The sequence below is a fragment of the Strix aluco genome, chromosome 2 (assembly GCF_031877795.1).
Source record: "Strix aluco isolate bStrAlu1 chromosome 2, bStrAlu1.hap1, whole genome shotgun sequence".
Taxonomy (NCBI): domain Eukaryota; kingdom Metazoa; phylum Chordata; class Aves; order Strigiformes; family Strigidae; genus Strix; species Strix aluco.
Window position 1 is genome coordinate 107,621,739 of NC_133932.1, and position 144,179 is coordinate 107,765,917.

The 144,179-nt window shown below is 42.0% G+C and overlaps 4 protein-coding genes across 18 annotated transcripts; 2 read left to right on the forward strand and 2 right to left on the reverse strand.

The window, feature by feature from the left end:
- Positions 1–1,546: 1,546 nt before the first annotated feature.
- On the forward strand, positions 1,547–29,049 carry PHF11 (PHD finger protein 11). 4 transcript variants are annotated; one of them, XM_074815740.1, is made up of 12 exons: positions 1,547–1,635; positions 4,435–4,584; positions 5,980–6,095; positions 8,523–8,658; positions 10,284–10,391; positions 11,147–11,280; positions 15,189–15,235; positions 18,384–18,442; positions 19,912–19,978; positions 21,618–21,740; positions 23,088–23,159; positions 27,102–29,049. In XM_074815740.1, the coding sequence occupies exons 4-12, from the start codon at positions 8,551–8,553 to the stop codon at positions 27,239–27,241; spliced, it is 858 nt and encodes a 285-aa protein (XP_074671841.1). In that variant the 5' UTR covers positions 1,547–1,635; positions 4,435–4,584; positions 5,980–6,095; positions 8,523–8,550; the 3' UTR covers positions 27,242–29,049. The 4 variants fall into 4 exon arrangements, with proteins under 4 accessions (XP_074671841.1, XP_074671839.1, XP_074671842.1 ...); XM_074815738.1 differs by having other exon boundaries at positions 4,435–4,578; positions 5,977–6,095; XM_074815739.1 differs by lacking the exon at positions 1,547–1,635 and adding an exon at positions 2,960–3,107 and having other exon boundaries at positions 4,435–4,578; positions 5,977–6,095.
- Positions 29,050–29,283: 234 nt separating this feature from the next.
- Positions 29,284–54,719, reverse strand: RCBTB1 (RCC1 and BTB domain containing protein 1). 10 transcript variants are annotated; one of them, XM_074815729.1, is made up of 12 exons: positions 54,521–54,719; positions 48,203–48,373; positions 47,184–47,334; positions 46,547–46,713; positions 43,766–43,924; positions 42,577–42,684; positions 41,496–41,638; positions 38,261–38,451; positions 34,514–34,640; positions 33,869–34,020; positions 33,051–33,181; positions 29,284–30,244 (listed from the first exon to the last, which is right to left on the reverse strand). In XM_074815729.1, the coding sequence occupies exons 2-12, from the start codon at positions 48,344–48,346 to the stop codon at positions 30,104–30,106; spliced, it is 1,614 nt and encodes a 537-aa protein (XP_074671830.1). In that variant the 5' UTR covers positions 48,347–48,373; positions 54,521–54,719; the 3' UTR covers positions 29,284–30,103. The 10 variants fall into 10 exon arrangements, 9 of the variants coding, with proteins under 9 accessions (XP_074671830.1, XP_074671834.1, XP_074671832.1 ...); XM_074815733.1 differs by having other exon boundaries at positions 48,203–48,353; positions 54,521–54,697; XM_074815731.1 differs by lacking the exon at positions 54,521–54,719 and adding an exon at positions 54,314–54,494.
- Positions 54,720–65,455: 10,736 nt separating this feature from the next.
- On the forward strand, positions 65,456–66,710 carry ARL11 (ARF like GTPase 11). Its single transcript, XM_074816958.1, has one exon. The coding sequence runs from the start codon at positions 65,456–65,458 to the stop codon at positions 66,059–66,061; it is 606 nt and encodes a 201-aa protein (XP_074673059.1). The 3' UTR covers positions 66,062–66,710.
- Positions 66,711–80,331: 13,621 nt separating this feature from the next.
- Positions 80,332–132,226, reverse strand: KPNA3 (karyopherin subunit alpha 3). 3 transcript variants are annotated; one of them, XM_074815744.1, is made up of 18 exons: positions 132,071–132,189; positions 128,542–128,603; positions 112,474–112,518; positions 100,639–100,728; positions 100,399–100,428; positions 100,264–100,316; positions 100,082–100,177; positions 97,658–97,743; positions 94,603–94,689; positions 94,039–94,208; positions 92,904–92,948; positions 90,175–90,306; positions 88,883–89,011; positions 87,071–87,175; positions 86,864–86,935; positions 86,603–86,765; positions 85,546–85,640; positions 80,332–83,069 (listed from the first exon to the last, which is right to left on the reverse strand). In XM_074815744.1, exons 3-18 carry the CDS (start codon positions 112,513–112,515, stop codon positions 82,971–82,973), a joined length of 1,494 nt encoding a protein of 497 aa, XP_074671845.1. In that variant the 5' UTR covers positions 112,516–112,518; positions 128,542–128,603; positions 132,071–132,189; the 3' UTR covers positions 80,332–82,970. The 3 variants fall into 3 exon arrangements, with proteins under 3 accessions (XP_074671845.1, XP_074671843.1, XP_074671844.1); XM_074815742.1 differs by lacking the exon at positions 128,542–128,603 and having other exon boundaries at positions 132,071–132,226; XM_074815743.1 differs by lacking the exons at positions 128,542–128,603; positions 132,071–132,189 and adding an exon at positions 116,349–116,451.
- Positions 132,227–144,179: the final 11,953 nt, after the last annotated feature.

Sequence of the window (144,179 nt, forward strand, 5' to 3'; positions counted from 1 at the left end):
TTTTTTTTTCAAAAAAATTACTGAGCACTAATTTCCAGCTCCACCTATGTCAGCAGAACTATATGGCTCTGTAGAGCAGGGGTTTGGAAGAAGAGATCACAAGGGATTTCCAGCTGGGTTTCCTCCACAGATAATTATTTTTTCCGTGTTGAAGAACAGACTTGTGTTAGGAAAATTTTCTATAGTAAGATTTATGCACCTGTGAGGGTGCTTGAATCCAGTTGACTTGTACCATCTAGATAACAGATTTGGGAATTGGTGTTGCGTAGCAGCATCTGGCTAATAGATGCAATCTAATTCAAGCCTGGGCATGAGGACTGACCTTAGCTCTGAATTGCTGCATCTGGGCAGGCACAAAGGCATTTGGGAAACCAGCTGGATTAACACCAGTCAGCCCTGAAAAGCCAAAGCTCTTCTAGCTGGTAAAGGGAACGGATCTTAAAAAGCTCCATCTTGTGTTTGGTGTGACTTCCCAGTAGGCCAGAACATGCCTGTTAGGTTGTGCCTGGTGAGCTGTATCGGGGTGGAAATCTAGGGTTTGTTTAATTATCCCACGCAACGCAGAGGAACCTCATGTGAGCCTAAACCTTGGTGTCACTGGCACAATTTTGCCTTAAGCCTTGAATTGCTGATGTTACATTGCACCTGTGAGAAGCAGGAAATCTCCCAGTGATGTGTGTTGTGTTGAGGCCTGCAGGGCAACAAGCTTGTCCCAGTATTGCTTATGCCTTGCTCTTAGCTGGTGCACACTCATCATCTGTTTGCATGGGCAGCTGGAGGGGATCAGCCTGTGTATGAACCATCAGGAGCAAGGACACATCAGCAAAGCAAAGCCCTGCAGCGAGGAGCTGGCACAGTAGGAAGTCTTATATCCCTGGTTGCCCGAGGACAAGCCTGTCTTTGACCTCTTGACCAAGGAAAGCGCTGACCAGCAGCACTGGGATGGTCTTGTCCTTCGTTTGCTGGGTGAGCACCACCAGTGTGCCGCAGCCACCTCTGATGTGGAGGGACTGACTGAAGGAAGGGCCTGGTGGCTGCGGGAGGCACACCGCCTTGTCCCTGTCTTTCCTGCCCATCTCTTGAATCAGCTGCTCAGTCAGATGTCACCCTGCCAAGCCCCACGCTAGGCACTGATCGAGACCTTCCCATCGCCTCAGGCACCCACCTGCTGACCCCACCTACCGGCCTGCCTTCCCTGGTTAAGGGACGTGCAAAAATGAATGGGGGGCGATGGGAGGATGCAGGATGTCCCCTTCTTCATGGGGAAATCCCTTGGGAAATGGCCGACTGACGGCGGCCGCCGGGCGCGGGTATCGAACCGGCGGACCCCGGCCCCGGCACGCCCAAAGACGCGGGGGGATGGGCCGGGCGCCGCTCCCTTACCACGTGACCGGGGGAGGCGGTGCGCCTCCGCCCCCCGCCCCGCCCCACCGGAGCCGCAGCCAATGGGCGCCGCGCGCCGCCGGCAGGCGCAGGGGCGGGCGCTCCTTGAGCGTGCTCCGTGCCGCCGCCGGACACGCCCACTTCCGCGCGGGAGAGTTGGGAAGCGGGGCGGGGGGGCGGGCGAGCGCGGAAGCGGCTGTGGGCGCGGGCTGGGCTGTGAGGACGGGGGTGGGTGGTTCCCGCCGCCCCGCGGTAAGTCACTGCGGAAACGGGGGAGGGGGAGCTGGGGCCACCCCGCGTTCGGCGCCCCGCAAGTGCTTGTCGTACCCTACTCCCACCCCCCCCCCCTCCGGAGTCTCAGTGAATGGGCCCGGCTGGAGCTCGGGGGAGAGCGGGGCGGGGCGGAGCGGGGGGGGGGGAGGGCAGGGCTTCTCTCCGGTAGCGGTGGCCGTTGTCCTGGAGGCCCCCCGCTACCAGACCGGGTTGGCCTCAGCCCTGAGCCTCCCGGGGCTGCTCTGGCGGCTCTGCCGCCCCGGGAGGCTCAGGGCCGAGGCAGGCCCAACTAGGTGATAGTTCGCCCCACTAGGCCTCGAAGAACCAGGGTATGAGGGAGGACATCACTTCAGCAGGCCCCGGCCTAGCCCTGCCTCAGCGCCCAGGTGTCCATATCGGTGGAGAGTCATCCACACCCTTCTCCCTGAAGTTCTGCCGTGTGGCACTTAGTGGTTGTGTCAAGGTGGGAGCTGTTAGTCTCTTAAAAATGATGCTGCTGTGTTTAAAATGCTGGTGGTGGCATGTCAATAGAGGGTAAGGTGTTATTCCATGAAGCATGTCAGGGAGCAATTGAGGACTTCTAACACCAGAATTCCATCTCCCACCTGGAGTGCTGTATCTGTCTCTGGGGCCCCCAGTACAAGACAGACATGGACCTGTCAGAGTGGGGCCAGAGGAGGGACATGCGAATGGTCAGAGGGCTGGGACACCTCTGCTATGGAGAAAGGCTGAGTTGGGGTTGTTCAGCCTGGAGAAGAGGAAATTCCTGGGAGACCTTTTGTGGCCTTCCAATATATAAAGTGGGGTTATTAAGAAACACTGGGACTTTTTCTCAGGCCCTGTTGTGACAGGACAAGGGGCAATGGTTTTAAACTGAAAGAAGGTAGGTTTAGATTGGACATAAGGAAGACAGTTTTTATGATGAGGATGATGAGACCCTGGCACAGGTTTCCCAGAGAAGCTGTGGCTGCCCCCTCCCTGGCAGTGTTCAAGGCCAGGCTGGACAGGGCTTTGGGCAACCTGATCTGGTGAAAGGTGTCCCTGCCCTGGCAGAGGTGGGTTGGACTAGATGATCTTCAAAGGTCCCTTCCAACCCAAACCATTCTATGATTCTGTGATCTTTTGAATAGGTGAGAGTTTAGATCTAATGAGGAACCCTCCAGTCACCCCCATCACTTGGATGGGATATGTTAACATATGCCTTTCTTAAAGAAAATATTTTTTTATAATCTTAAAAATATTTCCCCTGTAGCAAGTGAAAGCTGATGAGAAAGATAGATTTCTTTGATTTTTGTTCTGAAATCCTTGCAAAGGCTGGGTGTGTTTATGCTGCTAATGACTTGGGGGAGAATGGGAGGCGGTTTGCGTAGGTCATGCCCAGCTGATATGTGACCAGCAGTGCTTCTTTCCTCACAAAGTGCAAGTGGAGGACAGTGAGTGTGGGGTAACAGGTGTGTAATTTCCTTCTTTCTCCCTACTTCAGTAGATCAAATCCTTCACAATTCTGGGGTGAAAAGGAAAGCAGAGCAGGAGCTGGGGCAGTGGATTTCAGTAACGTGCTGGAAGTCAGGGACTTGGGTTCTTTTCCTTACTTCCCTACAGATATGCCGAGTGACATTCGGTGCCTTAGTTTTCTCCTGTGTAAAATGTGTGTATTTACATACAAGGATGCTTTCAGAATTGGTTCTGGAGAAGAAATACTTAGACAAACTGGTAATGTTTCAGCAAGGTTTATTTGGAAGTGGCACAATCCGTGTGCAGTTGTCAACTCGTCCCTTTTTACTTTCTGTTTTGTTTCCTGTTTTCTTTCGTTTTGTCACTTGCAAAAAAACCCCAAACCTGCTTGTATCAAATGGCACAGGTACCAAAGAAGCAGCCAAAGGCACGTGACTGTTTCTTTCCCTTAGCTGTTTCTCCTCTGTCTTCTGTTTTGCAGCTTCATTTGCTCTGTCATTAGTGGAGAGCAGTGGAAGGGTCTCCAGCTCTTATATATGAATTAGTCTCCTTAGGTTCCCACAGTCCATTTCTATGGTAGTGAAAGCTGGCTGTGAAGAGCTGTAGAATTTTGTGACAGTGACTGATTTGACTATAAAATAGCAGGTGAAAGTCCAGCATTGATAAATGGAAAATTATGCATTGGTCAGAGCAATAATCTGATGCCCTCCATACTATCTGATACCATTTAGGAGAAAGATCTGGAGGACTATAATACGTAGTGCTATGAAAGTGTCGGCTCCATGCTCAGAAGCGGTCTGAAATGTGATTGAAATATGAAGAATTATTAAGAAAATAAGAGAAAAATACAGAGTGCCATTGTGACTTTGTATTGTAAATGGTAGCCAGTCCACCCTTTTGAAGGAACATAGCAGGAGTAGAGAAGAGATTGAGAAGTGACAGAGAATGGAGTCCGTCCAGTCTTAAGACCTGCTAAAGCAAGGGGTTGTTTACGTGAAACGTAATTAAACGATGGAGCTGGAACCATGCTCTTAGCCTCTCCCTTCTCACTTGAGAGCACCCAGCTGGATCCATTGCCCCATTTAGCTCAGTATCCTCTCTCTGGAGGTAATCTGTAGCAGCAAGCTAGGGAAGAGCACAGGCCTGAAGCAGTGCTCCTGTGGGGGACAGAATACTGAGCTAAATGGGACAGCGGTTGCAGTCTGGCTGCTTCTGCAGTGAGGAATGGCTAAGAGCTGTCCTTCCACCGCTTCAGGGTTCCTGGAAAGGCACTGGTGTAACCCCAAGGCTGACCTTGACTGCATGTCCTCTGTTCTCCTACAGCACCAGGATTTCTCCTCAGCCTGTAAGAACACCAGGGACTGTAGACTTCACCTTCAGCCTCTCCCTCACGAAGTTCCCAGGGCCCCCGAAGCTGGATCCTCTGACTGGGCCTGAGCAGGGCCTATGTATCTGCACCGATTCCAGGTATTAGTTTGCTGCAGAGAACTTTTCCGGAGTTCTAGGCCATTCAGACTCTAGCTTATTCTGCTTTTTATTTTTTTTCCATCTTTGTTTTCTATTCTATTTCTAATATTTCTATACATTTATATTTGTTTCTATCATATTTATTTAATCCTTACGTTCTGAGACTCACGTGATGGTTGCTGTATAGATGGATGTTCGAAATCAGTCCCTACCTGTGTGGTTTGAGCCCAGAGGGCAACTGAGTACCACGCAGCTGTTCACTCACCCCTTCCCCCACCAGCGCTGGGAAGGAGAAAATAAAGCAAAAGGCTAAGGAACGGAGATAAGAACAGAGAGGGGTGGCTCACCTGTTATGGTTACGGGCAAAAGACAGACTTGTTAGGGGAAGAAAAAAAAGGAACATCACTTTAATTCAAACACTAACAAAACCAACACTTAACAGAGTGGGACAGGGAGAAGCGTTACCACATCTTAAAAACACCTTCCCCCACCCCTCCCTTCTTCCCAGGCTCAGCTTTGCTCCCAATTTCTCTACCAACTCCCCTCCAATGGCACAGAGGGTTGGGGTGCAGGTGGTCCGTTACACGTCGTTTCTGCTGCTTCTTCCTCCTTAGGGGGAGGACTCTTTGCACTCCTCCCCTGCTCCAGAGTGGTGTCCCTCTCACAAGAGACAGTCCTCCACGAACTTTCTCTGACATGAGTCCTTCCCACGGGCTGCAGCTCTTCACAAACTGCTCCAGCGTGGGTGCCTCCTGGGCGTTGCAGTCCTCGCAGTGCCAAACTACAACAGTGGGGACTTCCCACAGAGTGCCAGCCTTCTTTGGGCACAGCCACCTGCTCTGGTGTGGGGTCCTCCACGGGCTGTAGGTGGGCATCTGCTCCACTGGTGACCTCTGTGGTGGCAGGGGGGTGGCCCTGCTCTCTCACCACGGGCTGCAGGGGAGGCTCTGCTCTGGTGCACCTCCCCCTTCTTCCTCCTCCTTTGTTACACTGACCTCAATGTTCACAGAGGTGTCTACCTCACAACTACTCCCACCCCTCCTCTTAGGTTCTCCTTCTTAAATGTGTTATCACAGAGGCACGGCCACCATCACTAATGGCTTGGCCTTAGTGCAGAGTTGGGTCTGACTTAGAGCTGGGGGAGCTTCTAGCACCTTCTCACAGGGGTCACCGCTGTAGCCCTTTGCCCTGCTACCAAAATTCCTGCCACACACACAGAAAACCCAAACAGGTTGGCTGTTGAAAGCTACAGAAAGGTTGTGAGATGTGCTGGACTCTGAGGTTTCCCACCTGTTTTGTACTTAAACCTTACTGCCTTTCTTTCACTAGAATAAGTTAACTTCAAATCTTCTTGTTTCTTGAAAGTAAAAACAGACTTTTCTTACCCTTATCCTGCAGGAGTTTGTGCTGTCAGAGGTGACGTCTCCAGCAAAGGGCAGTTTGGAGTATCACACCTAGTAGGAGTGGGATATTGTTGAAGATTTCTGCAGTGGACTTGCACAGCAACCACAGACAAAGTAAAACTTCTGCTAATAGTGTGTGGCATGATGCTGTAAACTACCGGTGGATGTTGTGGGTAAAGGCTTATCCAGAAGCATTTAGTCTGTTTTGTGAAATAAGTAGCTGGCCTTAAAATTTTACAGCTGCTGGGGAAAAAGAGAGACTGTGTGAAGAAGAACAATTAATACTTGAGTGAATATGTCCACAAAAGGAGAGCAGATGTCCCTGGGGAAAATCCCAGGGTATAGAGAAAATTATGTCACTCATGTTAGTGTTCCACCTCATTGAGAGGGAGTGGTTCAGATCTCTTGTTTCTGACTCTGTCTTCTGCCCTGTTGTCATGGTTTGAGCCCAGAGGACAACTGAGCACCACGAAGCTGCTTGCTCACCCCTTCCCCCTCAGGAATGGCAAGAAAAAAAATACAACAAAAGGCTCAGGGATTGAGATAGAGACAAGGAGGGAATTGCTCACCCATTATGGTCACAGGGCAAAGACAGACTCTACAGGAAGAAAAAGAACATAGATTTAATTCAAACACTAACAACAACAACAATTAACAGAGTAGGACAGTGAGAAGTATTAACCACATCTTAAAAACACCTTCCCCCCACCCCTCCCTTCTTCCCTGGCTCAGCTTTGCTCCCAGTTTCTCTACCTCCTCCCCTCCATGGTGCAGGGAGCAGGGAATGGGGCGGTGCGGTCAGTCCTGATTCTTCTTCCTCCTCGGGGTGGGGGACACTCGCATTCTTCCCCTGCTCCAGCATGGGGTCCCTCTCACGGGAGACAGTCCTCCATGAACTTTCTCTGACCTGAGTCCTTCCCACAGGCCGTAGCCCTTCCCAAGTTGCTCTGGTGTAGGTCCTTCCTGCGTGTTGCAGTCCTCCCAGTGCCAAACTACAACAGCGGGGGCTTCTTCCCTCAGAGTCCCGGCCTTCTTCAGGCACAACCACCTGCTCCAGTGCTGGGGTCCTTCATGGGCTGCAGGTGGGCATCTGCTCCACCAGTGACCTCCATGAGCTGCAGGAGCACAGCCTGCCCTCTCACCATGGGCTGCAGGGGAGGCTTTGCTCTGGTGCACCTCCCCCTCCTCCTTCTCCTCCTCCTTTCTTCCACTGACCTCAATGTTTGCAGAGGTGTCTCCCTCACAACTACTCCCACCCCTCCTCTCAGGTTCCCCTTCTTAAATATGTTATCACAGAGGCGCAGTCAGTGTCACTAATTGGCTCAGCCTTGGCACAGAGGCGAGTCTGACTTGGAGCTGGGGGAGCTTCTAGCACCTTCTCCCTCCCCTACTACCGAAAACCTCACTACTCAAATCCAGCACATTCCACCCCTCACCTCTGTGAATCACATATTTAAGAATTGTCATTAAAGTCCATATTCGTTACACAAGACAGTATTCACAAGCTTACTCACATTAACACAAAAAAACCCCAAAACAAAAAACTTCCCCACACTAAGCTAAAAATAACATCATCACAATACTGAAACACAACCCACCCCTCGTCTCTCCACCACCATCGCAACAACAGAAATTCCCATGATCGTTCCACTAACAAGGTTCAGTCTGTGTTTTGCCCGTTACCTCTCCCAATTATTATCCTTACCTGCTTGCATTCCTCTGCCCCATGTTGAGCACCAAAAAGGACTGTCAGGACTGTGTGGTTTGAGCCCAGAGGGCAATTGAGCACCATGGAGCCACTCACCTTTTCCTCCCTCAGGCATGACAAGGAGAAAATACAAAAAAAAGACTCTGGAACCTTGATGGGGGGGGTGTGGGGGTGTGGAATGACTCACCCATTATGGTCAAGGGCAAAGCATAGGCTTGTTAGGGGAAGCAAAAGAACCCCTGCCACCTATACAAACACAACACACCTCTCCATGTTTCTTTGCTATATCCTTTTTACAGGAAGGAATTAGTGGTTTTGCCTTGTTTTCTGTGAACTGGAAGGCACTGGTGAAATTTGGCGACAGCTATTTTTCTCTCCTTGGTTGACTTGCAGACCCACATGTGGCAGAACTAGCTTAAGGAAAGCACTGATATGAATGACTGCCCTCCTCCGAATAAAAAGGGTTTCACATCTAGGGCATGACTTGTTGGCCTGCTCTTGGGCCTGTTGTTGGAGCAGATACTGCCGAACAAGCTTGAAAACTATTGTATTGCCCATTATGACTTGTTAGTGACTTTCCAAGAGGAAATAAACCCATTTTCCTTCTGCTCTAACTGCTGGAGCTTCTGGGATTTGGTTTCCATCCCACTGTTCTCCCAAGAGCTGTCTTTGCCTATTCCACTAGTAGTTGTTGCTGGAGAAGCAAAGCACCAAAGTTTAGGGGATGCAGGTGAAGGAGCAGTTAGAGGACAAGCACTGGCAAGCTCTGCTTTTCTCTGTTCGTCCTGCTTGGCATATGATAGTTGCATGAATTGCTTTGTGTTTTGTCCCAGTTTTCCTGCTCTAGGTGTTTTCCGAATAATGGCGAAGATGGTGAGAAGAACATGTGCCTTTTGTTCAGAAGGGGAGGCTGGTTCTGTAATGTATATTGCCAAAGAGCGAAATATTGCAGCTCATCAGGATTGTCTGGTGAGTGGCTTTTAGTTGGTTGGTACCTAAGAGGAATGGAGAAGAAGGGCTAAAGGGGAAGTCTCCACTGTGTGTCTATTTTTGACTCTACAATGGTGTCTGAATTAAAAGGTTGGTTATCCAAACCATCAAGTTTATATTAGTTTGAAAAGCTATGAAAAGCAACAGGGCTCGGCCAGAATTTTGGAGAGGGGGAGGACATGGCTGCACCGCTGGACATGTTGGTTTGCGACATTTTCGTGCGTGTGTGTTCCTGGTCAACGGTTCTAGAGACACATACAGTCTAGCAGTAGGGATAGGTCTTCCTGAGACACTAAATTGGATGAGGTTTCTCAGACCACAGAAAGTTGTGTATTTACTTAAACTTTTGCAGGAAAATATTCACATCACTTGATATATCAAGGTGAAAAACTTCCAGTCTGTGCCTTATATAAAACAAGGAATAAAAGTATCAGAAGTTTATTAAATGAAAATATCTGTGAAGCTCTAAAATGTGCTGTGATCCTAGAATATATTTACTCTTCTTGCTGTCAAAATGTCTCCACTTTATTCTGGGATCTTAGTGGAGCTGGTTCTTGGTGTGCAGAATCAATTACAGATGCCATATTCTCCCTTAAGTGAGGGTCGCTTAGTGCAGATGTGTCTGCTGCTGGAACAGCTTTTTGGCTTTCACTGTTCCAACCATCTTATTCTTGCAAGTTTTATGTTTACATCTTAGTTTTTCTACCCCTTTTTTTTTTTTTTTTTTTAGTAGCAGAATGTTTCAGAAACATCTGATACCTCTTTTACAGTGTTACTTGAATGTTTTGTTAGGACTCTAATGTTGCTTCAGTGTTGAAACTTTTTCTTTTTTTTTTTTTTTTCAGTTAACTTTACTAATTTCTCTGCCTTTCTGCCTTAGGCTTCTCTGCGCTTTTTGGCTTTTTTGTGGTTAGCTATCACCTTCTGAACAGACAGACTGTGCCTGCCAGTTGACATAAGGGTAGCTCACTTTTGTTTGGAATTAGTTATATATAACAATTAGAAAAAAGTTGCTAAGAACTTCTCTTTCCTCACTTGTTGACATGGCTCAGCACTTCTGTGGGAGTTAAGAGTGGCCCAAGTGTGCATGTATACCTTTTTTGTGGGTTTCTCCCAGGCTTTGTACAATGTTCTTATGTTTCTCATGCAGTCAACTGTTGTCAGCATTGGACTGTGTGGAAATTTTATTAGCATAGAAGTGTTGCATCCAGCTGTAAGGCTGAACAACTGGGCAGATAACAAGATGTTCAAGGTGTGGAGGCCTGTCAGCCGAAGTGCTTCTCCTCCTTGCTCTGGACAGCCTGAACTTCCAGACTTTCTTCATTCACACTTCTTACTAAGTTCACTTTTTCACCTTGTTATCTTTTCTTGGTTCACCTTCAGGTCATGTGAAATCTCCTATATAGACAGAGGAACTTTTGACTGGATAAAGGTTTAAGCACAGCTCCTTGTTCAATGTAGGTGAAACCTGTTAAAAACACAGAGAAAAATCAGCCTTCTTAGGTAGGGCAAGTGCAAGAAGAAAAGATGTACCCTTCCTCTCTTTTCTGCCCTGGTGACTGAGTCCCTCTATTAATTCGTAATATTGTTTCTTTTGTCTTTAGTTATTTTCCTCAGGATTTGTGGAATCCGAAGAATATAACCCAGATAATCTGGATATAAGGTTTGATGTGGCATCAGTGTTGAAAGAACTCAAGAGAGGAAAGCGACTGGTAAGGAGTTTCTTTCTGAATCTGCCCTTAGTCCTATCTCACAGTACTGAAGGTTGTCTGGCCTGTTTTATGCTTGGAAAAAAATGCAGAAAAGTACTTGGTCCTAATCTACTAAGGTTAAGGAAATTGCAGATGTAGAGTTAGAAACATTGATTTAACATTATATTTGGTGAAATTTAGTTAATTTTGTATTAAAATGGGTTGTTCTTCCTGGCCTTTAAGTCCTTAGTCTGAGTTTCCTGAGACTTTGGTAAAGGGCTAAGGCAGTGCCTGAAACAAAATTATGCAATCTGTAAGCATAAAGGGAAACACCTTCTGGTTTTAGCAGAAGGAAGGTTATTTATATGAGTTTTTCTTATTGGCTTTGTCTCCAGCTGCCCTCCTCCCTTACATGCTGGGTGGAACTCTTTTGATTACAAAGTTAGCCTAGAAAACATAAATACAAGCACTAATACCGATAGGTATTGAAATAACTTGGGCAAGATTTAGGGGAGGGGGCAAATTTGCCCAGTGTCCTCACGTGGCTCTTGACATCATTTTACAAGTTCGTCAGTATGAAATAGAGATAAGATAGCAAAAAGGTGTCTGAAATAATGACCAGGGTAGGAGTTTTCAGGAGTGAACTAGCCTGATGAGTTAGAGGCAACTTGCAACAAAAGATTTGATTTTCCCACAGAGGATAGTATTTGCCATGTATGGCAGGGTTTTCAGTAGCTGTCTGTAATGCTTACCTGCTAAACCTCATCCTGTTCTAGGTGTGCAACTTCTGTCGCAAGAAAGGAGCCACTGTGGGATGTGAGGAAAGAGCCTGTCGCAGAAGTTATCACTACTTCTGTGCACTCTGCGATGATGCTGCAATAGAAACAGATGAAGTAAATGGAGTCTACCGGTATTTAACCAAGTATTTTCTAACTAATTATTGTTTTGGTGGTGGTGTCAGGAAGAGAGACTTAAAAATTGTGGTTTTTAAAGTTTTTTAAAAAGGAAATATGTTCTCTCAAAGTGATGCTCGATCCTCTGTTCACAAGCAATGGGGGAAATGTTTTCCTTTCACAGCAAAACAGAACAGCAATGGGAAGAAATCTATTCAGTGTTCGAGCCTGCAACACACCTGAAAGATCACTAGGCCAAAACCAAGGAAGTCAGACTATCTAGTTAGTCTTCAAAGACCAAGATTTTTGTTAATGTCACTCAGATTCTCAGTTTCTGTTGGTTCAGAAGCTTCAGTAAATGTGGTCTGAACACAGAGCAGGCTATAGCACTTCTGGATCTGTTCACATTAGGCAAATTCTGGTAATTTTCCCTCCATATGCTAGCAGAGAACTTTGTATTCCCAAAGTTATATTTTGAGTATATTGCTAGCATTAACACAATTAAACAGACTTAAACTTTTTGTCCTAATCGTGCTAGTCCTGGTGTCTGCTGCCCGTGGGCTGCCTGCATTGCCGTTAGTAGATGGAAAGAGTTGTTTGGAGGATGCAGATGAAGGGGTTGAGAAATTGGGACTTTAGTGACCTTTTGAAGTGCTGAAGTTACAGTAAAGTCTGAGGTGCATAAAACCCCCGATCAATGTCCATTTCTGTTCAAGGCCAGAGAGATCACAGGCCATGTTAGTCTTAGATTAATCTGGTAGACCATCTAATCACTACTTGTTTCAGGAAGAGGTGCAATCTTAGGTAGCAGTGGATGATGGGTCCTTTTGTGTCAGAACACTTGCACTCCTGGCTGCTTCATTAGGGCTCAGTCCAAAATAAATACGTCTTTCTGCAAGGCTGTAAGCCCAGCTGTATGGCGAAGGTGATATATTTAGCTTATGCTTATAAAGTCTTTGGAAATCCGCAAAGTTCTTGAAAGAGTGTAGCTGGGAAGATGAAAACCTTCTATGATCACAGAAGTAAGTGGCTCTCATCATATAGCTTTAGAAAGGTGTTTTGCTGATTAAGGATACCAATTAAACTCAGACACCAGAGTGAAAAGAGTAGGCCTATTTTACTGGGGATAACTAAATAATGTAACAGAGTAATACAGAAAACATACAGTGAGAAAAGACAAAATAGTGCACTTAAATAGGAAAATACAGGGTAATGCATCAAATCATTACTACATGAGAGAGAGAATAGTGATTAAGAAAGATCCATCACCACTTGCATACGTTACCATCATCCAGACCCGCAGGCGCTGGGCAGCCCCGGTTACAGCGAGGATTTGGAGAGCCTGTCCCGGCAAGTGGGAAATCCTACACGGTGCGTCCACCCGTAGGTGAGGCTTCCAAAGTCGCTGTGAGCGGGTCCAGCCTTATATACTAAAAATCAGCAAGCCAGAATAGCTGGCACCTTTGTTTTAAGTGGAAACATCTGGTTTCACTGTCACATTAGATTCCCCCAGAGCCTGGCCAGGGCTCAAGGAAGAAGCTAAGGGATTTTCCCTGCTTATCTAATTTATTTATGAGCAAGGTCACACATCTGGTCACAAGGCCAGACAACTGGCTCCATGACCCTGTTATCTTATCCACACACAAAGAAGGATAAAGATACATTCGAGATAGCTACATCTTCCATACATATTTCACTAATGACTACATACTGAGTTAGCGGTTTTGGCTCAGGGCCTGTTGTTCAGGCTTCAATACTTCCACTTTTTACATCAGAATAGGTGGTTTGTTATAACTTAGTATAATACCTATTAGCACAATGGTTATCAGTTATAAAATATACAGGATTCATCTATAGGTCAACTCTGGCTTGGGCCTGTTGTCCAAGCCTCAGCACTTCAAAAGGATACATCAAGCTGAAGAAGACTGAACCTCTCAAGATGTTGAAAAATGAGCTGATAACAGCCTAGATACAAACTGGTAAAGAACTGGTTGAATACATGGTTTAATTTGGTGGTTTTCTGAACTGGTGACCTTGGAAGTGGGACCCTTAAAATGCTTTGTATTAAGTCATGGTGTGAGACTAGTAGCTTGTCCTATATAGAAATACAGGAAACTAGGCTATAGCAACCTGTATTGAAGAGATGGAGGAGGAATGTATTAGAGAAAGATTGTGAGGCAGGTTTCAGGGATTTGAACGCAAATACTTTTGCACAGTATTAGTGGCATAAATAAAGCACAAAATTTGTAGCTAGCTTGAAATTATTGGAGAGAAGACGAACAAGACTTGAAAAACAGTGGACATTGATTGACAGCCCCCTGCACTTTTTTTCATGGTGGAAGATAACGTTCTGAAAAGCATATCAAAAGAGAGAATCCCTTACTTCAAGAGAGAGAGACGGTGTTTGTAAATTCTGAGTTGCCATCATTGTGATGATGAGCACTGAATATCAGAACAAAAAAGAGAGGGCATACAGTGCTATGGAAGTGGCTAGTAACAGTAGAGGTGGGGAAATAAGCGTAATTTGTCCTGCCACCTTGCAAAAATGGTAGTAGGGAAGTGATTCCAAATAAAGTGGCCTGAGTAGTAAAAGTTATTGTCTTGTACTTAGGAAGGTTGGTTTTAACTGGGAAAGAATAGAATTAAAGGGAGGGAAGAAAAAAAACAGCGTTCAGAGAGTAATAGTAGAAATTCAGGGATGTAAATAAAGTGTCTCCAGTACTTAGCTTTCTGATTGAATTGTTAGGCATGCATAAATCTGGTTTTTTGTACATCAGAATGCATTTCATGCAAAAAAGCTGGCTCGTCAAGGAAACAGACTGCGTTTCTAAGGTCAGTGCTTCTATTTTGTTAAAATAAAGGAATGACAATAATTAGAAAATGTCCTAGAAAATGCAGTTCCTTTTAAAAATTGCTTCTAAACACTTGAGCATTAGTCTTGGCAAGTAGATTTGTAATGAAGAGATCAGCTAATCACACTCTTGACAAGGCAACTTTGCTTAAAAAGTGATTTGGGATCCTTCTGTAAGAAAGGCATATTATAGAAGCTGATTCACGTTCTTTACACATTATTGTATCCAGAAGATAAGGAATGCTTCCAGCTGTATTTGTTGTATTTTGCCTCTTCCAAGGGATTCACATTGCTCTCCTAGAACCAGAGAAAATATTCCCATCTCACATATTACTAAAGTCTTTAAGGAATGAATGGATTGAGCAGCTTTAAGCTACTGGATCTCAGAGAGGGTGCCCTACTTCCTCAGGATTTGGGGAACACCTCATCAGCACTGGGCAGCGGAAAGGGAGTGGCACAGAGATCTCCAAGCAAGTAACTGGTACTGTGTGTGGTGGTGCCGTGCCGTGTGGCTGTGCCAGCATGTCAGGCAGGGCTTATAAATTCTTATAAATTATAAATGACTGGTAAGCAGATATGTCTAAAGAGGTTCTGGACCTGGCCTGAGTGGTACAGGGCAAGGGGGCAGAACTTCTGTAGCTACAATCAAGCAATATGGGTACTGTGGTATTTCATCGTGATGGCATTAATCTCGTTTTAATAAGGTGTTTCAATAAGAGTACTTCTGCCACAGTGATCGCTGCACCAGATGAAATGTGTCTGACTCAGAATTTGAACAGTGAGCAAGTCCAATCAGAGTGGGGTAATGGAACTGGTAATTCAAAGCTTCAGTGTTCAGAATCCACTGAGGCTCCAAAAGTACAAATACAAATTTGTGCATGTACGTGACTTTACAATAGGTGCTTTCCTAGGTGGATAATGCTGAACAAAAATCCTGACAATTCTTTTAAGCGAGTTTCAGTTTACATTCAATGAAAAGAGGGGAAAATATCTGTTAAAATCGGTCAGCATAACTCTGTTTACATATTTATTAATACTTTTTCTCTTTTTCTTAAAATTGAACTTAAATTTTAGAGTGTTCTGCCCAAAACATGACCCAGGCAATAGGACCAATCACTATGGTGAGTTTCTTTAATGGCTTCATTGATTTCATTTGTTTTAAAAGTTTGCATCCTACAGTCAGTAATTCATTTGAACAAAATAAATGTTACTCCACCTTTATATTGAGCGGTGGATTTCTAATCTTGCAGGAGTGGTTTGGTTGAGGTCCATGTGTATGCATAAAAATTGAGAAGATTTTTTGAAGTAGGAAGTGTTTATATTTGATCTTCCCTGAATCTCTTTCAAAAGTGACTTAAAATGCTGTGGACCTGATCCTTCATGGACTTATTCTGACTCTGTGTGGGCAGGTAGGCCCAAGCAGCCTGTAAAATCCATGTGAGATATGAGAGCCACACTAACAAGTGATGCACAAGCTTGCACTTGATTAGCAAAGAGACGGCTGTTACAGGAGTGGTCACCTTGGGATTTTTATCTGTGTTAAAACCTTCACATTTGCATTTTCTGTATTCACTGCAGTAGTTTTTTAACTAGGGCCTTTCATTCTGAAGGATCCCAAAGAGCTTTTTAAGTGTAACAAAAGGGTTATACAACTCCTGCTTAAGGATTGCTTCCTTTGCTACAGAAATGTGGCTTAAATTGGCAGTCCTGGTCCTTGCTGATTCAGAGGTGGTCAGGAATCTCACTGAATAACCAACCAAAGCTGTGACTTTGTTAACCTAATGTATACAGTCCTGCCCAAAACGGAGTGAGTCCTAGACTGGCCTTCACTTTGAAGTTAAGCTCAATCAAACTGTGAGCACTAATGCTGAGAGTGGTGTGCTCCCCCTGAAGTCTAGCAAACTTTAGCTAATCTTCTTGAGAAAGTCTGGCTCCACCCTGATGTCACTCAAGGGGTGGGTTAGGTGATTATCATTTAAACTTTTAGTCATAGGGTCTGGGGCTTCTTGGCCAGACATACAGTCTGTTTAACACCTGATAATTGCTGTGGTTCACTAACCAAATGCAGCTTCTTATTTCACTAAGTAGTTTTGCTTTTTACTTACCTGTAGATCTGAGGCCTGACATTCCCTCCCTTTTTAAAATTAGTTTGATTTCTGCGGTCTAATGGTTGTCAGTCTGTTGGGTCTGTCTGGGACGCCAGGTTGTCTCCTGCCCAAGTACTAGACAGGGCCAGGATTGCTTTTGTTTTCAGTATGATATGAGATTAAGGCATTAGGTCCAGCCCTGTAGACCACCTCCTTCATAAGGAAGACTTAAATCTTATGAGGTTGAAGGTCTTAATGTCTTCAAGTGCTGCATATACAGTGTATGACCTGTTCCCTGAAAAAAGAGTTTTCTCCTAGAGGAGATCTTCCAGAGGCACTTAATTTGGAGACCCTTTGTTTATGAGGGGTAAATGGATTCTGCTGGCAGTGTCTGCCCTGCCTCCTGAATGAGCTTCTGTCTGAGAGAGTAGCTGCACCCCAGGAGGTGGGGAGCAGGTGCGAGAGTTGAGTAAATGACACTTGGTTCTCCGAGCCTGATGTCTCCTGCCTCTGAGCAGCTCTCGGACGCATGCGTGGCACCCACAATAGCCAGGGGTATCTGCTGATGAGCTGGCTGAAGCAGCATGTTCTCTGGCCCACTCCTGGCCCGTCTGGGCAGGCAGAAGACACCTGTGCTGAGTGTGCTTGCAGGTCCACACAGGGTGGGGGGTGAGACAGGCTGGGATGGAAGCACTGTGGCTCCATGGTAGAGTTTTGAATTTCAGGTTCCCAACTCAGCTGAAGCAACTCAGCAGTTCCTCTGGGGCAGGCTGAGCCAGTGCTAGGCTGTGTGGGAACAGGAGCTGGTACAAAAGGGCTGCCTCTCCAGGCTTGTTTTCCCTGGTAGCTTGGAGAAAATGGGATCAAGGAACATCCTCTTGTTCTTGGTCCAGACAGCATTCCTGTGCTGAAATGTCAGGGCTCTGCTGTCCTTGGAAGGGGGGGATAGTGTGCCTTAGGGGCCAAGACATCTCACTGCAGCTCTGTGCAGCAGGCATTGGAGGGCAGTTTGGACTTGGAAACAGGCTCCAACCTCCGCTTAACTGGAAATATTGAATGTGCAGAGAGTAAAGGCAGAAGAACAGAAAACACTGGGTAGCAGGAAGGGTTGGGCTGTTCTTCAGACTGTGTTTCTCTTGTTTTATAAGACATCTCTAAAGAAAACATCAGAAAGAGCTGAGAAAAATCCTACCACAGGTCAAAGATGTTGTGCTAGACAGCAAAGAACACTTTGTGCCTACACCAGTGTCTCCTAGACTGCTCCAAATTAAGCCACCCAGTTTTATTTTGGATTAAATGAGAGGCTATGATTTCCTTTCAGGACGTGAAAAATGCAAATATACAGTGCCAGTACCCAAAATCTAGACTTGTTTCAACAGTAACTCCTCATTCCTCTTAATAGGATGGTTTCTAACACGAAAAACCTTACTAAGTGATGCCCAAAGGAGGTAGAGTTAAATGAGAAGGAGACATATAACCCCGCTGCATTTAAACCCCGCTGCATTTAAAAGCCTCAGGTTTTGGTTCTCTAGTTTTCTCTGCTCCTGCCATGTGTTCCTTGCCGGAGTTATCCTTCTCTGCTTCTGATGCTGCAGCTGTTTTCAGCAGCTGCCAGTTCTGATGTTGGAGAGAGGCTGGTCCATGCTGAAAGAAAGGACAGAGTGAAACAGATAATTTTGCAGAGATCTCATGCCATGTCACTAAAAACACTTAGTAGTGTAAATAATATTAAACTTACAAGTGAAATTACTTTTGGAGGCTTTCTAGGAGGTTCATTGTATCAGTGAAAAACCTAATGCCCTTTGTATGTCTTTGGGACACCTAAAATAATTCTTTATGTAGTCTTAGTTTTGAGGGTGTATTGACATAAACAAGAATTGACTAAAAAAAAAACCAGTCATCTTAAATTTGCCTGAAGTTTTTGCCACATAGAGGTAGTGCTGCTGCCAGAGAGAATAAGTTCACTCTGCCACAGTCAAAAATCTTATGTTCAAAACTGGGGTTTGAATAATGTGAATTCCACTGAAATGTCAGGTATTTGGGGAAGCTGAAACATACTCTTGCCTTGCCACCCAAAGTGCCTCACTTTTGTAGCATATTGGGAAAAGAGAGAATTTGAATGATGTGAAATCATCAGTCTGGGATTGACACATTTGTAACTTTATTGTTTCTCGATTCCTAGATGCAGCTAGTAAGAGGAGAAGATATGAATTGAAATCTTCCACCATCACGGAACAAATGGTAATTCTGAATTTGAGTAGTTCTAAAACAGGAACCCACATCTGCTACAAGCAAAGGATTTTGTTAGTGAAGTATTTTGACCATGTATTCAGACAGAGACTTCCTCACAGAAGCAGTAACTTTTTCTTTACAGCTGCCTTGTTTTGATCTTGTCATGCTGTCAACACAAAACTGTTTGCGTGCTGCCCTCGGGTATCGTGGCACAAATGCGATAGGAACCTCCAAACCAAGCTGACTCAGTGCCTGTGATGTTGACACCATCAGAAGTACTTCCTTTTCTTTGGAAGTACTACATCCCTCAGGTTTGCTTAGGGCTTGACACAGTTTCCGTGAAAAACTGCTTTTGATGAGTCTCTTGGCCTTTTAAATGGGCACTTAGCTTGTTTCTGAGCCTGTGCTCGTGGTAAATGTGGCAGATTTTCATTGCAGATCAGGCAGTTCTCAGCTCTGCTGATGGAGATGGCCTTCCCAAGCGTTCAGGAGCTATCAAGCATCCCTCTGGTTGCAGGGGAAGTGGTTATAAACTGTTAACAACAGTGAGCCCGTTGTTAAAAGACCTATAAATACAGCTTATTTTAAGTTTTGAGGTGATTCTCTTGGCTCCATGGAAGTATGCATGGGAACTCTCATTGACTCTTGGAGGGATCGGGATTTCTCCTTTCTAAAGGAATCAATAACCAGCTTTCCTTGGTCTTGAGGTCTTGAGATTAAAGGGGGGGGTCACGTGAGGGAATGTGGATGATCTTTGCAGATATTATGTAGTACTCTTGTAAGGGTAGGTTATTTGTCTCCCAAGAATTTCTCAGCTGTAGATCTGCTTCCTGGTATTACAACTGAGATTCGTTTGACCTGTTACCAATGATAGTGTGTCGTTCCTGCTGCTCTCCAGTGCTAGCCACCTCGGAAATCAATACAAACACTGCAAAATGAGAAGCTGAGGGGCTCCGGGTTTTACCACTGCGGGATAAATTGTTTACCATTGTGTAAGCAGTGCATTCTTACAGTGGTGGAATTTTGTGACCGAGCTTAAGAATTGTTTGTAGAACTGTGGTATGATGTGGAACAGCAGAGAACAACTTGGTCCTGTCCAAAGGAAAAGAAAAATATGCCCCCTCTCCTCTCAAATCCTTTTTAGTATTACATCAGGTTTAGGGAACTAAACATCATTTGCACTGGGAGTTAGCAGTAGGCATTTAACATCTGTGCTATTTGTGAATGCAATAATTAAGGAGGGTGGTGTCTCTGGTGTTGGGCTTTTCTTAAAGAGTTTTTGCTTTGAAGCAATTTCTGCTTCCCTTTTTAAAAATGGAATGTTTGGAGAGGAATAACATTAGCTGTGCAGAGAAGCTGACTGTACTCACGTAAATATGAGCTGCTTTTTTATCTTTCTGATAATACAGAGGTAAGATAATGAAAACAAAGCAGTAAATATCAGTATGATGTAAAAGTATGTTTTGATTTTCTTACAGAGCACAGAAGAGATGGCAGAAGAAAACAGTTTACAAATGCTAAAAAGAAAAAACAACAGGCATAAAGGTGCGACTCGCTTTATAGAACAACTAGGAGATACTGTGATCTGTTATGTTGAAGTTCAGAGCATGGAGATGGTTGATAGCAGCAATGCTGCAAATGTATCTTTTTTATTCTCCTGAGACGAGTGACTCTCAAAGCTCTGGCAAGGTAGCGGAAGCCTGATTTGCAGAATGACTGTGCAGGTTTTAATAATTGTGCAGCAAACAAATCTCTGTGCTTTGGCCGGCGTTCGCTGTGTGATGTGAGCTGGTGAATTCACCCGGGAATGTCCCTGCTCCGGTTGGCTGCTGTGTTCAGCTGTGTGTCTCCAGTAAACAGGGGTGCCTCTGCCTGACCCCCTCACCCCCATGTCGATACAGTTACATTTGAAAGGGAATCACCTCGGTCTCCTGGTGCCGAGCCTCTCCTGAAGGAGAGGGGTGCCGTTCTGCCGGGCAGTGCTCTGGAATGGGTTAGCAGAGGAGGTGCTGTGAGGAGCAGGGGCTGAGCAGCAACCCAGCAGTGAGGGGAGTTCAGCGCACCTCGAAGAGGAGCTCTGCCTCACGGGGCAGGCGTGGGGCTCGCTAAACGCTGCTCCAGTTGCTGCTGCCACCGCGTGCTTATCTTACCTTTTGAACCCTAGGTGGACATAGGGTGCTTAACACAATGTAGTATTTTACTGCTTAAATATGGTACTGCAACAGCGAAATCAATGACTGAACCCTTCCTTCAGTTCTGCAGTTTTCAAGTTACCCTAGAGGTCCTGCTGCAATTGCTTGTCAGGATTATGCTGTCCCTTGGAAGCTTGGGAGGTGTTAGTGGTGATTATTCACCTTCCCATGGCTATGCTTAGTACATGGGCATGGTGTTGTAACAGTAGGTGGCTGCCTAATGTTTTTTCTGAATTTTTACTACCACTATAAAGAACAGGGAACCTATAAAGAATCCTGGAATATTTGTAGGGCATCTAGTGTAAGTGAAATGGCATTTTTTTTCTCACAAATGTCTCCAGTAAAAAAGTAACATTGTTTTTAATGGAGACTGGCAGACTTCTGTGAGCTGTCCGATAGCTCTTTCCTTTTGAGCAGCCCATTAGATTGATCTTACTGAAACCTGTCACTGACCTGCTGCTCTGAGATGAAGAAAAAAGAAGTAGTTATTTCTCTAGCAATCCAAATCTGAGAAAGCAGACATATAAAATGGGCTGTAATAAACAAGTTTAATGCCTGGATCACTTGGAGTAAAAGTGGCCTTAATTCTCTTACCAAATCAGTACTGATTCACTTCTTGCACTATTTTCTGTCCTTTAGCCCGTTTAGTCCACAGTGTGGCCCTGAGGACTGGGAAAAAAAAAAAAGCTAGACAAGTCACTTGCTTTGCTATACTAGGGGGTGTCAGGAGGCTTTAGGAATGGCGCATTTAGAGTTGTGGAGATACTTGCTTTTGATGAATGAAGTCAAATCTAGAGCTTAGGTAAGTTTGCCTGACCATGTTTTTGTTCCTACTGAAAAGGGCTGAGTGGGTAGCTGGAGGAGCCAGAGATTTGCATAAGTATTTGTTACTGAAAGGGGGGACTTTGGCTAAAGTTTTAGTTTCTGAAGCAAGCGAGTAAAGCCCGCTTTAGAGATTACTGCTGTATAAGTGTGGTTTTGTGTTTTAACAGTCCGAATAGACTTTCTTAGGAAATGCAAGCAAGCCGGGCTTCTGGATGACATATTTGAAGAAATGCTGGACACACTTCACCTGGCACAGGAAAAACTGATGGATGACAACACTTCAGAAACAGGTATGAAGACCCATGGGGGACTCTGCTCTCAGAAATGCTGATCTGAATGCCAGGCACTTGGCCCTAGGTCACCTTCCTGAGGGTTCTTCTGTAGTGCCAAATAACTGGGTCCTGTCTTATTTCTGCAGCTGCACAGCAGGTGGAGAGAGTATTTTTTTTGGTATACCCATGTGAGCAGAGGGGAAGAGCTGCCAACTCAGCATGCTCTAGTAAGGCCTTCTAACCTGAATTTTTGAAGCTACCTTTTAGCCGTTGGCAGAAGCATAGGTGGGTTCAGCCTGACGTCTTCTCCTGGGCACTGAAGAGGAGAGAGGTCCTGAATAGAATTGGAAGGTTTATTTGGCTCATAAGTCTGTGTTGTTCTTACAGCTTCACAGAGGGACCAGCTATCTGTTAATATCAGTACTCTCTTTTGAGGGAAAAATCCCTTAGTATGTACATTTTAAGTCTTTGGGTGATTAGTTAGAACTTCATTGTCAACTGTTAGTGTGTGTTTGAGGGTTTCATCGATTTCAGTATCAGCTTGTATGAAGCACTTTGTTCTTGGAGGATTCCACTCTAATGTTGCTTTGTCCACAACACAGTGAAAAAAGAAAATACCAGACCTTCCTCTCCTATTGTCCTCCCAGCTTTTCAAAGTTATGAAAATACCTTTGGATAAAGAACGCTAATTTATGCAAAGTAACTGAAGCACATGCATGGGAAGTGAAATGTCCCACCTGGCTAAATCTTCCTCACGAGCAGCTTGCATGTAACATGACAGCAGCTGCTAGAAGCAGTAATGAAGTCCAGGACACAGCAGGGATTCAAAGGTTTTTGCCGTTAAGGAAACCTCTTAATGGTCATGTGAACTCTGTAGGTGTTTTGTATTTTGTTTCGTTGGAAGCCTCAGTTATGAAATTGAGGCATAATTCTGGGCTGGTTTTTACCATCTGACAGTGATAGCACTGTCCCACGTGTCACGTGATCTGTCAAGAGGAATTGGTATGGTTGGCCCTGCCATTACACATACAGTCCTGACACAATGGAATGAAATATCACTTAAGTATATTGCTCTTTTTTAAATGGGCTGTTCACGTGGTGCAGACCCAAGAAGGGAATTACAGGTAGGCCCCGTTTCCTATTTTCTGTATGAAACTAAAAAAAAAAAGTAGAACTGACAAATTGATCCTTCTTTCTCAGTATGGATTATATGAGAAGAAAGACATCTTAAAACCTCAAGCAATTGGTATGGTATAAAATAAATAATTGTTGTTTTGTGCTACTTCTAATGTAGGGCTCTGCGTTAATGCGAGGGTTCTGTAAACCTTTACTCAGTAATATTAAATCAATTATCTCTTTCCTCAGAGTATGAAGAGACAGTGATGTCACTCTTTGACTGTGGACTGTTTGAAAATATACTGACCAATATACATTCAGGTATGTGAAATAAGCTGTCAGAGCAGTAGCAGTTGGTATGGCTTTTGGCACTGAAGTTATTCTTCTGAGCATTTTGAGAAAATGACCATTTAAAATGAAAATGCCAAAGAACTTTTTTCTCAACATTATATAAACAGTTGAGTAAAAGCCATTGCTGCCTGAATCTTTAGAAATCAGTATGTCAAATGTGGCTGGCTGACCTGAAGAGGGAGGCAAGTCACAGTTCCACAGCTTTAAAAGACCAAAGGGTCTCCACCCCAGAGGAACTTCCTCTCCCGCAGGGTGCACTGGTGTCCTGTTTCTGCAGGTTATTTCCCTTCCTTCTCCACAGCCTCCCTTCAGCAGCTCGCCCGCGTTGCAGCTCTGCTCCTGTCTGATGAATGCTGGGCAGACTGACTGTTGCGTTTCAGTTAAGAGCATTAAACGCTAGGAGCAGAACTTACCTGGACCTGATGGCAGTTGTAACGTGCTTTGAAAAACAAGCTGGGGATGCTCAGAGTGAAATGAAAACAAGGGCAGGAGCAGTTGCTTGGGGTCACCACTGTGGAAGGAAACTCTGGGGTTTGGACTCAAGTCCCAGCTATATTGTAAGCAACAAGGTTAAAACTTTTTCAGATCGGAAAGTCCCTTGCTCCCATTTCCCTCTCTAACAGCTAGCAGCCTTGTTCCACCTTCTCCTTTAATTTATCCCTGTGAAAAGGGAAATGGATTTTAATTAGCTAACGCTGAGGTTCAGTGTGTGAAGGTGGTGTTTGCTCATGTTTGCTGTTTCCCCTTCGCTTGACTGAAAAAGCCAGGCTCCTCTCTTCAGTCTCCTGTTCCCGCGTTTAAATCCCTCTTTTGCAAAAGGGAGTGACTGGTGTTGCAGTTATCTGACACAAGGTTCCCCCAGTGCCTCATCTGAGGGCATTAAAACATCTCTGTTCAAAACTCCTCATGTGACACCACCTTGGATCACACTTGTTTCTTTCACAGCTGCATCAATTACTTCATCCTCTTCTCAGCTTACAGGAGAAATGCTTGATATTGGCACCTACATACACACAACCGTGTGATTCTCAGGTGTAAAAGTTGTCTCCTCTCCAGTTCCTCACTATTTGAGCAGCTCAGTTCTTCCTGTACCACACAATCTTCTTTTCTGATACCATCAGCCTACTTTTAATTTCAAGGTCAGTAATGAAAACACACATCCAAGAGGAGCTCTTAAAATGAACCAGTGAGAAAGGAATGAAAACTGTGTTAGCTATAAGTGAAACTGTAGGGAGGGAAGGATATCTCCAGCTTTTTTTTTTTGTTGTTGTCCTAATCTGCCTTCCAAGCTCTAGCTAGCAAGTCTCTGTGATGACTTAAAAAGTCTAAGGCTAAATAAAGTAGAACTAAAATAAATACCGTGTCTTCTTTGATCTTTCTCCTGGAACTGATGATTTCAGGTCATCTGACATGCTTTACCTTCAATCGATTTTTTTCTTTTTTTTTTCACTTCTGGGATCGTCATGCAAAACCTGTTTTAAAGCCTTATGCGTCAGCACAGCAAGGTTACTCTGAACTCTAATTGTTGATACCAGTTTTTTAAATCCCTTTTATGTACAGGAATAAACAATTATTTCGCAGCATGCTTTACTGCACACTTGACTGCATTTAAAACTTTTCATATGGGACCTGCTATTGCCTCAACAGCAGTTTCAAATTTCTAGGGTGGAGGTTCTCGTTCTCTCCTCCAAGGAAGAGTGACATCCTTTAGTTTTGCTTTCTGTTCTGTTGTCATGTGTCCTGCTCAGAGCAATACCTCAGTCAGCTTTAATCTCCCCTTTGTGCTGGCCAGCAGTCTGTCCAGTAGCTTTTGAGGTCCTTGGCAGCGTTTGTTTTCAGGGGATCTGCCACAGTGAATTCTGCAGTTCAGTTGTGCAGAGGAAGAAGGTGATACTTTGTTTTCACACTGCTGTGCTGCCTGCACTGAGCACCTGGTTGTGCTTTGCCTCCCTGTCGAGACGGTGGCCCCCAGCCAGTGGCCGAGCTTAGTTGCCAGCTGGGGTCAAAGCCCGACCCTTAGGGAAGAGCAAGCGCAGCCCTTCCAGGTCCACATTCCCCCGGCCATTGCCGACTTTACAGAAATACATATTGTTTTCCTTTAGGTGATCTCCTGTATGAGGTGGAAGGTTCCCAATCTGTTACGTGCCTTCCTGGGAAGTGCTCCCACAGGCCAGTCATTCCCATCGCTGACATCTTTCTCTGGGCTATTTCTGTTTCTGCCACATCCTTTTGGAAGGAGGGAAACGGAGCCGTATGTCCTCCAGCTGTAGGTCACCCATATGCTGAATACAGTAACACAGTCGTCATGTTTGCTCTTTGTTTTATTTCTGATAATTTATTAATTCGTATCCAAATATTCCCTAAGAGATTTTTCCTCCAGCTCCCACTTGTCCAGTTTTTTCTTCAGATTTGTGCCTGCTCATTCTTTTAACCACACAGACTTGATACCCGGCGGAGGCGCCATGAAGGCTGCTGGTGGCCAGCAATGAAGATGGCAGTTTCCATTGCAGTCTTGTTGACTAAACAGTGGGCACGGCCTGGGATGGGGCAGAGATGGGATCTGCTGTCAAGTGTTAAGTGTCACCTGACAGCAGAGGAAAGCAGAGGGAAGAGGGGTCACCTGCTTTTTTTTGGTCAGAGACGTCAGGTGAGGTGTCAGGTCCCTCTAATGAACCCTGCCCAGAATTTTCAACAGGCAGTGGGCACCACCATTGTTGGGGCTGCCCGTTTGCAACATCCGCACTCAAGCTCAGTGGGCAATGTATGTAAAAATGCATTACAAAAGTGTGTGCATGTACATAATCTTCTGCGTACACACACAAACAGCAGCAGTGATGGGCTTTCTGCACAAAGAGGAAGAAGCAGGGGGGAGGCAGAAGGCCAAAGGAACTTTTTTTTAAAAAAATCACAGTTAGCTATGGTTCAGGCTCTGTAGTTCAGAATGAAAAGGTCAATGTCTGGAGGTGCTTTCCCCACTCTACCCATTACAAGTGTGGAGACCTCCTTCAATGTCTTCCCCCACACACACACCCAAAAGAGAAAAACACATTCAGGTTTGTACAAAACAGCCTTTGCTTCTTACTAAAATCTTAACTCTGACATTCCCACACACCGTTTGTTGTTCACTGACTAACTTTGCTGCTCAGAGGTTACCGACACCTCTTTGTGTTTTGTTACTGAACAAAGCAAGTGCTTCATTTAAAACTCGCAATTACCAATCTAAGGTTGTGGTAATGCTTCTGAACTCTAGCGAGGCCTGTTAGGGAGCCCTCACTGACTTCGTCTTTGCCTTCAGGGGAATGGAAGTGGTAGAGAAGCAGCAACTCGGGCAGGCAGGGCTTTGCAAAGAAGGTAAAGAACTTGGTTAATCCCATCAGCATACTGGAAACAACTATTTTGCCAGAAGCAGGAACATTAAATGCTCCTGAGTCATGTATTTGAGAATCTAGCTGTTGTATGCATTTGTCCAAACCATCTCTTTTTAGGTTTAATGTTGTTGTTGTTGGCTAAAATCCAGTGAGCTCGTAAATTTGCTTTAAGTGTGTAATTGTCTTTAAAGATTTAAAATGCATCTTTATTGGAGGAGTCCCCATACAAATGGATTCTGAAAAAGGAACTGTTAAAGCTCATATGCCAAGTAACATTGGGTTAAGTCACTAAGCTAATAATTTTTACATTTGCTGTGATGGTTTAAATTAAATCTATAATGTAGCTAGTTTTGAGATTACAGTATATGGATGACAAAGTATGTAACTACTTTTTTCTTTTGACACTTTAATACTTCAACTGGTCTCTTTCATACAACACACAGTCCATCTCTATGATGAGACCAAGTGTATATATAACATGTATTTTAAATTAATAATAGTTACATATGACTAAAAGCTTTTATCCCTTTCTTTTTCCTAATAGGAACGGAGGAAAAAATCCAGGAACTTCTGGAAAGTAGAAAAAGACTGGATAACAAGATTGAGCTACTGCGGGACTTAAAAGAAGTCGTCCTTCCTCCCCAAGAGAACACCGCTAGTACCTCCAGTACGGTGTCTGAATAACCCCTCAGTCTGTCTGTAACGGTGTCAATATTTAGGGTTTTCTAATGATAGAAACCATAGAGCACTTCTGGTCAGTGTCTAAGTAATTCCCTGCCCGCCCCCCCACCCCACCCCACCCCCGCCCCCCCCCCCCCCCCCCCCCCCCCCCGGACAGGGACACAGCAAGAACTGGGCGTTTTACTCATTTTTTTATACCTCACTGTTGCAATAATTTTAAGTTGTCCGTTTCTTTCAATTTTACAATGGATCAGTGAGTGTTAAACACCAAATTTAGCTTTTTTTAAAGCTCAACAAAACCCTCTAAGGAAGAGTTTTTTTCTCAAAGACAAGGCAACATCAGGTGCCACAGAACACTCGTTAAAGTCACTTTAGCTGCAGGAGCCCTCTCCTGCCTGTGTGCGGTAGCTGCTTCCCTGTCTGCATCAAGACAGCGATGTTTTATAAGGATCACAGTGCTGCTTTGGCTTTCCAAAGAAGATAAATTAGCAGAACTTGCACTCAAAGAAGCCTTCTGAATTATGAACAGGAGTTTGGTTTTTTTAATTAAATGATCCTTGATTGACTGCTTAATATAAAACTCATTCTGCTGTAATGGCAGGGGTGAAACAGTGTTTGCAGGCAGACCAGAAATTGTTGGGCATCATAAACAACATGTACAATGTAAAATGGAGCAAACAATGGACTGTATCTTCCTTTCTCCATTAAGGAAGGATTTGACTTCCATGTGGTTTGTCTTAAAAAAATGGTTTGAATACAGAAAAACATTGTTTAGCTACAAAAGGGTAAGTTAATGAAATAAAATGTTTTTAAGAAAGCTGTGTAGTCATGCTCACTAGCCCTGCTGTTGCATGGGCCATGGTGGAGGAGGGGGTGTGCTGTCACTCCGTGCCCTGACGGGCTGCAGCACCATCCCCTTTGCTGTTGCAGCAGCTGTGCTTGCTCCAGGACTAGTAACAAGTTGTAGCTTGCACTGGTTCTGTGCGAGGGTGGAGATCAGTCAGCACACAATAACAACATCCAAAACATAAGCTCTCGGGGTAGAACGATTAGCTGTGCCCCACAGAACAAGATACTAGTGGTTTTATGTGCTTATACAGCTCAGGCCCGCTGGCTGGCCAGAACTCGAAACACCACCAGTTTACTGCCTGAGCCAAGGACTCGAGCGCCACTGCTCAGCAAACTGCCACCCAAAACAAAAGTGCATTAACGTGGAGCACGGCTTTATCTGTTCTTAGGGAACAAAGAGAGATGCAAATCCACTGTAGGAAAGACACAAAAGCTCATGCGAGTTCCTTTTCCCTATAGCAGCACTCTGAATCACTGACAAGCTTCAGAGCAGCTTAGAGGTGAAGTCCTGTACTCTTTGGTTCTACCTGCACCCTGCCAGGCCTTTACAACTTGCAGTCCAAAACAAGTTGTTCATTAGAAACATTTATGACACATTTGAAAGCCTTTTGTCAGGCTATCCTAGCCCAAACTCCCAACATCATGCTACAGCAGCTCCCTGGCCTCCTCCAACAATACAAAATTCTGAGCTTTGCAAAACTTCACAGTCATAACCCCAAAATCTGACCCGTAGTTAAGCTAAACTTCAAACCTGAAGTTCCAGGTCCTCTGCTTTACCGCCTGATTGGTGCAATGTAACGCCTTAAAAGCACCCAATAAAAACAGTAGGTGTGTATGTCTGTACATACCTGCTGTAAGGTTACAGGCACATGCAGATTTATTAGTGAAAAAAAACAGATCCATAAATTGTAATCACTGGGGCCTACATTAGTCTCTGCAAATAAATTTGCTGTTTTCTGAAATTGAGGTCATGGGTATTTGTCAAGCACTGTGAAATCGGTAAGATCCAGTAATACACACTCTGTGGGGCTGGTTTGGTTTTTGGCTTTGGTTTGGGGGGGGTGGGGTGTTTGGGTTTTTGGGGGCTTTTTGTTGGTTTGGTTTTTTTTTTTTAAATACAGCAACTTAGATGCTGTACATAACACAAAAAGCTTGCTATTTTCTTCAAAGTCCAAAGAAGTTTGCCAGCAAACAGGTACAAAAAAAAGTTAATTTTATTACATGTAGTTTAAATTTATACAACACTTAAATGCAAAACCCCCACTTTCAGACCAGTGTACCCCTTCCCCTCCAAAGGAACCAACATAATCTGAAGTCAACAAAGAGGGAATTTTTTCCATTAACCATTATAAATATTGCTTGAACAGATTACACAAAGTATACATTATAACTTATATTAAGGTATACCCAAATACAGAGATTTACTTCCAATTAGATTTGCTAGCTACCCCTTTCTTCAAAGCTACTTGTGTAGGCTGCTTTGAGGATATATTATTTTTGCACACTTCTCTAAGCACTGAATACACTTGGTTAATTACACACAGCAAATGGCAAATTCATTCACAATCATGCAAATGCAGTAAGAGAGATCCATGCCATTTGCTTCTCTCTAATCCCAGGGAGTTAATGATTTGAGTGACATCATTCAGTGGCTCAGGTCAGATTACTCTCCAAAACGTCAATTGAAAATATTAACAGGTGGTGCTAGATCTGACATTTCCTAGGCTAAAAAGGTAAGTGCTTATCACCGGCTGGTATCCTTTGCACACTGCAGCGTTGCCTCTCTCCATCCGAAATCTTGAGCTGGTTCCACCATCCAGGTTTGCCAGATGTAAGTGAATATTTTGCTTGACATTTTTACAACAGTTCACTCGGCACAGAAAACATTTGTTTTCACTGTGGCCTTTCATGTCTTCTGGTACGAGACCAGGTAACGCTCGCTTTTGCCCATACAGTTATGACATCCTGTTATAACTGCAAAAAACCCTACAAACACCCGTAACTTACAGCCTCATTTCAGTTCTTAAAGGCTCCACATTTACTGGCTTTAGCAATGAACTCCTTTAGCAGGGGACCATCCATTTGCCAAAACGCTGTAGTTTGTGTCACTTCCGTCAAATGATTGACACAAAACTTAAAGCAGAATTCCTCTAAGTCCTAAACAGAAAAAAAAAAAAAAAAAAAAAAAGAAAAAAATCATCTTATCTTTGCTTCCATCACAGAAAATTACATTCAGGCATAAGTGCCTGTATATGCTTTATTTTTGCAGAGAATTAGACAAACACATTAACTCAGTGGCTCTCAATGTTTTTCCCCCACACAGTCACTATGTAAATGCAACAGAAAATTTTAATTCTACCCATGTAGCATGGTTACGAGGGGGAGAGTAATCATAATTTGGTTCTCACTATATAGCTGCAGCCACAAAAATCTGAGCAATATATATATTTTAAAAGTTTTCCCACTTGAAGAGTTTCATCTACATTCACTGACAACTATTAAATCCAATACAAATAGGAGATCTTGGGGTAATGATACGTAACCAAGACTGTAGATTAAGAAAATTCAGCTCTTTAGTTCCATAATACAAACTCAAATCTATTTCCTGCTTAGTTAAGGGCTTAACTAAAGCCTTGAAGTTGCATGTCACCAGGCTCAATGCAAGCATATACTAACGGGATAGTTTTAAAGTCAGGTTTAGGCAGAAAGCCTTTCTGTGCATTAGACTCGTGTTACAAATCTACTCTTTGTGGTGCAGCTCTAAGCTGCTGTAAGGAGGATGCTGCAGCCCTGACCAAATAACAACTCCCCACCCTGTTCTAATTTCTTTATTATCTTACAAGCTTGTAGAACTTGTACGTTATAGGTGAGAACACACCCTCCCTTAGCTGCTCAGCAGACTGGGCACTGCAGTAAGGCGTAACAAATTTGCTCTTTAAACCTCATGAGGTATGAAAGGCTGATTAATATTCATGTTTTCACTTAAGGTCAATACTCAAAGCTAGAGCAACTGTGTGCCAGTGAGAGTTCTTGACACAATAACATAAAAATATATCCTGGCCTAAAACCAGGCATTCTGAAGCTGCAGATCTTGACTTGTGTGGCATCTGTGCAATGAAAAAAGACAAGCTTATTAGAACTGAACACTGATGGTTTTCTTTTTTTTTCTTTAAGTAACAGAATGAACTAGCATTTTAAACAAAATTACATCATACACATTACGATATTTTGCACTGCTTTATTAAAAAAGAAATGATATTCCAAGTCAATGCAACAGAAGCATACAATAAACAGAAATACTGTAGTATTAGTAATTTGGGGAAATTCAAAGTTCTGTATAAAAAAAGGCTGAATTTCATTTGCAGATGCACGCACTCCCAGAAAACTACTTAACATAGATTTCAGTGAATAAAGGCACAAGGTACATCCAATGATTATTTTAAAAGCTACAAGGAGCCAGACCTGACCTAATTCTAACCACCTCAGTCAGTCACCAGAAGAAAGTATAGGAGAGTTTCATGTCATGGAGGTGTTTTAAATTAGTGAAGCAGCTTCTTTTAAGTGCTGTCTTCCAGACGCACAATCCCTTGGAACGAACGACATCACTCAAGCAATTTCAAGTCCCCACCCTCCATTACTGCACTTAAAAACCCACTTTTTACTAAAAACCAACCCCTCAGCATCTCCCATTCTCTCCTTGATGCAGCATTTAAGCCTACGGTTCTAACATCATTTCTAACTTCATTTAGCTAGTGAGATACAGCCAAGGCCTAGTAACTGGACTTCTACCCTCTACAAGCAGAATCCATCACACACTCAAGACTCATCCTGCAAACAATCTTGTAAGGCTAAAATATGTAAATTTCATATTTTCCATGAACTCCTGTCAAAAAAATTGTTATTCACAGTAGAGCTGAAGGCACAATTCAGACACTAACACAGCCCTGGGGGTAAGGTGTATTAAACAAGCAATACACTACAAGGCTCTGAAATAAGTTAGGGCATCTGCATGCCGATTGCTGGACAGTAAGTACAAGAAAAAGCAGTGAGTTGATTTACTGAGTACCAAAACTGCTTTATAAGCATAAGCAAGAAATTAAAAACTAACCAATCACAAAGTTGCGAACATGATGCACAGATACTATGCTGAACACAAATAGCCGAAGCAAGCCCAGGAATACTTCCTGATTAGTTCATGAAGCAGCGTGTTAGTGATCTAGTAGTGAAGTCAGACATTATGCAGTAGGGAAGTTTCACTAGCCTTCCCCCCTTTTCACACAATGTTTCTCCATCTTCAACATTTATCAGGGCCATAAAGCAGTTCATATGCTGTCATTTCATTAGCATACTGTGAAGACTTACAATGTATTTGACTGTAGCTAATCAAAACAAAAAGCCAACAAAATAACACCCTGCCAGTGAAAAAAACCCCAGATGCATTCAATCCCCAAACCTACCACCATATAACATCATACCACCTTACAAATAAGTAACTTAAGGCTTACAGAACTGCTTTTTGTAGTGTTACGGGGTTTGTTTTGTATTTAAACCCTTCCCTTGCTTAAGAGTTAGTGTTTTCATCCTCAGAAAATTTTTGTTACAGCTTTCCCCGCCCCACCCAGAAACAGTAATTCATGAAGCTTGGCACAGTGTCATAACCTTTTACCATGAAATTAAGCAATGCAAACATTTACAGATTCTGAGTCTCAGCCTGGGACTTAAGTCAGCTTTAGACAATATGTATATGAGTTCACCTTCTCAGTACTGGTTTATGGGAAAAAAAAAAATCTCTTATGGCAAATACAATTTTTATAAGTCCAACATTCTCAAATTCTGAAAATGGCAAATATTATTATCTGATAATAAGTGAGAGAGAGCTTATATGAAAATATAACTGGCTTTTCTCCATCATTTAAGTCAGAAAGTAGCCACCTATTTAAGAGATTGAAGTTTAGAAGTTTACCTCTGCATCGTATCTGACAGCAGCAGAGAGCAATGAAAATGCATTTTCCACAGTAATTCCTCTCTTGATAATGTGTTGACACAGTTTTTTCAGTCTATTTTCACAGTACGAAGTAGCCAAATCCAAAAGCCCTGCAATTAAAATGCCATCATATTAGTCAGTTGTAAGACCTCTGCTCTTTCAACAACAGTTCATGCTCCTGAGGTACAGACTGCATATGTGTTCTATATGCAATGTTCTATATGTCTATAACATGCTTTTTGCAAGTAGGTCACTATTCAGAAAAATTTATTTTGCCATTACACAGGAAGAAAGGCCTTTTATTGCCTCATGCCACAATCCTGTTAATCTCTATAAATACACAAGCAGTTCCACTGATTTGCATACCTAACTGCTTGCAAGAGTGGAACTGTCACAAAATAGGCACCACAACATGAGCAAAAAGCTACCATTATAAAAATCTGTGCTTGAATTACAGCTTGCTCTTTGCTCTGCTGTCTGAGTTTCGCCTCTACTGAGATTCTTTGATATTATCCTAAACAATAATTCACTCAATTTAGTAAGATATATAAGTATTTTAACCCAGAGAAATAGTATCTCTCCCAACCTTGAAAAAATTGCTCATAGTTTATTTCTAAATATGCACCACTTTTGCTGTAGTAAGTTTGCTACAATAGTATTTTAAAGACAGATTAATTAATCACCAGTAAAATGCATTATAGGCTAGACCAGAAACCTCTATTAATACGTTATTCTGCATTCCCTGTCTCAGTTTTTCTGGATGCTGCTTTCGGATGTAATTGGACCGTAAGCAATACCTATTGCATCTTCAGGCGGAAGGTCAACACTGTCTGTATACAAGTACTCAAGAAAGGCACGATACACAGGATAAGAAAATTGGTCTATTTCTATCACTTCCTTCATATCCTCATTCCAGTATGACTGGAACATGGTTCTGAAGTGTTCACACCTAAGAGACAAAGACATGATCTGGAACACTGTAACATGAACACATGAACGTTACATTACAGTTCCTCTGAAATATGTATTTGGGGCACTCTGCAATATTCACAAATATTTTACCATATCCCATCACAGCCAGTGTTCCACATTTTGGTTCCTAATACTGTGGGCACTGTTACACTTATGTATCAAGATAAAACTTGTATTTGATCTATGCTACAGAAGCGTCTGCATATACATTTCAATCAGACCAACTTAACAGAATTTATTATCCTGGGAACGACAAATAAGCTTAGTGAAAACTGAATACAGACCATTTTAAGACACAGTTTGATTCAACTTCTTTTACAATCACTTCATTTAAAGTGAAAATGGATACATAGATGCTATATATTACAGGTTTAGGCGTCCCTCCCTACCCCTTACTTTTTTTCCTCCCATTAGATGCAATACTAAGAGGTTATTCTGTATAAACAACAGCTGTGAAACGTGACCACTACCTGATTTTCAGAACAGCTTTGTGGACATGGATGTACTTCCCATCCACACGGAACTTTAAGTCTGAGGTTTCTGGGCTGTCAAACTCTTTCTTCAGAGACTCTGCTACTGTTAAAAAGTCTTCATGCTCTACAGAAACAATTTTAAAACAAACAAAAAACACACTAAACATCTTAAACAGAACACACACATCACTAAAGCTAGCAGCTCAACTAAGAGCATGTCAAGGAAAATAGGTCAGTATCAGGGCTCCATTGGCTTAAGTAATGAAGTGGGAAGATTGAATTAATCCAACACCATTTCCTGTTGGCAAGGACTGCTCCACAACAGCTACAGGCAGCAGTGGTCAGCAGTTCCTGTTCCAGCTCATTGCACAGAGGTAGCACAGCACCAACGGAAGTACCTGGAGAACTTTCTTACTCATTCTTGGCCTGGGCACCACCCATGAATTTGTGCCTCCTGGCAGCTCAGTGCTAGTGCCGGGTCAGCTCAGCCCTGCAACCGAGTCTCTGTGGCTAACCTGCAGACTGCTGGTAATGGGAGTCTGCAGCATCACTGGCAACTCACTTGAGACACGGTGTACAGTACTTCAGCCGCACTGACACGGTGTGATCTGAGCCTAAAGAGTAAGAAAACATGTCAACAGTTGGCCACTTTTTTGTGCTGACAGATTGGATGTAGCCTGCAGGTTATCTGTTAAGGTCTTTGCCAGGGCTCACTAACGTGAGCTATCACTGACACCATTATACTCAATTATTAGTCAGTTCTGACAACACAAAAATCCAACAGCAGTTCTGTTGAAGACAGACAGTAGATCCTGCGTTCTTGGTACAACGAAGGACACAGGACTTCAGCAATTTTGGAAGTAGATTAAAGAGATATCACAGCTCTTTGACAGTTCTTTATATTAAGGCCTATGGCACTGGTCCCACAGAGGTTCCATTCTGTGTCTCTAGAAATCATACATGAGTTGTAGCATAAGTTGGCTAAGGCTTGGGGCAAAGTAAGAACCCTGAAGTTTTAGAAAACCTAATTTAACCCACTATACTTCTGTTGATGCATCTTAAAAGTGTGTTTCAAAATACGTGGCTTCTAAGAAGCAAAGTATAGAAAAGAAAAATAAGTGGATTTCCAATATAAAGGGATGTGGACTGTCTCCTGTGTCCCAGAGGACTGAGTATTGTTCATTCATATACAATCCACAAATTACTCTTCACCATTAGGGATAGCTAAATTAGGTGGTATTTAAAAAGAAATACTGCTATAACAAACTGCTGTAACAGACAAGTCATGTTTGTGGCACAAAAGACCATACGCTCCTCCACAGAACCTGCATCTCATCAGGGCTAACCATGCTCCAATCCCCCTCCATTTGCTCATGTGATTTTTTTTCTAGGTCATCAGCTTAGCTTAAGCTTTGCAGTAGATCAACTATCACGCCAAATATCTTAAGTTCATTCCTCAAAAAAGGCTGCAGATTTGCACTTCACCACAGCCAACCCTGAGTGACCGATTCATTTTTTTGGCAGAGCCATAACTAGAAGTAGAACAATAATCTTTATGCAGAGTTAGCTCTCACTAAGGAAAAAAAACGAAAAACATAAAGAGAAAAAAAAGGGGGGGTTTGACCTATATGAATAAAAAAAGATGGGGAAGGAAAAAATGTATATGGAAAGTGGAAATTAAAAAAGCCCCCCGAATTAATGCTAGTGATTTAAATATTCAGTAAGTAGGATTATCAGAATAAGAGGGGAAGAACACCCAAAGGCTAAGAGGAGTTAAAATGCAGGTACAAAATTCAAATACCTTGTTATACTCAGTTTGGGAATACTTCATAAAAATCAAGAACCTGAAAGACCTGAAACTGAAACTAGGGAGAAGTAATTTCAACAGCTGTGCTGGTTTTTGCTGGGATAGAGTTAATTTTCTTCATAGTAGCTGGTATGGGGCTGTGTTTTAGATTTGTGCTGGAAACAGTGTTGATAATACAGAGATGTTTTTGTTATTGCTGAGCAGTGCTTACAAAGCATCAAGGCCTTTTCTGCTTCTCACACCACCCCACCAGTGAGCAGGGTGGGGTGCACAAGAAGTCGGGAGGAGATACAGCTGGGACAGCTGACCCCAACTGACCAAAGGGATATCCCAGACCATAGGACATCATGCTCAGAATATAAAGCTGGGGAAGAAGGAGGAAGTGGGGGATGTCCGGAGAGATGGCATTTGTTTTCCCAAGTAACCGTTACATGTGATGGAGCCCTGCTTTCCTGGAGATGGCTGAACACCTGCCTGCTTTGCTTGCGTGCACAGCTTTTGCTTTACTTACTAAACCATCTTTAAGTCAACACATGAGTTTTCTCACTTTTGCTCTTCTGATTCTCTCCCCCATCCCACTGGGGGGCAGTGAGTGAGCAGCTGTGTGGGGCTTAGCTGCCAGCTGGGGTTAAACCATGACAACAGCCTTCACTATTAGCAAAAGGCAACAGACCTGGACAACCATCAGACCTCTACAGAGGGCAAAACTAACACATATGGCAAGGATTAGAGAATGGAGAAAGTGAGAAGTGAGACAAAATAAGACTTGGATTTACCAGAAGCAGATCACTCCAAGCTAATCTTCTCTCTTTAGTAAAACTATTCAGTTTTCCTCTATAGACGAGATGCTGTTTTCTGGACCTCTATAAATGTGATAACATGCTAAATGAGAAGTTAAGATGGAGAAGCTGGGTTAGGACAAGTCACATGCAAAGATAAAGTCTGAGTCTGGAGAAAGGTTACTTAGTATGTGGTCCCTCCACAAAACCAATTTTGTACAGGGACTAACAAAATTAGGATCTGTTGTCAATATGAGAACAGACTAGATCTCCTAAATGATCTTGAGAACTGAAGCGGCAGAACATGTGTGGTTTTTAACATGAAAACACCTTCATGTTTTCAAGGAAGCGCAAGCTAAGTGCAAGCTAAGCACTTTATAGCATATTCAGGGTTAAATAAGAATCAGCAGCATGTGAATCAAAGATAATCAAGAAGAAAGGCTTGGGCTTATTTGTTGGTCACAGCAACTGCATCCCAATGTGTAATCCAAGGCAGTACAAGAGAGTTCCAACAGGGAACAATTATATTAGGGTCTTGCTTTACAGGAACTATTATTTACAAGTCTGCCTGTCCTTGTGGAAAGTCAAACTAAATCACATTGAGAGAAATTATCTCACAAAATGAAAACTTGGAATTCTGTTACTTTACTTTCCTAACACGAAATACAGGAGAGATTTGTTCCTTCACATTCATATTAGAAGGGTAAATACTAAGGAGGGAAAGCTAGAGAAGACACTTATAATTCAAAGTTGTTAGATACCCAAGTAACAAGCGTCAGGAGCAGTCTTCCAAGTAGGGATAGTTTTAAGAGAAAAAAAGTTGTGTTTAATGATCCAGGAGTTCTTCCCAGTCCTGAGCTGGAGCTCAAACAATACAAATGTAGGAAATACACAATAGTCACAGTGCAACAGTAAAACAGGGTTCTCTCCAGATGTATACTGGCAAACAAACAATCTTGTTAACCCTATTCTGGATCCTTAGCTGCTGAAGTAGACTGTTTTCTTCAGAAGAAAAAAAACCTAGCTAAAAGAAATAGTTTTAATTGCCGGTTCTCCTTAAAGCAGGAACCACCCTGCTATGGAAGTGGTATCCTGTACTAATCACTACAAGTGTACACAGAGATTACAGCACTGACTGCCAATGCAACTTGTGCTCACCTACTGATAGAAGACGCCACATAACGGCAGGGGTAGCAAAGCAAGCAAACACATCATCAGTGCAGGCAAAGTGAGTGAGGTGGGGAAAGATCACGGACTGCCCACGGCATTGGCCCCACATGTACACCTGGCCGCTCTGCGTCTTGGCAGCCGACGTGTGAGCAGAGTGGCAGGCTGCGATCTCCACAACCCTGTGAACAGAAGAAACCTTGTAAGGTACTTTCAGGTACGGAATCAAGTGACTTTCTAAATGCCAAAATAACAGCCAACCAAACTATGCATCTACGCTCCTGTACTTCTTTCTTTGTCCTGCATGAATGTGATACTGTTTGAATAGATATTTTAAAAATGCAATGACATTTTCAGATTGTTTGTAGATTTTACCATAATCAGATACTGCTTTAATTAGGTCATTCTCATCAGCTGACATTTCTCCTTCCATAACCATGGGAAAGGTATGAAGAAAAACAAAGTTTTGTTTTTCCCCTTTAAACCCAATGCACATCAGACACTTCTTCTTAAGAAGAAACGCTTATGGAGCTTATGAAACTTCCAGTCAGGTAACAGGCAGGGAAGTTATACTACTAAGATTTTTGCAGAGCATTTTTTGGAACTTCTTTCAAAAGATGTAAAAATTCCCTCATTTTGAGATTAAAGTTTCTATGTATTTTTCAATAAACCCTTTATTAAGAAACCCTTCTACCCCCTTTTTAATCTGTTTTTTATATGTACACAGAGATCTGACCTACTGCCTGTATTTCTGACTTCTTATTTTGCTGTTAGTTTCCTTTCCTCAACACTGAAATTCAGCACAGAACATGGACAGTCCTTCATTTGAGGAGAGGTGAATACATGCACTCAACTCCACATTCTTGAAGAGCTACAGTTGTTTAAATAAAGTCTATATAGTATTTTCACCCAGTTCACATAGTTCCTTAAAATATTAGAGCTGCTGATGCACACTTAATCTATTCTGCTCTCCTGTTGCTCAGGCAATCCCTCTCTTGCTGTCTGAAAAAAGAACTAAGAATCACATTTCCATTAAAAGGACTGCAAGGACATTTCCAGTGTCTCTGTTCACACAATAAGCAAAAACCAGGGGAAGTTCCAGCGTTAGTTCAAATTAAAAGCTACGCTTTCCTGGTTTTTTTCCATGCTAAAAATGCACGAGAGGATTTCATGCTTTTGTGCCAGAAACAGATCAACTGGGACAAATAAACGTCTTTCCAAGCAGTCTAAGAATATACATATCAAAATGTTTGTTCCTTTACGGAACAATATCCATGAAGAGTTAGCTTTTCAGGCAAAAAGCTTTTTTAGCACAAAGCCTACATTATAAGTGCAAAAATTATTTCAAGATAAAACACAGAAAGAAGCTACAATCACTTTCAGTATATGTATCAGTAATTTCTGGCAGGTAAAAGACTAATGGGTTGTTTTACACCACTATGTACTTATGAACCTCTCTGCAACACTGAGGTCTTTCAGCATTTCTGCAAGAGACATCATAAAATAATTATTTTAGAGACAACTTACTTGCCACCATAGCTATCCACCTAAACTAATTCCTTCCCCAAACTTTCTTTCCTTAGCAGAAGAGATTCTTATTTTTAAAGTAACTGCACTATACTTAAGAAGTACAGTAGAACATGTACTATAACATATGTATAGTACATGTACAGTATACTTTCAGTATACATACAGGATAACATTAAGCATACACTTAACATGAAAATTCAGGAAGCTGACCTTCATAGCTGTTCCTCCAAGATAACACAAAATAAAGTCTAAAACTTCCTTACAAGCTATATGTGCAATATCCTTCAAGACAGCACCAAATGCCACCTCCTAAGGAACTGTCACCAGCATTACATATAAATGACAAAAGAGTTATATAAATGACAAGACCAGGAGAAGCAGCAGTAATGTGCTTCATGGGAAATGACAGCTCACCCACTTATAGCACTGTTTCCAAGGGAGCCAAGTCAAGAAAGATGAGTAAGTTCAAGTGACTTATCTCTCCCTTAGATTCCAAGCAGAAGTTCTATGATATTTTCTCCCTCCTTTAGTCATTGAACAAATGCCAGTTTTATTATAATCCCATGCTTGAGTTCACATAGAGTTCTAAATGCAACAGTTCCCCTCCCTTAGTTCACTCAATAAATAAATTGCTAAGAAAACAAAGTTTATCTATTTGCAAACATACACATGTATCTTCCAGTGCTTTTCTAAAGAATATTTCATTTTGCTTTGCTGGTATCAATTCCTTCACAGAAAAACCACCCTCACCTCTGTGGTTTCTATTGTGATGGTTCCTTTCTTCTTTCCTCCCACCCATTTTTTAAGCTCTTAAATAATCTCAATACTGTGCAGCTTTTAGTTTAATGTTAAGTGTGAGAAACAGGAAAAAATAGGAATAACTTCCCAGGAAGACAGTTTAGAAATGGAGGAGAAAACCATTCACAAGTGGTTCCTAGTTAAGAGGAGATTACAAATTAAGAAATTTGCAGGTTAAGGGATTTATAGACTAAGAGGTTTCCCAACTGAGGTACATTAATCTGTAGGTATACACATGGGCCCAGAGAATGGGACTGAGATCCAAGTTTGTATGTGAACAGCAGAAGAGCCACCCCAAATATGAGGATGACAAGGGTGCTGGAAGGGAATGCACAAGAATTAGGGTTATTCTTTTATGAATCTAGGAAACTAAGAAACTACAAACTGCTAACTGGTACCGTTCATAAAAATGGTATTATCTGCCCTTAGCTCTAGCAACCTTGCAAATCAAGTTCTGTTTACGTGGTTGGCTATTGTCAGCCCTTCAGAAAATTGTTTTTTCCTTACATGTACTTCTTACAAAGGTGGTGCTTCCTTATCCCCTCTGTTTTGTTTTTTTTTAAATGTAGGCCTCAATACAGCTTAAAAGTTTGGCTTATTGATTTCACAGCTCCAAATTTTTAACCAAAGGAACCGTATTTAGAATAGCCTAATACTTAGTCATTCATTAGCTTTCAGTATCAGTTAAATACAAAATACGTTTACTTTCAATAATCATTACAGATAGCTAAAAGCACTCAGTCTATAGCAAACAGTAAGTTACCATCCTTTCCTATGCTTTTAACATTAGCAACAGAAAACCAATCCACCAAGCCCTACACATGCATGCTTCCAGTGCTAGAGGCTGCATCACACATGCTCAGACTTATCAATCCAGAAACAGCTTCAGCAAGATTACCTTTCTTTTTCCATCATGATCTGCACCGGGCTTAACTGGTTACTTTTATTGCCAGTTCCCAGCTGCCCGTAAGTGTTAGCTCCCCAGGCATAGAGCAAACCCTCATCTGTTAGTGCTAGTGTGTGCGCATAGCCACAGGCAATCTGTAAGTAAATGTATAAGCATTACTACTAAACAAAACAGAGATGAGAAACAAAATTATTGCACACATTACCTTAGTCTAGCTGACGTTAAATATCCCGGGCATTCTTCACTTAGCACTACAATGCGTTATTTCTCAGTACTTAAAGCTAAGACAAAATACATTAACTGTAGGTACTGGAAAGGTCCCAACTTCATATAATGTTCACTGGTTACTCCTAAGTAATTTACTGCACTCTTGCAAAGTCTCCCTAACCTTTACTTGCTTTCAGCTGCAGACTCTTCACACAAACAGTGAACATCATCATGTCTTGTAACTTTGAAATACTTTCAGAATTTGATATTTTGAAAATTATACAAATTATGAGAGCTGTAGTTCAACAGCCAACAACTGTTCAACCCAAGTTATCACAAGAAACTCCACAGAAACTTACTGAAAACCCAGGAAATCCCAAATTTAGTTTTAGTCTTTAGCTGGAAGAAAAAAAACCCAAAACCACAAAACAACCCAAAACCAAACAAAACCCAACCACCAAACAACCAAACCCACATCCTTGACTCTCATTTTTCCTCTCCCCTCACTTCTGAAGTTCTAATTAGAATATCAATGTAGAATCTAATTTGAACATCTTGTTCCCCTTCATTTCTTGTCTTTGCCTAGTGCATCTCATTCATTCACCTTTGTAACAAAGATGCAATTTGTATCCATAGCATAATTTACTTAAAGGTACACTAGCTAACTTTAAATAATTCAGAACATTCAGAAAAGCAAGTATTTTACAGCTTACTTGCACTTTTTATAAGCTTAATATAACTTATAGGAGCTAAAGAAAATCAGTATTTGAACCGAGAAATCTAGAAGCAGGTATAAGATTCCAAAGATACAGTTTTAGCAGATGCTAGCAACAGGAATGCATTTTCATTTCCATGTTAGACATACCTGGAGTATACACACACCATGTAACGCTGCTACTCTGCATGGCGTTAGTTGGTTGCCGTTGTTGCCAAGACCTAGCTGACCATTACCATTGTAACCCCAGCCATAAACCTGATTGCAAAAGGGAAATGAAATTAAGCCACTCCTCTGCAGAAGTACAGAACATTTAACAGTTAGTATCAAGCACAAGTCAAAAAAGCTCATCTTATTAAAAAAACATATGCTATTTCACAAGCAATATAGACAAGGCTGAAAGATATTAAGTATACTGCAATGACTATATTCAACTTTTCAATCCTGCATTTACCTTTTAAAGAAGCTTTCTAAAATATATTTGTCTTTGAAGTACTAGGAAATCTGCAATAAACTTATAATACACCAAAATCTCTCCTAAGCATCAACATTTCAGTTGACTTCTACACCTTCCTTTCTCCTTACTACTTTTTCTTTTTTTAAGGAAAACAAGAAATTAGTTATTCTGATCACATGATTAGCTATGATTATGATTAAACTGAAGTGCCCAGTTTCGCTCTAATTTTTCCTTTGGTTTTGTTATGCTGGACACATCAAGACAAAGTATGTACAATGAAAGCTCATCTCAACCTCAGGGACTTTTACGGTCCCTCCAGTCCCAAAGAAATGCTACACTCCCAGTTTGGTGACATATAGTAAAATTGAGGTTACAGTTCATACCTAGAAGCAAAATACCACCATAAACTTCTGTGAAACAGAACAGTTGCACAATACTAGGGCAATGTTCAAAAGCTAGGTTTGGTTTTGTTGCTGGCAATTAAGCAATGTGTTTAAGGATCAGTCAGTGTATTCTTGCGGAATGATTAACTATTTAATTGTGCACGCTTTCAAAAAAATCTAATTAAGACATATGTTAATCTATTGAAATGTGAAGACAGACATGCTTAATACAACTGTTCAAATTCTTGCAGTTGCAGACTCAGTAGGAATTACATTCCAATGGTCTTTGCCATGAGAAAGAATGTTTAGTGTAAAGACAGCACCTCCAGTTAATTTCAGAGTTTTCCTTAAATTGGTCTCACAGAAGTTATTAATGTAACTCTAATATAACTCTATCAATACAACTCTACCTTGAGCATTCTATGTCAGCAGTTCTCCATGTTCAGACATTAACCTCATAAGTTCAGGTAACAGAACATGAGAACACAGCAATGCTTACCTCACCATTGTTTACCACAGCCATGGAGGAGGTCTGACCACAAGCAATGCCAACCACCATTTTACCCTGTAAACAGTTCGAAACTCTACGAGGGGTTGGCTGGTTTGCTGTAGATCCAGATCCAACTTGACCACAGTTATTATAGCCCCAAGCATACAGCTGTCCATGAAAACAAACAAAAAATGGCAGTTTAAGCCTTAATAATAGTAACAAATGATAATCTTACTGTAGTCACCATCAGATTGGGTAAAGAACCCCATTTAACAAGCTAAAATGCTTAAAATTAATTTTCAACAGCTAAAGATTATAAACAGCAGTAGGACTGATCTAGCAAATATGAACATAGCACTTTTTTCAGCTTCTTGCTACAGAATCAGAGCATCTTACTACAAAAGGAACATATTGCCATATTAAATATGTCAGACTATAAGACAAAGAGCATAGTGAGTAGACTGTCTAATACTTTCTTGATGATGGAAAGAGAAATGTAAGCCAGAATGTCATTTGTTTCCCAAACAAGCTGAACTCCCCAATTTACAGCCATTTAGTTTTCTTCACAGAACTCTAAAGCAGGTTATTGCTGGGTACTCATCACACCTCTTTTATATCTTTCAAGAGCTGTGAAAGGAGATGGCTTTGTCAGCCCATGTTTCACAGTAACAAAACTCTATTACACAATGGCACTAACAAAAAAGCATTACATCTCTGACAGTTCAAAGTTTGCCAGTAGCAAACTAATAATAAAACCAAAAATATCTGTTCCTATCATCTAAAAGTGCAGAAGACAGGGAAGCAGTTTGCTATTAAAAAATATTTATAGTTTTGTATTTTCAGTTCCTTCAATTTTTATTACTTGCATTCACACCCAGAGTTTGGCATAAAACTACTTCTGATAGTTCATTCTCTGGTGCTTCACCCAGTTAAAATGTTTGTCCTCTTGGAAATACCCAGCCACTGACATGCTAGCCAGTAAAAGCACACTGACAGATACCTTAATGTGAAGTCTGCACATCCTTCCTACACCAAACCAAAAGTCAGTCATTACAAACAAACACCTCCCCTGGCACCGAAACAAACAACGCACCCCACCAAAGACAATAACAAAAAAACCTCCCAACACAACTCACCATGTCTAATAGGAACAAAAGAAACCACTAGTCCTTTGCTTTTTGCTACTTCTATTTGCTGGATCTTTGATTCCTACTGAATATTTGAAAATGCTCCAAAAATATCTTAATTTCAATAAGACATAAAAAAAAATAAATATTGAAGTAGAGAATTTCAGAAAGTAGATCAAAAAACCAAAAAGCCAATCAGTTACCTCTCTCAGAGAAGCATGAATGACTGCAGTCCTTTAAGTCTATCATTAAGATACTTCGCACTCCATTAAAATTGCACTGAACCAACAGTACAAATCACTTATGACAAGTATTTCCATGAATACTTCAATGCCTCTCTGAAACTCCAGATATATCAAGTCACAAGGTTTTTGCAGCCAAATCTTTCTGTGAATAAAACTCTAGTTAACACATTTTGCTGCTCTCAGTATGATCAGTTCTGGTACGGATAAAACCTCTAGCACAGACAGACAAAGATACGGCAAGGTACGCTAGGGATGGATTTATAGTACATTAACTAGCCACAACGGCAAGCAAGCTGCAAATATCAACTCCATGGTAAATACAAAGAACCTTCCCTGCTTCCATTGAGATTTCAAGCATGCTACATTTATTACAAGAGACAGCATGGCCATCACAGGCAGCTACCACACAGCAGCTGGCACCACTAGTTTAACTAATACAAGAACACCCTGTCCTTCCTGCATGCACACCAAATTTTATAGTTTAGCCAAGTCAAACATGACTGCATGAAGATCTTTCCTAAGTGTAGGCTCTCCTCTCAGATACAACACAGACTGCTTAAATTAACCCAGTGTCCCTTTCCTACCCTCAAAATGCTGTTTTGCTACTTGCTATTACTGTTGCACTGACTCCATACCGGACCATAACACAGACATGCTCAGATTACCAGGATGGAAAGAATTGCAGTTTCCCTTTTCATTGTTAGGAAGGTTTTAAAATTAGAACTCTTCTTTTGTTAAAGAAGAGCTGAAACCAGGCCTTCCTCCATGCAGTAACATGCAACACACATTGGTCAAATCTGACTAACTGGAAACTAATTGTACATGTTTCCCATGACAGATAATCTTAAACCATGTAAGCAAATAGTATAAAGCAGACTTGGATATGAACCAAGTGCTCTTTCATTAGCTACACACAAAGGTACTCAGGGGTGTGCAGAGCAACATTCTTTCACAGTATCAGTGTTGAAATCATGAAGACTACAAGAAAAAGATTAAACAACATTAAGCAGTGAATACAAAGAACTCAACATACCCCTTAAATAACAGTATTGCAAAAAAATAACAACGTTATATTTTGCACCTCACAAACCATTCTTTCACCTGCAAGTGGCCCAGCTTCCTGGCCTCATCCCTGTGAGACATACAATAAATGAAAGTCACAGAAGTTTACTGAGCTTTTATTCCTTTGTTTTTGTGGTTGGATTGGGGTTTTTTTGTTGGGGTTTGTGGGTGGGTTGGGGGTTTTTTTTGAGTTGTTTTCAACTCTGCTCTGAAGAAAAGAATACCCTACTTTGAGGCAGCAGGGGAAAAGGTTATGTTGTAACTACACTGTAGGGAAAGAAAGAACTTCAGACTACAAGAGCATGTGCACTATTCGCTTCAAGAAGATTAAGAGATTTGAACAGGTTTCAACTTACATCCCCATCAAACGACAGTGCCATGGAATGATGAGAGCCACAAGCTACTTCCACCACTTTCTTTATTAACAGATTTGTGCAAACTTGAACAGGAGTAATGCCCTGATTGGTTGTGCCATTCCCAAGTTGGCTGTAACCATTATGTCCCCAAGCATACACTTCACCATCTGCAAAAATATTTAAGTTTGTGATAAAAAACACCAAAAATTCCAAGGAAGTTAAGATAGGCAGAAGTCTAGGAAATTAGCAAATGCCAACATGAAAGTAATAGAACATTAACAAATAGTGAAACTATTACAAGAATCATCCATATACTAAAAAATATACTCTGTATAGAACTATTTTATACACATATATCACAGTATAACCTCTAGATTTATTGTGGAAATATATGAAAGTGCACAGATAAGACTGAGTATGTCATAAATGATAGAGTAAAACTCTACATAATGGAAATGGAAATTCACTTTACCTATTACAGAATACATTTAGTCCCACTTAAGACCAGTGAGAGTCCTTTAGTGTACATTACCCAATTAACAAGTTAATACAATTACACCTTAATCCATTCTCGTTAAAGGTAAGTGGAACTTAAAATCTGTGACTTATGTTTCTATACTAAATGTTAATTTTCTACCTTCAGTGCAAAGTACAACATGGGGTCCACTTCCATAACTGAGACTGGAAATCTTCTTTCCACATAAGGCTTCTAATTTCTTTGGTACTATTGTGCTCTGATTATCTCCAGTTCCCAAACAATTACTGCAATTCAGTCCAAAAACAAATACCTGAAAAACAGAGGAATACTCATTTTAAGCGATTTATACTCCCATATGCACAGATGTGGTAATATCCAGGTCTTCATAAATCCAGGACTGAGTTTTGTCATGGACTCTCAAGAGCCGCAGACTTCCCTCATAGGCCTTAAGAAGCTCAACAGTCATCACTGGGACACTTTGGAAGTTAAACTGAGGAGCCTGAATTCTTCAGACCCGTGCAGGCCTGGAAGCTAGGCTTCTCATTTGCAGGAACTATACTATAAAAAGTATTAAACTGTGAAAGTGGAAGACACCACCTTCTTTTAAAAGCAGCTTTTAAAGGGCAGCCACAGCTGTACTGTGGGAGGCTCATCCTACAGGCAGCTTTGATAGGACTTAGGGGAAAAAAAGTCCTATTCTACCCAGTGTTACAAGAAACCCACCCATTAATACATGCCAGAACATCTGGCTTGTTTTCTTTTAGCAGCACAATGCTAACTCGCATCGAGTTTCTGAATCATTAAAATCCACAAATAAACTTCCACTGTATTGTTACTTAGCAAGCCATAACCTCATTTTATATCTTCATACCTGGAGTGCTTGCACTTAATTTCAATCTACCAAAACTTCTTTAAATTCAGACTGTCTTCAAAAGTGTATGTCATTTTGCAAATTTTCTAAAAAAACCCAACACTTTGCCATTTGCAAGTTTTCTAAATACTCCATCTATATTGTCCCCATACAAGACTAGAAAAAAAAATTACAAGTTACATCCACCATGTTTTGAAACATACAAATTTCACACAATGCTTTTGAGATGCTATTAAATTACAAGTATTTGGTGGGCTCTGAAAACAACTAATTGTAGGGTATATGTTCCACTTCATTACAGCCTTACCTCATCATTGTGCGTTATGTATATAGCTTCATTGGCTGACGTACCAAATACACATGCTTTCCGAATAGATGCTATTTCTTGAGGTGACAGCAAAGTAAATATTGGCCACTTGCCTACATCCACCATGATGCTGCTGTGTGTCATGACGTTTCTACAAGTAAAATGACGTTGCTGTAACAAAAACAAAAACTTACACTATTAAAAAGCGTATTTTGCACTTGCAGCAACAGGCAATAAAATAATTTCCTTTAAATGAGAGAAAAGATGTATCATGGCTCTGGAAGTCTAACATTCTATTCTATATGAAATATGTAATTCTATTTCCATGTATTAAGGTTAACAGATACAAGCCACTGGTAGGACATTGGAAGAACAGACCTTTTCTTAACAGCGTATCTAAGTAAACTGTATTCAATACAACTGAACATCTGCTGTTCTACAAGAAAACTTGTAGATCTAGCAAATATCCATTGGTGGCAGAGTGGATTTCTGAGGGAATTTTCAGGGGAATTTCAGTTTGAATTTTCATTTATAAATGAAACTATAAATTTTTCACTCATGAAACTGTTTTGTAGTCTTACAACTTACATATGCCATGTAAGCAAGCTGCTGATGTATATGTGAAACCTACAAATAAGAATAAAGCTAGGGCTATTGAGCACACGATCCAAATCTGCCATCTCTTGCATAATCAAAAGCTGTTATTATGGTCAAAAACTATTTGGAGAACACAAAAGCATGAGATAAACTCACGAGTGTGTATAATTAAGTAGTGAAACACATCAGAGAAAAGTGATTCAGTAAAATTGTCATAATCTGTTACTTAGAAACAAGTTGGACCACATTAAAAGCTGGAAACATGACTGGGTACAGGCATGATCTGTCAATGAACACAGATGTATACAATCCATCCTACAATGCTCCTTCTTCCCAGTTGCCTCAGGACAATTGCACCAGCTCAAGAACAAAGCTGGCAGTCAACATAAACATACAGAGATTATCTAGGCCTTCAATCCTGCACATAAAAGTTGTAACATCACTCATACCCTGAAGGGATTCTGCCACTGACAATCTATGATTCATGCTCAGGGTTATCAGCAAGCTTTGTGAAATCTGAAAAGCATGAGGTAGAGAATTCCACAGAATGTCAGTGACATGATACAAATCACACCAAACCATTTGGGAGAGAAAAAAAACACCTAAAAATCCACTAAGGAATTATTCAACGGGTAAGAAATGTAGTTACTATCCAGATGCCATCCTCTCATCAACATTTAGTTCTTCCCTTTTCATTTGTTTGCTCCAGTCCTATCCCATCCCCCTATTCTTTGCTCTGTGGCTTTCACGTCAGACTTCTCGATGCTGCCTGGGTATCATACACAGACAACAGTGAGAACACAAGAGAGCCTCTTTCCTTTGTTTCTGATGCTTGGTTCTCAAAACTGTGCTGACAACCAAGACATGGCTTCATAAAGCTATTCAAGACCAGCAGTCAATCCTAAAATACAGGTTGTTCAGTGCAGATGTTTTTTGGAAGGAGGGGATTATTATTTTTTTAAAGTTTGAGAAACACTGAGGTTACAGTGTACAAAAAAACCCAACACAAACAAAACCCAAATTTGTCTCCTCATCAAATTTCTTAACCTTAGTCCAACAAACCCAGCTTGCTCTACAGACACCTCTCTCACTAAGAGCCTGGCTTCACTCTATCTTTCATATTGAAAGCAGGTCTTGAAAACACCTGAAGTCTCCAGATGGCACATTCATAATAAATTTGTAGAACAGCTTTTGAAAGTCTACTTGATGTCGGGACCACAGCACATTCTGCACAGCTAAACAGATTTGAATGCATTTAAGCCTTCTTAGTTTCTAGTCTAGTTACAAACTCAGGCTAGTTAGCTGCTAAGATTTGTTACCTCACTTTGGCAAATCTTTTAACATATGACACTACCAATCAATTAAAAGAAGAGAGCCATGACTTGTTCTTTTGCACAGACCAAGTAGCTGCCCCTTCTGACTTTACCTATTTAATTTGCCTCATATAATCTACAACCGGCAATGCACAAACACGTCATAAACTGGACATTAAGAAAAACACTTTCTTCACTGAAGTTCTTTTCAACACATCCTGTCAATTTAAGACATGAAGGGAAAATGTTATTTGGATGGAGAATGTCCTAGTAAATTAACAAGTTCTACAGCACCCTGAGAACCTATTCTACTCTAAAGGTAACCAGTTTAAAATGTGCTACTTTATCCCTCCCTTTCTGATCTTTGCACTAGGTCTTTAATCCTCTTGGCTTGTTTTCTACTACTGTACGACTCAGTTAACCACTCCTCTGTGACAAAACCTTTCCAAGAACTTCCAAAACCTATGCGAGTTACACTGCATTTCCCATACATCAGAGCTCAATGGGATATCTTTTCACACAAACTAATACCAGTAGATAAAAGCTTTCAAGCACACAAGACTTCCCACATTGAAGACGTGAGCAATGAACTCCATCCACAAATGAAGAACCTTACAGTTTTTGACAGGTGTAACAATGCTTTATCTAAAACAATGCTCCATATTTCCAATTTCAACAGTTACTACAATCCTACAAAGTTATTTCAAGGGTTTTCCCTGAAAGGTTTTTAATGACAACTCATCTGCCACTGGCAGGTTAGTTTCTTTAATAAGTCTCAATCCTAAAGCCTCTCCGAATTTAGCAACCAATGAAGGTTCACAAAAACCCTTAAAACAAAACCAACCAAACAACAGAAAACATCTCTTGCCTTTTATAGAATATCTACTATTTCTCCTCAAACACACAACCTTTTCCCCTCCTCTGCAAATATTAACTATTGTCCTTAGATGCTGTCATTTGCTGGAGTACCTATCATCATTCAGTTGCAACATTTTTACAGTAGCAACAGGACCTATTTTGTTTATGCTTATGTCTAAATGAGTGAAATAACATACAAACCTGAAAGTTCTGGGGATTATACATGGACTACTGCTTCTTAGCTTTAACTGTGCATAGAAAGCTGTTTTAACTACCTATTCTCCATTCTCCACAGAAAATAAATGTGCAACCTAGGCATAAGCACCACCTTTTTCCTCTCTAAAGATGGATTCCTTAGCAACACTAGCCAATTTCCTAGTTTTCTGATAAAAGTTCTAGTTGCCACAGGAGGGGGAAAAATAGGTCTACATTAGGAAAAAAGTATTTGGGGAATAGATATTTTTATATAGTACTGTAAATGGAGATGTCAGTAAACTAACTCAGTGTTATCAAAACAGAAACCCAATTAATTTTAGCATCCTCTAAGACATACTGCACACTTTCCAGAAGGGTAGACACTCTGCAATATTGTGATTGACCTTTCACACCAAACACACTCAAACTTCACCCTTGCAGAACTTTTGTCTGAATACGGGGGGAAAAGGCACGTGCAGAGCTTCTTCGGGGCAAAACCTTGCTATGAAAGGCTGATCTAGACTTCAGTCATGTCACTGCAAGCAGTGACACAAAGAAACACAATGCCCTTCTCTTACCCTTCCTGTACTGCATCAATAAGAGAGCTAGGGTTACTGTTTACTTATCCTGATAATCAGATACAGGCCTGCACACTGCTATATTATGTACTATGCAACCACTGCACCTCAACTGAAAGTTTAAAGTGCAACATAGTAGCAAATGTACCAGATGGAGTCCAAAGTAATGAAGTACTTTTAATCAGTTTGCAAATAGCTGTCTCAATACATTAGCTCTCAAGCTATTGTTTAGATTCTGCATGCAAGATAGGAGCACCAGTTCTAGGGAGTTTCTCACATATCATCATCTACATTTTAAGTTAATTGCAATTAAAAGTCTTATGAGCATAAAAGTCGTAAGCTTAAACTTGGTGCCCTGGTAGATAGTTGCTTTTAGAAACACTGTGGGTTGCGGCTTTAAACTGTCTTTTCATTTCTGCTGCATGATTCAGTGATAAACAGCTACACACCATATAGCTTTATTCCTACTGCAGAACTAACCAGCAGAGGGAGTTTATGGCAACAATACCTCTTCTAACTGCTCTGACATCTTTGAAATTATCCAACAATCTCAGCATACAAACAGGAACGGAAGCAAAGATGATTGTTTGAATTTCGGCTAGAGGCTAAAAATAAGCAAGAAAGGATGACTTGTAGAGACAGAAACTGAACTAGCCACATATTGTGATAAAAAGAAACTGAACTCAGAGCAGTCACCAACATTAGGGAAAGAAATCCAGAGCTGCTCACAACTGAAAAAAGCCACATGCTTTCAGAGACATAAGCCCTTCAAAAATTCTGTGCTAAACTGCTGTCTGTGCATTCAATTTCTCACTAGTTTGCTTTCTAAAGTGTGCAGGCTGATTCTCAGTGACATATGTAAGCAAACATGAATCCCTGCCTTGTTAAAAAAAGGATAGTGTTTACAAAATGTTTTGTTAAATGATTTTAGATAAAGTTTCATAGAGTTTATAGTTCAGCTAAACAAATCCGTGCCGGAGAGAACAATAGCCTAACACAACATCCTACCCGGAAAACAGTACCAATTGTCATCACAACAAAAAAACTATAGTTAACTCCTCAAAGATTATCCCCTTATTTGTAAAGGCTATTTGAACACAATTGCGTGTTTGTTTCACTCTTTCCTCAGGCTCCAATGTCGAAGTTTATTCTAGCTGGGCAGACTTATTCCTGCACAGAAAGAAACTGCAGGCTCAGGCCTTCATTTCTCCTAATTGTCTGTGAGAATTATAAACAGCAGTGAGAACACAAAAGCTGGGATATCTGGCTTTAGAACAACAAGTGAACTGGCACACTTGACCCTTTTTTAATTTTAAGTACACCTTAACCAAGAAAGAGTCAAATCCTATACATAACACTAATCTTCAGTGTGGTTTCTCCAGTTTATGTTTGTTCTTTTAATCTCATATTTCAGTATTGAGAAAGAACATGGAAACAATACATACTATTGACAATCAGATGCATGAACCAAGTGATGTTATTGCAGCTTTCTCCCTGCCAACAAAAAGATATTGCACTCCCTGAAATCACGTGCCTTAACTTTCTTTCCTTAGACCTTACATAAGGCAAGATTGCTATGACAAAACCTGTGTATCCAAACCTCTGCAAGATTTATTTTTGGATGCCTTTTATGAGCAATACAGAGAAAGAAAAACCTGCTGATCTAAGAACTGACAACCAGACCTATTTGCTTTGAGTAACCAGCTGAAAGACATACAAGCAAAAACCACCACACACATGAATACTGTTGAACATAAGACCGTTTTAGCCATAGGAAAAAACCCTCAGTAGGATGACAGTCATCCTCACCACAACAAAACTGTAACTACAATCACAATATGCCTTCTTTTTATTTTTTAAGCTGAGCCATTACTGCAACTTATTGGAGCCATTCACTCAGGACAAGACATCTAAAGCAATATCTACACTGCAATCTGACACGTACAGAGATAAGCATTCAAAGGAAAACATTCATATTAAGGGTGTAAAGAATTACTGCATCTTCCAAACACTGTTTTTCCTAAAAAACTTTGTGCTCCAAACACATTTCCATCTATGACGCTTAGTATCTTCTCATAACCCCACCCCTAGTTTAAACGATTAAAGTCCATTTTATCTTTTGTCAGTAGACAACATGTGTTCTGAAAGAGGTCACTTCAACTGTCTAAATTAGAACTCTGAAAGTTTCTTTAAAAAAGAAATTATTCCTTTAACATTTAAAGAACTCTATTAAAAACTGAAGAAACACTAACTATTCATATAAAGCCCAGTGAGGAAAAAAAAAATCGTTGACAGCCCCGGTATTTTGGTAAGCGAGATCTCAGCCTTCAGGAAGCAGACAACAAAGGGAAGGATGATCTGAAACACTATGAATCAGAAAAAAAATCTGTAGAAAACATACTGTGAGCTACGCCAAGCAGGAAGAGAGCGCTGTGTGGGAGAAATTCCCAGGCGGACCAAGAGAAAGCTTCGCCGAGTCACTCGGATGAGGACCCCCAACCAAGCCCTGTTCATGGGAGAGGGACACTTTCCCCCCTCGGATGGGTATCACCAGCCGTACCGACGCCCACCGGGGTCTCCGCGGGGTCTCCTCCGTCCAGCCGCTCCGCACCGCCGACAGCTCCCGCCCACGCCAAACCGCAGCCCTCACAGCCCCTAACGGAAACGCAAGGGGCGCGAGGAGCCCGCAGCCCCCACGCAGGGGAGGCCCGGCCTGGCGACGGCGGGGCGCCCACCCGGCCCCGGCCGCGCCCGCTACCGCGCCGAGCGCTCCTCACCCGGCACCCGCCACATCCCCCGGCAGGCTCCCCGCGGCCCCTCCGCCCGCCGGGCTGGGCGCTCCCGCTGCCTCCAAGGTGCCCCCGCGCAGGGGCCAGCAGCCCTCGCCAGAGCCGTTAGTGCCGTTAAGGCCGTTAGGGCCGCCCGGCGCTGTGCCCCGCCGGCGCGCGCCGCACGTCAAGGGGCCGAAGGGGCGCGCAGCGCGCGCCAGCACCGCGCACGTGACAGCGGCGAGCCGGGAGAAGGGGGGGCGGCGGCAAGATGCGAGTCACGTGACGCCCTGCCTCGGGAGGGCCCCCTCCCGCTTGACCGTTCGCGCGCGCCGTCACGTGGCCGGAGGTAGGAGGCCCTCCCCCCCTTTCCTCACCTCCTATTGGGCGCTGCTCTGAGCGTCGGCCACGTGATACCACCCCCCCCCTCCGCCCTCTCCTGAGGCGCGGAGCCGCCGCTGGGGCGGCCTCGGGCCCTGCCGTGAGGGGGGGGCAGGTGGCGCTTGGGCCTGAGCCGGGAGCTCACAGACCCCTCCTGGCCCTGCGCTGCGGCTCCTGTTCCGGCACAGCCTCCTGCCCCGGCTGGCGGCCCCGCAGGCATCGCCTTGAGGGCGCTCAGGCGGGCCCGGAGGTTTGTCCCGTCGCGGGCTCGTGTGAGGCCTCTGGGCGGGGCTCCGTGGCCGACCGGGCCCAGCGAGCAGCTCCGTCGGCTGCTTTCGCTCAGTGGGGCCGCGGCAGGACCAGATCGGCGGGCACGGCTGCCGCTCCCCGCGGAGGCGATGCCGGATGGCACCTTTCTGCCCCCTCATCCTCACTGGCGTGAAGTCGAGGTGGGGTTGCAACCAGCCCTGGCCACAATCGAGCAAAATCTCACAGGGGTGTGATGGGATCCGTGCTGGTTATACTTCAGGCTAGTTCCTGTAACGCCGGCAAACAGCTGGATCCTAGACATAGAGTTAACGGTCTTCTGACACAAGTCACATAAAGACTTCTCTGCATTCAAAGGCTTATAGCCAGTATATAAGTACCTGCTAGAACTTAGCATTTAGCTAATCTCCTCTCTTCACAGTTCTGTGTCTATACCTGCAAATTAAGTAGGAGACACAGCTGGGGGAGGATCCAGGAAAGGGAAGATTGGAGACCAGCCCTCCCAGGAGACCTCCTTTGTTACACAAAGTTGTTAACAGGAAATGGCCTCCGCTTTTCTTAAAATTTACTTATTTTCCTGACCGTGCACAGGGTCAAAAGGCAGCTGGCATTTACAGTGAGTGAGGAGCTGATCAGTCTCAAACATAAAGCAATAGGGTAGAGCCTACTGGAAGTATCAATCTATCTTTAGGCTGGTCAATTTAGGAGAAAGCTGTTTAAAGAGGAAATTATAATTTAAAAAAGAAAACTCAATTTCAGTACCCAGGAGTCAAGCGTGGGTGGGTTGTTCTGAGAGGGAATCAGTGATGCTGAAGAAATTCTGCCCTGGAATATGAGGCGATGAAAGCCCGGCAGTAGGCCCAGGGTAAAAAGAGATTTTCCCCGCCAAGTTCCTGCTTACTGTGGTGTTGAGTGAGTTTAGCTGGCATCAGGAAGGCACTGCTGAATAGGTTTTGCAAATTCTGGAGCAATAAAAAGAGAAGGCATAAATAAGAAGACATGGAAAAGTGTCATCAGAGCCTCCATGGGAAGCCCTAAAAGAGCCGGAAAGGGAATATACACAACACTTATTTTCAGCTTGTGTTTGTAGCTCCGCAGAGGAATTGTCTATCAAGAACAACTGCCTTTCCTGACATTGCTAGGAAATGGTACAAAGGTGGAGCTATGTAAACCAAACTTTTATCCTATTTAGTGCTGTAGAACAGACCTGCTTAGTTACAATATATAGAAACCCAGTTGTTTTAACAAGTACTGGAGCACAAGCTCCCAGTCAGTTTTTTATTCACGTGCATTTAAGTTTCTTTTTATTCTCTTTATCCTTCTTCTCACTGATTAGTTTTTACCATATGCAGTAAGTCTTTAAACAGTAGTTGCACGTTATACTGTGTCTGAGCTATACAAGTGGCTGAAATGGCTAAAGTGCTCTGTATGGAGCAGTGGTAATTTTATCATCTTGCAAATAACTAGTTTCAGTTCTTGTTCTTTCAGTTTGCCTTTTTGTAAAAGCCAGCAATAACACAAAACAACCCCCCCCCCATCATTTTTTCTAGAAGGAAAATGGATATGAAACCTCATATCTGTCTTGGAAAAGTTATAACAGGCTGGAAACATTTTGAAAGCATTAAATAGGCCAACCAAGAAAAGCAATGATGTTCAGAGACAAGTTTTGTAGAGTAAAAGGAATTATCATTTAAGACACTCTACAGATAACGTGTGTTGCTGACTTTGGTGGGTTAGCTCAGGATGCTGATCCCTCTCTATTACACTGACAGTCTCAGCTTACATCTCTTTTGATAACCATAGCAGGTGACTCTGAAGTGCTTTTCTCAAGTGACTGAACTGGGAACATTTGAGATTTGAAATGGACAATAGCCTGGAATTACACGCCGAACCCTAATGCAACCAGAATCAGCAGTTTCATTCCCAAGTATACGTTGTTGAAACCGGAGATCACAAAGCTGTGCATAGTCATAGATAAATGCAAGTTTAGGACAATTTCTAATCTTGTCAGTCTGTTCTGTATCTGCAGCGCTATAGGTGACCACAGTGGAGAATCATGACAGCAACTATCAGCGATCTGTTAAAGGATATTAAAAGAAGAAAATTCTTCAAAACGTTTCTCTCCTCCTCATTCAGCATTATTTTTTCCATCAGTCGGTTGACTGTTTTCATTCAAACTGCAGAGTCCTAGGATACGATGCCAGTTAAATCTGATATGAAAACAACCTGGAGCTAGATGTCACCTGCACATAGCTGCCGTCTTACTCCAACTCTGTTCTGCAGTCCTCGCCAATCAGCTTTCTGTAGATGTGAAAGAAAAAGGTACAGAAAAAGACGTACAGCTGTTGTTCAGCAAAACCTGTTTCAAAGTGATCCTGCCGCAAAAGGGTGCCAAAGGCCTGAGGGCTCTACAAAGGGAAGTCCTCCCCTAATCAAAGCAGGAACCCTGACATCTGCGGTTTGGCAGGAGCCGTTTGATTTCTGCGGAGATAGCCTCTCCATCGAGAAATGTGTGGGATAACAGTGCCGCTCTGTGGCCAGCCAGACAAAATGCAATTTCTGAATTTTCAGTTTTTCTTTGCCTTCATCCATTTTACCAGACAGAAAGGTAGTAAAGAGCAGTTTGTAGCTGTCATTCTTGTGGATAATTCCCAGTATCTTTCAATACATTCCGTTTGTTGTTATAAAATGTCCTAAACATGTAAGCTAAGATGAAAACTAAAAACAAATGATCAAACAAAACCTTGCAACCAAAACCCCTGAATCTGAGGAGCACTAAAGTGAGAATCCACTGTTGCTCTGGAGCTTGGCAAGTTGTACAAAGTGCATTTTCAGGTCCATACTTACATTGCCATTTTAATCACATTACTTCCTGTGGAACTGGAATGAGGGAAGGCCCCTTGAGGGGAGCTGCATTTGGATGTTGCAAAGCAGAATTTCCTCTGGACTAATCTGGAGAGCTGAGCTTCATCAGCGTACTTCCAAGCTGAAATTTTACCTCCCATAGAAGTAACAGATTCAGATAAGATATTACCTATAGTGCAAGTAGGCAGTGAGATTGAGCATTATTTGACAGCCTCTGTAGGGCTTCCTCTTGACACCAACTGAAGGAATAGTAAAAAAAAAAAACTTCTTGCTTCGTAGTTTTTACATGCAACAGATGGAGAGGCAAATACTAGCATACGTGAGAGGATGGAGTAAAAGCCTTTTTTTGGCACGCATAATATCAATATTTTTATCAGTGCACCCATTTTTTGCTCTTTTTTTCCTTCTCAACTAGAAACATTGAGAATAATGGAAGAATTGAGATTAAGGCATTTCAAGATAGTCAGAGCTGTATTTTAACTAGTTTCTAAGGTGAAAACTGCATGTGTGTGGTACATAGCATAGATGAATGTATGACATAAACTGGAACAGAGACCAGCCATAAGAGGAAGAGCTAATGAATAGTCTCAGAAAAGGAAGTGGTGGTGTTAGGCTAAGTAAAGAAGCCAAAGAAGCTCAGTTTTTAATTGCCCTGAGGAAGCAAAGCTGAGATGTTAGGAGTCAAGGAGGAAGAGATCTGTGAAGACATAAGAAGGAAGACCTGGAACGAGAGTTCAGTGGTATAGACAGAAGAGTACAGAGCATTGTCAATTTATGTGGGAAAAACTAAAACAATTCAGGTAGCACTTGAATAAATGAATCTACAGAGAGGACCTGCATTCTGGTAAAATTCTAAACAGCTTTGGAAATTATAAACTCAGCGGTCAGAGTAACAATATTAATGAAAAATATTCTGCAGTAATATACAAAAGATGTGGTAGTTCAAACAGAAATCAAAGCAAGGAAAGTACTTTTCCTTTCCTCATCAGCTGTTGCACACCTGCCAGCTAAGGGATGAGAACATGAGAGAAAAGTCTTTGCTCTGTTCCATATTTGTCCACATCTACCTCGCTGTCAGGGTGCAATGAGGACTCCCAAGGGGGCATCAGGGCAAGGTCTGGCAGCCAGGACCCATCCTACTGCCCCCGCAGGCAGGCTGGGGGGCATGCAGAGACAGCCCCAGCTTTGGGCATCAGGTACCTCCCTGAGAAAGGGAATGGGCTGAGGCCCTCAGGGCCCTGACATCTTCTCAAAAACTTTGTTCCAGCTGTATGAGGCATACAGAAATTGAACAACAGGGAAATACTAAACAACACCAAAAAAAGCATCAAACCTTTCCCAGATACCCTGGAGCATATACCATGTCTTTTCAGGAGTGCCAAGGACAAAGAAATCAATGCCATGTCATGGTTGACACTGTTTCAGGCAGTGCTGGTTGGTCACGATGAGGAGAACGTTGCTCATGGAAGTTCAAATGGAGGCTCTATTTGTACCTGTCCTGGGCACTCGACATTTCCAGGTACGAGGACCAGCTCATTGTGTCCATTCAACCTGTTGTGAACACTGAGCCCAACCACAGAAGGAGCTGAGTTTCTGTCATGCTACCAAACTCATCACAAGCAGCAGGCTGCTGGCAGCCATAGCCACATGTAGGGAAGGTCTTTGACTGAGATTTCCCATCCTGTAGTTTTCAAATCCAAACCTGTGACATGGGGGGAAACTTGTGTGGTTGTCCTGCAAGGCAGAACTCAGAAGTAAGTTCTTCTCCTCCAAGCTTAGCCATGGCCAGTTCAGTGCTCCTGGCCAAACACCTTTAGGCAATTGGTAGGCACCACAAGTTGTATTTTATCTTAAGCAGTCTGTCTCTCTCACTGACAGCAGAGTGCTCTGAAATGGAAAGCAAAGAAACATCCAGCCCCTTTCATGGTATCCAACTGTGTTGAGCAAGGAGCAGGACCTCCTCACGCCTGTGGGCATGCTTGTGTCCTTGTGGCTGCTGTCCTTCAACACAGGGGTCGTGGCAGGCTGGATGAGTGGGAACTAAGAAGAGACAAGGACCAAGCTTTCTCCTTTGAAAACTGTGACATGGCATCAGCGAGGGCATAGCAGGTGACTTTTTGTGCTCTCCAGCTGCAGTCATATACTTCTGGGCAGAGTTAACTGTTTTGAGGCAAGCGCAAAGCCGATAGCTTATCCACTGCCAGTTACGCTATCAAAAAACATTTTCCTTCATCAAATGTTTGTCCCCAGAAACAGGGGCAAAACAGAGACCTCGGGATGAGCTGGGCTGACAGAACAGCATCCTATTTCCAACCCTACCAGGAATACCCTGGAGGTACCAGCACCTCTCTCAGAGTGCTTGATGAGCACCTGAAGGGCAGGTGCTTAACATCTGCTGTGCATTTTGTTGTGTGAACTTGTTACTCTGAACTTTTGGGAGTCAGTCAACAACTTTGAGCAATTGTGAGTTGTCAAGAGACATCACCACAGGCAGACTTTTCTACAGCACATCAAAGCCTGTGGCTGTATTTTGTAGCTTTCAGAGTACACTAAGCCAGCTTTCAAGCCTCTGGGATGCCATCTCAGGAGGAAGCAATTTGCCTTCAACTGCTGGCTCTCACACCTACCCATTGACCCTGATGGGACAGACAGCTTCCCATCCACACGCCAAGCGAACTAGCATTAGTCTGTTAGCAGGAGAGTGCTGGGGAAGAGCATGAGGTGAGTTTCCCATGGGTGTGCCAGAAATCAGGGGCAGAACAAGAGGAACAGACCAGGATACAGGAAAGAAAAAGGCCAAACTTCCCTAAGCCTGAACTGTCACATTTGGTTTTGTTGTGGCTTTGGCTTGGGGCCCTGGCTAGGTCAAACCTGGTGGTCCCCTGCAGTTCTGCAAGGACCTCTCACAGCCCAAACTTGGAAGAAGTCCCCTTCAAGATGGCTGCCGTCAGGTAGACAGGTGAGCTCTCCAGTCAACACATCCACCTGTGTCCAGGGCCTCCTTCAGCTCCCAGCAGGCTTTCTCGAGGGTTGCTAGTCTGAACAGCCCCTCCATCCATGGTCCTTCCACATATGACATAGGAGATTGTGCAGGAAACACTGGCAGGGCTGGGTGAATGGCAGCTTTGGTGGCTGTCCTCAGAGACACAAGCAAGTCTGGATGGGGAGGTACACTCTGCCGTCACTGGCCTGGGACCTACTTGTTGCTCCAAGCAGATTGCCATTAGGATGAAAGCCCATGGTAAGGACCAGATCTACTCCTCTTATTCCTGGCTCTGCTGAAGGTTGTGTGCCCCAGAACTGCCTTCCAAAGAGGTGACACGGGCTGGACCAACCCCCCACCGCAGGTCCTTCCACCACTAGGCAGGGACATGCCCTCCGGGTTGTGCCTGTCAGAGGGGTGTGTTGCTGGGAAAGCAGGGGTGTGCTGCTGCTCCTGACCTCGGCAGCATCACTGCCAGGGACACTGCCTGGGGACACTGCAGGGACACCCCCAGGGAGGCTGGTTAGGACCAGTGAGGCCCCTCAGTGCCCTCAGCACCCTGACACTCACATAGATATTGTGAATATTATTTGGGCGAGATTTGTGAGGTCATTTAGAAATGACCAATATTATCCCCATATTATCTACATATCTACAAAGAAATCCAGTTTTGGATGAAAAACTATTTATGATGAAAAGCTATTTATAGTTTTAGTGAAGATAATCTTTTGGTTTTGGCAGCAAAGGGAACTAAGCTTTCACATGCCTCTAATTACGTCTTTGATGCAAAGGTCACTGCATGTCTAACAGAAGAGACAGAGCAGCAGTAGCTCTGCAATGCCTGTGAGGCCATTACTGGGGAGTGTTTTGCACTAATAAATGGGAAGGATTGACGTGCAGTTTGCTTAGAAGTTTCTGCCTTGCTTTTTGGGATACTTCTGGTAGATTGGCAATGTGTAACAAGGGGAACTGCCTTCTTGATAAGTGTTTCTGGTGGACTCAGCCATACCTTTGCTACATGATCAACACCAATTTCCAGTGAATTGGTTAGAATTAGACCTACCTGCTTCAGAGCTCACCTTGTTTTGGTGTATGGCATCGCAGCCATGAAGACTATCTTGACAGCCATGCTCAGAGCATCGTGGTCTAAACCTGAAATGATGTGGTCTCCCTAGGGAACCATCAGCTATCGTCTTGTTCTCCAAAGCCCGTGTCTCATGTCCTTCTGCAGGTCACAGAACCATAGAATTGTAGAATGGTTTGGGTTGGAAGGGACCTTTAAAGGTCACCTAGCCCCCCCCTCCCTGCCATGGGCAGGGACATCTCTCACTAGATCAGATTGCTCAAAGCCCCATCCAGCCTTGAACACTTCCAATGATGGGGCATCCACAGCTTCTCTGTAAAAAATGTAAAAAATTTCCTCCTTATGTACAATCTAAATCTACCCTCTTTCAGTTCAAAGTCTCCTTCTTCCTCCTGTCTGTGCCCCGTGGAGTGAGGGCAAAATGCTTTGATGGTGAATTAGCGATTGGGACAAAATTCCAGTTATGGGAGTATTTAGGGCATGGGGAGGAGGAGGGATTCTCTCCTATAGTACTAGTTCTGATTATTGCTCTTTGTGATGAATATCTAGGAAACGGGGGAATGTATGCCTAACAAACAGCAAACAAATTAATTTACTGAAATTCTATTAAATTATAAATGGAATTAGCAACCCCTGGCTTTGCTCCTGTGAATTCAGAGACATGAAACACAAGGCAAGAACATTTGTTCTACCCACATAAGACATAGCCGGGGTAGGGATTGTCCTCGTCTCTGAATACATTTTCTGAATTATTTAGCATACAGCCTTTCTGCTCAGGCAATAGACTCACTCAGAGCTCATCTTGTCTGCTTTTACTTTCTTTTCTTTCATTCTTTCTTAAACTGACTTGCAATTGCTCCCATATATTATTTATTGGAAATACTATGCTTTTATAACATAGATGTGGGTGGAACAGAATCTGTAGGCACAGTTTGCACCCTGTATTTGGAATAATTGGCAGGAAGAAAGAAAATAGGCTGCAGTTCAATGCATAGGGTATGAGAATGTAAAAAAATAAAATAAAATACAGAGTTGCCTCTATTTGCCCATGAATTACCCTATTCTGTGCCACAGAAAACCTGAAAGCAATCTTCGATAAGACTGCACCGTAGTTGCATTCTTCAGTCTGGCTTTATTTCTTCTTTTTATTTTATTTTATTTTTTAACAGAAGCAGCCTATTTCCGTAGCATGTTAGAGTGCTGCAATAAAGACTCCATCACATCATATTTCAAATACTCAATTACTTGTCGGATAGTAGAATCTCCACCCTTGCTTCCTGTATCTATATTTTAGTTTACTTAAAAGAAATTTCAGAGCTATGAATGTCTGGTCAGATGAAACAGATGTGTACCAGAGCCTCCTATCAAGCCTCAGAGAAGACAAGCAGTAGAAAGGCAGAAGAAACATGAAAAAATCGAGACAATTCACTTGACCCACTAGTATGTCAAAAAATACCAACTACATTGATCTTACAGTACAATGTGACATGGAGAGGAAGTTTTTCCCAAAATGAAGAACAAGCAGATTAAGAACCAGACAACATTATAACTTATTTTTAAGAACAAAGAACTCTGACAAATGGGTATCCCTTGGGCAGCAGCATGCACTGCAGAGTGTGCAAACAGAAGGATTGGGATCTGCTGCACATAGTAGTTCTCTTTTTTTATTCCCATCTAGAGAGCTTCCTGCCCTTTTTCCGTTTATAGACTGGTTTCAGAAAAGATCACACATGAACACATACCTCATGATTTATCACATGCGTGGTGGTGTGTTTATACTGTTATATTAACTCTGCAACAACTGCTGTAAATAAGCATTAGCTTTTGAATTAACCTAAAGCCTGACCATAGCAACACATTTTACATACCCACAAGCTGCACAAAGCTCGTGGAGGCTCTTGGTGCCAACCAGCTCTGTGGGTTGACTGTAGGAGAGACATGTATCACAGAAATATCTTGCAAAACATGGTCTGTAGGACCCCTTGCAATCCCATGCAGCTTATCTGGGCTGGAATCCTTGTTTTGTTTTGTTTCTCATTCATCTTCCTTTCTTTAAAAGATGGAAAACTGACACATCTTGCCCCCAGGGTAAGAAATATGCCTCTGGTTGACCACCAGTGACCTGGTCACTGACCAGACAGTCCCTTCCACGTGATGAACTTCATCCCCAGCAAAGGTGACTTGCGACATGGAGGCATCATGAGATCATCGCTGGGGAAACTGCATCTCTCACAGACATGTGGAAGTTCCCCGCAGTCCCAGGGAAGTGCAGATGAATAACATTTCCTTCTTCATCCTCAAAGGTGTCTGGAGAGGAGCTCTGTGTTAACGCCACAATGAGATTTGCAGCCGCTTTCAGTTCTGCACGCCTCTGAGCATTCTTTTAGGAGCAAAACCCAACCAATAAAGAAGGTAAATACCAGATTTGCTGGGCCTCTGCCTGACTGCTGATCATCAGCTGCTCTTGCACAAGCAACTCTGGGAGCTGTTTCAGCAGCATATTTTTGCCTCTGGCGTGTAAAGTTCAAGTGGTGCTGTCTTGTTAAACATTTTTCCCTTCTTTTAAAGCGTTTTTTTACCACCTCAGCCACAGAGGACTGACTTTGCTTCACTTAAAAAAGTTAAAATGTAGTAAATAACTTGATGTAAAGAATTTTATAGATTTTCACCCCAGGGAAGGCATTTTGACTGGTTGTATTTCAATGAGACATTAAAAAATCATGCTTGTGTGCATTTTTTTAAATTGCTGTCGTTACTGTCTGTGCAACAGGTAGTGAAAGCTGATGCTACAGAGATTGGTTTTGTACTTTCTCCCGTAAGACTGGCAGAAAAATTGTCAGTTGTGCTGTTGCTCATGTTTAAATCCACACCCTTGAGCTGTGATTCAGCAAATTCCCAGAGTAACTCTGGTCTGAAACCCGGGTTCCTCCTTGTCCTGTCCTGCCGGGGGTGGATTTCCCCTAGAGAAGCCAATGAACAAAAGCTAATTTATTTCTGTATGCAATGGGGAGGAAACTTGCTCCAGCATCTCCCCACCTCTTCCTGCAAGACATTGGCTCTCTTTTGCACTGATCATTTCAGGTCGTGAATGAAAATGGAAGTTAGCGGCAGCAGAGCTGGGATATAGAAATTGTTGTTTCCAACGGCACTCCCTGGCTCTGCTCCATACCTCATAAATAATAGCTCTGACCTCATTTTAGCTACAAAGAGAAGCAAAAGCAAACTGCCTGTGTCACTTCAGCAAACCTAAGTTGCTGTCTTGGAGAGGCAGAACTGAGCACTCTGTTATTAACTGACATTATTGAGGAAATACTCTTGCTTTTTTTTGCTGCAATTTTTTTGCCACAGTTGTGACAGCATCTTCATGGGGAAGCTGATCTCCAAAGGCCGCCGCAAAAGAGATGCTCGAGTTGTCATGCTGGGGCTTGACTTTGCTGGCAAATCCACCCTTCTGTACAAACTGAAGAGTGGCCGGGCTGTGGAGACCTGCCCAACAGTGGGCTTCAACGTGGAGTCTCTGCAAACTCCCTGTCACATATCCTTCACCCTCTGGGATGTTGGCGGACAAGACAACCTGCGGGCAAGCTGGCCTGACTACCTGGAGGACACCAACACCCTCATCTTTGTGCTCGACAGCACAGACACGGCCCGTCTGCCCGAAGCGATGGCAGTGCTGGAGGAAGTGCTGAGCCAGCCCAGCATGGCTGGCGTCCCCGTCCTCCTCCTGGCCAACAAGCAGGAAGTGCCAGGAGCGCTGGCTCCCGCCGAGCTGGGGGAGAGGCTGCGGTGGGGGCAGCTGGCGCGACGCCGCTGGGTCCTCCGGGGCTGCAGCGCCCACACCGGACAGGGCCTGCAGGAAGCCCTGGCCATCCTGGGATTGCTGCTGCGGGGTCGGGAGCAGACCACTCTCTCCCAAGAGCTGCCCCTCGCAGGGCCGGCGGGAACGAGGCAAGCTCTGGAGCAAACCTGAACCTTGAGTGGACCCTTCCCACTTGTCGGTGCCCACAGGTTTGCCACAGAGGATCCCAGCCTCCAAGTGACCCCTAAAATGATCAGACCTGCAGTTGGAACATGCCATGCTGAAAAACACCGAGCCGCTTGCCACCGAAACCCACCAGGAAGACCGCCGAGCAAAACTCTCACCATGGAGCATTTTTGGCTCCATCTCTTGGACTCTCATCACCGGCCACAGATTGTCCTGCAGTCACCAAGCTCTGCTCATCTATTGTGTGTGTGTCCAGTGCTTCAGCAGGGATGCTTTTTGCCAGAGCAATATAAATTATACCAGAGATGCGCACAAGGGACAGAGGGGGTTATTTTCTTTCCGCAGCTCCCAGCCCTGATGCAGCTATGCTGATGGGGTAATCCCCATGGGGGGCAGTGTTTGAACATGCCCTATGCCGCTTCTTGCTCAGCTCAAATCACTCATTCATCAGCTGGAAAAGCAGCAGCTGCTAAAAGGGAATGGCTAAACTGTAGCAGTGTAAGCGCAGGACTTCGAACAGCCGGCAGCTAAGTGGTTTTAATGTGGCATCTACGGGTATAATCTTTGAGCCATGGACGTGAGTCCATTGGATGGTGTAATGTGGTTCAAGGATGTGTATATATTAATTTCTGCATTTCTTGGTTTGGGTCTTTCTTTTCCATTTGTTATTTTTATCAAATACTGATTTCATGAAAATGGTACCTCATTTTCCTTGGATTATATTTAAATATAAAGAAATCAGATCTGACTTCTAGATGCTTGGAAACACGTCTGCACGGTCAGTCAACCTCTAAATACCCTCATGGTGGTCTGAACAGCTAAGATTAAGCTGAAGCCCATCTCTCAGACTTTCTGAAACTGAACGAGACCACTCTATGGGCAATGATTGGTAACCATGGGCTCCTACAGGCACAGGCAGGTTGGTAATCAAAGGGCTCTCCACACTCAACTGTGTCCAAGGCAGTCGAAATGCCCCTGGCAGCTCATGACGGGGCTGGGTCCCTTGTTGCAGTGATGGTCTTTGATCCCACTGAACCTACCATTGGAAAGACCTATAAAATGTGTGCCTGAGGGGTCCTTGTACCTGAAATTTTGTTATTCGGGGTTAAAATTAAGACATTTCATAGTAGTCCCTACTTTATTATGAAATTAATGAAAGTGGTGGAGGAAGGAGAGAAAAAGAACAAATTTTTCAGGCAGCAGAAGTCAGCTGCTTTCCAGGAAGAACTTAATTCAACCTAGAAGTGCCAAGGAGAAATACACAGCAAAATACTCTTCTGTTCATACCAGAGCATTTTACAGTTGTTAAGGAATTAATCATCCAGCTGTTACTGGTGCTGTTATTAGCCTCATTTCATAGAAGGCAGCAGCTGGAAAACAAGGCGTAAACAGTCATGAAGAAACAGAATATGACATTTATAGGAAGGTCTCAATAAAAGAAATCCTTCCCAGTAGAAAAAGTTACATTTTTTAGCTGTGTTAATACGTAAGAACTATTATATGCTGTAAAATAGTACTCCATTGTTGATCTGGCCTAAGTGATCATGGTTATGAGTGTACTTAAACAGCACTGAATCATGTAATGAATTATATGACAAAGCTGTGTGCATGGTAAGGAGGACAAAATCACATCCTTAAATCTTTGCAGTTAACATAAGCAGGTTAATTTGCCTTTGGCTTGTTGTAGGTGGTCATCATTCACTTCTAACACACAAGTCTCCAATGCACATGTTGCGTATTTGACTTTCAGAGATGGACCAAGTATTTTCTGTGAGACAGCACACATGCTAGTATCTAGACAGAGATGAACAAACTCAGGTCATCTATGCAACCTGGTTGCCAGTGCATGGAAAAGCCACATCTTCTTGGGGGCCCATCTGGCCATTTTGAACACCAGTCCTAGAGGCACAACACAAAAGGCTCTGTGTTGTATTGCCATGCCAAAACCAAAAAATCTCTTTATTGAGTTTGCTGGTGTTTCAGTTTTGCATCATCTCATGTGGTACAAAGCTGTATGTTAGGGTGGGGGATCAGCAATAGTTTAAACTCAACACAGACTGAAGGGTTGTCTTGATGATGTTTTAGTCGAATTTGGCTCTTGATGTATGCATTTGGCTCTACAGGATTGTCTGCTGGTGGTTAAAAAAGGCATGGAAGCCTTCCCATTTCCCCATGAGTATTTTTTAAGCCCTTAAAGAGAAAAAACAGGCTACTCTGGCAGTAAATAGAGGCAACCACCAGCCTTTGGTAGATATCACCAATTAAAAATGAAAATAGTGAGGTAGGAGATGGGGAAGAAGCAGTTGTTCTTGGCAGTGGGAACCCTGAATGTCTGAAACTGATGAAGCAACATCCCCGTTACTTTCAGTGTTCTCACTTCCCCTGAAGCAGTAATTTGGCAAAATATCCCATCTCATGGGGCATCATGTGACTTACCATCCTTGTTTTCTGGAATAAGGCTTTTCTAGATGCTCGGTCACATTACTCAGCTCATTCATGCCATTGTTAGAAACTGTCAAAACGATGCTGGGTCATAATGTTTGAAACAGCAACAGAGAGTTTACTTCTAATCATTTTCTCTTTTTTCCTGTGTTGGAAAGCACGTTAAAACACGTCAATCTAATGAGCCCTGCACTGTTCTAATCAAATTCTTGCAGAATTCTCACCCAACAGTGCTTAAATGTTTCAGTGTCAAAACTCCTCCCTGGTTCACAGGGAGAGGCACGGGGGTTTGCAGGAAGAAGCCAGCTCTAGGGAGGGAAGTTTGTTACCTCTTTTTCTTGGTAATTCTGCAGAAGAACTGCTGCCACGTGCAGTGGTATTAATCCCTTAAACATCTGCGCTCACACACTCCACCCAGGAGGGCACCCTCGAACTTACAGTTTCCATCTTCCTGGGTGTGTGAGAGGTGTCACAGCCTCTGCACTGATTTCTGAAATAACAACACAGCTTCTGTCTTAGTAGCAGGCAAAAGAAAAACCCTTAGGACACTTTCTTGTTTCAGATTTCTCACAAATTTGAAGTATCCCTTGGGTTACTGGCCCCAGAGCCCACTCTGGTTGCTCAAGATTCCTTTTTAGCAGCTTTTCTGGATGCTAAATCCATCCACTTGCTATCCCTGATGTTGGCTGTCTCAAAGCCAGAAGGAGACGTTTAGAACAGCTGGCTGTTTCTTTTTTATTTCCTTTCTGTTTTTTTCAGCAACAAGTATTTATTTGGCTCTCTTTATAAAGGAAAAGTATTGCTTGGGAATAGTTTCACTGTTCTTTTTTCCCCACCACCACCTTTGTTATAACTTGCATCCCACTTCCAGACTCTGCTAGTAGCTTCCCACAGTTTCATCAGCTCTCTTTAACTGACCTGATCACTATTTAGTTGGTAATGTGGTCTGCTTTTCCATGATCTTGAATCTGGTGGTTATGGGCTAAATGTATTGGCAAAAGTGGCCGACTCATAGGATAGCAAGGTTTGGAAGGGACATCTGGTCCAATACCCAGCTTAAATTAAGTTGCTCCAGGTCTGATGCATCAGTTTTGAATGTCTCCAAGGATGGATGTTCAGCAACCCAACACCTTTAGATGCACTCTGGTATGTATTACAGAATCACAGAATCACAGAATCATCTAGGTTGGAAAAGACCTTGAAGATCATCTAGTCCAACCATTGACCTAACACTGACCATTCTCAACTACACCAGATCCCTCAGCGCTATGTCTACCCGACTCTTAAACACCTCCAGGGATGGGGACTCCACCACCTCCCTGGGCAGCCCATTCCAACCCCTAACAACCCATTCTGTAATGAAATGCTTCCTAATATCTAGTCTAAACCTTCCCTGGCGCAACTCGAGGCCATTCCCTCTTGTCCTATTGCTTGGTACTTCATTAAAGAGACTCATCCCCAGCTCTCTGCAACCTCCTTTCAGGTAGTTGTAGAGGGCGATGAGGTCTCCCCTCAGCCTCCTCTTCTCCAGACTAAACAACCCCAGTTCCCTCAGCCGCTCCTCGTACGACATGTGCTCCAGACCCTTCACCAGCTTCGTTGCCCTTCTTTGGACACGCTCGAGTAATTCAATGTCCTTTTTGTAGTGAGGGGCCCAAAACTGAACACAGTAATTGAGGTGCAGCCTCACCAGTGCCAAGTACAGGGGTAACCTTTACAGTAATGAAATCTGTAATTGTGCATTAATCTTCCCAGTCACCATTCCACTGAGAAGAGCCATGTTGGTGTCTTCCCTTGTTTGGAGCTGTCCGAGCAGCCTCCTTGCCCAGGGCCATCAGCTCCTCCAGCTCTGGGACCTCCCATCCCTCCTCAGCTTTGAGGGGATCACTGCAGTGGGATCTGCCTCCAAGTCCTGCTGCCTCTTTTGAGGACACCAAGACACTTTGGTCATCTTTCACATTGTTTATGAAAGGACACAGCTAATTACTCACTGATTTACTAACCTTTCTGTGGGACTGGTTTTTAAGGCAGCTTCAACAAACCCTCTTCAAAACTATGAACCCAGAACAGATGTATTTTTTAATTTCTGACAAGGAGTTTTCCATCTGCCCCCAGAGAGAAGGAAAGCAGTGAGCTGAAAAAAAAAGCCAACCAATGTTAAAACCCAGTACAGGAAGGACAAGTCACCTTTTCCTCCTCTCTTTACCATACAGGAAAGGTGATTCACCTTTTCCCCTCTCTTCACCAGTACAGGAAGGACAAGTCACCTTTTCCCTGGTCTCTTCACAATTTCTGTATTTCAGCGAATCCATGACACAAAAGATTTTCTACTTGTGTGTTAGCTGATTTCTGCTCTTGGCACTGTTTCTGTTTTTGGATGGACCTGCAAGGCGTTTGCCCTACAGTTACTGATGGGGCTTCTCTGATGGGTTTCACCATGGTCTTGGCGAAGGGCCTCAGATTAGAGGGGAACCAGGCAATCCCAGGGCTGCAGGGCGAGGGCATGAATGGTTGCTAATTAACTATTTAAAGAGGGAACAGGCGGCCACAGGAGTGCATGAGAGAGAGCTGTGACCAGCTGTAACACCGCGAGAAGAGTGTTAGGGCAGCAGCCAGAGACCTGGGAAAGGCCTGGAGGGAAAAAGGTCCATAAGAATTTTTTAAAAATCTAAGAAGAGCTTTCTTTTCAAATACAACTCGAAAAAAAAAAAGAGTTTGCAAAGAAACCCTTTTGTTAGGAGACAGGCTGTATAATGCAGTGGAATGTCTTAATTAGAGCTTTAATGCACCTAATGGCAGTAAATTAATTTCCTCCTCTTTAAGAAACCCTGAAATACGACCTATAAAGATTCACCCATGTAACTCATCAAGAAGAAACAAGGAGTAAAACCATGTGTGATGCCACCTCTTAAAAAAATTAATACCCTTGCCAAGTAGTATTAAAAACCAGTCATGCAATTATGACTAAGACAAATGACAAACTACAGTTCAAGACATTACATCCTTCAAAGGTTTCTGCAGTGAGAGGGAAAACTCACATGGGCCCACGTGAGATTTGATAATGGAGGGAAAGGACTTTGGAGAGACCAAACTGGAGGTTTCCTCAGGAAGAAAAATACCAGCTAAGAGCAGAGCTGGGGCCCTCATTTTCCAGTGGGGAGTACAATCAGGTGAGGCTCCATTCTGCTCATAGAGACATGCACTTTACACCTCATTATTTAAGTGGTCTTCACTGAAACTTTATGATACTTGATTTTTTCATGATGCATTTGCTTGAGTCGCAGCCCTGAGCTTGTCATCTGGGCATTGTTAAAAACGCCAGGTGAAGGCTGGTGTTTGGGTTAGGACCTCAGCAATGCATCCATGGCTGGGAGCATGTCATCCCCCCACCTTATACTTCACAGAATGTGATTTGTATAAAATTCCTGCAAAAAGGAAAAAAGAAGATAAATTAGCTGACTGCTGTGAAAGGCAATGCCAACCCAGACCTGGCAAGCATGTCCCCCTCTGCCCACACACCTGCCTCCCTGTGGTCGGACCAAAAAGTGTAAACCTCTGCTCTGACCCAGTCTGACATCTGTCACCTCCAAAGCTCTGGCACCATCAGTGTCTTGTCTCCTAATTGCTGTGAGAAACAATCTCCCTGGAGCTCCCAGAGCTGATGAACTGTTCTTAAATTCTCCCTTAGGCCTCAGATTTTTATTAATCTTTTTTGGCCTGTGCTGGCTAACTACATTTGGATGTGGCAACGAGGGTTTTTCAACAGGCCACAACTAGTTGCACAAACAAACACCGCTTGGTGATCGGCAGCTATGCAATAATGCTCTGCTTTGCCTTGGAGATAGGAGCAATATTTGCTTTTTGACCAAACCAGGGTTTATGAAACCACTGGTTTCTGCAGTGAGACGGACCCACGTGAGATTTGATAATGGAGCTAAAGGACTTTGGAAAGACCAAACTGGAGGTTTCCTCAGGAAGAAAAATACCAGCTGAGAGCAGAGCTGGGGCCCTCATTTCCCTGGGGTGTGCGATCAGGTGAGGGTCTGTTCTGCTCATAAAGACACATTTTACACCTCATTATTTTCTGTCTTTTGACAGCACTTAACAGTAATCCTTTTCTTTAATAATAGTGTAAATGAAGACCAATGCTAAAAGTCCATCTGCCTACACAGGCAGTATTTCCAGAGTCATGAGGTTTGGGTCAGAACAAAGTATCTGCACAGCGTGCCTCAGGGCTGAACTTCCACAAGGATGGAGAATTACCTTCCTCCTGTTCCTGGAAGGTCAATAAGGAAGCAAAGTATGACAGACCATTCCCGGGGATACCACATTTCTGCAAGATGGGATGGAACCATCACCAGCAAAGCAAGGGAAGCTCAGAAATGAAGAGCAGGTTTTGGGCTGCAATCACCTGAAAGTGGTCCCAAGTCTCCAGAGCTGCCCTGGGAGGGATGGGGACAATGTCTGCCGTGCCCCCAAGAAAAAGCAGGGCTTCAAAGACTGCACATGAGAAGGATGAGGAGGGCAGGGCACACATCCTGGTGGACGTAGCTGCAGGCAACCCCAGAGCTTCAGGCAATATGGGCACCAAAGCCTGGCAGGAAGGAGCTGGTTCAGCCCCTTGGTTCCTCCCGGCCTTTCTCCCTTAGAGAAACCTTTATTCTACAGTATTTTCTCCCTCAGAAGAAGCGCTTGTGATTTACTTCAATCAGATGCTGCTCTGTCTTTGCTAAAGAAAGCAGCCTCCGTATTTTTGTTGTTCTTTTCCACACCCTATCTTTATCCCATATAAAAAAATTGCTCACGTTGCTATCTATCCCCCCAGCACCATCAGCAGAGGTGATAAATGACCTTGTTCCCTCCCCTTGCAAATCCGAAGACCCCATTAGCCACCTCCACCACTGCATGGGAGCTCATGCGCTGACAGAAAAGCACTAATGCAGGAACATTGCAAGAGAAGAGGTTCTCAGAGCATTATCTCTCCAGGAAAGATCAGGGCCTCGGCCAGTGCGAAAAGCTGAAAATGCCGCAGACTGGCTTGTGGCAGGCTGAGCGTCCTCAGGGCTGGCCCTGGCCAGCCCTGCTGTTGCCTGTCACTCTGATCTTGTCACCAGCAGGCAGCAGTCCCCTGCCCACCCGGTTCACAGCCACTAGCACTTCAGCCTCATGGGAGCATCTCATGGCCTCTGCCATCTTCCTCGTGGGAGATGCATCCTAATTAAATTATTTCAGTGTCATTCTGGTCCTGGAACTTAATGGAGCTTCTTGCCATTTTCTTGAAAGTGATATACCTCAGGAAAGAAAATAGGTGCAAGGAAAAGAGCTTTTGAGAACATACTTGGTGTGAATTTCAAGACTGCATGTTATACCCATATAGTACTGCACTAAAAATACTTTCCTTTTAAAAAGGAAAAAAGATAAGGTAGCCATTTAAATAACACATTTGTGTAAAAAAAAAAAAAAAAAAAAAAAGAAAACAAAGCCCCAAACCCTAAAAATCAGGGACAGTGCAGGAAGTTTCAGTTGCAAAACAAAAGCTACACCCAAAGCAGGCTGCCTCATTAAAGTCATCAACTACGGAGTCAAGAAAATTATGAAGTTGGGGTCAGACTCTTTGTTTTTGTCATGTCCTGCCTGGATTTTGGTTTATTTACACCTAGTTTGGGCCGCAGCATTGTGTATTCCCAGCACTGCACATCTCTATTCAGCGACTGAACCCAGCACGTTCAGTCCAAGGGAATAAGCCACAGCCGATACTGCAGTACATGCTCTGAACTGTAGCTTCTGGACAGAGACCTTCCCAGAAGCAGAAACTATCAGTGCTCCATAAAAGTTTAATTTTGATTTTTAAAAGTTTAGAAGCAGTGAAATAAAAATAATTTTTAAAAGCTACAGTAATTTTTCTAGGAGACTTTGTCATTCCAGGTTTGGCGATGCAAGAGTGATGCTCACCTGAGTCAGTTGCAGGAATGGTTGGTGGGAATCTCGCTGGGCCTTCACGCTGGTTTAACACTTGGTGGACTGCAGCCACAGCAGGCTTTGTGCAAGGAGGCACCTTTTTTTTTCCAAATGAGCTGGAAGCAAAGGGATGTGTTTTTCCCCTGCTGCACTATCCAAGCTTCTCAGTGCAGCATCCTGCCAAACACCTGCTCTCTCCTGGGCGTACACCCTTGGCAAGCAGGAGGGACTGGGAACAAGGTAGTCTCAAGTCGAGGGATCCGTGTAGGGAACAAACTTCCAGAAAACCTTGAAGACACCAAGATTCCCACCCTGCAGGAATTGCTGCAGAAGCGTGCGCTGGTCTGTCCACAGCCATAATTGAAACACCATGCCCAACAACTGCTGCTGCTGGGGCTGAAATGTGCTTAATCTGCAATGGAGCTAATGGAGATCTCATGAAGCCCAGCAGAAGGCGTCAGGTTAAAGGAATAAAAAAAGCAAGTGGGCAGCACAGGGGTGCCCTGACTGCTGGTCCCACCACAGGCAGCAGGGAGGGGTGCGGGTGGCTGCTGCAGTGGTCGACAAACCGTTCCTACCCTAACATGTGCCAGGGGCTCTGGTGGGCACAGAACCCCATTCCATGGCTACCTTGTTGTGCCACTGCCCACACCAACATGACACCAGAGCCTGACTTTTGGGAGCCTGCTGGAGAGGAGCAGCACTGTGGAGCATCTGCTGGAAGAGGGGTAAAATTCAAGCTCCTTTTGCAAGAGAATGTGAAGTGCAAGAGTCAAAAAAAGGGGACCACGCAGCATGCCCTGCATGTTTGGAGGAGTCAGGACTCCAGCCAACCACCCTGCAAGCCTACAAAGCAGCTGGGCACCCACGCTGCTGCGCTACAGGCCAGACACGTCTGCCTCACATCCCCCCCACTTCCTACAAGGCTGCAAAAAGCTGCCCTTTCTCCATCGAGGGACAGGGATGAGGGACTGGGATTTCACCTGCCAGGGTGGCCAGTGTGTAGCAGAGAGCAGGGGCTCGGCTCTGCTGCAACCATGCAAAGCTCTTGCCTGGGAGGTGTTTTTCAGCCTGCAGAGTGATGTTCCCTTGAGCACTTCAAGCCATTTTAGCAAATGTGGCCGTTGCTCTGTGGGCACAGGAATACCAAAGGCATGACCATTTGCCCTGGGGGAATGCAACTTCTGATACCAGCTAGGCAAGAGGAGAGGCCAAGAAGGCATGGCCATGCCCAAGTCTGCTGGCCACTCCCCTGCTCCCTCCCATGGGACTTCACTGACAGGGTGGAAGATAAAGGTTGTGTATTTCTCTGGTGAGTCTCTCCCTATCCATAGATTTTCTAGCATCCCTCCTAGCCTCCTTTGTGACTACATTTCTTGTCTTATTCCCAATGGGCATGGAGACTAATATCTATTCCTTTCAGCTTTGCAGCTGCCTTTCATATATTTAAAATGTTAAGCCTCCCCTCAGCATTCTCTTCTGACATTATACTTAAGGAGGCTTTAAACTCTGAGTTTATGTAGAAGGTGAGGTCTAGGCTAGGACATGGCTTTTGTGGGAGTTTGCTCCAACCTCTTCACCCAGCTGATGGGAAAGATGCTTTCCAGCAGAGCTGGTGGTGCTGGAAAGCTGGAGATGTCCTCCAGAAGCTGCACTGATAACCACAATGATCCCTGCAGAGCTGGAGGAAAGGTGTTACACCTTGAGGTAACCCAATGCTCGTAATGCAGTGATATGCCCATATAAGATGTTGCAAAGGGACAGTTTTTAACCTCTTATAATTTACAGTCGTCTTCTCCAGGGTGCAAACTGCCATCGAAAGCCTCTTAAGCAGCAAACTGCCTGAAGCTGGTTGTTGGGTTCCCAGAGACAAGCAGCGAGCCTGCCTCCATGCAGCCATCCATTTCGCAACTCCGAGCAACTACACACTGAGTAAGTTAAGAGCAAGTTACACACACAGCAAGTTTCTCAGGTGTAACAGAGAACAGCCTGGCTTGGGAGGTCAGCCCCTGGGCATGGAGCCTGCAGCTGGTGGTGAAAACTGCCCAGTGAGGAGCTTTTACCTCTCTGCCACCACTTGTAGCTCTCACACAAACTTAGCTTGGAAGCAGCATTGATGCAGTTTAGCAACCTGTTCTTTTGATGATTTCTAAGAAAGAGGGGAGAAGAAAAGAGCCTCCAAGTCCTCAGTGTTAACACTTTAATGCTTGCAGTGTTTCTCTCCAAGTAGGCAACAGGGGCTGGGGCAAAAGCAAAAAACTAATGGGGTCAAGGGCTCTGAGGAATACTTGTAGCAGTATTCCTGTAACTGAAAGCATGAGAAGCAGTCCCCAGGTTACATCAAGAAGAATCGTGGAGTTTAATGAACTTCCATTTCTAATGTAAGATTCACATTTTCAAATTTCCTCTCCCATCTTTAAGGGCCAAATCTTTCTTCTATTAAATTTAGGCTAATATGCAACTGCTTAGGTCAGTAAATCTCTTGGATTATTTCAAGAGCTCAGATGTTGACTAAAATACAGAGAAAACTGTGACCACTACAAGCAGTGATTCCTTCTCTTTCCAACAGTTTTTAATATTTCAAGCACAGATCTCTGGTTAAGCTCCCCTGAAAACACCTCCCTGGATATCGATAGCCATGCAAAGCTCAGTGCAGACACCTGGCTCCATGCTGCTGACAGTGAGGTTGGGTTTAAAACTCCAGCAGTTTGATAGCAGGGAGAGTAGGAATATGCTCCTGCTGCAGAAGCAAGATGCCACCTTGCTAAATACTCCCCTTGGACCGTGCCCTTTTCTCAGCAAAGGGTTAAATATTTCGGCACAGAGCCCTGAAACACTGAGATTACAAAAAGAGCTGGAAGCGAGTATTATGGTTAAGTGTCTGACACAGTGTCTGCACATCCAGCTCCTTGTAAGCATTCACAAACGAGCCCTTTGGACAGAAATTTTTCATGTGAGATGCAAGTGTCAGCATGTTTTAGCACCAGTTGAACCATTTCTTTTCACTTCCAAACATGCAGAAAAAAAGGTGGGTTTTTTAACTCACTTTTTAAAAATTTTTCTTTTTGATATTTGTTCTAAACCAGTAAAGACAACAGCTCGGAGACTTGAAAAATGACAGGGACTGAGGGATGCAAAAGCTGGAAGACTACATTTTTCAGGAAGCTACACATTTTCAGAAGAGTTTGTATGTCTTTGATTTAAATGTGAGAATTTGACAAGTCCAAAGATTCCCACTACTCACATTTCATTCCCTAAGATTTCTTATGCCCTGCCATGCTCTAAAGAGCAAAAACCAAGACCACACAAACCGTTCCCAAAGAACTAATGTCAAATACTCTCCTTCCTGGTTACAGGGACGGGGCCAGACCTCACTGCGGTCAGTTCTCCGGTAAGCTAGGGTAAGGAGAACAGAAGGACTTTATCACTTATTTTCAGTATTATAGAAAGCAGGCAGTATCTAGATTTCAGGGAGCCCTACCAGGATGTAGAAGTACGAAATGCAGGGGAAACCAGCTGTAAACGACATCAAACAGAAAGGAACAGTGAGTGATGGGTCTAATCCCAGGGCCAAAGGGGCAGCTTCCCTAAGTATCTCCCTGCACAAATCTGGAATAGAACTTGCTGAAGCCACTGGCAAAATATTTCCATTTCATCTTCCCTTTTCATGTACAGAGAATTTGTACAGGGGATCACTTGGCTTCATGAAGTAGGGTTAAAAAAAAAAAAAGCCACCAAAGATGATCAGCTTGCAAATAATTAGGATGCAGACACAAGTTCCCTTATGCTTCATTTCAGCACATTAGGAAGATCCAACCACCACCATCTTCTGCAGGACCCCCTTAACTAATCTTCCACCGCTTCATGCATGCCTGCGCCCTACTTAATGTACATTGAGCGAACAAGAACTAACCTCAACCTGCAGCTCCCTCACTGTGTCCAGGGAAGAGCCTTCCTGCGGTGTATCTGAATCTGTCACAAAATTTTTCCTCCGAGGTTGCATGTTAACATTGACTCTATTTTACTGCTGATGGATGAAGGCAAAAAAAAGAATTTAGCTTCATTTTAAAATGAATCATGGAGAAGATGACCATGAAGAATCATGGTTTAAATATTCGTAGGTGTGATACACAATGCTGTAATGTTCCCAGCACTTTATTTTAAAGATACAGTTGGAAAAAAAGAGATCCTATATTCCTTTATAAACTTGTATGCTGCTCAAGAAAACTGTTATCATGAACACATTTGAAAATGAAGCTGCTCGTGCTGCTGCAGCGGCAGCTGGAGATCTCTGGGTCTAAGCCAGCAGCACAGACCAGGCCTGACTGTTACCGCTTCTGTGGCAGGATAACGTACACACAAACCAGAATCAGGAAAGTACAAAGCTACTCTAGATTGTAACTCCACATCTTAACACAAGACAATCGTCCTGAGCAGTCTGAAGTAACGTAGCCCCCTGAAGCAGACCTGAGCAGCTCAGGCAGTTCCAGCTGTCCACACTGCCTTGGAGTTGACAGTAGCATTGTGACAACCCCCTGTGGCAAAATCTCCCAAGGCTTTGCCTGTTGGAGCCCAGAGTTTTCTACTGGTTTTTAACTTTTCTTCACAAAAAGTGCTTTCTAATAGCTTGGCATAATTTATTGTCCTACATAGGTTTGAATAGAAGCATAATTATGCCACAAAAGGGAGCATTTTTTTATGCAACAAAATAGAAGGAACACAACACAACTAGGCTACTTGGGTAGAAATGACTGGTTTGAAACACACTCCAAATCTGGAGAGCATTATAGAACAAAATGGGCCTGAACTATCATTTAGTCCACCGAGATTTTTAAACAATTTTTTTTTTTTTAAATATGCCTATCAGTGGATGATCTTACTCATTTCTCTGTTCAGCAGATCAAGCAAAAAAAATGAAAATGTCTGTATTTTTAGAGATATGGGGAACATTAAGATATCCTCTAGGTTTTATTCTTTCTAAATAAGATATCTCTTGAAATAATGTATTCTTTATTCCAGTATGAGTGTCTTTCAAGTCATCTAGGTAGGACCTACTGGATGATTAACAGGTTGCAAAAACCAACACAATTCGAGTTTCATTTTGTCAACTGAAAGCTGAAGAAACCAAAGAAATTAAACTGCTTTTGGAAATGGGAGTTGGGTTCTTTTGAAACCCTTATCCTTTGCATCCCCATAGAACATTTGCGAAGATTTAAATACTTCACTAGAATCTCATCTCCATCATCAACCTCCCCACAGAGGGGCTTCTCCAGGAAACTCACCCGACTGACATGGAGCAGGGATGGCAGAGCCATAGCTGCAGAGTCGCAGGCACCCTTCAAGCAGTTCAAGAGGTTTTTCTCCACTGGTGCTGCCACGTCATTAAAGCAGGGCTGCACTAATTAGGAGGCTGCTGGACAATGCAAGTCTCTGACAGCTCCAATCTATCCCTGAGCAGCATCCCAGGGGGTCACTTGTGCCGGAGGTGAGGGACACCGGCCACCCCTCCCAGCTATGAGTGCTGTGGAAGGCCAGTCTGGCCTTGGTGCACTCCCCCTTCCCGACGCACACCGGGCAGGAGGAGTTGGGCCTGCTCGTACAGCACCCCAAGCTTAAAACCAGTGCTGAGTCAGTCTAGCACTGGGAGCCTGGAAATGACATTTCTGGAGGTAGAAGACAACTGTGAAAGTTCCTTGACACTGGTGCACCTTCAAACCTTTAAACTGAAGTCACTATTTAATTAATAGTTATGTGGATCAGCTGCCACCCACTTACCACAGCCTCCTGTACATGTTTGGGAAGCATCTCCTTAAAAACCATAAAACTCTGTACTGGAACAGTACCCAAAGTTTCAGAGAGAACTGCATTAGCTTACTTTATTAATTCTTGTAACATACTTCAAACTTTGATGTGGAGTTCTGCTAAGTTATATCTAGTCAAAGACAAAACCCCCTAAGTCAATCCGTGAAGACTAAGCGGTTTCATAATCTTCAAAAGAAGTTCTTGAATTTTTTATAGTATTTGATAGCAGCTTTTTATTGGTTACAAAACCTAAGCCCATATACAAAATTAGGAACACATTTAGATGCCTCTTTGAAAGAACGTTTTAGTCTATTTTAACTGATAGTTTAAAAAAATAATAAAAACAATGCAATTTTAAACACTGTTCTGAAAACGTAAAAGTGCAGCAATATACTTTGTATCCTTTATTAACTATGAAATGGTGCAATCCCAATCAAAAGCTGATAAGGTCACAACAGAAAGAACTGAGCAAATGCTTTGACCTGCCTTACCCAGTTCTCCGATGTTCACTTTTAATGTAATGCATTGAGTGCAAGAAGAGGATCAAATCTTCACAGTAGTGGAAAACTGTTGTTTCAATATCAATTTGTATGTAATCTCTAGGATAATAGTGAGTGCAGGCTGAACAGGGTATCCGTCAGTCTATATGGCATATAGGGAGACTAAATTGAATTCGAAGGGGGGAAATATTTGTTCACAATAACACCTGCTGGAACTCTTAATTCCACAAAAACTTTGTGACCTTACCCAACTTTGACTTTTTATTGTTTAGTTTTTTAGCGAACACCACACAGTTTCAAGATTTTAGACTATAGTGTGTGAATAGGATGCAGTTACCATATGAAGCTTCAACTCAACTTTTGGGAAAAGAAAAAAGGCACAATGAACTTCAACTCAATTTTATGTGCACAAGAGTTGAAAAATCTGAGCCACCTTAAAGAGAAATTGATTCTAAAATTTATAAAACCTATAAATAATCAGAGGCCAAACCACTATATTAAAACAGATTATCTAGCAAGTAAAAATCTTGCAGTTTAAACATACGCTTGTATCCCGTTGAGATACAAGACAACTCACTCTTTAAAGTGGCTCCACCTTGGCAGATATATATTTAATGAATGCACACCTGCTATGCGTTGTTCATCAGTGGAAAAACAGCTGATCCACAAAGCTCTGATGGCATCTGTCCTTATCTTCATCACAGTAAATACAACCCACATCCAATAACTAAATTAGTTTAGATTTTTCTATCCCTTCACATCAATGCATTGGGAAATTACACCCAGTAAACAACAGCAACAAAACCAGTTTGTGTGATAGCTTACAGAATTTCAAAAGTATCGATCTTCACCCCAGCAATACCAAAATCCCTTTGAAAATGACTGGGTCAGACGATTTTCCAAAAGCAATGACCTCACATACTTTATGTAAAGTTATTTAATGTGCGCTGCACATCAGGTTTATGCTGAATAACGGCAGCTTCCATACAGCCTCACACATCAACCAGTTTGTATCTTTTTTAATCACGTGAATAAGGTTTGAGACTACTTTCTGAATTACTCTTCCAATACTCCAAGAATGAAGCTTTTATGACGCTTCTAAGTAGTTGCTGGTTTGTTGCCAACCACATCATCATAAGCACTGGTTACTAAGTAAAAAATAGTTTAAGACTAAATTACAGTAAACATGAAAGCTCCACAGTTTAAACCCAATATAAATCAACCATATCCAATTATCAATTTAAAACAAAATATATTGACTACTGAAAGTTGAAAGCAAGATTCTTTTTAACTAATACATTTTTGGACAGAATTTTTTCTTTTCTACAGTCTGGGACTCTTGCTTTCAGCTTAAACAGAAGTTCAAGTCCATAACAGGTTGTAGCTCAGGTAAAATACCATGCACAGCATTTGATTACTTCAAAACAGCAGGAACACACAGGCTGAAGTGAGTGGTCAAATAGGGCTCGCTGTTCTCAAAAATTAGGTATAATGGCAAAAGCTTTACCAGTCCAAATCTACAGTTCATTCTCCAACCCTGGTTTCTGAGGCAGTTAATGAACACACATCAATTACTGATAGCTGAAGTAGTTTTTTTGTTTTAAACTTAAGTGTTTAATCAATTGCCAAGTGTTTGTTTTTTGTTTTTTTTTAAGTTACTTTTATTTCAGTTTCACCAATGAAATTCATTTGGCTTGCATTTTTGAATCTATTCTTCCACATAAAGTATATGAAAATATGTTTGTGGAGGACGATGATGGAGGCTCAGAGCAAACTGGGCCCCTGTAAAGTCTTCCAAAATGTACGCATCATACCAAAGTGTCTTGATCCACAGCGCACCATTTTCCAAAGAAGCTACTTTTCCGTGGGAAGCCAATGTGCCACCACTATGGAATATTCTTAACAAAACTGCAGATTGCGGTTGTCAGCATGTGGCACCAGGAAAAAGGCAAAAAAAGGTAGTTGGGACTGTTAAAAAGAATTCTGAAACAGTTTAAGAGATCATGCATATGCATTTACAGTCCATGTGATAGTGACGTTTGGCAACTGCAAAGTGACCGATACATGGCTTGCTTTAGAAGCATCAAAACGAAGAGGCATGTGTGTCTTGGAGCCTTTTGTTTCTTCACTTGGTAGCCATCTGGTGGTGCTTCATACTGGTGTGGGACAGAGAAGCTGCACTTTTTTTGAACTTAAAAATTAAACTCTTTTGTTTGAAGGTTGGCTGTTGGGTCAAAGTTGTAAGTACCTCCTTGAGTGGCTTCAGGAATGAGACTGGGATCTTCATCGATCTATAAAATACAACAACAAAAATACATGAGAGGCCAATTCCCTGCACAATTCAGTACACTTAGAAGAGCTTCACAAATGTTCATATTTTCTTTTTTTAAATATTATTGCAATAAAATTAGATCAGTTTTTTCATTCAGTTCCTCAAATATGTTTAAAAAGAACAACACATCAACTCTGTCTAATACCATTAGGGAAACAGAAAATTGTAATGGTTAGAGACTGGATTGCTGCCTGGTCAAAGCAGTTGCTATTTTAGCTGTGCGATTTAATTTTCAATGCCAATTTTTAGTACTTCTGGAGTTGGCTAATCACTAGTTGTGAATTCCAAAATTAGTTTTGTACTTTCTCCCATTTCAATATGAAAATAATCTTTATCAGCAGCTGATAGAAATACTTATATAAAGCTTAAAAGAGTACTCAGTATCTCCTATCAGAATCTGAAGAATTTAGAATTACTAATTTCAGAGCAGTTTTATATAGCTCTCATAAGCGCAATCTGAAATTTTTTTTTAAACTAGAAGTACTTCATTACTCTCTGGATATAGAATGAAAGGCATCAAGTATCCAACTTCACCCAACTTCCTCAGAGCTAGTCATTTACTCCTCTAGGAACAGCAAAGAACATGGTCAGCAGCGTCAATATGTACAACTTCAAAGCCTACCCATCCTCCTCCAAATCACCAGCTGCACCTGTTTTCTGCACACGCCACCTCCACGGACCAGGCTGCAGGAACCACAGGCCTCACTTCAAACTGTGTGTCATTCCGAAGCAGGTAAGAGCCCTTGTGCGTGGGGTCTAAATAGCTTTCTGAGATCTGGCCTTGGAGTAGCATGAATGTCAGAACCCACTCACCTAAAATCTTTGTTTCTCTTTACTTTGGGTGACAATACCTAAATGGGAGGGAGAGATTAAGGCTTCTGGTGACAGCAACAATCCGCAGGAGGAAGTGGGGCACGTCATGCCCAAATGAAGATCGATTCTTGTTTCAGAATGCTTTGCAAAATGTTTGAGAGTTGATAAATTAGCACTTCTGCCTTCTGCAGGGGTACTACAAAGTAACATTACCTAAGTTCACATGCTTTTAACACAATAAACTAAAGTCAGGAAGCCATTAGTGCTTGTCCTAAAGTACATGCCTGTGCACTTTGCTCAGCAAAGGAGCAGATGGGATAAACAATGAAGGGATATCTAGTAGCCAGCAACATCTCATGAGAATACAGAAGATCCTGAAGTGACAGAAGGCAGGAATAACCCTGGGCAGTCAATCTTAGCACTGCCAAGCAGAAAACATAACCAGTCTCTTGCCTCCCTAGGGCAAACTGGATTTTTTTCTGGTTTAATTTTGTTTTTTTTACCAGTCCTCAAATGACAAGGTTATTTTCTTACTTTAGTTACTGCCTGAAAATTTGTCTGGCTTTACATTTTAACTCTTATCTCCCAATCATGGAATTTCTACAATTCTGAGTTTCAGAAGCCCCAGAAAACATGGTAACAGTATATACAATAATCCAAAGTAAAGTCTTGCTCCTGATTAAAGGAGGTAAATTCAGCAAATCAGGCACAGATTAAATTGCGTAGGTTTATGTAAAATTTAAATGCACAAAAGGGATATTTTTTCACCTGCACCAAGTAGACTGTGCTCTTCAGTTAGCTACAGAAGTCTCAGAGCACACAGTCATTACAAGCACTGGGAACTTTTCACATACGTTAACTTCTGGTGACTAACTTCGCAATCACATGATGGGCCCGTGAATTAAAATTAATGAGTCTGAAAGTTAGAGCTGGTATCTAAAGAGCCAGTTTAAGAGAAGAACTGATGACATAGCTCTGTTAGGCTGCAGAACTACAGACACCATGGATGTCTTAGAAAAGATAATTATTATTTATCTTCAAATTGCTTGTTGAAGTGCTTCTGAGGCACTTAGAAGCAGCCAGTAGCAGACAGAGCTAGAACCCAAAGTGTCAAAATACCTAATTAGGGTGAACAAATACCAAATGGTCTAGATCAATCAGTTGCAGAAAGCGTTAACAGTTTTGATGACCCTTTTCAATGCACAATCCAGACTGAGCAGTTACAGAGCTGAAATACAGTAATCTATCTGAAAGTAAGGATCCACCACCCCCTCCAAAGACTGATGTATGAGAAAGTAAAAAGGATGGCCAGAGAACTGTTTAGATTCTAATCACAAGTTATTACATGTCAATTTACATGTCAGTGTGACAAAATTAGGTCAGCATCAATCAATTTATTAGGCAAAACCAGAGTAGTCATCTAGATGTTGCTAAAAAAAAATTTTGGTATTGAGAAACTCTTCAAAGACTTTCAATTAAGGGAAGTTGTACTGAAAAAGGAGCAGGAAAACTGACTTCCCAGATAACTTATGTTCATGACAATTGGAACTGAGGAACAATGACAGTGTACTTACTAAGCTAACAGCACAGCGCATATACTCTTTAATCTTTAGCATACTTACATCATCACCAGAGAAATACTGATCTATGATTTCAAATGCTAATTTATAAATGTCTTCATTCTCATGCTGTTGCAAGGCTTCGATTTTCTCTAACCCTAAATAAAATAAAATGGAGAAGAGATTTTATAAGTTTAACTGGAGTTACTAACTCCTTCGAAAAAACTAAGAAAAATAACAAAACATTACTACTGAAACACATGAGAAAAAGAGTAGCTTGGTTTGCAAACATTATCTACACCGTAGCTATCTTTGTCTCTAAGAGAAAAAGAAGTAGTTTGTGAACATTTGCATGCCACGGAATATCCCATTTTATGAACAAGGGATAACGGAATCTTCTCTCTTTTTTAGATAAAACTGTACTTAATTTTTTAAGACTTCTTCTGTCTACTGTATAACTTCTGTTTTAGTCATTCTGCTTTCTGTGTATCACCAAAAGGAAGTGGCTATATTTGTGTGTTGTGTACACATTTAAAACAACAAGGCTACAAAGCCTCACACCAAGAGCAGCTTAAAACACTAGTCCTATTTTCAAACTGGACATGGAATAATACAAGGGAAAACTTCCAGGGTAGTACGCTCTTCAACACCCCTTTATTGCTATCTTACTCTAATACATTAATTAGCATGTTAAAACTTGGATTGCAATATCCAAAGGACTCCTCATTCTGCTTTGGACTGTAACGAAATTATGATCCTAACAACTGCTTCCAAGGCCATGAACTAAAGCAGGAACTGGTTTGTGTTTTGCCACTGAACAAAGTATATGCAATAATCAAATGAAAAGAAGTACAATTCTCATTCAAACCTAGACACTAAGCTACAGAAAGCTCCTTCAACACTTGCCTCCAACACGATCATCTTTAAACCAAACTAAACAGGAGAAAAAAGTCATTTTGAACTAAACAGAAAAAGGTAATTTCTCTCATTACAAAAGTCTCACTTGCTTATTCAAACAGCCCATGGCAAAAAAATACTATAGTAAATATCAACAGCAGCAAGGGGTAAACATAATAATATCCAGCAAATTAAATTTTTTAAAAGCCTAGTAAGCACTTACCTCCACACTCTTCTATAATTTCAGCTATTGTGCTAGCCTCATCACCAGCCATTATCAGGATGTTTTTCAGACCATCCAGCACCACCTGTACCACTTGAGAGTCCTTTACTGAGAGTAGATTGCAGAATGGTGGGATTACATTTTGCTGTACAAGGTATTCAACCTAAATAATGAAAAAAAAAAGTGCTTTCAACATTGTGCTTCTTACAAATGGCTGCATGTGCAACGTTTTAGTGACAATCTGAAATCCACTACACGTACCTGATCTTTTCTCCCACTTATTGTCAAATTGCTAATTGCCCAAGCAGCTTCCTTTTGTGTTCCAAAGTCCCCCTGAAAAATAAAATTAATAGCTCATTAAAATCAGCATGGAAACATCTGTCAAGCTTATTATTAAAAATCACAGGCTCCTCGTGTCAGATTTATAAAAAGAGGATGACAACTTGCATAGCTGATAGTTTGACTGACCTTAGCCAGCTGGTGTATGATCATAGGGATTAGCCCAGCATCTATTACAGCCTGAACTTGTTGCTGGTTTCCTGCTGTGATATTGGAAAGGAACCAAACTGCTTCCTACAATTGGACAAAACAAAAAAGCAAAACACTTTTAAAAACTAGACAACAGATGAAAAAAAAAATCAAACCACTAAACAAAACCACCTTAAAACCTAAGATCGTTCCATGTCCAATCACTAAACAGAACCTCCATGTTACCCCCCGCCCCAAAAGCACTTCTAGCACAAAATTTTATTGCACTGTGAAAGATAAACATGCAGCAGATCAATGTAAAATTGGTATGATTAATTCATGGGCCTAGATTATTACTTATACAAGGGGTGTCTCCATACATCGGAAGCAATACTGACTTAAACTTTATATCCACTTTGCACTGCTGGAGTCACAACCATGTTTTAAACTTTCAATCAGTTTCAATCAGGAAAACTGATAAAACCTGGTATAAAAAAAGACTTATCCTGTAACCCTACTAATGACAGCTCAGTAGTAGCTTTCTGTGCTGATACAAGAAGACCAACTCCAGCTCCCATTTTCTTCCTGAAACATGAAGTGGAGCTCACAAAGCTCATTTGAGTATCAGACAGGACTCTCAGTCTTGAGACTTTACTCAGCAGTTATCTCCTTCAGGTGGTTCATCAACATAGCTAACATCTATCTAATGGCAGTTACAAGTTCCTGGTTAGAAAGGGGTATAACTGTCAAGGTAATCCAGAACATCTTAAAAAGGCTCCAGTCTTAAATAAAAGACAAACAGATGTGGCAAGCAGTCAGTTATGAAGTACTGCAGGAAAAAAACATAATGGGTTCCATTTTTTAGGGATGTGTATCGTGCTTTTGCTTGTATTTGCCCTTCACAACATACACTTAAAACAAAACTCAAAGCATTTCTAGACTCCCCTTATACAAACATTATTCTTTTCTTGGCATTCAAAAAGAGCTCTTCATCATCTTTTGTAAGGGCTAGAAGGGCAGGCAGAAACAAATCACAGCAGTTTGAACTGTCAAAGATAACTTCTTCAGAGCTCCTGGCAGTTGACAGGGCCTGAAGAAACAGAGATTCCTCTCATTCATAGATTTCCCCTCAATGGTATGCTAAGTGGGGGAATCGTGCAAGCTAAACAAAAAAAGCCTCCTCCTCAGCCAGCCCCATCTTTGCACTGGCATATGGCACAATGATTTAAAAAAATGCAAATAACATGAACTACAGCTCTGGAAAAGAGGGCACTGATCACTTTCTTTCATCAAATTCCCCCTATTCCATCCAGTCCTTGCAGCAGCGAAGTTACCTCTGCCAAAAGGAAGGAAAGGAAAAGTTTTCAGAAAAGGACAGTGATACTCCCTTACTGCATTGAAGGTGAAGATGGACAAGAGAACAAACTCCACTATGAAAAGTTGGAGTGGAAAAAATGGATCAGTCTTACTCAACTCACTGGACTCAACCAAAAGTAACACTCTTTAGTTATGAAAAACTATAATGCAAGTTAGCCAGTTCTTACTTCACAAATGAAAACAAAAGTATCATGCTCCAAAGCAAAAGCCATCAGTCCTCCCCAAAAGCACTCGGCATCAACACCAATGCATGGATCCTCACTATGGCTGTTTGGCTTTAGCCCTAATTAAGCACCAGCCTCAAATGCTGCATCTTTATACAAAATTGCTCACATGATGGAAATTATAGCTGTAAGAAATTCATCTGTAATGTTCTACAGATTACAGTTTTATTTCTTAAACAGAAAGATTAAGTTAGGAAGAAACAAATCATACCTTGTTTATCTTCTCTTTTGGATGCGTCAGGAGATTTGGGAAATAAGACAAAACGTCGCAATTGAGAACAACTTGTGTCTGTTCATCAGTACCAGTTACTATGTTGCCTACTGCTCTCAGTGCTGCTGTCTGAATATCCAAAGTGGGAAGGAAAAAGAAGTTGCATATTAAAGACAATGCTGTTACTTATGCTAAAACAAAGATCATTTTAAGATGTCTCTTTATAAAAACACTTTGCAAAATACAATTTAGCACTTCATCCTCTGAGCTACATCCTAAAAATGGGTACTGTTTCATTAAAACAAACACACAGTACAGAATTTTACTGAATAGATGCACTGCAGCTCAACTCAAAAAGTATAAAGATTAGAAATTAAAAGAATATTAAAACAACAGAAGAGTTAATTCATCATGTATCTGATCTGAGTTACAATTGCATTAACTGTTTCTAGGCTTTGACTATGTCTGCCAAGGTTGTTTACTTCTCCATCCAGCTCTCCACCACAGACTTAAAAAAAATCCATGACTGCTTTCTTGTCATTGCCTCTCAGTTATCTTTCAGAAATGGACTTCGTATCTTTATATACTGGTTAGTAAATGCTTTACAAGTGACAGAAGACTCCTTTTCATCAAGTGAACTGGTCTGACAAATTTCAACAGTCATCCAAAGTACAAACTAAACAAACATGACAAATGCACAGATACATAAAAAAAGCTCCTAATTACAGCGGTTGGTTTATAAAAAACAACCACACATCAACTAACTTTTAGTTTCCCTTTGTCTTCGAAATTAATCAAACAAGCTCAGTTAACCCACCTTTTGTAGCTAATTAGAAATTTACTTTACTAAAAGCACTCAGCATCCACAAATATTTTAACATTCAAAAAGTCCCAAAATATTAATTGGTTTCCATGAGCTATTCAGACAGAATATGACAACGTCGTATGCAGCTACAGAAAAGATATAACTTGAATTCTGGAAAAAGTAAAATCTGTTGTCATTAAATATTTTAGGACTACAAAAGGAAGGCACCCCTGGTAATCACACAATGGAAGTTAATGTTTAACCTGTCACTTTACTTAAAAACTATATTAGAACAGTTTTGTTCAAGGTTTCTTTCATTTTAATAATCTTTCTTCCCCAGTGTAGGTAGCATCTTTTGTTCAGTTTTACCTGCAACAAATGTAGCTATAAATGCTCATCTCAGTACTTCACTAATAAATTCTCTCAGGCACATTTTTTAGAAAATAGCTTACAAAGGACTATTCAATAGCAACTGAACCAGACTTACTTGAACTTTAACCTCCTGATGACTCAGAAGGGGAACTAGAAAAGGTACAACTCCTGAATCAATCACCATTTGTATCTGTTCATTTCCACCGTCTGTTAAGTAGGACAAAGCCCAAACAGTGTCCACAAGGATCTAAAATTGGAGAGAACATGGTTTACACATTGAACAGTAAAATCCAGATAACGGAGGCTTAATTTAGTGATCAATATTCCACATGTCTGGGGTGAAAAAAAAAAAGCATGCAATTTAGTTACAGGAAGAACTCAAAACCTGATTATGACAAGACCTAATTAGTAAAATGTTAGACTATTATGTACAACTATGAAAACTGGGGCCATTTGTTCCATAACAATAATTTCTATATGTCCCGTCTCAGATTTTTTTTAATTCAATACCACCTTTTGGTGCATAAAGTGACAGCATACATCATCTCACAAAGGTAAACTGTTGGGCTTGATTTGCATTTCAAAGATAAACAACCAGCTCAGATAAGTAGTTGGGCCAGTAACTTTCTGAAAAGAATACCAACCCAGCCTCCTAGGCACTGCTGTAATTTGTCAGCTGTGATATCCTTTGATTACAGAATACATGAGTTCCCCTAGTCTCTAATCCATCTATCTATGCCTTAGCATTTCTGATCCATAGTGCAGTTCTCAAGTGAAACTGCAGACGTATTCTGGATGTATTCCTTTCTATGCCTTCATATTAAGACTAAAATCCACAGCAAAGGAATGGAGTTCTTATACCAACTAAAGGACTGGGAACTATTGTAAGGTGGCAACTGTTCAAGCAAAGCAAAAACCCACAGAGAAATTATTATCATGCAGGGCAATCTTAGTATCTTAAAGAATATAAAGACTAAGTCACTGATGAGTTGAAAAGGATGATTTGAGAGCCCTCAAAAAAAAGAAAGGTACAAGTTACAGTCATTAAAAGGTAGTATCTGAAGCAGAAACAAAGCCAGCAGAAAGAAGGATATCACATCACTTAGAGATGATGTTAGGAACTGCAGGAAGAGAAATTTGGACCCCACTGAGGACATCATCTGTTGAGGTACTCAGACCTACTCTACTTTTAAAACAGACACCCATTTAAAATTCCCAGCTATTAAGATAGCTAAATACTACAGTACTGAAAGGTAGGAAGGACTTTAAAGTCCTGACCCACAGGTTGCTTCCACCCAGCTCCAGGGACCAGAGAGCACAGACCTGATGCTTTCTTGACACAGCCTGCTGCTGCCCTCATCTGCTAATGCCCCAGGGACAGCAGAATGTGCTGCAGTGGAGCCAGTATCACAGCAGAAGCAGTGAGAGATGGTGCCTCACCAGTTTGCTGCCCCACAGCCCTGTTGGTGACAAGAGCAGCAGCCGCCAGAAGCGCTCACAGGACTGTTGGCTGACCTACCTGCATCACTGACTCATCTCCAAAGATAGGTTTGCTGCTCCAGTACGGAGAGGCTGGGACCAGACTGGTACCTCCAAACTAGCACCTGACTCTCAGGATCAAAAAGACGGGCACCCTAATTGAGATCAGTCAAAACCTGGCATCACGTAGTCTCGTATCTACTTCAAGAAGCTCTCACACAATCATTGCTTGCAAAAGCTTTTAAATTTGGCAGGAAAAAAAAGCCTATAGGCTAGAAGCATGTTTGGTTTTGCTATGAATTCCCATTCAGGTTTGTCCAAATTATGAATTGGGAAGTCACCATGTGCTGTCTCCCACTCACATTACACTGGGAAAACCCTGGCAAAATACCAGATTAAACTGTTTGCAAATATTTTGTGGAGCCAAGCCCACTTCAGCATTAAAAGAGCAGCAGAAACATCACTACCACAGAGTGGAAGTAACAAAAGAGAGTTCCACCAATCTTAAGCTCTATCCCCAGACCCACCACAAGGGTTCACTTCCTGCTTCTCTAAATTGAAGGATCACTATAGGGAGCAAGAGTCAAAGACATTACAAAGTCCTGACAGGAGAAGGAGGAGGAGAGCAGCTCCGTATCCCTTAGTTACACAGATCTTTGTTCCTAAAGTTCAAATATAAGACTTCAGGAGGTAAGTCCATCCCCTAGGACTTTACTCAGGAAATTTATGTAAACCCATGGATCAGGAATGTGGGAAGTACTGAAGGTTTAGTATTAAAAACCTGAAGAAAAGTTGTCAAAGGTGCCACAAAACAATAGTTTATTGCTGTTTATTTAAGTATATACTTAAGTATATCTTTAAGTATGTGATTTCCTTAAAGAGCTTGCAAAGTCAGGCACCCAACAGGTTACAAAAGTCAGATCTACCCATATGATCACAGTACTTGATTGGACTGATACAGAGAATTACGTTTGTTTGGTTTTTTTCCTACACATGCTTTATATATCATCTATGCAAAATTACAAATTGGGGCAGAATTAAAGTGAAGCTGATGGTAAAGCTGTCACTTTAAATTTCTAGTGCTCAATTCCACAAGACAGGATTTTTTTAAATGTAGTTTCTAACGTAAAGGATAAAAAAAACTTTTAGAAAAGATATTTCAGAAATGGTATTTGCACTTTCTTTTTCATGCTCTGAACGACTACAATTATATTCGTCTTCATATTTAATTGTACATTTACTACTTAATTATACATAAATTAACATGCCAAAACCAAGTTTGCCACTTAAACACAATCTTGCAGTATATTTTCTCTAGAGGAAAAAAAAGAATCTAGAGTATCTAAAACTTCATAAATTACTTACGTTTATATCTGTATGGTAAATGAGAACACACAATGCTGGCAAAATCTGAAAAGAAGTTCATCAGTCATTACAGTAGAATAAAATTGGCTGTACAGTCATGAATCCAAGCATATTGCATTCACACACTTCCCAGGAGCTGGTTATTCCCTCAAAGTATGTATAAATATATATATATATTTAAAATTTGTAAAAATACAAGACAGTACTATATTTCAAAGACACAGAGAGCAGACTATATTTTGAGGGAAAACAAGCAAACTGAAATAAGACATCCCCCTGCTATTTTGAAAGCTTTGTTACCACACAATATAATAAAAATCACTAGCCTAATATCAATATATAAAATCCTCTTGAAGTAAAATTTTATTTTTGTATTCACATATGGAGAAAATACAAAATTGGGCCATGATAAGACCGCTTCGAACAGGGTTTTTTATTTGTTAAAGTATTGAAAAAGTTTCCCCATTCTCTGCTTCATTTTTAAAATTTCATTAAAGTTTAGTTGCTAACAATATTATACTTCACATGGCTTCAAGAACTATCTACACTTTTGAATGTATCTTAAAACAAAGAACTTCATGTACATTACAACTATAGTTCTAGTCAAATAGCATCACTTTACTAACTGCCTACTCTATAAATGCTGCATTTGCTCTGTTCACCAGTTTAAGAGGATTTTCGGATGCTTCTCTTCAAGTGGGGACTTGACATTGACAGCATGTTCACAGCTAGCTGAAACACAAACTACACTACATTCACTAGTTTACCTACACTTCCTCTTACTGAAAATAATTACATTTGAATACTTATATATACAGAATCACCTTTGTAGACTTTGATAAAAACATGAAATGCTGAGTATATTAACACTTTCTAGTGTGGTTTTTGTTGTGTCGATTTTAGTATGTGGCTCATCAGTCTTTAGCCTTACTCAGTTTCAGATGTTACAAATACTTTTATTACATCCTTAGTAAGAAGCATCAAATTGGTCAAATTACTGCATTTAACAACTGCTAAGTGCCACAAGACAGTGGCAGAAAAACACGCATAAATTCATAGTATGACAATGTAAAACGTTTGGCCTCTAGCCCAGAATATAAAAAAAAAATTATCTGTCTCGTAATTCTTTATTTACCTCCTGAACTGTCTCCATAGGCGGTGGGGGGTCCTTATTCCTGCAGAGATTTACAATGACCCATGTGACGTTCCGAAGGAAGGTGATGGGAATGGAGGGATTGATGAAGGACAGAAGAGGTTTGACAACTCCCAGTGATATGACATAATCTCTACACTGAGGACCATCACCTACAGAAATGAAAATTGTTGTAAAAGAAATTACATTAAAAATGGAAAATCTTGAAATGTATGCAATGACATGTTGGGATACTGAAATTCTATGTTTCCTCACCAACAATCTACTACTAAAAGGTCATGTTCAATTAAATATACATACGTACAGATGTGTATGTATATTTTACAAGACACAAAATTTATCCTGCTAATATTTTGTGTAGTAAGTGATACTATTCTTTAGAAAAAAAATAGGCTGTACATACGTAATTCTGGCCACATGAAAAATTATATTAAGTCACAGAATTTAGAGGAAACATAGTCTCATATGATAATGCCAATGTTCAAAAAGTCAAATTCTAAAATGACACGCTCCCTGAACTCAAATCATTACAACAACAAGAGTTACCTATAATATTTCCGAGAGCCCAGACAGCTTGCTCACAAACATTCTGGTGTGGTGAATGAAGTAGTCTCAAGAAGAGGGGAACTGCATCTGCAGAACGCAAAAGTTGGGTTTGTTTTTACTGGAACATAGTATATGCACAATTCTTTCATTGATTAATACAAAACACTTTCTCTACCATGCCTTATACATGTTTCTATTATGAAGAGCATACAAAACCTCAGTTAAACATTTCTATATGTATCTAGAGAGGGGCGAAAATAGACTGAAGGACAATCAACTATTAAACAACAACGCTCCCCACATTTAAACATTTCCCCATATTTCTCAAAGTGATACGCAAGAGCCTCTTGCGTATGTATGCACTAGGTTTCACATCCTGGTAATTCAGATTTTCCAGTTATCCAAGATCACAATACATAGCAGAATGACATGCCTACTTGTGCAAACGTGCTTCAGATCTTGACTTCAAGAAAATAGCTTCCTCCCAAGAGGTGGCTATAGTTAGTTTCTATAGTTAGTTTCCATATGCAGTGAAGATTTACATCCATCTGCCGGTCCTAAAACATGTTTTAATTTGCTCTTATATAACACAGGCAACATACCAGATTAAAGAAGTGGCACTGATTTTAGATATCAGTCTCTGCTGAATTAAATACATTTAATAGAAATAAGAAACCATCCCTCTACTATTTCTATGCACTACTTCCCTTCAGACAACCCATACTGTTTGAAAGACAGTAATTCCTGCAGCAATTTTTTAAATCTATATATGATCATATTCATCCTATAGTCTTTCTGAGCAAAATAGATCAATTTATATACTGTTGAAGGAAAGAATATTTTTTCTTGTAGAAATAACTTCAGAAATTTTAAAAAATTGCAACACAATTTGTGAGCAACTGTGAATCAATATTCTGTTGATAATGTAACATGCGATAATGAGCCAAAAGCCCCTGATGTGTTTTCCTGAAAAATACAGAGTGATGAAGAATAAAGACAACCTAAAATTCCTTCCCCTCCCTAGATGAGTAATTCAGCAATTGCCTATAACTGACAAGTTCGGAGGGACAGCAACACACCATTGCTTAAGAACACTCTCTCTGTTCTTGTAACCATCATCCCACTTCCATTAGCTCAAGTGGAATATTCTAGCTTCCTTCTCAGTGATTACTGAGATTACACTTCAGCCATATGTGTATTCAACACATTTCAGAGAGGAGGGTCAAGTATGTAGTTTTTATTAGATTGCAATCCTGGTATGCTTTCAAAAGCAGGAATGAAATTATTTCACATCAGCACTCGGGCAGGAGGACAGTCTGAGAAAGCATGAGTTGCAGGTTATCTGATCTACTGCTCTCAAAAAATTAATTATTTCTGCTCCAAATTGGCTCCTGCCAAGATCTATTCTGTGTATATAGTACTTCTCCTCTTTTGCTGGGCCCTCCAACTGCCATCTGTCCCTCTTGACTGCAGGAGGCCGCCTTCTTTTGTATTTAGGCTGCACCAGCCTCTCCTATAGCTGCAATGGTGTATCACTTTGTTTCCTCAAACCATCTCTTATCTAAAGAGAGTAGAGCTGGGAGGCTGTCTTCCCTTAGCCATCTCCTAGCCAAAGCAGCAAGGCTTTTTAAGCTAAACTTCTTCCATTTTCTCTTCAAGGATAAAACCTGGAAAATGTTTTTTGCTTATTTAAAGTTATTTTATAACTTTTTTTTCTTTTCAAGCATCAGCTAAACAGATTTTGGGAGAAACATAGCCCAGCCTGAACTTCTAGTGATTGTTCAGGTAACAGCAACGCTTTTGGCTGTGCTGTACATATTTTCATTGTAATTTTAATTTTTTTTTCCAGATATTTTTCTGCAAAGCTAAAACTATAAACAGCCTTTTTATTAGATTCATTCACTCAAATATGGTAACATTATGGGACTCGAAACAGGAAGAAAATAATGACTAACCAATGAACAAGTTGGGAAGGATGAAAAAACTTGGGAATACATTTTCAAAGATATTTAGACACCAGAAAAACAATCTAAAAACAGAGGTGCACAAATCACATCAGGATTTTTTTAAACAAATTCAAGACATTGTTTTTTTTTTTTTTTAAAGGCTTTGGATTTTTATCCAAAGCTCATTTTGATAAGCATTCCTATTCTATTGCTCCAATATCTTAACTATACAGAATCTAACAATTAGTGAGATATTTTATTAGCTATTAAAACTTACAAAACAGCATTTTGATTTGAAAGGCAGGTTCATACACTTAAAAAAAAAATCAAAAACCTAAGTCACAGTTTTCCCATATAAAAACACTGATTATGAATAAGCCAATTTATTATATATTTGCTTATCTAGAGTCTCCTGTTTAACAACAAAATGTTGTTTTTAGCATAAAGGCAATTGTTTTAAGATAAGCATGCTGATACATAAAAGCTATACATATAATCCTGAAAAATTAATTTGAATAATTTATCTTCAATTAACTTTAGATTTTATTTCCTATCTCTTTTCATAATGGAAGTCTCACTGGCTGGTTAAGCAAGAAATAAAGGCAGCACAACAAACTCTATATGTATAGGAGATACTGATCACATGGTCAAGGACAGGATGGTAATTTTCTTAACTCTGTATTTAAATGGGCAGCCTTACATAACTATATGTGTTTAACAACTTTATTAAGATTTATGAACATATCTTTGAGGTAGAAAGAATTACTTCCTAACATAAGTTACAGCCGTAGGGGAATTAACAGTACATGATTTCAGAAAGCAACCCAAGAATTAGAAAGGACTAACATTTTTTGTCATACTCATTATATCATCTGTCATTCTCTGTCTTCTTTATGGGAAAATCTGGTCTGGGATCCTTAATATTAATCGTTAGTGACAAAGAGATTAATATTTAAGATGAAAGGTAGACTTTTTCGGGGGAAATGTGACAGGCATGCATTTATTATTTTAATGGTTTAGATAACAAATGGCATTTGTTATTCAAATATTTCCTTTCCCCTTTTATCCACAATATCATCACTCACCAAAAACCAAATTATAATACTTACTAGACTGTACAACAGCTTGAGTCTGCGCAGAAGTGCCTGATGCTATGTTAGTCAATGCCCATGCAGCTTCAAATTGTAATGAAGGACTGCAATGAAATAATTTTATAGTAATAAGTTGAAACATGATCTGCAGATTATTTTATGGTTCATTTCAGTATTACTAAGTTGTATCCACTCTGAGACACCCTACATTTAAGCAATGTCACTGAGCTAAAAGGTTTTTTTAAAAAAACAACCTCTAAGCCTGGACATTTCAGAAGAAAAGCTATAAGAAAAAAAAGATTTTACATTCTATGACCTTTTGTAAACCACCCATCATTTTGACTTCATATTAGCAATAAAAAACCCCATAAAAGCAGTAATACTTGTTGACGCACATACCAACCAGTGAAGCTGACTGCTACTACAGTCAACTAATTATCTCCTCTATGAAAGATTTCTAGCACCCCTCATAGTAAAATTTAATTATGCCTCTCTAATGGGTAACTGAGACCTCTTCACACCCAGCTGATACAAACACCATTTATGTTTAGCGAAAAAAGTGCAGCTGTCTTGCTGCTGTTAGTAGTTCTCAATAAATTAACCACGTCTGACCATAACTACTAAAAACTTGGTCCTTCTAACATTACATCCCAGATCAAGTGTAAGCTGGTATACTGGGATAAAGATATTTTTCTGCTCCATCACAGACATGGGAAAAATCTACCATCAGTATCAAAAGACAGCATCATACCTGTGTTAAAACTGATTTATTAAATGCAAATGAGTTACAAATATTATGAAAGCTGGGGGAACATCTCTTCCAAGATGTCTGTCAACTATTGTCTATGCCAACGGCAGTTTAGTAAAACAGTTTGTGTGAAAACTGTTGTTCAAGCAAATGCTAAAGGTTAAGAGTTCTAAAAGCTATAAAAGAGTTTACAGCTTATGGTGGTTAGTATAACAGCAAGGTGTCTGGCTTTGGGAGGAGCAGAGAATATTTACTGTTAGGTGACTATTTTTCATTTCCATGCTTTTTTGGGTCTTTATCAATTATGTTTTAAATATAGCCATAGCACCTGTTTCCTTTCAGCTTTTTTTTGTGCATTAGCTTTCAAAGCATTTTAAGGTTTTATTGCAGATGGCATTGGAAAGAATTAGATAGGAGGGCCCAAGATATGTAAATAAGGATTTGTAAAAACAAATAGTACCTGTCAGCAACTATCTACAAACCTTTACATTCTAGGATCAAATGCATTAAAATTCTAGTTCTAGGTTGGTCCTTTTCCTCCTCTTGTGATAAGCTTTCAGTTATAACATGAACAACAGCTTTAAAAATCTGTTATACAAAGTCTTTGCAGAGTTTACCTCTACTAAATATTATATAGCAATCACAATTAAAGTGACTGCTTAAGAAAGTGTTGAGTTCAATTTCAAAAGGCTTATTAAACATTTACAAGGGTAAATCATACAAAAACTAGACAGAAAATTCAAATTAAAAGAATTTTCACAGCACTGAATCATCTACTTCTAGAGCAAGCATTCATGACCCATTTTAAAATGCTAGCCTGATTTCAACATTATTGCCAGCTGCCTTCTAAGCAACTTGTTTTGTTAAACAAGATAGAAACAAAGCTACTCACGCTTCATGTTTTTGCAACCACCAAATTATACCTAAAATGCCAATGTGCATTTTTGAAGTTTCTAGCCCTCGTGGCTACAGAAATAACCTTGAAAATGGAAATACTGTAAATACATTTATGGCTGCCTGAGACCAAAGATAGACTAAAACATTTACCTCAAATGTGTTAATCCCCATCTACCCGAATAAGGGGCTCGCAGATTGTGGAATATGGCATTTTTCTTACATGCCATTAAATTCTTGCAACTACATGCTCAATGTTCTCTACCTCCTTTACTGAAGCTCTTGTTTTCCAACAAAGAACCATGATAGAGAGCATGCTTACTGTGTTGTACCATCACATAAAGGAGCAGTGCAGAGCCAGAAGGAAACCCACCTTGCAGTGAGAATGAAAGAAGCTAGAAACTTAAGCTAATAACCTTTATAAAAAAGACAACAAGTGTATTCTGGCAAAGAGGCCTGTTCACAACCAGGCATGTTCGTGCCTTCACACAAATACCAGTAAACCTGAGACAGGCTTCTTAAAAACAGTTAGTAGAAGAGTCTGAAATATTCAAAACCAATGAGAAATTCAGTAAGGTTTTCTCCATTAGCTGGATATGCTCATGCAAGCTCCAAAAATTAAAATGACATTTCAGTGGCAGAATAAATACTCCTGGAGAATTTATGGTTTATCATCATGGAAAGTGATCCACTGTGTCAGATTATATGGTGCTATGAATCCTCAGTTTCATTTGAAATAATGAGATTTTTTTTGGATGCTGATTTTCAATAAAGGTCAACATTTAAAAAAGTATACTTACTTATCATCCCTTTCTAGGCATTTTACCAGGATTGGTAAAATTCCTGACTTTATTAAGTCATCAATAGGTGGATTTCTGTCACTGGATAGGAGTTTTCTGTGAAATTAAACGTAAAAGTAAAATAAGTAACATTCATAATTAAAAATGTGTAGGAAATATATTTCTGTGCCTTTTATTTTTACCTTGCCGCTTGGACAGCACTCAGTTGGATCACTGGGTTGTCACTTGTGGCGTTCTGAAAAGAAAAAAAAACAGTAAAAACTAAAAATGCACAGAACATGCACTTCTAATTAAAAAAATAGTTAAATATAACATACCTGCAGTATAGCTTCTAGTGTTACGTTTTGCTTGAAAAGAAAAAAAGAAGTTTTAGTAATTTTGTTGCTAAATTATATTCTTTTTAAACTTTTAATATAATCAAACTAATTTTAATAGTGTATTGGTTCATAATTTTACTTTCAAATAACTGCAAGACTTCCAGTGTTAAAATAAAAATATAATACATTGTTTTGAGACACCACCAGTTTTAAAAATAATTCCAGAATCAAGGAACTTACTGCTTTGAAGTCAGCATCAACATCAGAATCTTCTAAACTTTCTTCTTGAGGAACATTTCTTTTTTTCAAAAGATGTTCATCTCTTTTGTTCTGTAAAGGAATGACGAAAAATAAAGACACTTAACGCTTATTAGTCAGGGTGACAACATAATGACCCCTTTCAAAACAAGTTTAGGTAAGATTGCTTTTTTTAAAGGCATCTATAACTGCAAATAGAATTTACAGTGTTTCAGCACTAAGAATCTAGCAGCTTGCTAATCACAGACAGAACTATGACAATCCATGACGTTTGAATGAATTAAAACTTAGTTTGGGGACCAATTTTCTAACAGACATTTACAATACACATAGATCTGTATGACATTAACACTTAGCCACACATAACAGTGTTTCAGTGTAAAGTCTTTTCCAGCGTAAGATTAGTTTTCAGCTAAATGTACTTCAAAGTTCCCTGGCTACATGTATTTTCATCTTGTGTGTAAAGGAGCCATGCTCCATGTATGCTGACACTTGTAATATTTCCCACTCACACTGTTAGCCTAATTTCTGACTTAAAACAAAGCACCCTCCAGCCTTAGCTCCTTTAACAAATTACTGAAGAAAAAGTTACCTTTTCAGTGGAAAAGTACTCATTTAACATTTTTACCTTGCTTAATTGGAATATTTGAACACCTAAAGTCCTAATTTAAAAAGAAAGGAATCAAATCATCAATTGTAACTGTATCCAAATGCACTTTTTTTACAAATTTAAAATGTATCAGAAGTATTATTTCAAAAGTATGAAGTGGTCTGCTCTAAATTTTAGACTTTATCTTTTGTTTGGTATGTCTAGAGGTACAATCAAAGACAGAAAGAGCAATAGAAGATGACGATGCAGCATGTATATCTGAATACCTTTTGGTGCCTTGTTTTGTTGGTTTTTTTTTTAATAAGCATATTAAGATTTCAATCTCTAATGAAGCAAAACACTGAAAAGGTGTAACAAACAGCTGTAATACCTAAACCAAATCTATTATACTAACAAGGAAAGGCAGGCTTTGCAGTCTCCAAAAAATTATCTGATAACCAAACAGTACTGACTACAGAGACTGTATTACATCATGCCTTGATTGTAATATGTAAAAAAACCTCTAAACAGAATTATGTTTTGAAGGAGCCCCCACTATTTTATTTTATGTTAGGAAAACCAGCAACTTCAGATCAAAAATTTCTGGGACTTGCTTACTTTTTAGATATTTTAAAAATAATTAAAAACAACTTTTCCAGCACCAGACTGAAAGGCTCCCAAACAATATATTAAGAGGTTTTTTTCAGATAAGAGAATACTAAAACAAGCAACAAAATTAAATAAGCCTTTAATGCAGAAGACAGCATTTCACAAACTTCATATAGTTTAATTTTTGTCAAGTCTAAGTACAGAAACTAAATCCTCAGAGAGTACACAAGATCACCTAGATTAGGTGTACAGGAACAACAGCACATTCAGAGCACATCCAGACACACAAGTACTAAAGGTATTTTGTTGTCAAGTGTTTTTGGAGAGAAGGAAAATGGAAACAAGCAGGCAGTTAAACACTGAGAAAAGACTGTTATACAGATAAACTGCATCAGGCAGGTACACATTGATGAATGGATTCACCATAAATATCTATAATGTATTTCTCTTATTCTTCACACCAAGTACTTGGCCCTGCCATTTAAGCACAGAGCAAGCATCATTCAACCCCAGTCAATCTGGCTTTGCTCAAGTAGAATTCCTTTTCCTACCGTTTGTCTAAACCACAGCCTATACTTCGGCAACTGCAGGGACCAGACCCAGTTTCCAGAGGCCCTCTCCGTGATCACATCAGCTTTCCTCCCCAGTACAAAGCTACAACACACATCCACCTGTGGAGGACGCAGTTCCTCCCTGCCTCAGATGAATGGCTCCTACAGGATCAGCTGCGCTGTTATGATAAACAAGGCAATACTGGGAGAAGGAACTGAAGCTGGAGGAAGGTCCTGATGTCTTCAGTTAACTGTCTTCTTCCTACCCAGAGGTATCATCACAGATCATGGCGGTGAGCAAGACCACACATGCATGAATGAACAGGAAGATGGATTTAGTTATGAAGGTGGTAGATGTTGGTCCAGCAGACACTCACTCCCTGTCTTCAGAAAAGGTGCAGCCTGAAGGAACGGGGGTCCTAGTGCAGAACTGTCTGCTGCAGCAAGTTAAGTGTTTCATATTAAATCATTTACTAGGAAGGGTAAACTACTGTGGTACAAGGCAGGGTTTTCCAATTCTGCTCCTCCTAAAATATTTGGCTGGACTTTCTACATCTCATGCTCAGAAAATTCAGGGAAAGAGCTTTGCTGGTTTCTAAAATATGTTTGATGTAAGAATTGTTATCCACATCGACTCATCTGGTGGTACCTACTTGTTTTTCAAACAAATGATTCGTATCAGAGGTGCTCAACTATGTGTTTTGCAACATCTTGCAATAAAGACAGGTAATCTTCACTTCTAAATTTCTGTAGGAAAGTATTTTAGATGCAGGCCTCTTACAGATCCTTTTATTTAAAAAATGATGAAATATCTAGAATACTCAAGAATTTAGCAAACAAATCATTTTTATTGAGCTTACTGAAAAGGAAATTCTAGTTAGGAAAAGTCACATTCTCTCATTTGTTATTTTCAGGTTTCTTCTGTCAATAAAAAATGACAAAGCTTTTTAAGAGCTCAAAGAGTAAATTCTCCCGTTTAGGTGTTTCATACCACATTAGTAGACTCCCACCACCACTGAATCCTCTGACCTTAAGAAACTGTCCCCACATTTGGGGAGAGAAACTGGTACACTGCCATTCCACACTGCTCCCCACAAAAGCATCTATGCTGGCACAGAATGGATGTACCTCAGAGAGCTTTGACTGAAATCCATCCAAAATGCAGAGGGTACGAAACAGCCATTTAAAGTCATTACTTCACTGCTATTGTAAGTGGAAACTTAAATAAGGCAAAAGTCTTCTCAACTGTGTTGACATTAAATAGATGGCATCCACTTGGAACAAAGATCACATTATTGAAATGGAAAAAAGTATTAGATGTTCACATACATGTGGGCAGCATTTATCATGCACATTATTTCCACCCTGGTTAATTTTCCTCCCAAAAAGACATTAACCAGAAACAGTTGAAACCACATCATGCATTTTCTAGCTTGAAAGATCTGTAAGTTTTTGGATGCAAAAAGCAAAGTCACACTGCAACAACTGTGATACTGAATGTGTACCCCTCTGTAGATGTGTGTGTCTCAACATATACAATTACATCATTCTGAGCGATCGGTGTTTGTCAGGGTTATGCCTCTACTTAGAGCGTAACATAAGAGCTATGATACCCAGTTACTCCAGAGAGCAAGAATGAAGATGTATCTTGAGATTGTCTCTCAAACATTCTGAAATACCAGGATGGCAGAGGCTGGAATACAGCAGTGAATCATAAAATGATTTGGGCTGGTAGGGACCTTTAAAGGGCATCTAGTCCAACCCCCCACTACAACTGAGAGAATATAGTTGGAACAAAGAGAGAGTCCCACTGTGCGTGGCTGAACAGCATCCTCACAGAACGGCAGGAATGAGTTGCATGGCCTTCAGCAGCCGAACAGCTGGAAAAATCACCTTTCACAAACACCAGGCAGTAAGTCTAGAGCATGCCAGGGGACAAAGCACTGAATTATTCCATGCCACTTCACCCAAAGAACTTCAGAAAGACTACCTGCCTGTAACCATTATTCAATACACACTTCATGTTTATTCACAGTGAGCACATTTCTATACAAGTACTGTTAGATTAAATAATGTGCTTGAGTAGTATTTAGAGAGGCATGCCCAAATTCTCTCTGCTTGCGGCCACAGAACTGATGATGAACGCTTTAAGTTCTTCCAATTCCCTAGAAATCTTTCAGGGACTTGGAGGAAGAGGAAAGGAGGGCAGGTTGTAAATGAACACATAGTTACAGAAGACAGTAACAGAACAGTAACTTGTCTCTCTCCTTCAAGCAACTGTCCATGTGTACACTGATGCAGTGGGTATCTCCAAACAGTACTCCTCACAAAAACTCCATTTACCTGGAGAACAGTCCCGTGAATCCCTAGATGAACAGACACGGAAGGACTGTTCTCCTAATGGCAGCAGCATGCTGAGAGGTGAAATAAAACAGAGCTCCAGCTAACTGTTCTGAGGCTATCAGGAATGAAGATATCCCACTGGGAGGCCACCAGTGGTGAAGACGGTAACAAAAAATGTTTCAAATTCTGGCCCATCAAACATATATAGGTTTAAATTCCACTACATGACAGGGCCTCTTGACAAGAGAAAAACTGCATCAGACTAATTAGAAATCTTAGCATGGTAAGACTGAACGTGTTGAGTAACACTGCAAAACCTTCCATTTGTAGCTGCACGTTAAAGATGGCCATAATATACATCATAACTGAGCTAACCAAGAATCTAGTTCTCTCCCATTTCAGCAAGCAAGTTAATAGGTCCTTAGCGAGCCTTTTATACCTGCATGCACAACTATTCAATTCCTTTGGCAATGTGAGTATGCCTAAGAGAATGCTTCCTAATGTTGATGTTAACCAAAATAAGTATGAGTTAAGTGTGTATATGCTAATGCCAAGATATTCTACCCTCCTTAAGAGAGCGGGCTGAACTTCATAGGACATAACTGACTGCAGGTTGACACTCGAATTTCTGTGAATGCAGGCAACATCTTCAGACGGTCAGTCATATGGCACAAGGTGCTCCAGGGAAAGTAAGAGCAAGCAAGAATGTTCCTGTAGCTACTCGCTGCTTGCAGATGGTTGGGCTGAAAAACAAACTGTCAAGAACATATATAAAGGAGCTTCCACAGCAGCCTGAAGCAGAGAGGCTAATACTTATTGAGAAGCACTAAAAATTTCTTACTAAGGAAAAGCTATTCTTATTAGCATTTCTTATAAAGTCAAAGTGTTCGTGAAACCTTCCAGTCCTAAAAAGTGGCTCTAAGACTATTTGAAACAGCTCTGTCCATTTGCAATAGCATCCAATTCCTGGACAGCTAAACTACTGTATGCAGTAATTTGATAGACCAATCACTCCCCTGCATAAGGTTGAAGAATGTGATTTGCAGCTTGGCATGATCTTTAAATGCTTGCATTTTGTCATACTGTGACAAACTCAAAAAGTTTTTGCCTAAGTCACAGCACCAGCCTCTTCTGCAGGCTCCTGGGGTGAAAATGAAGACAAATGAGCATACCTGGATAAAGACATCCTGGTGAGACAGTCCTTTCAAAAGGAGAGGCATCAGACTGGAATCCCTGATGAAGGGTAAGACCTTGTCATCAACAAAACTAAGCAGGTCTCCTTCAAAAGGGAAGATCCTCAGCCACTGCCTGAACCATGCCTGCTATGTACAATGAAGTCTGAAAGTTTATAAACAGTAGCTGACCGCTGGTTACAAGCACTCCAACATTCTGGTAGAGATCCCACTACAACAATCTACAGAGGCTTCTGTACAAACAATATGTGGACATAAATGCCAGGCGAAAATGCCAAATGATTAGAAACAACAGTAATGATACCATGAGTGCACTTTCTTGTCCAGTATGATGATCTGTTAAGAGTTTTTAATGACAGATACCCATCGTTTGTTTCACCGGCAGTGGGAAGGTCAGGCTGTATGAACAGTAAATATGCAAATCCTGCAGATCCTGGTACTTCTTGTTTACCTTCTTGGAAGATGACCACAGGATTAAAAAATATGCCTATCAATGCAAACAAGTTTTAAAGACAACATGATTAACAGAAGTAAAATCCTTGTGGGTAGAGTATGTCCACCAAGCTCTGTGCTGCATTCCACTTAGTACTATAGGACATGGCCAATAGGATACTCTAATGGAACTATGAAAGGTGTTAAATATAAAGGTATAAACGCTTTTCAGCATTTGACACATGGGAAAACTCTATGAAGAGTCTCAACTCCATTGGGAAGCTTCAACATCAGAAGGGAAAAGAAATAAACAAGAAAATCTTTGCCCTCGCGTAATAAACACCATTATGAAATGCTGCTTCAAGTCAGGGAAAAGTTTAGGAACTCAGCAGCTAGTAGGATGAAAGATTTTTTTGCATGAAAGTTAAGATATTTACGTTTAAGTCCTCTGAGGACAAAGAGAACTTCAAGAAAAACTCAACATTAAGAAATGGAGTACCAGCCATCATTAGCTATACTTACAGATGACAATAAACAGCTCTTTCCTCTGCTCTTACATTCTACGAAAGACTAAAGGATCAGGCCAGTGATGGAGTTAGATTCAGGTTGTCTGGACGTCCTTTTGAAGCTACCACTGTTGTGACAGACTGAGCTGAACTTCTAGATTTCACTTACATGTAATCTCCAATTTTGGTTTTTGGGGGGTGAGAACACCTGCTACAGACCATCATGAAGAAAAAGAGAATGCCTATCACTCCAACCTCATCCTGTTAAAGGGATGCTCTGAAAACCTCTATTGAATATCCTCCTATTGAAAGTTTTCTTAGGTGAGCTATCTAGCCTGAGCGAATTTCCAGTATGGATATGAACCTGGGGAAAGATTCAATTTCTTTAATGGTTGGGAAAGGACCATTAGTTGGCTCTACTCACTGTCTTAGAACTCTTTAACATCTAGAGAGATTTAAAAAATCCCTGTAAACCTGTAAAAAGGCTGAACAGATCAATCTGACAATCCTACAATCTATGGATATCAAAATTATATCCTACATGCTTAGTGAACTAAGGCACTTGCATCCAAAGGCAGTCAAACAGATTCCAAGACTGTTCTTCAGATAACGAGCATAGCTACAAAGGCAACTGTTAGAAGACAAAGGCAACTTTTCTACATCTGAGTTCTGCTAACCCACCTTTGTGGTAACAGACAGCAGTCAGCGTTTCTGTTTGGGTAGTGCATATCTTTCTCAGAAGATGAGCAGGCTGACTTAAAAAAATAAGTAGACGTGTACACCACAGTGTGGCCCAACAGCCCCAAGCACAGACTGCAAAGATTGAGGCCTGTTAGGCAAAGGCATGCTCTTATTAAAACTAAAATTCAAACAAGCCTCCAAGGAATTTCTTCATAGCCCCTTTCAACTAAGTCTCCAGAAGAATACATCAGGAATTTAATTTTCCTCCTAGGGTCTTTTTTTTTTTTTTTTTTTTTTTAAGGAATTAGTCAAGGCAGGCTAGATGCAAGTTCTTTCCCAAGAATCTGCGGTACTAACCCTGTATAGGGAAGCCTCCAGAAGAACATACTAATAGTGCTTCAGTCTCCCTGTGATTGTAGGTTTCTTTGAAGTTGGTAGACTTACACCTAAAAAAACCCATACTTTACAGTGAATGAAAAGCTATATATTCACATTGAACTGGAAAAGATGCATAACAGAAGCAAGTTTTACTATCCTGACCCTACAAATGTGGATTTTTTTTTTTTTTTTCATTTTGCATTCCTGGACTTCCCGAGAATCAGAAAAAGATTATTCCCACCCTAGTTCTCCCAGCAACATGAAAAGAGACCCCTTTCTTCAAGGCTCACTACTTTATTTAGGAGTTACTGTGGACATAAGCAATCTTATTTAAGAAAGATCAGAGTAGGGGCAAGAAGTACAGTATACCAGAGAAACAAGTAAAAAGAGACATATGCCCATGGCTCCTTGATCCACCATTTATTTAGCAAATAATTGCTTTGCCTTGCATCAAGCTTAATTGGCAATTAGAGCTTTCATGAGCTCATGTCTATGAGCTCTCAGAGGCAGCTGAGTTTGCCAAGAAAGTAAAAAATAAACCTTGTGTGAGATCCTGGAAGTTCTTAGGATTTCAGTTAGCAGGCCTTAAAAGAAGACAGGATCCTGTTTCTGCTGAGGTTAGGCATGTTAAGGCCTCCTTTGAAGGGTGGCATCTAACTCAATGACCAAAGCATTGACCTGGCTCACAGCAATGAAGTTACCAGTTCCATTTAGATATGGAACCTTAAACTGAATCCTAACCATTACTCATCCACTCCACTCCCCTTTAGAGTGAGACTAATCAGCTAGTTTAGTCAATTAATTCCAGGGTCCCTGTTGCTAACAGAGCAGCCTTCAGGTTTCTGCAATGCTGAATAAGTGATAAACATTCTAAATCAGACTTCACCAAAACACTACACTGAGTTTAAATTCTAAATCCTAAGACACATCTCCATCACCACAACTGACATGGTTATCTTGTCTGTCTGGTAAGAGAGATGGCTACTTTTTAAGCTCTTAGGCCCGCTGCTGCACTAACAATATAGCCAGACACCAAGACCATTTTTCCAGAAATGTAATAGGTCCATTTCCAAAACATGTAAAACATATGCTCAGCCAGGCCAATATGTAATCAGGAAAGGGCACCTGACCATCAGGAGTGTCATCTGACTGGCTCACAGTGCCAACCCATGCCTAGGATTCTGCCAGAAAACTGCTACCCTTTTATGTCAGAGATAGCTTTGTTAGCTTTATTCCTAAACAAATAAGTGATTGGGAAAAGAAAAAACAAGTAAAAAAACCATAAAGTTTCCTTCTGAATAAGAGCTGTGGCGTGAAGATAGTGAATAGAGATAATATATTCTTGAAACACAGAACGTGTGGCAAATGCACCTTGATGTCTAATCTCAAAAGAATAAACACCTCACACTAAAGCATGCAGAAATTGTTTACTACTGTTCAAAGCTGTGAATTTTTTGATTTATTCCATCTTACAAAACAGAGATGTAAGCAACTTCATCAGATCCATTCATTTAATACTTATACACACGTTGATTCGAGAGACAAACCCATGAGTGTGTAGTGCTTCAACTGTACAGATCAAGAATACACTCAATTTGCCTGTTTTCTTCAAAAGCCAGGTGTACACTCAGTACCGGGATAGATGGGATAAAGGGAAGATACCCCTTTGTTTTGAAGAGGCACTGGTGGATTACTAAGGTCATGGCAACACATATATCCTGAATTTGGCATACTCATGCTAGGGTAGCAATGCCAGCTGTAAAGATGAAGACTGAAGCAATGATATTACATCTTATCCTTTCCACTGCTGGAGCTTAATATAATATATCTGTTTACATTTCAGTCCCTATTCTGTACCAGAAGCAATGGCCTCACATCTGACAGTTCCCACAGCAAACCAGTTGCCCGCCAGCACCAGTTCAGTTACTGCAAACCAACAACTTGGACACATGCTGAATCTCTTATTAAAACAGATTTCTTCTGCTCTCTGCAGTGGAAGATGTTCAACAAACACTCCAGAAGAACATAACTTCCTGCGTTTAAGAGTTCTGCAGCTGCTGTTCACTCTTGATTTTCAGTCTGACCTACATCCAGTGCTTCGTCTTCTCTAAATGTGTAACCAATCTTTGCATGCACAGTTTTCAGTGAAAAGTCACTAGCAGTTCATAGGCTTCCTCTTCCTCGTTTTCACTTATGTACTACTGGTACATGCAAGATTCCTTCCACACAGAACAATCCATTGTCTTGTCTTAAGTGTATGACTTATTCCCCACCATGCTTCTGTAATAAAATGGCCTTGAAATTGTGACCTGTTACAAAAACCAATTATGAGAATTAAATTAAAATTGAAATTCTCACTTTGCACTGCAAATCTCTCTCCAAAGACAGCATTGCAATGCTCACATGTAGTCTCAATTTAACAAGATGTGTGAGGATATGCTGCATTAGCTAAGCCATCTTTTACAGCACTGCTTTGCTAGCAGGCACAGGCTGCCCAAGTGCTACGAATGACTCTTCCCAGTATGGATTTCACAGTTATACAGTGAGTTTTACACTGAGTCAACACACTAGTTCTGAACAGAGAGGGCCTCTAACATGTCAACATAAACTTCAACTGCTGATAATTCAGATATCAAAGTTACCTGAACCTCATTTTAAGCAAAAACTGGCTAATTTCATTTTTCACTTGGTACCTGCCACTGTATGTAAAAGCAGCTCTCTCCACACCTCGGTCATCTGCCAGAACTGATGAGGCCATAGTCAGTTTAAGCTACACAACACATTCAGACATCTTCAGCTAGTTTCTTTGATTAGGAAAATATGAAAGCATTAAACAATTTTTAGATGACACATCATGCTCATGTAAGTACTAGGGTTTTTTTTCCCAGTCATCTGGGTCCAGTTAGGTTTCTTCAACTAATTCTTATAGCCTCAGGATGAATCTTAGAAATATTTAATTTTTATATTGTAATGAGATACAGAAGTTTTTCTATAAGACCTGAAAACAAACACACAAAGTCTCTTTTTTTAAGAAGAGCAGAAGGATCCCAAGAAAATACTAGCACAAGATTTTTGGTAGCTCCTACACAATCAGGTGATAAGCGCAGACAAAATTTCTCAAAAACAAGTCAAGCTAATTTCTATCAACATAAGTTATATTTACAAACCCTTCACTTGGAATTTAGCAAGACTTTTGTCTTCTCTCTGTCTGCAAATAATGAAAAAAAATTATATGAAATAGGGTGGGTCCCCAATTTTGCTCCTTAGCAAGCACCACTCAGACTGTCAGTGCTTCAACTGGCAAACTGGAGACATGGACCAGATGGGGGACCCAAAGGAGCTTGGCCTGTATCTAGAATATTCAGAGCACACACTTCCATCAAGTTATTAATGAAAATATTAGAAAACATGGGCAATACCAAGCTGGAGAGGCCCTGAAGGATATTTGGGATCAGAATGGGAATTCAAGCTCAAGAAAATCTAGGAAAAAAGATGCAATTCAAAAGACAAGCAGCAATCACGTTTAAAGCTTCTGCATTTATTTAACTATGCGAATAGAGAACATAAACAACTACCCTTGCACTTTGCGGTACTGTAGGAAGTGGCCAAAGAATATAATGGATCACAGACTGAGTGCCTGTCAACAACATACTCAATATAAATAGGAATACTGTGTTAAGAATTGTTTTTCACTGTCCTATTTAAATCTCAGCTGTGGCCTGCATCCTTCCAGACCTCCACACTTTCAGAAAGATACAAGCAATTTGGATTTGAGGAGCAGCAACAAGTCAAATGTAGGAAACAGAATGTTCAAGGGTAAAGAACTGAATTTGCCTCAACAGAACAAAACTAAAGGGGCCAGTATCAGTCCTCAAATATATTGAGGGTACCCAAAGGCAGATAAAAGTTTATCCCTTCTCTTTACATACATAACCCAAGAGTAGTTTAGCTTGTGAAAATGTCCTCCAGCAGCAAGTCTTTAAGGTACCTAGAAAGGCTATAAGGAAAGTCATGAATGACAAGGGTGTAACAAATGCTGCATTTAGGCAGAACACTGAACTAGATCACCTCTCATGCTCATGATCTTCCCAGCTATATTGGCATTTATCCAATATAACCAAAATCTGACCCTAAAATTAACTCCCTCTACAGTACAGAAGCAGTAATTTCCAGAAAACAAAATAAAAGAACATCCACACTTCCTAAATGCTAAAACTCTCCCTTTTCCCATTTGGAGACTTTAAACATTTGAACAGCTGACAGCTTCACTGTAATAATATGAGAACTGGTACAGAAACTGAATATGGATCATTTCCAAGCGATACACTGGAGTATAACAGTACTGTTCTGCTGTACTGAGCTTAACAAATTGGAGAGTAAGACTAACATCAGAATCCACAGTTCATAATCTACAAATTTACAACTTTTCTATATAAGTTTGGGGCCATGAAGCAAAGCTTATGGCAAAATATTTACCTAGGACACCAGAGCATAATTAGCAAAGTAACACAGTTGATAAAAAAAAGCAGACTCACCTTCCGCAATTCAATTGTAACTTCATTTCTGTGTCTTCTCATAGTCTGCAAATAAAAAAATAAAAATTATTTTTATGTAAAGAAAGTAGTATTCTAGTTTGGAATCAGTTGTTTCTATGTTAAAAGTGCAGTTATTCATTAAAAGATAAGGAAAACAGTGTGCATAATTTTTAACTCAATCTTTCCTAGCAAGATGCACAAGTTTTTTGTGGGATTTTTTTGTTTGTTTTAAGATTATACACCTTACAGAAAGCTTTGTCATAAACCACAATAATTATCCCAAAGGCAGAAAACATTGACTTCCCCATGGAGTTTCACTGGAATGACTCTCCAGGTGTTCATATGTGCATACCAAAAGAAGCAGTAAATAAAGGTTAGACAGTCTCATAGGATCACATTCACAACCTAAACACGTAACCTATGCCAGTTATCTGGCCAAAATGAACCATGAGTGACAGAAGATGTCTGAGCTCAATGCAAACAAGACAGATTGGGCTTGTGGCAAAAGGAAACAAAGTAGTACAGTGGTACTGAGTCTATTTAGGATCTATAGACTAAACACTGTAAAGGAAAACCAGCTCAAACATCTCAGCTCCTTAAAGATACTGGGAACTCAGGATGCATTCCCTACAATGCTGCTATACCTCTTAGCTAAGAGAGATCAAAAGACTGAAAAAGAACAATTTTAGCCTACTGAAGGCAATCTCCCTAGGTTGATTTTACAATCAGTAGAAAAGACATGTACTGTCAGAATGCAGTTCAGAGAAAATCAGGGCTGGATGACCGCTGGCAGCCTAGAAAGATCACCCACACTAACTAAAATTAGCCTTTTAAAATACTTTCTACGTCCTATCCTTGCTACTGACCTTCACTGCTGCTATCACGTTCCCTTTGAGTTAGGGCAAATAACTTCCCTGAGCTAAAAAGTATCAGTGAAGACCAGCAGTACACAGAAAACACCAGCACTCCCCATCAGCCATGTAAGGAAATACTGAACAGGCTAAAGCTTAAACACAGGTAAATTAACTGAGCAGACTTCACACCATGAATGTATACAGTACATAGTTTCAGTGCTTACAACATTATCCTAGCTTCACTGTTCTCAACCAGTTTGCATAGCAGCATTCATGTAATTATCTTAGGTTGATTTGAGAGTAAGGAAAACTTGTCTTCCTGTCCACTACTTGATTAGCCAACTCACTCCAGTAAACGGAGATACAATTCTCATTTTTACATCTACAAGCATGAACTATATATACTACTTTAAACAAAGCAAGTCCTCCTTACAGGTAAGAGGACATTAGCACTACAGCTTCTATGAGAACTACGCTCCCCACCCCCTCCCCTCATTATTTTGCTAAACGTTTGATTCTTGTGACCATCTGACCCTGCCGCAAAAGCTCAGTGTGATAGGACTGGATTGCTGGGGAATGGGAGGGCACTGGATAGGTGGGGAACCGACAAATGAAGAACCTGAAAAGTCATTGCATGCAACCAGCAAGACTGGTCATTCAAGTTACTCATTCTATTAGAATTTTATATTTGAATAATCTTAATAACTGTGTCAAATTTAAGGGCACCAAATAGCCTAGAAGTGTTTTTCAATACTTCTTCCCCATTATAACTCTGCATTTCAATGGAAAAATATAGTTAGACAAGGCTGTCTTAGATTTCCAACTGTAAGATCTCCTCTTCTTGATCATTCTGAATGTGCTAGACACCAAAGATCTTTACGGAACTTTCCATTAGTAACATTGCCCCACCTCACCCTAAAATCTAATCTTTTACTCCTACTTAAATTTTAAGGGGTACCCCATCACATGACAAATCAGTTAACCTGAGTTTACCTAAGTTCATTAGCATTTTCTCCCCAAAATCCAGTATTGTATGTACCAGATTTGAAATCCCAGTGATGTAATTGATGCAGACACAATTTACTTTTAAATTTGCTCTCTAGTTACAATTTACTCCTTCATTTTTTCATTTATCTGTGATAATACTCCACAATGTTTTCTACTGAGCAGAAAAATCAGACCAAATCTCAAGCTCTTTAGGGCACAACCATAACATTTGCCACCTATCATTATTCTGGAATGAAGGCAGATTTAAGAAAGACTATATGCTGTGTCCAACAGTTCAGCAACTTAATATTTTTGGTTTAGAAAAAAGCAAATACAGTGCAGTCCCAGGCAAGGCATTACTGTTCATTCATCAATTTACTCTAAAACCTTCTCTAACAATGCTTTGACTAAAGACAGTTACTCAGAGTCATCCATCCATAAAGGCTCTACTGGGAAGACTCTAAGCTTCTTTCTAAAGGCAAATAATTCACTCAGATTTTCAATCAGGGTTTTATCTTTGTTTCATACTTCCATTATTTCAGCCCCACTGATCCTACCCTATTCCAATTGTCTCAATTTTCTTACACTAGTGTTTTGCTTTTATCAAGCTGATCTTCAAAATATTTGACTACTCGATTATGGTTTTACGTTTAACGTGCAAGAATCTCCCATCTTTTCCTCATTTAGAGAGCTAATACTCTTTAGAAAGATTCTTGAGAAAAGGTTATCAACTATGCAGACATTTTTGCTGACTAGTAGCATGCATTTTCTGAGCTTTAATACTCTTCTTAAGGCGATCTCCATACTACCTGGGGTTTACACTTCTAGCTGTTCTTTTTTATTTCCTTTTAAACTTATTACATGCAGTTTCTCTTTCAGAGCAGCTCTGACAGATTTTCTTTTTTCCTTCCTCCTTTAAAAGGCAGAATAGGCAGTACTCACCACTAAGGCCAGAGCTGCTACCTTCATTCACAGAGCGAGCAGGTTGATAACTGGGGATATTGCTTAGCCTTAACTTCACAGAACTGATGAGAGTGTTATCTGAGACCCCCTGAACTAAGAGCTCCTAGTCTTGCAGAGTCTCCTGCTGGCATATCATCTTTAAAAATTCACCATGTTGGGGTCACCAGGATCATTCAAGAACCAGTAATACAGTGTTAGGGCTAGAGTCTTCCTACAAGTATATGGGACTGAAGTTCCCGAAGAACCTACGGTGCATTCTGGCAGTTAAACTTGGTTGCCATGGTCAGATCACGACCAGTGCTCTCAGCTAGATGTATGCTGACATTATTTCTAACCTGACACTTCATGTCCCTGACATACGAGATGACCATTGTATACCAATGTATTTAAAACCATGGATTCCACTTCATATATGTCAACTGTACATGAAACATGTATGCACCTGACATTGGCCCAATTTCTTAGTTTTATGTTTGCTACTGAATTGTGATTTGCTCAGACTGTTCCCCATCTTGATTTTCTCCTCTTTACCACAAGAGCTGATAAACTAGTGATGAACTGCTCTATGACAGACCTTTGAATGTCTGCAATTTGGCTATCCTTGCCTTGAGAGACCACACTCCTAAGACCAAAAGCATGCTTCAATCCCATCTGATTACAGGAAATGCAGGTATACATATAGCACCATGCTATATACTGGACTGTCCTGCTGGGCTTTTGCAAAAGCTTTATTTTAAAACTTGCAAACCAAGAGGCACAATTTCTAATCTTATCTGTTGGGAGGGAAGGTTAGTAAAACTCAAATTTTATTCCCCAAAAAACCAGACTTAAGTGATCCAGTTAATTTTTTGTCCTGATTTGGCATTTCTTAAAAAGTAGGTATTTAAAACTTCTGTTTCAGATGAAGCATTTTAGAAATACAGCAGGTTATCAGCATCCTCCTACAGCCTCAGAAGTAGTAAACATACTATAATCCAACAGCATATGAAAGTAGCAGTCTTAAGTACCACTGCAAGCCTCCCTTTAAGGAAGCATTACCACTGTAAGCAGAATACCAGACTTTTATATTACCTGCAAGCTGCAGCACACAGGGAACTGATAGGCATTTACAAGAGATTTATACAGTAGTAGAAAGGTTAAACATTCTCCCCAGGTGACATAGGTCAGCTAAAACAGAGAGAACAGACAAAATTATTTTGCAGCTTAACCCCACGGATTCATTACCAACTTCCAGGCTAGGACAACCATCTGCTGAAGTTTATGTATGCAACACTGTTGAAGCCTAGCGAGATGTTACCAAGGGATCTGATACAGTGTTTGACATCCACAGCATCTGACTGCAGTGACTTCTCAGCTTAACGTACTCAAACAAGTAACTTCATGTCACACTGAAACAGCACATCTCAAAACTATCCCCCAAGACAAAGCTGAACCGTTTCACTGAATCAAAAAAAAAAAAAAAAAAAAAGAGAAACTCCAAATCTCAGAAAGGGAAAACTCAGCATAGGCAAAACTCTACAAATCACAAAAATGACGACAGTTTATTCCTGCAGAATCTGAATCGTGAGGCCACTCCTGAACACAAGGGTATTAATGCACCATACGCAAGGTACAGAAAGTAAAAATGAGTAACTATCAGTCCAGCATGTACTATTAAGAAACAAGAACATACAACACTTACCAAGTTGTGCTACAACATTACATCTCAATTGTTACACGACTCAAGTGAGACTTAAGTTCATAAGGCTTTTGTAACATGAGATTTCTCCTCCCCAGTTCACCATCTGTGAAGAACAATTATTTACCAGTGTGTTTGACAGGCTGACATAACCACAGTAATGCACCAAGTACCATAAATCTTGTTACAAGTCAAAAGTATAAGTTCAGTAGTATTTCTAATTCAAGTTCTCGGCATTTTGTTATTTTGTAAAGTAAACCAGAAAAAACCCAAAAGATCTACTAGATGCTGTTAGATAAATCAGTGTTCTCACTTCTACCCTGAATTTTTGAACACTCTTCCAAAGCCAGATTCAAAGCATTACATGCCAAGAATCTCTCCCTAACACCTTCCACATGAAAGAAAAATAATCCCTAGTTCCCTCAAAGTATCAAAATGAAATTAACTTCATATGCCAATAAAGAAAATCACTACACACATTAAGGCTGTTAAGGGCTGCAAGAGAACCTTGTTTCACAGCAACACAAAACACAAAAAACGATAAGCTGGCAAAAGAGATTTAAGAGACACTAGACCTTGAAAACAAAGCAAGTCTCAAGTCAGTGCCCAAAATAAGGCTTCAAAGAACGCCACAGCCCCTGTAAAACTGCCTTTGACACACTTAATGGGCAGAAGCACACAGAAGACAGCCATCCTCATCAGATCAGTGTTTCAGCTCTGATACCTCTCTTCGAAGAAGCAGCTGACAAGAAACTCAAAGCTCAGTTTCAGAGACATCTGTGGAAAAGGGAAATGTCTTCCTGATTTTTCAGTTGGTATTTGGTTTATGACAACACAAAACTGTACATAAAACTCTTGATATCAAAAAGCAATGGCTAAAGATAACCCTGTGAAATCCTGAATTATCAGCATAACAGTAACCCTTACTGCCAGCACATTCAAATAATTGTTTTTAAATGACTAAACATTTGGGACCCTCTGGCTCAACAATGCATGCTTCACAAGTTCTGTTTGTGAAACCCTGCACAAAGGTGCACAAGATGCTCACTACATGTTAAAGAGCAAGTATCACTGCTGTAACACTACCACCTGATGCCTTAAGACAGCCCATGCACACCTTCCCGGCAAACAAAAAAAAGATTACTTTGAAGTTTTGAATAGCATTGAGATTCTAAGGAGAGAATTAAGTCTAGCAAGCTTCTCTGGCTTCTTGAGCCTTTTTCTAACATAAAACACATTTATCTGCAGAATACATCAAACTACATGAAAAAGCAACTCATACAGCTTCTGTAAACCAAAAAAAAAAATATCAAGGAATCCCCAAAACCAATCATCTGTACCTGCCTAATATACATCAGAACAAGATAACATTTTCCAAAACGGTCTGTAGCAAATACATAATGTAGTGTGTTTTTCCAGGACAGGGAAACAGACATGACACACAACAACAAAAAAAACCCAAACAAACAAAAACCCAAATAATCCAAAACCCTACCAAAGTCATACAAGACTACAAGAAGAAAATTCAGGCTAATTGAAAAGGTCAAAACCACATCTGAGACAAAGCAGTCAGAATAGTCCTTCTATTTATGAAAGGAGGACTTAAAACACTGGTACTACTTTATGCAAGTTAGATCTCATTCACAATGAAATATCAGAACTAGTCTTAGGGTTTCTATTAATTTGAAATTTCTACTTCATATCTAAAAATCAATCTTAATTGATTATAAGCACTTTAAAGTCCCTTAAGTATATCACTTCCAGAGACAAGAAATTCTGGATGCTTGATTAGATTACTTCATCCCCAGTTACAGTACAAATCAGAAAACCAAAACTATTTAAATGTGTGAATAATACAACTAGTGAGAAGCTCAAGTCATTACATTCCCTTTGTTATGCTGGGATAAAGATTTCTTAAATTAAATTAAAAATGAAGTTTCATGCACAAGGTGTTTAATAATGTACATTCTCTGTCCAGAAAAAAATAATTAAATACTACAACAGGAAGAGGTATGAATTTTAAACGTTTTAACCATTTTTAGCTATACCAATTGTGTCAGAAGGAAGATTAAAGCATAGCCATCATTTAATGACTAAAAATCTACCTACCATTGTAACAATGAGATCTGGAGCTCAGCATGATGCTCACCCAGACTAGCTGCCTCATTAAGTGGGATACCTGAAGAGTGTCATCTTTTAATCAACACATTTACCACTTCCATTGCAACAGGAGCAAGTCCAGAAAACATCAGAGATGGAGAGGCAGGAAACAGATGTTTTTATGCCATCCAGCATATCAATATTGCCAGCATGGCTGCCCTGCCAGCTGCCGCACAAGCAGCTAGCTGGCTACCCCTGCTCTCCTGCAGGCTGACCAACAGGCATCAGCCTCCAGCTAGCCCACAGAAGTGGGAAAGCCAGGCTCACCTTGACAAGATGAACACCACACACCAATGTCAGTTTTGGCTATTCGCTATTCTGTGTATACAAAAGGTACATTTTCATGAACTTGGCAAGATGCGCATTTAATTCCTTTTGAAAGTTCAGCTATTAAGTGGAAAAGAGAGAATAAATTGACTAATTTCTCTGCACCTATAAACTTCATTAAAAGATAACTGGTCATTTAAATTCTTTATTTCTGCTCTTGCCTCTCAACATTACAGAAACTGGTCTCAGAAAACCAGAAGATACATGTTTACAGGAAAGAGCTACCCTGAATACATAGCTGGGATAGTAAAGTAGCTTGATTAAATATACAGGGTACCGAAAGAGCTTAGTATTTGCAAGTCAATTCCAGACTACCTCCACCTGCCTAACTGAAAGAAAAAAAACCTGGCCCAGTTCCAACAGCTGGACTGGATTTAACTAATACCTCCCCTCTTGCATATGAGCATACCCTAGAGTATAGTTTAAATACTTTACAACATAGGTGTGGGTGCAATACAGTGAAAGGAGAAGGTGTTTGCGCTGATGAAGTAAACACTGTTCTTCCCTAGAAATCGTTTTACTAGCCTTTTTTCCTTATTTCTTCTCTGACACCTTTTAACGAGCATGAAATACTGCAATGCACATGAAAATGCAGAAGCCTCAGGAGCTGGGCTGGTTTTGGGCAGAAAAAAAAAAATCAAGTGCTTGTTTGTATACAACAGTTGAGATGATTAAGGTTTGTCATCTGCCTAGCTTTGGTTAACATTAGAAGTTAAATATTCCCTATTTGCATAGGAATATAATTTGTTAGTATATATAAAATTGAGGCTTCAACTGACAATATTGTTCTACTTATCCTGATACAGCTGTCTTCAGCCAAAAACAAAGAGACAAAAGGGCACTGATAGGAAGTGACACTGTTGTTCTACCTGTTCACATTTTCAAAGGGCATATAGCTTACTCCAAGAATTGCAAGCAAATCACAACACATAAAGGAAAAATTCTGGGACTACTAAATCGAAATTCTGGGACAGCATCACGATGGTCTGAATGCAACTACTTAATCAACTGAAAGAACTGAAACCAGTGATGCCGTGCACACTGATCCTCACTATTTCTTTTGGACATGCAAAAAGATTTTACATCCATGCCAAACTAAATCAAATGTTTAGTCAAAATTAACCTTTTCTGTTAGGTTTATTCCTTTAGTTACCAGCATCATGGATTATTATCCCGCCTTTTTTTCCTCCCCAGTGTATGTTCTAGGCAGACTCTTCTTCCCTACACCCAATTTTGAGATCTACCTAATTATGAAGTACTTCCATAAAGCTCCAAATTGTCCTAAGAAAAAAAATGATCTTTTTTCAGTCATATTGACTACAAAGTTAGAACAACTTCACCTCTGGCTTTGTTATCATAGCTCCATATTAAATTATGCTGACCCAGTTAGAAATGCAGGCAGGGGGCATGGATTCCACAGCACAAGCAACAGATCTACCAAAGCAGCCAAATACACTTATTGCCTGTACCCTGACCTGAGACTCCCAAAGAGTTTTATTTCATTTGATTACTGTTTGACTCAAAACGTATTTGCTCCTATTTTAGGGAAACATTCTTATTTTGCAGAAAGTATTAGAAATTGGTTCAGATTCTCTGTGTGCTGCAGAACTTTAATACTATAAAGTTTCCTTTTGGCTTGTAACCTTTAACGCAGTATTAGGTACATTAGGAACAGAGTGCAGTATTTACGCTACTGCATTTTATGCCATAATCTGTCTGGGACTTGCGTTTCTCAGGGTTAATAAAGGCCACTGAAGGAAAACTAGTTCTTTTGCAGTTGGAGCTGCCACACTTTTTTTTGTAATCCCCAGTTTGGGGCCCCTAAAATGAATACCAGCTGCTTTTTGTTAGCCAGCCTGTGGGCAAGATAATTCAAGTATCTGAACCTGACTAGTCTCAGCAAACTGGATGCATGAGATACCCACTGTGACTCTTTCACTTAGTGATGGGTAATGACTCACTCAACTCAGACATGCATGCCAATATAGAAAGCCACAAGCCTCCAATTATTGTTGCTTATGGTGCTGACTCACCTGAATGCCCTATGGAAGCAGACAAAGCTGCCCATCCACATCATCTACTGCTCCAAGAGATCTTGGCAGAAAAGCAATTGCTAAGTTTATTTCTTACCAGCTCTTTTGTAAGCGTATTCTTTGAGGTTTCGATATCCTCTCTGCATTTGTTTAACTGGCATACTGAGCTACTACCAGCAAAGGTGTGAGATCTGAGCACTCATGTTTTAATTTCCATATAGCAATTACCCAGTTTACAAGTACAGACATACCAAACAATCCTCATAAGACTGGACCTGAATCAATTTAGTTGGCTTCATTCAACACAAATTGCACCAATATTGAAGGACACAAAGCAGTCCAGAATACAATCAACATTTTATCTGCTGTTTTAAAATAGAAGAGCTGGAATTCTCTCTTCAACATCAAAACTGGGGGAAGGAAGACAGAATCTAGTAGATTTCCAGTTATTGCTGTTGTGTGAATCAAGGACATTATACCTAGTCAAGTTTTACAGCATTTCCATTCAGATGTAGATCTAATACTCTTAATCACCCCTTTACTGACATCAGACCAAAGACCTCAATGCAGCCATATGGGCTCCACCTGAAGTCAAACTGAAGTTTCCAGGTAATCCCACAGCACCCCAAGCTAACTCATCACTGTGCAACAGCTAGTCTGCACAGACCAACAGACAGGCAGCAAGAATCACCAACGAATTAAAAGTATTCATTTTGTCCTGTGGTCCTAACAGGGCAAGGAACCTGTCCATGCAGTGCTCCAAAGAGCAGTGGCAATGCAGCCACTGCAATCTCCACTTTGACAAGAGCCCACCTTGAAGAACTGTGGAGTTTGGTCATTTATACTACAACCCAAAAGAAACTACTGGTCTGAAGGACACCCATATCAAGTCTGTCTTCTTTTCCTGCACTTTTTGGAAACAGAAGGACATACTGAATTTTACAATAATGACAGCTCTGCCTTATCCAAATACTGTGACATGCCAAATAAGCCCCAAGAATAGTGGATAACCAAGACAGCCTAACTACAAATGATTCCTACTCACACTTTTTTAGAAAGAATTGATGATTAAGGCTTCCTGACACACTCTAAATACATAGAAGACAATTTGAAATTTGATACAGTTTTGTTACAGGAATCTGCTTTTGTCAGGACACAAATTTCTATTCAGATGTGTGAACACTAAAAAGATATTTGTTATTTTCCTGTATTGCACAAATGGTGTAGCAGATGCTTTAGAATCTCCTAGAAACAGAAGTTTATCCTGTCCTCAAGGGAGAACAAGTGAACCACTACATGACTGCTTGGTCTCTCCCAACATGTGACACCACCTCTGTCCGCTCCTACTTCTAAGCAAGCGTCCCTCCCATTCCCTTACAGAGGAGGGAAAGTACACCAACCTGTCTATTCAAGCAGAACAGCTGACTGCCATTGCAAAAGAGCAGGAGGCCCTTTCCCCTTCTGTAGTCTAGAAGACCCCAATTCAGAGGTATAGGTTGAGTATTGTCTAGCAGATGCTACCAGAAATCAAATCCACCACTTTTAATGCAATACTTCACAGCCAAAATACCATCTTCACTTGTGTACAGGACATAAAAACAGAAAACAGTAGAGCAAAATTAAAATGGCTGTTCACGGTAACTAGGTGCAAACATCAGATTAAAATTTTCATCTTTAGATCAGCATAAGGACTTAAATTCTTTTAAAGGTAAAAGCTTTTATAAAATTGTAGATAACCACTTTCAAGAATCTAATTACAAAATGAAGTGTTTGGTCAGAAAGGCCTCACAGACTTCTGGGGCAAATGCCACAGAAGACCAGACATTCTTAAGCTTGCCAAATATTTATACTAGTTTCCCCTAGGAACAATAAAAAAAAAAAAAGAAAACCTATTAGGCTAAATACTAGCCAGATACCTTCTTGAGCAATCTATGTTTGAACAAAGACACTCCCTTTCCAGATACTTAGTCTTCAACTGTAATATCAAAGTACCTCAGACAATCATTCTATGATTTGATGATGTATTTATAAGTACCTCCCTGCAAAGTGAGGAAAAAAAGTCCTATTAGTCCATCTATAAAATGAGAAACAATAATTGCAATTTGTATACATTCACAGGGTGCCATAAAAAAAAACAACAAATCAAGTCCCTAGAGAGGGAGCTAGTCTATATTCATCCACAGCAAGCTTTTTGCTGTAATATTACAGGGCTCAAATGAAATCAGATTTTTTTTTTTCTATTTTTTGAAAGTTATAATCAAAAAGCAAAAAAAGATTAAACATGTGCTAGCTGCCTAATTAAATCTATGAAGAGATCATTCTGCTCAAGATGCAAGAAAAAACAACAAACCCAGCTGACAACCCAGGAAGAAGATGGAGCATTAGGAATTAGAAAATACACTCCAGCAACGTTCCATGATCTTTTATGAACTCTGTCAGTGACCCTTCTGAGCTAATCATTTCAGTATCATGAATTCTAGATGCCTCTACCTCACTTTTTAATGTGACATAAGCCCCGATCCCGTGTTTCTGCTGTTTGAACATTTTGTATATCATACTTCTCTCCTTGAAGATAACTTCAAGTTTCTTAAAATTCCAATTTATACATCCTTCCAATAAAGGGTATCAGCTAGCCCTACGAAGTTACTTAGGCCACCAAAAGCGGTCCGGTTTCGATGGATAAGAACCAATAGAAAACTCCTTCAAACCTCACAGCTATGGGGCCCACCAAAACACATTACACTGAGCACAGAGGTATAGTGTGCTGTGCCCCTATTGGCAACGGGCACGGGCAGAGGGTACTGCCAGATTCTGAACTGCTGCTGGCAGCTCATGATGCTCAAAGGCACCATCACATTGATTGCCTGTGTCAGAGCTCCTTAAACGTCTCTCTTGTCCGGAAGGCTGCTCTTCACTGCTGTTTGTTCAGTGTTATGAACACTACCCATTACCAGCCTACGTTCTTCTTGCATGCCTGACAAACAGTGGTTAACAGGATCCTGCTGACTGCTAGCAGGGCTCTCTCATTTCAGGATTCTCTCTTGATGTGGAAAGCCTTCTATATCTGGCTGCAAGTCAGACTTTTGGTGCAGAGAAATCGCTACCGCTGACTTTGAATCTAACATTTGTGTGCATGAAAAGAGGCAAGAGACCCTGATGCCAAAAAGCTGCACGCAAAGCCAGTATCTGCTGGTTAGGGTGACCTGAACTTACCTGAGAGAGACACACAATGTCTTTCTGCATCACTTCATCAACTTTCTGACTTACACTGCTGTTGATTAAGAAAAGGCAAGGACTAGGACATTCTGAGAACTGCAAACCTGAAACCTCGCACTGCACCTGGCCAGGAACCCCTTATTGCATCTCTGAAAACCTGGCCACAAGCACCCTGTCTGACCACCTTCTCCTCATGCAGATGAGCTTTGACTATGTTCCACACCTGCAAGTTTGCAACAAGGCTTGAGCGCTCATTAAAATGCATCTCCATCAAGGCTAACAAGTCAAACTATGAGGAAGCCATTTCTCCAAGTTGATTTTGCAAATCACCTATTCTATCACCACCTCCAAAGTGCACCTGCTACTGAATCTGACAGTAACCAAGATTAAAACTGCACAAGAAGAGATCCTCAGCTAGTCAGACAGGACAGAATATGAGGGAAACAAGTCATTCAGTAATAGGTGTTTGAATGGGGAAGATACTAATTTTGTCTCCTGTCTGCAGCCATTCATACAGCATATATTCCTCTTTTGTACTTGCTGTATTTATTAAATATACACACACAAAATCAAGTTTAAAACTGACTAACGTTTGCTTAACCTGAGAAAGGAGACAAGTGTCAGCTGACCCTGAAGAAACAATATGGAGCTTCCTCAGCAGATTTAATGGTGTCAATCTGACTATGAAGGGATAACAATCCAACAATTAAATATCACTACACAAAGTATACCTTCTCCCCTTCACAGTGACCTCTTTGAGCCAGCACTGGTCTTCTTCAGACATGAAAGGCTGGCTCAGCAAGCTAAGGGAGCAGAAAATTAAAGACACATGAAGAGCTTTGCAACTAGTTCACTCCAAGGTTTTAATGCAGGACTAACTTTTTGGAAGAAACCAGCTCCTTTGACTACCCATGTCAAATTTTGTGAAATGGAATGCAAAGTCCACAGCTTCTGCAATTGTAGAAGTAATCAGGAATACCAATTCAGTATCAAGAGTTTCAGTGCCAGGTATTTTGGAAACAATTATTAGACTCTATTCTTGGAAAATATATAGGTTTTACATTCCTTTTTCATTTCAAGTCAGTTCACCTGGCAATTTGTCTTTACTACTTGATGACACGCCCCATCAGCTTCAACCAGTTCACTGCATCTTCTAGTCTAATCTTACAAATTAGATGCCTCATTCCACTTCCAATCCCACAATAAATACAAATCTGATCACTCACTTGTAGCTGGTACATCCTCCTAATCGCTGTCTTTTCAGATAACACAGTTTTAGAGGACAAAATGTCCTGCTTGGATTTGTGCTGGAACTGCACAAATATTATGAAAGCCTCAAAGACTTATGTAAAAATAGTTAAAGAGCTCTTAAAACTAATATGACAGTTACACTGCTACCAACTTTGACCAGACTTTGACAGTTTACAAGTTAAAAATCAATCCTTTAAATAGAAGCAGCCTTAGAGATACCAGTGCAACTGCTGTAGTGTTAGAAATACACAAGAATGAAGAAAAATTCTGTAATCACTGGAAGATTAGCGAAGGCTTGGTATATCACAACAACAAACAGCAATAATTGGGCCTCAATACAGGAAGCACAGATCCCAATCAGCTTATGAAGATTATGTTCATTATGAGATGCCATCTCCAAATTGTTTTCTCCACAGGTATTTCTGAAACAAGCAATGACTTCCTAGGGTATGTGTGTCTTTTAAACGTTTTAAAATGCAATGGATTCAATTGATTTTGAATCTCACAAGGAAAATCCAAGACAGTATATCTAAGTGGACTTACTAGGTGCTTGCTTTCTGCCAAGAGTCACATACATTTCACAGCATAGTACTATTTACTTGCAGACTAACTAAAGTCTGTATTCTGTAGCAATAGCAATCAAGGCTGCTTCCCACATCTACCTCTTATTTCCTACTCATGTAATTCTTTCCAAAGTAAAAAAATGTACACCTGTATTCTCCCAAAAGCATATATACTGGCCTGAAAGGGTAATAAAGAAGCTGCAGGAGTCAGGGCTTAGAAACTCTGCATGAGAGTACTGGATCTTATATTAAATCCAGTTCCCAACAGGAAGCTACCTGACACCTGTGTTTTCACTTAAACTACTGAGATTCACCAAGCCAGTAAGGCTATTACAGCAGCAGGTCCACAGTACCTTAAACCAACCTGTATCAGCTATAACAGCCCTACTCCCTCTCAGCCCTTCTTTGCCAGTATCCATTCCTGTGCCAGCAAAGTGAAAGGCAAAAAATGATCCATCTGTAAAGTGAGCTCCTGAAAGAAACCGGATTGTTGCAAAGTAGCTGGGAGTAAGTAATGGGCTTTCTGGGATTGCTACAAGCCTTATTTGTTTCATGTAGTGTTTGAGGGGAGTACAGGGAGACAGCAAAAACACTAGTCAGTGCACAGAACAGCATCAAAAAACGAGCTGGTAGCAGCATGTCTACTCATTCATTAACACTGTGCAGCTATGGTACCTCCACTGCACTAAGCCTTTGACACTTGATGGGAACATGGCTTTAAGTCAACCTGTACCTTTCTCATATGCCCAGAGACTGTGTAGATTTGGCCTCCCCAGAATGATATTCCTCTGCTTGCAAAAAAATTCACGGCAGCATGACAGAAAAACGTGAATAAATTCAAGCACCCTCAAGAACTAGATCCACACTGTTAGCAAAGCAGCAACAGTAAACACACCAAAGCTGCCAAAGCTGATGATGGCGATCTGGGCTAAGCCCAGTTTCCTCCTCTGCCTCATCTGGGGTCGGGATGCTGAAGGTACAGAATAAAAATGGATCCTTCAAAGTCCCTGGACCCAAAGGTGATACAGACCAAAAGGTGATACAATTACCCCCAAAAAAACTGTAACTGGGGAAAAGACATCAGTGGCCAGGACCTCTCAAGCTTAAAGCAAATAGAGCAGGAGTAGGTGAAAGATGACAGTGGCTATGTCTCCTCTTGGGAAACAGCCTTCAACAAATTTCAAGGGCTTCTGTTCGTTTGACTTCTGATTAGTGGTATGACAAGTATATGAAAAAGAAATTTTAATCCCGCTCATTAAAGTGTTTTTACAGAAAGTTATTTAGGTTATAGCGCACTAACTCTTCACTAGTAGTTTGGGGTTTTTTTAAAATGAGTGCACATGGAGGTTTACTTTTGATCCAGTGTGCATTTTGCTAATTACATGACCACACAGTCTCATTGCATCACACAAAACCAACATGCATACATGTCATGCAGACAGCCCTACAAATGGTAACATCTCCATTCATCAAGAATTTTTCCTCGGTTTTAGTCAGGAATCCTGACAAAAAGAAATGGGCTGAATCGTTTGATCTGTCACCTCAAACATGAGAACAGTGACCCAACATATGGGTGCCTGCTATTGTAATAAAGAACAAGTAACACTTCTAGTCCAAGCTGGGGGAGTAAAAAAGCCTAAGAAGGATGTTACTAGGCAAAGAATGAAGCTGAAGAACTGCAAACAGAAAAATCAGAAGGTTCAAATTAGGTTTTCTAAAAGCTAGGCTAGCTTAGATGTCAATATAAACAAATAAACGCAGCAGTTACAAAGGTTATTACAAATTAAGTGATTGCAACTGTTTAATCTTATCCCGTAAAGCCCCAATTGTATCGGAATAGTCAGTGCCATACATTTAGAAAAAACCCACTGAGACTTAAGACTACATGCCTGTGATCAACACAGGAAAGCTTTCTCTTCATATATGGGGCAATTTAAAAAGCTCTTTCACGTATCTGGAGAATATAAAATTGAGAAGGTTGTGAGGAGAAGCTGTTCTGGCAGTTGTTTGTCCAGATGAAGCCACTAGTGTCTTGCCTCCTTATTGCTGTTCTGCAGGTTCAGGTTAGCTCTGTCTGTTGCTAATCACATGTCAGTACCTATAAAAATAGAAGAGTCTCACTAATAAAAGCAAGAACACAAACTCATATTAAGTGAGTAACACTTCATTTCTGGCATTTGATTTTGCTATTATCTCTTTTGGGGGCTAAATACTTTTTGGGAGTATTAATATCTCAAAATCAGAATTCTAGTTCTATATACACAGCTCTACCTCCTCAACAGAGGAAGACAACAAAAAGGTAAGAAACTTCCACCCAAACCTGAAACTAGGAAAAGCCAAGTGAACCTGTGCAGGTCAAGGATTCAGAAGCTTTGACTTCCACTCAAACCCATTTCTTTGCTCTAAGAAAAGAAGCATAGTGAGAACTTGCATGGGGTACTGAGGTCTGTCTTAACATAAAACAACAGTACTCACTCATCTTTTGTTTCCCTTAAAGTTGCATTAACAAAAAGCAAAGACAATTATATGGCCTAGCAAACCCAGTAATAAAATACAAGTTAACTACAAATTAAAGGAGTAGGTATTTTGGTCTGCCAGAAGAGTCTGTACCCAGAGGGGATCAATAACTACTCATCAGTATTTATTAGAAGCCAAAGGAAGATTACTAAAGAATGTATTCAAGCCTGGTGAGTTCAAAGGCAGCGACTGTCTCCAGGCAGAAGGTGACTCAAACACCACTGGTTTGAAACTGAACTTTAGAGCATACAGTTTTGAATATTTTAGATTTTCCAAAGGATATAATCTAGATATCAGACCATGATTTATTACTCCGTCATCCTAACCACTTATTTTCTCTTTGGTGGAATTTGACAAAATGTGTAGATTCAGATCAATGCCAACAACAGCACAGATGCCTCCTGATTTACGAAGTTAAGTACAGAAAATTGGAGGCAGGATCTCTACATAAAACTCCTCATTGCAACACAGGGACCAAACCAAGTGTATTTAATCACTGACAGTTGGGAATTACATATAATATTTGATTTAGAAAAGAAACATTTGGTGAAGAACTGATAATTTTCACTAAATACAGACAAACTGTTCAATCAGCAGGTCAGTCTGTGTACCAGTATCTTAAAAGAAGGACAGCAAGTAACAGCAACTATGTAGCTCTGCTGCGCTCCTTCACTCTCTACTATAAACTTAACTAACATTGGTTTACTTCCAGAGACTTAAGGTTGATATAAAGTTTTGTTAGAAGGGTACTTCCAACACAAACTTTTAAATAAGTATCACAATCAGAAAAGTCAAAAAGGAGGTGAAGTAGAAAATTTCAGACATTTAATACAAAGTCGGTTGTTTTGAAAGACACTGACACATTTATAATCTTTTACAGTCCTTTAAATGAATCTAAATTTCATTTTAGCATATCTCCATGGGTATACAACTTCTATGTACTTCCATGTTTCATCAAAAGAAAGATGCTTCTTAGACTGTAACCCTTGTCAAAAGCATGGATGAAAGCTTTAACCACATTAACATTGTTGGAGTTCTCTACCAAACAGTCTTAGGCTCAGCCATGAAAGGAAATCAGTCAGCATGCTGTAAGATAACCCTAGAGGATATACTTCCCTGTAACAGCAAATACCCTATTCCAAAATAATTACTCCTCTTCAGGACGAAATGAGAGCTAAGCTACCTTAACTGGTCTGGTATAACTGATTTCAGTAAAGCTTAGGCAGTCAATTCCCATCTTCTCCCCCGCAGAGGCAGATATTTAATTCCCCTAGTCTTGGGCATGCTATAATATAAGCAAGTATGGATGACAGATCAGTTCACACTAGGCACGAACATACCTAACCTTTCCCTGTTTAGAGCTCTGATGGATTCAGGCCAGTGACAGAGAAAGCAGCAACAAAGCCAGGAACCAATACGGGGAGATGAGACAAGGACAAAATGAATGAAGAGCAGCAGGAAGAGTCTCACTGGATGAGAAGGGGAAAAAGAAACCCACCACGCCTCCTCCTTACCCTGAAAAGCAACCGTTAAACAGAAGGACTGGCAATTTTTAGTTACTTTCTAACATTTACTAATGTTAGCTAGAAGTGTTGAAGTTATCATACTCTTTACATACAATATTTTCTGTGATAAATATTCACTGTCACCAAGTTAAACAAAAATTAAGATAAAGATTCGTTTACACCGTGAATGTCATCTTAAAGACACTGCTGCTGCTAAGCCTGACCTGCATAAAATTGTCTCCACCCAAACAATAGCAGCAGAGGTGTGAATTCTGCTAAAATACAAAACGTGCTTTCTAGGGACTAGAATTCCAGCCCTACTGATTACAGAAGTGAATTTAAGTGATAAAATCAACAGAAGCATGGAAAACACCCTCAGGTGAAGTCAAATTAATCTGACACATATTGAGGCTTTCACTCTAGCGAATCCTAATCCGATTTCAATCCTAGTCTGATTTCAGAACAACTCCCTCCCCCTTCCTTTCCCATTACAGAAACTTAAACACAAGATTTGGGATTTCTTCCCTTTTCAATTGCGACTAGAATTGAAGATGCCCCCGGTAACGGCACACAGATTCAGAAGACCTTTGGAATACCTCCAGGGAATAAACTCCTAATCAGCGTCTCTCAAATTCGGGGGAGTAAACTACTACCCCGTTAGCCTTAGTAAGCACCACACTCCTTCCCGATTTGGATGGAGACGCCCAGCAGACGATTACTTATGTGCCTACCAGTACAAAAAAAAAAAAAAAAAAAAAGAAAAAAAAATGTTGATTTAAGACATTACAGGGAGAAAAATCGGCCAGCACTGTACACTGCAAAAAGGCTCATCAGAGCGTGGCAGCGGCCCCTACCACCAGCCCAGGCCCCCGTGTGCGGCAGCGGCACGGCGGGGCCCGGGAGGGCGGGCAGGGCAGCCTCCTGCCCCGGCGGAAGGGCTACAACCGCCCAGAGGGGCCGGCACAAAAGGCAGCGGCACCATTGTCCGCCCCGTCCAAGCCCCGATCCCGCTGAGCACGGGGGAGGGGGCGCAGGGAGGCGGCAGGACGGGGAGGCAGCCGGGCTGGGAGAAAGGAGCTGCAGGAGGAGAGGGTGGGGGGGGGCGGTGGTGCATCCCGCCGCCTGCGGGCCCTGCCCGGGCACAGCCGCCGGCGCGGGGCCCACCGGGCCCTCCCGCACCCCGGCAAGCCGGGGAGGCGACGACGGGGGCGCGGCGGGGCCCGCTCACCGCCCGCCGGGGCCGCGCTCGGCCCGGCCGCGCCAACCCTTCCCCCCGCCGTCGCCGCCTCCTCCGCCCCCCGCCGGCCGCGCCCGCATGACGGAGGAGAAAAAAAAAAAAAAAAACCCACAAAAAAAAAAACCGCGGGCGTTTTCCCCGCCGCCGCCGCCCGCCCGCCCGCCCCGGGAGGCCGCTCCCCGCCTCCTTCCCGCCGTCCGCCGGCGGCGCCGCGAGCGCGGCCAGGCCCCGGCCCCGGCCCCTCCTCTCGCGCCCGCCGGAGGCGGAGGCCGGGCCCGGCCGGGGCCCCGCCGGCCCCGCACCTACCTCCACGTCGCGGCCCTTGTTCTTGAAGCTCTTGATGCGGTGGTTCTCCAGGCCGGCGGCAGCGGCGGCGGCGTTCTCGGCCATGGCGGCGGCGGCTCCCGGCGGCGGCGGCTCCCGGCTCCTGCGAGGCGGCTCCGGCGGCGGCTCCCGGCGGCTCGCGCGAGGGGAGGGCGGGGGGGGGGAGGAGAGGGGGCGGGGGGAAGCGGGACGCTCCGTGACGAGCGCGAGGAGGGGGGGGGGGGGGGGGGGGGGGGGGGGAAGGAGGAGGAGGGCGGGAGGCCGAGCGCGCGCGCCGTTGCTGAGTGACTGGGAGGGCGGCCGCGAGCGCACGTGACGCGGTGGGCGGGCTCCGCCAATGGCGGCGCGGCCCCTCGCCTCGCCCCGCCCCGCCCCGCCCGCGCGTGACGAGCCGGGGAGGTGGCCCCGCGCGCCCCGCCCCGCGGTGCTTGCTGGGAGGTGTAGTCCTGGCGCGCGGCCGCCTCGCACGTGGAGCGGGCGGGAGCGCGCCCTGCAGGGCGGGCGGGGACGCCGGCGGTCTCACGCCTCGGCCCGGGCCTGCGCGGGTCTGGCGCGGGGGTCCCAGCACCGTGCTGACCGCCGTGGGGCGCCGGGAGACGCCGCGGGCGGCGGGCAGGGCCTGGCAGTGGTGTGCGTACGCTCCTCCGTGGCCTCGTGCCTTCCGAGGGGGCCCGGGGCCATGCTTCCCCATGGGGATCAACCCTGACAGAGGGGCTGCGGCGGGCTCAGGGCCACCCCAGCCTCCAGCAAGCTCCCGGAGCCCCCGCGCCCTTGTTTGCTGTGGTTTTGTCTCCCCGGGAGCACAGCGCAGTGACCTCGCTGGCCTGGCTCACCCGCCAAGCTGGCCTCGGGCGGCGCCTTCAGCCAGGGGCCCCTCGGGGGTCCGCTCCGCAGCTCCCTCTGCTCCCGGCGACTGCACCGACATCGCTGTATGTTGCCTGGGTAATGCCGTACAAGAAGCATCCAGCAAATCCAGATGTTTTGGGAAGCCCTGAGTCTCCTGCTGCTCACCTCAAGCGAGCCCAACCTGGAAAGCAAATCCAGCGCTTTGCAAACGTGCCCTTCATACCACACGCGTGCGTGGCAGCTCTGTGCATCCCCAGGGTGCAGTACCTTCTGTAATGCAGAGCACAAATGGCCTCTGCCAGTCCAACAAATTGCCCCCAAATTGTCAAAATTACTGCAACCACCCCCGAGTCATTAGTGTAGCTGTGATGGTAGTTGTATACGCTGTTAACAGACCCAGGGCTTCCAGATCGATGGTGACCTGGGCACAGCAGGTTGGGTCAAATACAGCTCCTCGAAGTTGCACCTAGTATTTCCAGGCTAGAAAAGAGTGTGTGGGGGGGGTGATGTAAGGTAATTGTAGACAGTGGTAAGCTGTGATCTAACACCTTCCATGAAACAGAGTATTATTTCTTTGGAAGAAAAGTATCCAAGAAAACCAAAATCCCAAAATAACAAAAACATGTAACATTCATATCTAGCTCATCTTATACCGCATCAGGTTCTGCAACAGACCCTTACAGCTATATATAAGCTTTTCACAGACCTCTTTCTCTTTCAGAGTCTCTCCCTCTAATTGACAGCTTGGCTTTTTAATTACCTTCCCCCAGCCCCTCTTTATATCATTCAAATGACTGTAACTTGTAACTCACAGTTCTGGCAAAACAAGGCTTGCAGCCTGATGGAGATGAATAAAAATCTGGAAGACTAATGCTCTTCTTCACTGTCATTCAGCTGCATGCCAAATGTTCTTATCTGAGGGATCAATGTAGCATTTCCATCCCTCTCATATCCAAGTAGTTTCAGCTCCCAGTGCACATTCCTCCGTGCCTTTTCCCAACGGCTTTGGGTGTGCTGCACCATTATTGCTAGTAATGGAAATGAAGAAGGAGCCAGGAGCAGGCAAAGCCCAAATGGCACAACAGATGTGACTGGTGTTTGTCCGGATCACTAATGTCAGAAATGGCTTCCAGGCTCTGGCATTTGCTCTTTTGAAGGACAATTGAATCCAGCTGTCCAGCTGTCTTTAAGAGAGATGCTAAAGCAGATTCGGTAGCTGAGAGCTTTGTTTTACCCGCCAGGGAAGGTGACCGTAGCTGCCAGCTGTGGCTTACTCAGGCCTGGTAGGACATCAGAGCAATGCTCATCTGATCCCTGCCAGGCAGGGGTGTTGCAGTTATCCTCTGGAGGAGTTGCTCACTGTTGCCATGAACAAAAGAGCTCTGTTCAGCTCCATCCAGCATAATCTGTGAGGTAAAAGGAAAACTTGCAAATAAAAAATGGAGTGTCTCCAGACTGGGACAACTCAATTTACCAATCCATAAATCTATACCCATTCCACTAAATAGTATTTATAGCTACAACAGTGGAGATGTCTTTTCTTTCCCATTTCTTTCTATCCATGATATAAGCCTTTCAGAGTTTCTGTAGCACATTTCATTAGTCTTAGTAGACACTCAGGAATTGAATGTCTCTTAGACAGAGCTACATGGAAGTTTGATTAGTTTTACTGCCTGAATAAAGCTTCTTGGTGGAGCTCTTGACTAGATAATTAAACTTGCATGTACTCAGAGAGAAAACATTTTGATATAGTTAAGCAAATACTACTTTTTGGCACTGTAATTATCAGACACTACTACAATATAAGGAGTAAGTACTTTGCTTTTCAGCTTTTCAAAGTTGAGAACTGAATGAACCACGTGGTTCAGGGTGGTCATTCTTTCTCACCATATGAGTTTCATATCAATGTGTTCTTGCTGCCAAGACCTGCAAGATATATGTCAGGGCTGTGAGCACATTAATAGGATTTAGTGGCCCTGAGGATCCTTCCCCACAGTCCATTTCAGGCCCCTGCCCCAGTGATGCTGCAGCAGTGCCAGTCTCCAACTTCACCAAGGACCTGGCCCTGATGCTCAGGCTGATGTCCTGGCTGGGCTGAAATGTGGCTCCTGGGTGATGGGAGGGGGTGAAGGGGAGGAAAAGAGGCTGGTTAGGGCCAGCAAGGTCTGTGGGTGCCTTCAATGCCCACAAAACTTAACTTCATAGCTTAAAGAGCTATGGGGAGGAAAGATTTTTCATAATTCAAAGATGTAGAACAATAACAACTCTTCCAGTGTCCCATTACTGAACAGAGTTTTCTCGTGTCTGTTAGAGGCAGCATGACCAGTGCAGGCTCAGGCATGTATGCAGCCAGGGTCCCTGCCCGGATCATCTGCAGCTGTCCCTACCGTACCTATAGCTCTCCAGCAACCGGCTGAGCAGCGTCTCATTGGGTGTTGCTGCTCTTTGACAAAAAGGGATGAGTAACGCATAAGCTAAGGCAAAGTGCCCTCAAACAATGCCTTTGACACTCATTTTCTCTTAAGATACATGTATCATTTTGGTGAGACTATTAATGCATGTTTACAGTTCTCTCCATTGCTGAAGTAAAAATTTGTCTTCATAGCAAATGACTTATGTTCTTACCTCATGGTAACTAAAGCTTAGTAATGAATGTGAGGTCAATCCTGGTAAAGACTCCAGCTTTGTCAAAGGCTGCCATCAAATACTGTGGATGTTAAGAGGTAACACACACTCAAGGGGAGATGAGATAGGTCCACTGAAGAGAAGCCCATGGAAAGTTGCTGTGTACAAAGATCCACACCCCCAGGTCAGGAATCCCCTAATCTGAAAATGGTTGGAAACTGGGAAAGTGCTGGGGGAACCATCACTTTTTTTCCCTATTCTTATGCTTTTCTTAAGACATCCCTTTACTGGTGACTGTTGCAGAAGCAATACTGAGTAAGACAGGCTTTCGGTCTGACCCACTACAGTCCTTATATTTACAGCAGAAAGTTAGTGCTCAGTGAATCACATCACTATGAATCTGGCACCCAAATACTTTCAGGGTACAGTGTGGTCCTCCAGTTTCAAAGCAGTAGGTTTTGGGTGTCACCAGGCTGTCCTGTTGATGCTTTGTCCCTTTCACACCAGGGTCTCCAGTCACCCACCCTGGAGACAGCTTACCTTGTGCCAGACTCCAGCCTGGGGTGAAAACAGCTGCTCTTTTGGCAGAAAACTCCAGCCACAAGCTAGGATGGTGCACACAAGGAAAACCTGTCCTGGCTACAGTGGGGATATATACCTCATCCAGTGTCCTTTCCCAGTCCTTCAACAGTGTCTCAATGGACCTGGCAGTCTAAATACCTCTCTGCGGTGGTGCACCATATCCCACTACTCATAGGCAGCATAGTCAGTGGCGCTTTGCAAAAACAGGCAGCTCCACTGGGCTGTTAGGAGGTGTGTGGACTGATACAGGGCTCAGGGAAATGAGGACCCTACTCAGTACATCTGTGCCAGGACCAGTCCCAGGGACCTGCCTTTGCTGCTGGCAGAAGTCGCTTCAGGGGGCAACACAAATTGCTGGTGAAGGAGCTGTCACGAGGCTGGCTTTGGAAGAACCAGTGAACATCCCAGGGTCAGGATTTATAAATGCCTCATTATCTGCAGACCAGAAACAGAAGCACTGAGGGAGCAGCTGTCTGGTCTGCTAGTGTTTCCAGAATCTGGGGGATGTTGTTAGTGAAGGAGGAACTGTAAAACCTCTGGTTATTCATAGGCCCTCTGTGTTCAGTCTGAGCCAAGTTGCTGTCTCAGCATCTTTGTCCACACTTTGACTGGGAGGAGAATTAGGGGAAACTCCTCCTGGCACAGAGCATCACTTTCCTCCCCCGCTATTCTCACAAGAAACCACAAAGTACACACCAGTTCCTCATCTTCTGCTGTTTCCCACTGTCAAGCAGCTCCACACAAGAAGGTGAGCTGGGGTTGAGGGTGACAGCAAGGTCGGCATGGGGTAGGGGCTTCACAGACAAGAGCCTGCTGCCACAGTACCCAAGCAAGAAGAGCTTGCTTGGGTGATGGTAGATGAGGTCAGTCAAAAGCCCAATTGCCAGACAAGACCATAGTGATGAGGCAGGTCCCAGGTCACATCAGGGTCCAGACCAATGAGTTGTATGGCCAGGTACAGGGATATCTGCAGTGGAGCTCAGGCAGAGGCCAAGGGCAAGAACCCTGCTTATAAGCAGTTCCTGAGATAAGGGGAGTGAGTCCCCGCCAAGGCTCCTCACAGCTTGTTCTCAAACAGCTCTTTGATTCAAGGCCAGGCAGCTGCACTGTCAAAGCTGGCCCCGGGCCCAGGCAGTCCAAGTCCCAGGAGGAGGGGGATGTGCTCAGGGCCCAGGCACCCACCTGGAGCTGAAGACATCTCTTTCTCCTGATGTCTGAGCTCCAGGCTGACACAGAACCAGAGGGGTCACAGAGATTTACACCAGGGCCTGGACAGCTTTCTCAAATTTAAGGCAGATGGTGATCAGGAACCAGAATGTCATTCTACCCAGAAGTTTGATCCAAGCAGAGCTCCTGAAATACTGTTTGCAGAGCCATGGATCCACTAGCCTCCTCCTGCCTTGGGACACAGGTTCTCAGGAGGCTGGGCTGGGCTGGGCTGGGCTGTGCCACAAACACCAAAACCTGATGGTCTCTCTGTTTTTTCTGATAGGAACAGCTCTGGGAAGTCTTCTCTATGGCCCAGAGCCTTTGGCACAGGCAGCCCAAAGATGCACTGGTTGAAGCCCAGCCCCAGAGCCAAAAAGGGCCAGAAAATCCCTGGCACAGACTATGCTGCGCCTGAAGGAGACATCAAAGGGATGCAGTTTACAGGAAAGGTCCCTGAGGACCTGGGAGTGACTGCCCGCAGGTTGGCTCTTTTAATTTATATTTCAAAGTGGATAATTTAATTGCCATAACTGGGCAGTTTTTTCTTCTCTTCATTATGGATGCACTGAGTATCATAGTAGAGACAGCGAGAGGGAAGCATGTCTGGGAGGAAGACAACTGCAGAAGTAGTCTGCAACCAGGTAAATAATGTCATCCTATTTGGGAAACTGCAGGGGTAATAAAGATCACCTTTAAACATGCTAGTCATAGGGTATGGGGTATCACATTCCTCACCCTCTGAAGCAGGAGAGGTTTACTTCTGTGTCATGGCAAAGAGGAGGGGAGACAATGCTCCTGGGTGATATCCTTAGTGATGCAAGCCAGGTGTTATAACCCTGGGGGCATGGTGCAGGTAGCCCTGTGCTAGCTGTGTGATCATGTGTGACTTCCCACATGTTTCTTCTGCCCAGGGAACCAGGCCCATCAGCCATAGCTGTGCTGTCACTGCCAGAGGAACCCTGTCTTGGTGCATCCTCAAGGCAAAAGGGCTCCTCAAAGCCCTCATGCAAGCTGTGGAAATTGGGGCAAGGCAGAGAGTGTCACAGCAGGTGAGGGAAAGCCTGTCTTTGGAGCCCTGGGACTCAGGATCAGCCACCCAAAGTCCCCCATACTCCATCCTGCAAGAGTCATGGTCCCAGCTGAAGGTTGCTGCTCTCCATCTATGAGGAGATGGCCACTGGGCTCATGGGGAAAACTGTCATCAGCCACAGTGCATATTTCAGCCTGTAAGCTCTAGCATGAGGAGGACCTATGTGCTTCAAGGCCTCATCTTGAAGACTGTGAGTAAGTTTGGGACAATCCTCTGTGGTCAGACCTCATCAGCATCACCTGCAACGGAGTGATGGTACTGCACATTTCTGTGTGGTCACAGTGTGTGCATGAGATGGACAATGTGGAGCTGGGTGTGCTGGCCAGAGCTGGTGTTGGTGAGGTTCAGCAGTGGACAGGCAGCTCTGCTGTCACAGCCCACTCCTGCTGGCTGTCAGGACACATGCCCGTGGACATGTCCAGAGGTATTGAAGTTCCTGCAAATCAGCCTGTATACCCATCACAGGGCTGTGGTTGGACAATGAAACACGGGAGAGACGTGACTGGTCTCCCAAACGCAATCTCGACAGAACGACCTCATTTTAGTGAGCACTTAAAGTGTCTCTGGAGCACTGGTAGTCTGCTGGGTCAGGCCTCAGCTTGCAAATTCCCTTGTGCTAACAGCCCCAAGCAATGAGAATTTTGATGCACCTCAGACAACTCTTTGTATTTCAGCAGCACAAAGGAAGAAGATGGCTTTTCTCTTGTAGCCTCCGGTTTGGTGGCACTGGAGGATCACTTCTGAAGTAACCTAACTGCAGGTTTGGAGCTCTATGTTTGGAGTGACCTTCATCACCTCCAAATCATAATGTGAAGCCATACTGCCAGCTTTCTAAACTCCATGGTGCTGTGACACTGCTGTTTTGAACAGGTACTGAGTGATAGACATTAATTTGCACATGTTAATGTCCATAGATGGATGAGGAAATGGTGGTTTGATCCACCATAGCCAGATGTATTTAGCTAGCACAGATGTGACTAGCAAGTGTGTTACCATCTGTATTGGGTTTGCATGGCAAGGTTTTGGTAGCAGGAGGGCTACAGGGGTGGCTTCTGTGAGAAGCTGCTAGAAGTTTCCCCCATAGCCGATACAGCCAATGCCAGCCGGCTCCGAGACAGACCTGCCACTGGGCAAGGCTGAGTCCATCAGCAATGGTGGTAGCACCTCTGGGATAACATTTTTAAGAAGGGTTAAAAACTGCTGGGCAACAGCAGCTGGAGAAAGGAGAGAGAACATGTGAGAGCAACAACTCTGCAGACACCAAGGTCAGTGAAGAAGGAGGGGCAGGAGGAGCTCCAGGCACCAGAGCAGAGATTCCCCTGCAGCCCCTGGTGCAGCCCATGGTGAGGCAGGCTGTGCCCCTGCAGCCCACGGAGGTTAACGGGGGAGCAGATCTCCACCTGCAGCCCGGGGAGGAACCCACACCGGAGCAGGTGGATGCACCCGAAGGAGGCTGTGACCCTATGGGAAGCCCATGGTGGAGCAGGCTCCTGGCAGGAGCTGTGGACTCATGGAGAGAGGAGCCCACGCTGGAACAGGTTTGCTGGCAGGACTTGTGTGTGAGCTGACACTGGCAGGACGCAGGAACAGTCACAAAACCACGGATGAAATGCAAAGAGTAAATTTATTCTCCTTACCTCGCAACCCAGGGGATCTCTGCAGCAGCACCTGGACAGAGGCATGCAAGCAGGGACACAGGCACCACGGAGCTTGGTCCTTGCTAGCCAGAAGGAGAAGAGAGAAAAGATCTCGAACCCGCTGCTTTCGCCTGTATATATCAGGGGTTTTTGCAGGCATAGTTTTCCACTGTGCTTTGATCTTTCTCACAACAGGGCAGAAATCTCAAGGATGTTCAGTAAGCTGCCTCTATCCTAGGCCTGTGTTATCTAAACGTAGACATTCTACCCATCAAGCACACAAAGCTAAACAACAATTAGTATGATATATGTGTTTTTTGACACCCCAGCTGCAAGTCACTTGAGCGTGTTTACAATCCTCCTCACTAATCTTCTGTTGTATTACCACAACTTGTGACCCCGTGGAGGACCCACGCTGGAGCAGTCTGTTCCTGAAGGACTGAACCCCATGGGAGGGACCCATACTGGAGCAGTTTGTGAAGAACTGCAGCCCATGGGAAGGATCACATTGGAGAAATTTGTGGAGGAATGTCTCCCGTGGGTGCAGGAGCCAGGGAAGAATGTGAGGAGTCCTCCCCCTGAGGAGGAAGGAGCGACAGACGCAATGTGTGATGAACTGACCACAACCCCCATTCCCTGTCCCCCTGCGCTGCTGGAGGGGAGGATGTAGAGAAATCGGGAGTAAAGCTGAGCCTGGGAAGAAAGGAGGGATGGGGAGAAGGTGGTTTAAGATTTTGTTTGATTTTCTCATTACCTTACTCTGATTTGATTGGTAATAAATTAAACTAATTTCCCCAAGTTGAGTCTGTTTTGCCCGTGACAGTAATTGGTGAATGATCTCTCCCTGTCCTTATCTCAACCCATGAGCCTTTTGATATATTTTCTCTCCCCTGTCCAGCTGAGGAGGGGATTGATAGAGAAGCTTTGGTGGGCATCTTGTGTCCAGCCAGGGTCAACCCACCACACCATCACAGAGCATGATGACCCATTTCAGATTTTGGCACATGTTAGCAATAAACTTTTTCTCCTAAACACAGTTGCTGAGAGCTGCAAGAATTACACCTGCACTGCAGAACATAGGCATTTTTTAGCAGATGTGTCTCAAAGTGGAATTGCAGTGACACCAAAGTATCTTTTGTGCTCATATTGTTAAAGGTTATCAGGAACCTTCATGTATATTTGATCTGATTTCATTAACTCAGATTAAGAATTTTTGTATAAGCTAAGACAATTTAATGCAAATAATTATGACAGACATGGCAAATATTTACTGAGATGAATCTGGGGGTCTTCTGGTTCCCACCCCTCCCCTTGGTCCCAGCAACACAGCATGCATTTCCGCACTGCCTGCATGTTGTGCGACCAGCACCTCCCTGCACCCACCCAGAGCTGTCTGTCTCTGTCCCTGGCTAATGCAGCTTTGATTACAGAATCCTTAGAAAGGCAGATTTTCTTTCGTGTTCTCATATCCAAGTATTAACCTGCCCTGACATCGATTCATTTGCCAGAGCTGATAGCACAGCCTGAGATCGCTTCACTGCAGAGATTATGCTGAAGTAGAGGTGTATTCCTATAACTTCTGTTCTGAAAAACAAGTTTTAGTTTCAACTCTGGTGGAAGTTTTTGTATTTTTTTGTATTTTTTTTAATATGTCTCTCTCTCTCTGTATAATAGCTTGTCTTGCTGCAGAGATAAGAAAGTCACCAATGCAGTGCTATGTGAATCTGGAACAAGAGACACTTCCTTTTGTGTGCCTTGTTGAAAGAAAATTCAAGTGTAGTTGTGCTTCTGGTACCAACATGGACCCACAACAGCTGGCTACTGCCACCATCTCCTGCTCATTTGAGGAGATGTTCTGCATATTTAAAACCAGCAAATATTTCACAGAATTTCACTGAATCATCTAGGTTGGAAAGGACCTTGAAGATCATCTAGTCCAACTGTTAACTTATCACTGACAAATCCCAACTACACCATATCCCCAAGTGCCATGTCAACCCGCCTCTTGAACACCTCCAGGGATGGGGACTCCACCACCTCCCTGGGCAGCCCATTCCAACACCTAACAACCTGTTCTGTAAAGAAATGCTTTCTAATTATCTAGTCTAAACCTTCCCTGGCGCAACTTGAGGCCATTACCTCTTGTCCTATCGCTTGTTACTTGGTTAAAGAGACTCATCCCCAGCTCTCTGCAACCTCCTTTCAGGTAGTTGTAGAGGGCGATGAGGTCTCCCTTCAGCCTCCTCTTCTCCAGACTAAACAACCCCAGTTCCCAATATTTATACATTTGGTACCAGGCTGTTATGAACAACATATAATAGTCGTCTTGTTTCGGTAACTTCAATTTGTAAGAAGTCACCAAAGCAGCAAGTCCCCACTCTTACATATTGAAGCTGGTTTCACATGATTATTGGCAGAAATGGCAATTTTATTTTAAAACCTCCTGTGATCTGATCTCAGGATCTATTTGGATCTTCAGTCCCCATGGCAATAGCTTCTCAAATCCTGAAAATAACAATGTGCGCAGCTATTTTGACTGAATAAACCAGACGCCACACATGCATAAGTCTAAGCATATGGGTGCATGCTTGCAGGGAGAGGATTTCATTTCGGTCATGAAAGTAAATAGCTGTTTTCCAAGTGCACATAGAGGTCTGCTTTACTTGGTCAGATGTGTCAAGTGAGGGAGTGCTATTTTTACATTGTCACTTTTTAAAGCAGACTTGCATTCATCCTTTTGAATGGCTTTCTAATGATACCTGATGTGGTTTATGGACACCAGGAACACATCAGGCTTCATTCTTCCCAGCAAAATACTGCTGTAATGGTGCCACAGAAAAGGGGAGGCAGGAAAATGGATCCTAACCTTGTTTTGTATATTCATGTGTTCCCCCTTTGGACTGGAGTTTGTAATCAAAACGGGAAGCCTTGTGAGTTGTTTTGGTTAAGAATAGGAATTTGTTTTCATCTTTGATGCTGCCTTAAGTGTTTGAAGATAATGTATGTTGAAGGAAGAATCAACTACACAGGCAGCTGCTTTGCTCACAGCTCTCTGCCTTTCTGATGGACCTTGATTTGGTCCTGTGAGGGTGCTCCAGCAGGGCTGTCCCTGGATGGACCTCTTCCTGCAGCCCACTGGATATCACATGGACCTCATCTCCTGGTTGCCCAGCTCTGCATCACTCCTGAAGCCTGCTCCCCATGTGATCCCAACGCAAGAGTGCCAGGGCCTGGTGGGCACCAGGTCCCACGGGAAGATAGACACCATTTGCCATCAGTGCTTGTCTGCTTGCTGACACTCAGCTGCCCACAGGCTCCCCCAGGCTGTTGTGTGAAGGATGTTGTGACAGCTGGACCTGTGCAAAGATTTATTCATTGGGGTATGTAGCTGGTGGCATGGATTGACTCCAGAGGTAATAGCTGCTTTTTGGGAAAGATAAAAAAATAAAATGAGAGGAACAGGAGGGAAAGGAAAACTCACCCCCCCGGCCAGCTGGGAGGAGAAGGAACAGGAGGTCCCCAGAGGAGTATCCTCCCCTGAGTATCCTCTCTGGTGGTGTGGGTGCCCTTCCTGCAGACAAATTTCCCATGGTAACTATATGTATTTTTCTTTTTTTTTTTTGACCCCCTCATACTCGCCATTGGTTGTTCCTGCTTACAAAGCTGTTAGTGCTGATGGGAGCACACGCTGATGGGGCACACTGGTTGGGTGTAAAGCTTTGTGTATGCATTTTGTTGGGTCCTCTAATGTAAGCTGAGAATGACAGCCCAGGAATAGGAAGAGAGGTGGGAAGGAAGGTGGTTCTCATGGGAGACCATCGTAACAGGACTTGCAGGTGCATGGCCATGAGAATAACACAAAACCAACATGGGTTGACAAGGCAAAACCACCACACAGAGGCTCAAGAAAACCCAGCAGCATGGAGAGGAAGACATGGAGCAGTGAGGAGCATGCAGAGCTGCAGACAGGAGCCCTTAATGTCGCACAGGTTGAGGCACTTCAGGCTCTGCCCAACGCAGAGCAAAGCTTGGGCATGTCTGAGAAACATGCGCAGAGCTAGGAGCTGGGAAATGCTCCTGGTTGGAGCTGTACAGCTCTAAA

Bases quoted from the DNA above. Each gene is read 5' to 3' on its own strand.
- KPNA3 (XM_074815742.1), bottom strand. From the start codon at position 132,154: ATGGCCGAGAACGCCGCCGCCGCTGCCGCCGGCCTGGAGAACCACCGC. The intron at 92,949-94,038 runs GTAAATAAAGAA...ACTTCTTTTCAG, and splicing joins CTATGGAGACAGTTCAGGAG to ATTTTGCCAGCATTGTGTGT. The intron at 85,641-86,602 runs GTAAGTGCTTAC...TATTTTATTTAG, and splicing joins AATTATAGAAGAGTGTGGAG to GGTTAGAGAAAATCGAAGCC.
- ARL11 (XM_074816958.1), top strand. From the start codon at position 65,456: ATGGGGAAGCTGATCTCCAAAGGCCGCCGCAAAAGAGATGCTCGAGTT.
- PHF11 (XM_074815740.1), top strand. From the start codon at position 8,551: ATGGCGAAGATGGTGAGAAGAACATGTGCCTTTTGTTCAGAAGGGGAG. The intron at 18,443-19,911 runs GTAATTCTGAAT...ATTTTCTTACAG, and splicing joins CCACCATCACGGAACAAATG to AGCACAGAAGAGATGGCAGA. The intron at 23,160-27,101 runs GTATGTGAAATA...TTTTCCTAATAG, and splicing joins ACTGACCAATATACATTCAG to GAACGGAGGAAAAAATCCAG.
- RCBTB1 (XM_074815729.1), bottom strand. From the start codon at position 48,346: ATGACACACAGCAGCATCATGGTGGATGTAGGCAAGTGGCCAATATTT. The intron at 43,925-46,546 runs GTAAGTTGAAAC...TTTCATGGACAG, and splicing joins CACTGTCGTTTGATGGGGAT to CTGTATGCTTGGGGCTATAA. The intron at 34,641-38,260 runs GTGAGCACAAGT...TTGTTTCTGTAG, and splicing joins GTGGCGTCTTCTATCAGTAG to AGCATGAAGACTTTTTAACA.